This window comes from Muscardinus avellanarius (assembly GCF_963383645.1).
Source record: "Muscardinus avellanarius genome assembly, chromosome: 3".
Lineage (NCBI taxonomy): Eukaryota > Metazoa > Chordata > Mammalia > Rodentia > Gliridae > Muscardinus > Muscardinus avellanarius.
This window is the reverse complement of record NC_137788.1, coordinates 110,123,169-110,245,631: the sequence shown is the minus strand read 5'-3', so window position 1 is coordinate 110,245,631 and position 122,463 is coordinate 110,123,169. Positions and strand designations below refer to the sequence as shown.

Genomic DNA, 122,463 nt, shown 5'->3' with positions numbered 1-122,463 from the left:
TGCTAACCCGCTCAAGAGGCCGGGGAGCCGTGCCAGGGCGTGGGGCGAGCGGCTCGGGTGACCAGGGCCAAGGAGAAAGGGGCCGCGACCCCGCCACTCGCCCACCCGCCCGCGGGCCGCCGCAGCTGGGGCCTAGGCGAGAACCCGCGGCTCACCTGGAGGGGCGTGGCCGGCGCCGGCTCGCGGGAGCACGCCCACCGCGTCCCACCTCCGCCGGAGCCCCCCGGCCCCCGTGCGCCTGCATCGGGACCCGCGGCCGGCCCCGCCCGCCCCGCCCCGCCGCCCGGGCCCCCGGCAGCCCCGCCGCCCTCCGGGGCCTCTGTCCAGCGCCCGCTGCCCGCATACCTGGCCTCCCGCCTGCGGTCACCGCCGCCCCGACAGCCGGGCAGGCTGTGCAGCCGCCATGTTGGAAGCGGGCGCCGAGGGGGCGGGGCTTCGCGTCACCCGGAGTCTCTACGTCACGGGGCGTGGCGTCGTGCCTGGGGGCGGGGCCTCGGGCGGAGAAGCGAGGGTCTCGCACCACCTTGCAGTCCATCGGTCACGGATCAAGGGGGTCTACACTCGCGGAGCAGCAGGATTCCGATGACCCCTCCACGGAGATCAACACAGCTCAGCCCAGGCGGCTCCCGGCCCCCGACCTCCCGGGTCACCGCGGCCCCCGGCAGCCTGGGGATACTCAGTGCCCAGTGTTTTTCAGGCAACAACGTTGCGGACTAGCTGGTGCCTTAAAAATACAGATGGTTACTTAGTAAAACTGTGTTAAGTCATCCCGGTACTTGGGAGGCTGAGACGGGAGGATCGCAGGTTGGGGCAGCATCAGCCAGTAGTGAGACTCTCATCAACCTAATGAGACCCTGTTTCAAAAATAAAACAGGGCTGGGTGTGTGGAGCCCAGAGAAGAACACACCTGGGGTCAATCCCCAGTACCACAATAAATAAGCAAATAAACGAATTAATGAATGATAAATATAGGGCTGGAGATGGAGTTCGAAGTTGAATGGCCCTGAGTACAGTCCCACGAACACACACACACACACACACACACACGTTTCCCTAAACTTTATGGCTTCTACTAGCCCCTGGTAAACGTATACTGTGTTTCTTGAAGCAAATGTTCTGGCTAAAGAGACATAATTGACTTGCATTACCAGAGTATCTGTGAGTGTGTGGGGGAGAGGAGGAAGGATTGTGAACCATGCCTAGCCGGGTGTAGCTTCTCACTTGTAACCCCAGCATGGGGGGGGGGGGGCTGAGACAGGGGAACGAGGTTCTCGGACAGCATCAGCTACTTAGGCCCTCTGCAACTCAGTGAGACCCTGTCTCAAAATAAAGAATAAAAAATAGAGCTGGGGGTGTATCTTGGAGGTACCATGGCCCTGGGTTCCATCTCCAGAACTGCAAAAACAAAACAAAACAAAAAACAATGTGGTGTGATAAACATGATAACCCAGAAATAACACCTCATCTGCAGTGACCATTCCAGAGGGCTTTCCAGAAACAGTGAGGAGCTCTAGAGGAGTCTGTGTTCACCGGCCTCACTTTACAGTGCAGTGCGGCAGAGTCCACCCTCTCCTAACCTCCTGTGCTCCTCGCTTGTGGAAAAAGCAATTTTGCCCCCATGGTTTTTGATTGATTTTTGTAATCCTGTAATCCTGTAAATGTGCCTGTTCTCTTGTAACAATTTTCTCTGGTAACAATTATAGCCTGTGGCAGTCTTTGGGTGAGTTAAATAAAATAAACAAAAACACATGTTTGTTTATATGTGGGTATTGAAAAAGACTGTCATTAATCAACCTTTAGACAGGCTGTGTGTGTGTGTGTGTGTGTGCGTGTGTGTGTGTGTGTGTGTGTGTGTGTGTGTGTGTTACTAAGGATTGAACCCAGGGGCCTTCTACCTTCAAGCTACACATCTCAGCCCTTAAAAAATTTTTTTTTGTTAGCTGGGTGTGGTAGAGTACACTTGTAATCCCAGCATTTGGGAGGCTGAGACAGGAAAGGTTCTCAGATAACCTCAGCTACTTAGTGAGGCTCTTTGCAAATCAGTGAGGCTCTGTTTCAAAATAAAGAATAAAAATAGGGCAGGAGGTGTAACTCGGAGTGAGAATGCCCCTGGATTCCATACCCAGTACCGCCAAAAAAAAAGAAGAAGAAAAAACATTTTTGTTTCAAAACAAGGTCTAACTAGGTTTCTAAGAGTCTCATTACTTGCTGAAGCTATCCTTGAATCTGCAATCCTCTTGTCACAGGAAAACATGATAATTCCATGGAGAATCCTGAGGAATCACCTCAGGGTCCTTGGCTTCTCTGTCGAAAAGAATTTCAGCATGTGCCAGTCAGAGACGAAGACAGAGGTTTTATTTAGGAAAAGTGAGGATATACACACATTGAGAACGTGACAGGGGCCCTTGGGATCTTTGCAATCTGTTTCTTATAGGGAGCCGGAGGGGGGGTGCTAGGGACACATGGTGGGGATGGGACAGGGTGGGCTGGCCCGTCTCTCTCCTTGAATTCTCAGGTTCTTACCATTTCCTTGGTGGGTGCTGGGTAATGCCTAGGCTTTACAAACAGATTTCCCTTGGGACTTTTTTTTTTCTTTTCTTTTCTTCTTCTTTTTTTTTTTTTTTTTGGTATTGGGGATGGAACTTGGGTCATTCTACCTCTGAGCTACACACCAGCCCTAATTTTTTTTTTTTTTTTTTTTTTTTTTTTTTGGTGCTACTGGGGTTCCTGGAAGCCCTTCTACCTCTGGGCTACACTACCAGACCTATTTTATATTTTTATTTGGAAACAGGGTCTCCTAAGCCAGCGCGGCTGGCTTCGAATCTGCATGATCCTCCTGTCTCCACCTCCCAAGCACGGAGATTACAAGCGTGCGCCACCACGCCCGGCCAGCCCTAATTTTTATTCTTTATTTTGAAACAGGGTCTCACTGAGTTGCAGAGGGCCTCACTAAGTAGCTGAGGCTATCTGAGAACGATGATCCTCCGGTCTCAGCCTCCCAAATGCTGGGATTATTTATAAGTGTGCACCACCACGCCCGGCTGGGATTTTTTATTAGCCATCCTAGGAAATGGAGGCTTGAAGGTAGGGTGCTGGGCTTGACAAAGGTGAGGCTTCCCTTGGGATTTCTGAGTGCTTGCTTGTTTGTCAAACATTTCATGACTTCAGGCGTGAAGATTGGGTATTATGATATAAAATTGTATGCCTGGCCCATTGAGACCTAAGAAAAGAACAGGCCTGATGGGTTATTACAATGAAAAGTGTGAATTAGCCGGTGTGGTGGTGCATTTGGGAGGCTGAGACAGGAGGATCACGGTTCAAGGACACCTCAGTTACTTAGTGAGGCCCTCTGCAACTCAGTGAGACCCTGTTTCAAAGTAAAGAATAAAAAATAGGGCTGGGGGTATCGCTCGGAGGTAGAATGCCCCTGGGTTCCATCCTCAGTACCGCAAAAAAAAAAAAAAAAAAAAAAGTGTGATTATTGTTAAGGCCTTTGTCTAAGGAAAAGCAGACCCTATAAGGTGAAGTTAAGGATCATGAAGTTTCTAGATATCTAGATATTAAAACTATATTTTCCTCTTTCTTCCTAATTTATCTCTCTTCTACCAAATATTTTATTCCTTCTCTCCTACCTCAGTCCTGTCTTAGCCTCCCAACCACTAAGATTACAGATGTGAACCACCCTGTCCAGCTGAGTCCTCTTTTTACCAGGTTTTATGCCTGGGCCCCATCCTGAGCCTGCGTAGCCAGTTTTAGCAAGAATCCTACCATACCAGATAAGTGAGTTGTCCTCCCCCATACACACTCACGCCTATGTCTTTGTGTGGCGGGGGTGGGGGAGGATACTTCTTACATCTTGCTTTTTTTTTTGTATTTGTTTTTGTTTTGGTACTGGGGATTGAACCTAGAAACATTCTACCTTTGTAAGAATTAAAAAAAAAAAAAAAAAAAAAAGGCTAGGCGTGGTGGCGCACGCTTGTAATCCCAGTACTTGGGAGGCTGAGACAAGAGGATCTGGGTTCACAGCAAGCCTCAGCTACTTAGTGAAGCCCTTGGCAACTCAGTGAGACCCTGTTTCAAAATAAAGAATAAAAAAAAGTAGGCCAGGATGGTGGTGCACATTTATTTATTTATTTATTTATTTATTTATTTATTTATTTATTTATTTATTGGTACTGGGGATGGAACACAGGGGCCTTCTACCTCCGGGCTATACTCCCAGACCTATTTTATATTTTATTTGGAAACAGGGTCTCTTAAGCCAGCTGAGGCTGGCTTCGAACCTGCGCGATCCTCCGGTCTCAGCCTCCCAAGCGCGGGGATTACAAGCGTGTGCCACCACGCCCAGCTTTGGTGCACACTTTTAATCCCAGCATTTGGGTGGATGAGACAGGAGGATCTTGGTGTACGGACAGCCTCAGCTACTCAGTGAGACCCTGATTCAAAATAAAGAATAAAAAATAGGGCTAGGGATGTAACTCAGAGATAGAATGCCCCTGGTTTCAATCCCCAGTACCAAAAAAAGAAAAGAAAAAAAAAAAAAAAAACAAAGTATTCAAACTGCACTACGAATATCAATGTCAGTGTTTAGCAAATTGTCCGCTAAATTTCAGATAAAAAAGAAAGTAAAATAGATGTTTTATAGATTTTACATATATTTTTAATTTTCATTTTATTTTTGCGGGTCTGGAGATGGAACCCATGGACATTTGACCTCTGAGCTACACCCCCTGTCCTATTTTTTATTCTTTATTTGGAAACTGGGTCTTACTAAGTTACAAAGGGCCTCACTAAGTAGCTGAGGCTGTCTGAGAACCATGAACCTCCTATCTCAGCCTCCGGAATGCTGGGATGACAAGCGTGCGCCCCCACGCCCGGCTTATAGGTTTTATAGATTTGCGGTTTGGTCAGAAAGGCGTGTGTAAAGCTGGAGCTGTGTGGTGGCCTGCTTCTGACCCAGCCCGGTACCAGGTGGCCTGTTTCAAAGCGGACATTCTCCCTCTGGCCCCTCTTCCTCTCCCTTTGTTAACAAGTAACAGGCTCTTATCAGTTTACTGACCATGGGGAATGAGGAACAGTCACGCTGTGCCTGTGCGTCCAAAGAGAACCAACTCGAGGACCACTTAGACATAACTTGTGTCTCTTCTGACGAGCCCTCGTGCTCCTGAGGAGCGCACTTTTATTTATTTATTTATTTATTTATTTATTTATTTATTTATTTATTTATTTATTTATTTTTCCCCTGCAGTACTGGGGATGGAACCCAGGGGCATTCTACCTCCAAGCTACACCCCCTGCCCTATTTTTTCTCTTTTATTTTAAAACAGGGTTTCACTGAGGGCCTCACTATGTCGCTGAGGCTGGCCACGAACAGCGATCCTCCTGTCTCAGCCTCCCCAGTACTGGGGTTACAAGGGAGCTCCGCCACACCTGGCCAAGGGCTCACTCTTAAAAGGGATTTGATATAGCCGGGCGTGGTGGCGGAGGCTTGTAATCTCAGCATTTGGGAGCCTGAGGCTGGAGGATTGCAGTTCGTGGACAGCCTCAGCTACTTAGTGAAGACCTCTGTAACTTAGTGAGACCGTTTCAAAATAAAGAATAGGGCAGGGGGTGTAGCTCAGAGGTCGAATGCCTCTGGGCTCCATCCCCAGACCTGCAAAAAAAAAAAAAAAAAAAAAAAAAAAAAAAAAGAGGGATTTGATTCCTTTGTTTTGGGAAAATTCGGGACTTAATTCTCAACTCTGAAGTTCATGATTTCTCTGGTTTGCTAGCAAACTAAATACATTTCTTTTTCTTTCCTTTTTCCAAAGGTTTGTCCCAATGATTTGATTCGGCAGATGAGGACAGGTTCTGGAATTCGGTTACAATTCTGGCAAGCCAGGCAGGACTCCCCCTCCCACCCTCTAACTCTGCTGAGGGAGTGAGGGGAGAAACTTTGTAGAGACAGCTGCTCCGGATTTTGGGAGACAAGGAAGACCGCCTCGGGTAAGGACCGCTGGGGTGGAAGTGCTCTCCATGTTATGAAGGGCAGGGACACTGGAGGTGTCTCAGCAGCCGCCAGGGTTCGTCTCACCTTGGTGAAGTCTCTCTTTCCTCTCCCTATGCAGATACAGCTTGCTCTGCCATTCGGAATGATTTGGGAGGAAGGAGACCGGATGCAGCAAGTCGTGGCCGCAGTGGCCATCCGAGTTAAGTTCTCCTTGGCGTGCTCACAGCCCCCGGCATTCTCACACTTGGGCCCTTTTTGATGGGGCAGAGACATTCAATTGTGTGTGTGTGTGTGTGTGTGTGTGTGTGTGTGTGAGTGTGAACTTTTGTAACTTTTATGGTTAAGAGAAGACTGGGGAATTTCGTGTGGGGGAGATTATCGCCCTTGGTGAGCGGGGGTTCTTATCCAGCTGTCTTATCTGCTGTCTGGGGATTCTCACCAGATCTATTTACGGGCTATTTTGGTTATTCTGTCTATTGTGATAAAGTGAACCCAGGCCTTAGTTTCAGTAGCGCCATGATGTAACCCTAGGTGATCCCAAGGTACTAATGTTCATCAGCCTGAAAACTAGTGTCCTAGCCGGGCGTGGTGGCGCACACTTGTAATCCCAGCATTCGGGAGGCTGAGACAGGAGGATGGTGGTTTGCAGACAGCCTCAGCTACTTAGTGAGGCCCTTTGCAACTCAGTGAGACCCTGTTTCTAAATAAAGAATAAAAAATACGGCTGGGGGTGGAGCTCGGGGGTAGAATGCCCTTGGGTTCCATCCCCAGTACCACATACACACACACACACACAAAAAAAAAAACCTAAACCAATGTTCGTCACCAGGCACCTGTCTAGTCACGCGAAGCTGCCTGCTTGGCTTCTGTAACCCCTGCTTAGCTTGCACCTGCAGAGAAACAAAGGCCGTTAGGAACTTTCTATCCTTAAAACAACGGAAAGGTGGACAGTAGAAGGAACAGACGTGGGTCGCTGAGCTTCTGTACAACGCTGTTCCTGGCTTCTGTACTTTTTCCTTGATTTGCACACCCACTAAAAAATCTGTTGATTGTCTGTTCTGTGGGAGCCTAAAAGCTTTACTCCTGAGCTTGTGGGCTTTTTTTTTTTTTTTTTTTTTGGTGGTACTGATGATGGAACCCGGGGGCATTCTACCTCTGAGCTATACCCCTAGTGCTTTTATTTTGAAACAGGGTCTCACTGAGTTGCAGAGAGCCTCACTTAAGCAGCTGAGGCTGTCCTCGAACCTCAATCCTCCTGTCTCAGCCTCCCAAATGCTGGGATTGCAAGTGAGCGCCACCACACCTGGCTACTGAGCTTGTGGCTTTGAGGTATACTCAGGACTAAGCGCCCTGTAGTGTAGTTGCTGGCCGGCTATCAAGATTTTCTATTTGGCTTAAACTAAGTCTGAGTGGTCTCTGGCGGTTGCCCTATAACACTGTGTGTGTGTTTATATTTGTTTTTTCTTTGTGAATGCCAGTGCTGAGGAGGCTCCTATGGGATCTCATTGAGGATTCTAGCTAAATGAGTTGCTTATGATTATAGGGGTAAAAGTAAAAAGAAAGAAAGAAAGAAAGGATGAAAGAATGAATGAATTATGCCTGATATACAAAGTATTTTGAGTATGATGCAATCTTATGGTTAAAATTGTTAGGCTAGCCAGGTGTGGTGGTGCACACTTGTCATCCCAGTACTTGGGAGGCTGAGACAGTAGGATCGCACAGGTTCAAAACCAGCCTCAGCTACTTATTGAGGCCCTTTGCAACTTACTGAGACCCTGTTTCCAAATAAATAATAATAAATAGGGCTGGGGTGTAGCTTGGAGGTAGAATGCCCCTGGGTTCCAGCCCCCAGTACCGCAAAAGAAAGGAAAAAAAAAAAAAAAGGAAAAACGTTAAGCTAAATGGTAAGATATTCCAGAGTCTTTAATTTTATTTTTTACAAGTGTTTATACTGTCGCAGAATAAGGAGTCTGAACAGCCTGGACATAAGCTAAAGGAGGTGCAGCGAACAGCATCGCCTCTGGTGTCTCAGCCAGGAGAAAATGGAGATTTAATAAGCCTGAGATAATATTATCCTCTCAGCCGGGCATGGGGGCGCATGTTTGTAATCCCAGTACTTGGGAGGCTGAAGCAGGAGGATCTGGGTTCGTGGCCAGCCTCAGCGACTGAGTGAGGCCCTTCGCCATCCCATGATGCACCTGGAGAAGGCCACCCAGACGCTGGTGCCGCTCAGGGAGTGACGTCATCAAGGTGTATGACCATTGCTGCTGCCGCCACGCAGGGCAAGGTAACTTCCAGTTTTAGGACAGATACCACTGGCCCCAAGGCCCAGCAGTAGAGCAGAGAGGATAATCTTTTATTTTTATTTTTATTTGGTGTATGTGTGTGTGTGTGTGTGTGTGTGTGTGTGTTGCTGGGATTGAATCCAGGGGCATTCAACCTCCACGCTACATTCTCAGCCCTATTTTTTATTCTTTATTTTGTTTGTTTCTTTATTTTATTTTTGTGGCACTGGGGATGGAACCCAGGGGCTTTTCTACCTCTGGCCCACACTCCCAGACCTATTTTATACTTTATTTGGAAACAGGGTCTCACTAAGTTGCTGAGAGCCTCACTAAGTAGCTGAGGCTGGCTTTGAACCTGTGCGATCCTCCTGTCTCAGCCTCCCAAACTCTAGGATTACAAGGATGTGCCATCACGCCCAGCTATTTTTTATTTGGAAACAGGGTCCCACTGAGTTGAAAAGGGCCTCATTAAGTAGCTGAGACTGGCTGCGAACTGTGATCCTCCTGTATTAGCCTCCCAAGTGCTGGGATTACAAGTGTGCACCACCATCCCCAGCTTGTTGTTTTTAAACTGTAGAATAGATTAACTAAGCTGGGCGTGGTGGCGCACACTTGTAATCCCAGCATTCGGGAGGCTGAGACAGGAGGATCCTGGTTCGCAGACAGCCTCAGCTACTTAGCGAGGCCCTCCGCAACTTAGTGAGACCCTGTTTCTAAATAAAGAATAAAAAGTAGGGCAGGGGGTGTAGCTCAGAGGTCAAATGCCTCTGGGTTCCATCCCCAGACCCGCAAAAAAAGAGAATAGATCAGCTATATTATTATCAATAGAGATTTGTCAACTATACTAAAAATGCTACAAAGGAAATAGCCAAACAATTAGTTGTTACTGGCCAAATAACATGAGAAAATCTATTAGCTCTACAGGGATAAATAAGCCTAGCATATGAGCTCACTAAAAATTCAGGGAGGGATGATCCCTTCTAAACTCTTCTAAATAAAACAATGGTTGGTAAGTGGAAGGGGATAACACCTGTCCGGACTCACCTTATTGTTATTGGAGTAATGATTTGGATTTAGAATGTATGTGTTTGTGGTACTGGGGATTGAACCCAGGGGCATTCTACCTCTTAGCTACACTCAAGCCCAAGTTTTTTTTTTTATTTTGAAACAGGGTCTCACTAATTTGTGGAGGGCCTCACTAAGTAGCTGAAGCTGGCTGAGAACCGGATCCCCCTGTCTCAGCCTCCCAAGTACTGGGATTACAAGCCTGTGCCACCATGCCCGGCTTTTATTTTATTTTTTTGAAGTAAGAACTCACTTTTTCAAACTCGGCAATTTAGCTGAGGTCCTTGAACCCGCAGTCCTCCCATCTCCACCTCCTTAACTCTGGGATTGCAGGTTGCACCACCATGCCCAGCTTTCTTCTACTGTTGTTTGTAAGCCTCCTGTTTTCAAAAACCTTTACCCTAGCCACACCCTGAGTTTAGTCATCACCTATAATTACTACATTTCTGAAAACTTTAGTTCAAATATGCTGGTTTCCACCACAACATCCTGTCTCTTTTTTTATTTCTTTGGTTTTTTTACTGCGGATGAAACCCAGGGGCATTCTACTTCTGATCTACACCTCCCCTCCCCTCTGTCTTGATGTTACCCAGTGAGAACATAGAGGCAATTTAAAGCCTGTAGCCCTAAAAATATGTAGAAGCAATTAAAAGCCCTAAGGTCACTGTGCTTCTGCCTGGCACATTTTAAAGCCGTAATAATAGCAAGAGCCTCATGCCTTGATCTTAGAGTTTACACCCAAAGGCACTGGCCGAGTTAGTGCCTATGCATCCCTCCTCTTGGCGACGCGGTCTCAGTTTATGACATGTAAACTCCATGTGTTACTTCAAAGCACCCATAATTGACAGGCAACTGAGGCAGCCCGGTACAAGAGGTAGGAAGAGATAGATTATTAACACTGTCTGGAGACAAGAAGGCACCACCTGCCTAAGAAATAAGTCACTAGCCGGGCGTGGTGGCGCACGCTTGTAATCCCCGCGCTTGGGAGGCGGGGACAGGAGGATCGCGCAGGTTCGAAGCCAGCCGCGCGCGCTGGCTTAGGAGACCCTGTTTCCAAATAAAAATGTAAAAATAGGTCTGGGAGGCAGCCCTGAAGTAGAAGGGCTTCCAGGAACCCCAGTACCACAAAAAAAAAAAAAAAAAAAAAAAAAAAAAAGAAATAAGTCACTAGCCTGTTGTCTTGGGAACACCGATAAGAACGTACTTGTAAGAAAACTGTATTTAAGGGCCGGGGTCGAAGAGTCCCGTTTTTGGCTCTCCAGCATGTCTGCCAGGCACGCTGCTCTCCTTCTCTTTTTCCTATTTCCTACTGACTTTGTAATAAAGATTTGCTGAAGCTGCAACTGAGCTGTTTATTAGTTTTGATTTCTTGATTCAACATACCTATTTGAATCAAGGAAAAGAGCCCTAGGCGCTGTTACAAGTTTAACACCTGCTTCCAGATAATAAATAAAACAAAATAGGGCTAGGAGTGGAACTTGGAGATAGAATGCCCCTGGGTTCAACCCCCTAGTACCAATAAATAAATAAATATATAAATAAATAAACCAAAAAACCAAAAGAACCAACCAGTATGGCTAGGCGAGGTGGTGCACACTTGTAATCCTAGCATTTGGGAGGCTGAGACAGGAGAATCCCAGTTTGCAGCCAGCCCCAGCTACTTACTGAGGCCCTTTGCAACTCAGTGAGACCCTGTTTCAAAAAATAAAAAGGAAGAGCTGGGCATGTTGTAATCCCCACATTTGGGAGGCTGGGGCAGGAGGATCACACAGGTTCAAAGCCAGCCTCAGCTATATAGTGAGGCTCTCGGCAAGAAAGTGAAAAAGAAGGCAGTGCTGGTGGACTAATGGGGCAGAGAGGCGGGAACTGGCTCACATAAATATGTCCGGTGATTCCTGACAGGTGCAGAAGGAAGTCAATGGAGGAAAGGTAGCTTTTCAACAAATAGTACTAGGGCACCCAGACACGGCGGACTTCAGAGGAGGAGGGCCTCAACTCAAACACCAGGCCTTAAATAAAAACATTAGAAGTGGGTCACTCTGTCATTTGCAGGAAAGTGGATGGAATGAGAATACTGGGGTACGTGAGGTCTCCTGGCTCAGGAGTGGATAATTTTTTGTTGCAAGTTTATATCCATTAAAATATGACCATGAATATGAGCTGGGTCACTGAAGAACAAACCTGTAAATGGGCTATGTGTCAAGCCCAAAGTGACTGTGAATTAACCCACTATCGGTAAAAGGTACTTTTAAAATAAGACAAACAAAAAGAATAGCTCAAGTGACTCCAACAGGTGTAATTTTGTTCCTGAGATGAGCGGTACAGAATACTGTGAGAGAACTATCTGGATTCTAACAATCTTAGATTGCTAGAAGCAGCACGCGGAGGAGGAAACGAAGAAAAGACCTAAGAAAACTGCTCTTGGGGAAGGATGCTCCAGGCCTCCTCGCCCAGTGTGGAGTCCAGCTGGGCCCGGTCTGCGCCTGTCCTCTGTGTGGCCCTGGCCACCATTCTGGCGTGACTCCACTCTGGGGAACGTCCGCTGTGCTTTAGCAGTCTTTTCTGATGAGCAGACGCACACGCACACACACCTGAAGAGGCCGGAAGACGATCCTGGAAGGAGAGCTCCCAGGTCCAGGTCACCTGGGCAGCCCCAGCCCCAGCCCCACCGAGGCCGGGCGCCAGTGCCAGCTGGCCTCACTTCTGCGGGCCTGCCTTTTGAAGAGTGACCCGAACATGCTTTTCCAGTTCCAGTAAGTTTTGGTAAAACTTTTCTGCTGTATCTTCGTCTACGTCCATCTGGAAAAGAAGCGAAAACAGGGGTGAACAGAAAGAAGAATTAAAACGCATGTGTCCAAAAGGGAGGCCTTGTGCCTGTGCGAGGGAGACTGGGCCCGTTATCCCCGTACCTGGGGGCTGGGACGGGAGGATCACGGGTTCGAGGACAGGCTAGCTGGGTGAGACCCTGTCTCAAAATAAAAAAATAGAGCCAGGCGTGGTGGCACACGCTTCTAATCCCCCTCCCCGCGCTTGGGAGACGGAGACAGGAGGATCGGGCACGTTTGAAGCAAGCCGCGCTGGCTTAAGAGACCCTGTTTCCAAATAGAAAGTATAAAATAGGTCTGGGAGTGTAGGCCGGAGGTAGAAGGGTTTCCAGGAACCCCAGTACCACCAAAAAATAATAAAATAAATAAATAAATAAATAAATAAATAAAAAGTAGGGCCATGGTGTAGCTCAGAGGCAGAATGCCCTGGGTCCAATTCTCAGTAACACACACACACACACACACACACACACACACACACACACACACACACACACAGAGAGAACAGAGAAAAGGGCCAGTGGAAAAAGCCCCGGCGGCTGTGTAGGGGGTTATTAGGAAAGCTGAGAACAGTTAACTCTCATACAAATTCCAGCATTCACCAAACCTACTGAATCCTACCTTAAAAAGAAGGCTGAAATCTGAGTATTGATATCTGCCCTGACTTCTCTGTACTGAGCAACAGAAGACATGAAGAAGAACAGAGGGAAAGCCAGAGGTGTGCACATCCCACGTGGGCCCCTCGCCCCCAAGGCCATCCTCTTGTGGAAGAGCCCCGCCTGCCTGGGCCTCCGGGAGGCCATGACGCCGTGAGCACCGTCCTGGCCAACGAGATTCAGGGCTCCCTGCGGTCTCCCCAGGAGGAAGAGGGCATCCTTCTTTGTTCTTTTAGAACTGGGGGTTGGACCCAGGGGCATTCTACCTCCAAGCTACAACCCCAGCCCTATTTTTTATTCTTCATTTTGAAACAAGGTCTCCCTAAGTAGCTGAGGCTGGCCTTGAACCTGTGATCCTCCTGTCTCGGCCTCCCAAGCACTGGGATGACAAGCGTGTGCCACCCCGTCCGGCTGGGCAAACTTTCCTTCTCCACTCTTCTGTACTGCTCTGGAGCCAGGGCGAGGCCCCCGCCCGCAGGAGGCAGATCAATGGACATGGGACCTGGGTGCCTCACGTTCTGTGAAACCGCCACGCCAGCCAGAGCTGCCTCTTCCCAAAGTCCTCACACTTGAAGAAATCCAAGATCTTATCTTGCTTAATTCTCTTGAAAAACAAACATTCACGTTCATTCAGCCATGTTAGAGTTTCTTCATACTGGGACTGGAAGAAGCACCAGGGATCTCTTCTGGTTCAACCCCACCTCCAACAAGTGCTAACTTGCACAAACTAAATGCTCAGATGTTTTCTTCAACGCGCTTCCGCAGCATGTGAATAAATAATTTGGTTTGTAGAATTAAACGTTTTCTTCCCTTGCAAAATGAATCATTCCCTCTAGGCTACTAGATGAGAAATTCAAATAATCTGAGATTCCAAAAGTAATAAGCGTATTATACAAAGTTCCACAAAGTGTGCTCTTTAAGATGGTAAGGGTTATATAAAATTTGGCGAATAAGCCAGGCGTGGAGGTGCACGCTTGTAATCCCAGTGGGAGGCTGAGACAGGAGGATCGCACAGGTTCAAAGCCAGCCTCAGCTACTTAGCGAGGCTCTCAGCAACTTAGTGAGACCCTGTTTCCAAATAAAGTATAAAATAGGTCTGGGAGTAAATCCCAGAAGTAAAAAAGCCCCTGAGTTCCACCCCCAGTACCACCAAAAAAAAAAAAAAAAAAGTAGCAAGCTTATTATACAAAGTTCCCCAAAGTATGTTCTTTGAGATGGTAAGGGCTATATAACATTTGAGGGAGAAATGTGTCATGTAATATTTCTAAACTCTGACAACTTTTCAGACTTGACTGATGCACGCTGCAGATCTTGGTTGGGATGATCATATGAGGCATTTCTTGAGTTTACTTGCCTGAGAACTGCTTCTTGCAGATGTTCTCAAGAAATTAATACCCCACAGAATTTTTGGGTACTGGGGACTAAGTCCAGGACATTCTACCTACCAGCTACGGCCCCAGCTCTTTTTGAACTGAGGCCTCGCTGAGTTGCTGAGGCCGGCCTCGAACCTGTGATCCTCTAAGCACTGGTATCGGAGTGCACCTTGACAGAATATATTTTGGAAAGCAGTGGTCTCAATCCAGTCTTACGTTATGCCAATGCCTCCTCACAATAAGGCAGGCAGGGAAAACGGGGAGACCGAAATTAACTTTACTCGTAACAAAAGTGGGACTAAATAGTTCTTCTCTTTCAATGTTCTCGCTCCCAAGGCTGTACTCTATTCATTTGTAAAAAAAAAAAAAAAAAAAAAAAAAAAAAAAAAAAAAAAAAAAATTGATTTTTTTCTTTTGGTTCTGGAATTTGAGCCCAGGAGCATTCTACTGCTGAAGCACACACCAGCCCTTATTTTTTTAAATTGTGAAACAGGGTCTAAGTCTCGGAAGGACTTGCTAAAATTGCTGAGGATGATCTCAAATCTCCCATCCTTCTGTTTCAGCCACCTAAGCACCAGGATCAGAGGTGTGCGCTGCCGCCCAGCTCAGTGTTGGGTTTCTTTTTAGAAGATTACAGGGAGTCCAAAAGACAGTTTTTAAAAAAAAATTGTTTGCGGTACTGGGGATTGAACCGAGGGCCATTCTACCTCCCAGCTACACCCCAGCCTGATTTTTTTATTCTTGTGTGTGTGTGTGTGTGTGTGTGTGTGTGTGTTACTAGGGGTGGAACCCAGGGGCTTTCCACCTCTGGGCTATATTCCCAGACCTAATTTTTTTTTTTTTTTTTTTTTTTTTGCGGGTCTGGGGATGGAACCCAGGGTCATTTGACCTCCGAGTTACACCCCCTGTCCTATTTTTTATTCTTTATTTTGAAACCGGGTCTCACTGAGTTGCAAAGGGCCTCAGTAAGTAGCTGAGGCTGTCCGCGAACCACGATCCTCCGGTCTCAGCCTCCCAAATGCTGGGATTACAAGTGTGCACCACCACGCCCGGCTTCCCAGACCTATTTTATGCTTTATTTTGAAACAGGGTCTCACTAAGTTGCTGAGAGCCTCACTAAGTGGCTGAGGCTGGCTTCGAACTTGTGTGATCCTCCTGTCTCAGCCTCCCAAGCGCTGGGATTACAAGTGTGTGCCACCACACCCTGATTTTTTTTCCCCCCCTGTGGTACTGGGGGTAGAACCCAGGGACTTTCTACTTCTGGGTTATATCCTCAAGCCTATTTTTATATTTTATTTTGAAACAGGGTCTAAGTTGCAAAGGGCCTCACTAAGCTGCCGAGGCTGGCCTCAAACCTGTGCGATCCTCCTGTCTCAGCCTCACAAGTACTGGGATTTCAAGCGTGCACCACCACGCCCAGCTTGTTTTTTCCCCCCTGTACTCTCCTGGCTCTTCAAAATGTCAATGTAATAAAGCTGCTGGTCGTCACAGACAGCTGGATACTCCCAGGAAAGTTCCCTTTAACAGCAGGGAGGACTCACATCCCACCCAGCTGCGGCACAGGAGCACCCTGCAGCAAGGCGGGCGAGGAAGGGTGCAAGCCTCCTCACTAGCCGCTGAGAGCTGGGGCGAGGGCATGCTACCTGGAAGGTCAGGGAACCTAGAGCCCCAGCGTGAGCGGAAATCCATCCCACTGAGCAAGAGGAGCAGGGGCGGCTCAGGGGAGAGACCGAGGGGAAGTTAAGGCGGGTGTGTGTGTGTGTGTGTGTGTGTGTGTGTGTGAGCGGAAATCCATCCCACTGAGCAAGAGGAGCAGGGGCGGCTCAGGGGAGAGACCGAGGGGAAGTTAAGGCGGGGTGTGTGTGTGTGTGTGTGTGTGTGTGTGTGTGTGTGTGTGTAGACCCAGGGGGCGGGCAGGCTCCCCTGGGGAGCAGCTGCAGGCCACAGCGGGAAGGCTTACCTTTTGGACCGTGACATAATTGTTCCCAAAGCCTGTGGTGGCGCTCAGGTACTTGGTCAGGGGGTCGAGAGACTCCGGCTTTTGGCGGAAAAGCCAAACCTGGAAAGAAGCAGGCGTGGGTGACCTGTCTCTCCTGTGCAAGGGCACAGCTGGCATTTTACAGAGCTCCCCACATCCTCTAGAGTATTAAGAGCCAAGCGCCGATGGCTCATGAACAACTATTTTTTTTTCTTTTTTGCAGTGCTTCTGCTATTAAAGTTGAAGGAAGAAGGCGGGTGTGGTAGCATGGGCTTGTAATCCCAGTATTTGGGAGGCTGAGATGGAAGGATCACAGGTTCGAGGCCAGCCTTGGCTACTTAGTGAGGCCCTTTGCAACTCAGCGAGACCCTGTTTCAAAAGAAAGAATAAAAAATAGGGCTGGGGTGTAGCTTGGAGGCAGAATGCCCCTGGGTTCCATCCCCAGTACTGCAAATAAAATAAAATAAAATAAAATCTCAAATGTTGAAACATATGGGATCTTTTGCAGTATACTTTCTCTCATTCACATCTATGATTTCCATTTTACAGATAATAAAAAGCTTAGATGGGTGAAAAAATGTGACCAAGGGTTCAGAGCCAGAACTGGAGGCCTTGGATTTGAAGAGTTAATATCATTCTAGAGCCCCTGAGTGTGAGGGCTGATTCTGGGTGGAGCCCAAGGGCATTCTACCTCCGAGCTACACCATCAGCCCTCTTTAATGGTTAAGCTGCTGAGGGTCTAAGTTGCTGAGGCTGGCCTTGAACCTGCGATCCTCCTGTCTCGGCCTTCCAAGTACTGGGAAGACAGGCGTGCCCACGACGCCAGACTTTGTGTCCGCACTCCTAACCGCTGTGCCTCAGGTCTACAGAACTCAAGCTCAAGCTTTACGTTTAAGGACACAAAACTCACCCAGACATGGGCAGAGACCTGCGTCCCCCTCGTGCGGGTCCAGATCCTCACCATGCCTCCCAGCACCTACGCGCATCACTAGGTGGTACCGAGGGCCATGTTCTCCTGCCCATCCATATTTTAGGAAATTATACCAACGTCACAACAAATGTTTTTTATTTTTATTTTGTGGTACTGGGGATGGAACACAGGGGTATTCTACTTCTAAGCTACACCCCCTGCCCTATTTTTTTTTAATTTACTTTGAAACCAGGTCTCGCTGAGTTGCAGAGGGCCTCACAGAGTTGCTGAGGCTGGCTGCGAACTGCAATCCTCCCCGCTCTGCCTCCCAAATGCTGGGATGACAAGTGTGCGCCACCACGCTCAGCTCTGATGATTTTTAGCCATTGACAGTAGGGCGCCACCTGCCCTTCTGTCCATGCCGCGCTGCCCCTCAGAGCCCAGGTCAAGGCCCCTCAGTAAGCGAGCCTGCACCCCGCCCTCCTGCCCACAGTTCTGAGGACTGATTGCGGACTGTCTCCTCTGCTAGCTTCCTTGATGGACCGCTCTCTCTAGAGACCGAGTTTCAGGCTATGTGGGAACAGGCCTAGGTCTGGGAAGCACTGGTGCTCACTCCACACAGGCTCCAGGCCCTGAGGTCTTCATGGCTGCAGATGGCGCAATGAGCAATCCTGCAGGACTGCTCACGGAGACGTCACATGGGGAAGGGCGCGCACCAGGCAGAGCGCGCTGTGTGAACACAGCACTCTGAATCTCACCACATGTAATTACAGTGCACCAGCAAAACAGAAAGCCAAGAACTAATTAAATGCAGCGTAGAAGTACTTGCTTCTACAATCGATCTGTGCCCCGGAATAGAAGCACTGGATCCCACAGCGCTCACCAAGGCAACAGCGGCGGGCCAGTTCCCTTCATGTTCTCAGCAACCTAGCAAGACCCTGTCTCCAAGTGAAGAGTAAAATAGGGCTGGGGGTGTAGCTTAGAGGTGGAAAGTTCCTGGGTTCAATCCCTAGCACTACATAAAAAAAGAAAGAAAAATAGAAATATCAATTTCTACCTCTCTGAGCTAACAACTTTCAGCATGAGGGCATCTTTCCTTCTGATCTTTCTGGTATGCTTGACGTTATAACGAAGGAACATTTCTTCCTGTCTCCTAACAGGAGATATTTCCTAAAAGTAGCCTTTTCCAATGTGATGGAGAAACAGTGGTTCCACAAGATATTCAAAACACAAACAAGTGAAAACCGAGTTCTCGCGCGTTCGCTCCTGAGCACACAGTAGGGTGGACTGCAGCGCGAGGCCGCCGCGTGTCCAGGGAGGTGCCCGAGGGCCCCTCCAGCGCGACCCCGGCTCCAGCCCGCCTCAGGGGCGCTCCGGGCTGGCGATGCTGAGGTGGCGCTGTGTGTGGCAGCAGAGCACTGAGTCACCAGCACAGTCTGCCACGAGGGGAAACACACAGGCCCTGTGCTGGGCGCGGTCGCAGGGCATCCTCTTCTAGTAAGTGCAACTGCGTCCTCCAACACCAGCGGGAAGACAGTTTTCATATGAGGGACCGGGCAGGTTTTGCTGCCCCACAAGATACGCTTCTTCGGTGAAATCACCTGCCAGGGGCTGCCCCCCACCCCCGCCCTGCAAAGGTGCTCTCCTCTCCTGCAGGCACGGGCAGGGTGGGCCGCGCTGCCCCGGGACCGCCCTCGGCCAGGCCACAGCTCACTCTTGCATTACCTTTTCTTATTTATTTTTTGGTGGTACTGGGGGTGGAACCCAGGGGCTTTGCTACCTCCAGGCTACATTCCCAGACCTATTTTATACTTTATTTGGAAACAGGGTCTCACTAAGTTGCTGAGAGCCTCACTCAGTAGCTGAGGCTGGCCTTGAACCTGTGCGATCCTCCTGTCTCAGCCTCCCAAGCGCAGGGATGACAAACGTGCGCCACCATGCCCGGCTCACGTTACCTTTTCAGTTGAAGCTGAACTTACGATTCATAGCTGCTGGGCCATTACACAATCTATAAAAGCTCTAGTGACTTACCAGTGCTTCTGCCCCGTTATACGGTGTCAGCGTGAACGCATTTGCAAAAAAGCGAAGCTGAGGGAAAGAAAACAGGAGAGATGGTTTCATTGTCACAAAGTCATGACCCATTAAACTAGAAGGAAGAAAACCTGCACTTCTGATGGTGCTGAGTGTTGAACAATAAAGAAGTCAATAAAGAAATACCGGCCAGGTACGGCGGAGCACACCTTTAATAAAACCCAGTACTTGGGAGGCTCTCAGCAACCCAGCAAGACCCCGTTTCCAAATGAAAAATAAAACAGGGCTGGGGTACAGCTTGGAGGTAGAAAGTTTCTGGGTTCAATCCCTAGCACTACATAAAAAAGAAAGAAAGAAAAACAGAAATATCAATTAATTTCTACCACTCTGACCTAACTACTTTTAGCAAGAAGGTATCTTTGCTTCTGATCTTTCTTGTATGCTTGATGTAATGAAGGACATTTCTTCTTGACTCCTAACAGGAGAGATCTTTCCTAAAAGTAGCATTTTCCAATGTGCGATGGGAAACAGTGGTCCTACAAGGTATTCGAAACACAAAAAAGAGCCTGGCGTGGTGGCACACGCTTGTCATCCCAGCACTTGGGAGGCTGAGACAGGAGGACCGCAGGTTCGTGGCCAGCCTCAGCGATTTAGTGAGGCCCTTAACAACTCAGTGAGACCCTGTTTCAAAATAAAGAATAAAAAATCAGGCTGGGGGTGTAGCTCTGAGGCAGAATGTACCTGGGTTCCATCCCTAGTACTGCAAACAAAACAAAAACTTCCAGCTGAGTGGACGTAGGCCGCCTTAGGGTTCGGTTTCTTGGACCTTTTCCCAGACCTTAAACTGAGAAGAGCTCAGCACTCACCAGCCATATCACCGGCAGCAGCAGCGTCCACACGAAGGGCGGCAGGATGCCGTATGTCAGATTGGTCAGCACGGTGCCTGGGCACACCACACTGGAATACAGACCCTGTGTGCACGGAGGAGTCACAGTAAGATTTTAATTCAATATTTTATCCACCCAGTCCAGCTAGAACTTAGTTAATAACAGAAATACACATTCAAAGCCAGGAAGCGAGGGCATGGAGGATTTGTGCTGAGTGTCGCTGAGTAACTTTGAAGAGAGGGAGACCATTTGAGATTAAAATCATGTACTAAAACCCACACTGTGAGAGGCACTCAGGATGTAAAATTTAGTACAATAAAGTATGTTTTAAAGAAATTCACAGTAGCTGAGTGTGGTGGCGCACACTTGTCATCCCAGCATTCAGGAGGCTGAGACAGGAGGATCGCGGTTCGCGGACAGCCTCAGCTACTTAGTGAGGCCCTCTGCAACTCACTGAGACCCTGTTTCAGAATAAAGAATAAAAAATTGGGCTGGGGGTGGAGCTTGAAGGTAAAATGCCTCTGGGTTCCATCCCCAGTACCGTAAAATAAAACAAAAACCCCCCAAAAGATTGGCATTCCTGAACACTACAGGATAATAAAGGACCCACACATAGCCAAAGGTTAGGAGTTGTTAGCTGTCGTGCACACCAACTCTCAGTCTAACCACAGTCGCGGGAGCCTGCCAACCGACCAGGAAATCAACTAGAGTAATTAAGACACCGCTGTCCTGCCATTTCCTTGTCCATGCTGCCCCACCTGCTGATTGAAGTTCCTGTTCAGAGCCACGTTCAGAAGGTCAGTGGCGTATTTGGAGGAGCTGTAGGGCTCCTGGCCCTTCCGGTGTTGGATGTCCTCAGGGCTAAAATTAGATCTCCTTGCATTGCGAGATGAAGTCCAGATAAGCCGAGATGGACTGTCACCGTGACAGAGGAGAGGTTCCAGTTCCCGAATCTGAGTGGAAGAAAAAAAAGGGTACTGAAACTTACGGAGGGGTACAGGGCAATTCTGAAAGTACTACACGCGAGTACTGGACCTGAATGACTAAGTATGCGGCTGAGAGATGGTGAGGGCCTGGCCTGGCACTGCTGGAGTGAGACGGCACTGTAACCGAGGGGGGGGGGGTTGACCCGCGCTTTAACGCAGCAGAGTCAGAGGTGTCAGGATGCACTCACGCCTAGCAGCAGAGATATGAACTGGTCACACACAGACAGGTACGCGTGCACCGCGGAGTCTGTGCATGCCACCGCCTTGGCCTACGAGCTGAGGGTCTACAAGCGTCTCAACTGTGAGTGGTGGCTGAGGGGGCACCTCAGAGGGAGAATGGGAGATTGCACCGGCTCAACCCCAGTAACATACGCACGCGCGCGCACACACACACACACACACACACGCACACTCTCTCTCTCTCTCTCTCTCTCTCTCTGTCTCTCTGTCTCTCTGTCTCTCCTCTTCCCTTCCTCTTCCCCGAGTAATTTTTATAAGCAATCCACCCGCCCTCTAAGTGCAGGCTGCACATGGCAGCTTTCTCCTCAAGAGTTCGGGGTGGAAAGATTCCTGCAAGATGGAGCAGCCTGATACACAGGCCCTCAAGCCAGGGGACGCAGGTCACCGTCAGCACTGCAATGCCTGCTCTGAACACCTCTTGATATGGCGTGAGGGGAGCCGCCCTTTACTTCCAGCTCTTCTTCCCCCAAACACATTCTCCTTTCTTTCTTTTTTGAAGTACTGGGGATGGAATCCAGGGGCATGCTATCTCCGAGCGATACCCCAGCCTGATTTTTTAATTTTGAAACAGGGTCTCACTGAGTTGCAGATGGCCTACGTAGTAGCTGAGGCTGTCCGCGAACCGCGATCCTCCCGTGTCAGCCTCCAAAATGCTGGGATTACAAGCGTGTACTACCATACCTGGCCTTTAACCTTTATTTTGAAAAAACAGGGTCTCACTGAATTGCAAAGGGCCTAAGTAGCTGAGGCTGCCCAAGAACTGAGATCCTCTTGTCTCAGCCACCCAAGTGCTGGAATTACAAGTGTGTGCCACCATGTCCAGCTTTTCTTAACAATTTAACTACTTATTTATTTTTTTGGCGGGTCTGGAGAAAGTTGAGACAGGAGGATCGAGGCCACCGAAGACCGGCAGCAACTTAGTGAGAGCCTTTAATAAAATTAAAAAAAAAAAATATGACTTAGAATAAGAACTGCTGTGATTTTTTTCTTGATTCTACACTTTTTTTTTGGGGGGGAATAGGGAATAAAGCCAGGGGCATCTACCTCCCAGCTATACTGCCAACCCTTTTTATACTTTTATTCTGAGCAAGGTCTCATTAAGTTGCTGAGGCTGGCCTCACACTGGACAGCCTCCCGAGTACTGGGATGACAGATGTGTGTCAACAACACCAGCTCAATTCTGTTTCTGAAGGTTACTAGATGTTTCCCTACTTTCTCCATTCTCTAGAGTTGATGTCCAGAGAAAAAATAAAATCAATAGGCTGCTACTGGGAAACAGTGGCAAAGAGTGGGGCGACAACTCTATTAACATGGTTTAGTACTCCCAGATTCAATGTCGCCCATGAACTAATGATCCTAAGACAGCACTATCATGTATCCACTGAAACCCGCCCAAGCACAGCACTAAGGGTGCGCTGGGGCCCCAGAGTCTTTTTACCAGGATAAAGTGGCCGAAGACGTTGGTCTCAAACACCTCCTGGAGCCCATCCGCCGTGACCCTGTCGTGCTGGGTCAACAGTCCTTCAGCTGTGGAGAACATATGAATCACTTTTCTGAAACAGCAGAAGACAGCGCTATGACTTTTAAAGCTTTTTAACCGAAAATACTAAAGACACTCCCCAGCCCTCTGCACGCGCACACACTACACCCTCCTCTTGGGCGGTGCCGGGGAGGGACGTGGCCCTTTCTCGGATGGGGCTTTAGGGTCTGGAAGGGGATGCGCACCAAGCACAAAGGCACTCACAGCTCTCACCGCCGAAAGCAAGCAGTCTCTCAAATCCTGCCGCCATACTTAACTTACCTCTTCCCAAATCAGGCTACGAGTAAACTTAGGAAAACGTTTAGCTGCGGAGAAGAGTGAAATGGGCTGTCTTCTCACTAGCAATGTCCAGAGCACAAAGAGTGCTAAGATAGCATTTTGCTGTGAGTTTGATTTAACGGGGAAGAGGTTTGTGCGTGTTTTAGTGGAGAAAGATATTTACTAAATATATTTAGTGCAGCAATATATTTACGAATGAGTGTACTGGATCACAACGAAGTCTTATTTCTTCCTCCTCGTTGTGGCTTTTTAGAAGCCCCTATACTATGTATCTTGAAAAACTCCCATGTGTTTGTTTATTTATATTTTGCTGTACTGGGGGATGGAATCCAGGGACATTCTACCTCCAAGCTACACTCCCAGCCCCCCCCCCCCCCAGTATTGGGGATAGAACCCAGGGGCATTCTACCTCCAAGTTACACCCCCTGGCCTATTTTTTCTTTTTGAAAAGGGCCTCACTAAGTAGCTGAGGCTGGCCACAAACCCAGATCCTCTGGTCTCAGCCTCCCGAATGCTGGGATTACGAGCATGCGCCACCATGCCTGGCTCCAGCCCTATTTTTCATTCTTTATTTTGAAACAGGGTCTCACTGAGTTGCAAAGGGCCTAAGTAGCCGAGGCTGGCCGTGAACCGCGCTCCTCCTGTCTCAGCCTCCCGGATGCTGGGATGACAAGTGTGCGCCACCACACCTGGATCAGGTGTTTATTAGTTCCCTGAATTCCCCTAACTCACTGGCCAGAGCACTTGGCATTCAAGCTGGGAAATGCTTCTAAGGCAGCATTCCTGGGTACCGGACGCCCTGAGAACTCTAACTTAGAAATACTCTTGACAGTCGGCACCCTGAGGTGTCCACTGCCTTCGGTCCTGGAGACCTAAAAAAGCCAGCCTAGCAGTATCCCCGTGGAAGACGAGTGCACCTCTTCACAACCCGCTCGTCACTCTCTTCTGTGCGTCTGTCCTTCCCAATTTCCCCTTCCCTTTCATTCACCCAACTTAATTCACCAAAGACAAAACAGGCAGAAAAGAGCGAGTACCTTTATTCCAATCAGTTCATCTACAAAAGGGAAATTACCTTGAAAAGAGGCCAGAGAAAAGCGCTCTGATATTTAGCTGTGGATTAGGCATGATGCCAGCATTGAGATACACATAATCCAGTCTTTGAAATCTGCAAGTAAAACACCAAGACCAGGTCAGAATAATGAAGACAATACGGCACATCCTACCTTGGGGATAAAAAAGGCCCAAGGAAGAACGCTTTCAGAACAGGGACGTTGTCTATCCACTGCAAGTTAAATAGCTGTAGAGTTACAGTATTTTCCAAGTTTTTATTTAGCCACAGTAACTAACTGAGTACCTTATTTATTTACTTACTTAAGACAGTAGTTTCCTTGGGCTCTGAATTCAAATCTTCTCTGATCAATAAATCTTTCCAGCTCTGTCCTCTAATCAGGCACCGCTGCAGCCTGTACCCCCTCTATCCTGTTCTTACAAAATTTTTGGCCTAGCTGGGTGTGGTGGCGCACGCTTGTCATCCCCGTGCTTGGGAGACTGAGACAGGAGGATCGCACAGGTTCGAAGCCAACCTCAGCTACTTAGTGAGGCTCTCAGCAACTTAGACCCTGTTTCCAAATAAAATATAAAATAGGCCTGGGAGTGTAGCCCGGAGGTAGAAGGCCCCCTGGGTTCCATCCCCAGTACCACCACAAAAAAAAATTTTTGTTTTTGCCTTTATCTGTTTATTTTAGTTCATTTCTCCCCTAGCTGACAAGTATGATTCATTTTACTTTATTTTTATTTATTTATTTATTTTTGGTACTGGGAATGGAATCCAGGGGCATTCTACCTTTGAGCTACACCCCCAGAGCTATTTTTTATTCTTTATTTGGAAACAGGGTCTCACTGAGTTGCAAAGGGCTTCACTAAGTAGCTGAGGCTGTCCACGAACCTGGATCCTCCAGTCTCCTGAATGCTGGGATTACAAATGTGCACCACCACCCCTGGCGCAAGTATGATTTATATAGGGTATGAAAGACCTGTCTGATCAGTGCTGGAATCTGAGTGCCAAGATACTAACATGGAAGGCTCACGTGGAAGCTTTCCACTGGTCCTAGGCGATGAAAGTTCACTGTAATATGATGAAATCATAAGGGCTGAGTGGGCAGGATGTTTCTAGTAAGCTCTCTCAGAAGGGAAGGGAAATGTGAAATGCTGATCTAAGAAAAGCTTCTTCATTTTTATACCTAAATAAACCTTTGTCTCAGTGTAGGTCTCCTGAACTAGGTTCACGGTGGTTGGAACCTGACCTCATGAGACTGACAGGCGCCAGGCGTAGTCAGAGCCTCACCTGGGACCCAATGTACCACGCTGTGTGCTCCACGGGAGGGAGGACCAGGCTGCCGCTACCGAAGCCGGGCCTCGACACACTTCACAGAGCCGATGTACTTCACACATGAGCCTTCCTGACCAGCCTAAGAATAACGAACAGCTGGACAGCTCTGACTACTAAGCGAAATGCCCACAGCGTGGCCCGGTTCATCAAGTAAGTGCCACAAGGACAAGGGCTCCCTCTACTGCTGCCTGTCCTGTTACCTCATTTGCAAACTTCCATTTGAGAATATTAACCTATTTTTTCAAAGAATGAAGAACAAATCTTAGCAAAGTATGCAAACTGCACCAGAACACCAAATTAAGCTCCGGCTTCAGGAAAACTATTTTTTTTTTTTTTTTTTTTTTTGCGGTACTGGGGATGGAATCCAGGGGTATTCTCCCTCCAAGCCACACCCCCAGTCCTATTTCTTATTCTTTATTTAGAAACAGGGTCTCCCTGAGTTGCAGAGGGCCTCGCTAAGTAGCTGAGGCTGGCCACGAACCCGGATCCTCCTGTCTCAGCTTTCCGAATGCGCCACCACGCCTGGCTTAAAAGTAACTATTTTCAAAGATGAAGGGAAAGACGCAGTTACTCTCTTCTGGATAAAATGAAATCATGATTTCTAATGAGTTTTCAACTGCACGTGTATAACAGAACACAGCATTACAGATGGAGAGACCAGGTGTCGAGGACGGTGCCGGCCCCGCCAACTGGAAGGGATCCTTCCCAACTTCTCTTTGCTGAACCTGCCTCAGGTCCAGAGGCAACAGCTGCCCTGGGGCCATTCAGCACAGGAGGGCCTGGGCCGGCGAGGGTCCCTCTGGACACCTTCATATACTCCCACATTCATGGCCATGGCTACCGCCACTGTTTTCTTTTGCAATACTCGGTAAGGAACCCAGGGGGCATTCTACCTCCTAGCTACACCCCTAGCTCTAGTTTTTATTCTTTATTTTTAAATAGGGTCTCGCTGAGCTGCAAAGGGCTTCACTAAGAAGCTGAGGCTGGCCTTGAACTGTGACCCTCCTGTCTCAGTCTCCTGAATGCTGAGATTCCAAGCGTGCGCCACCACACCTGGCTTTTCCGCCACTGTTTTCTAAATTTAGGTAATGTGAACCTTGTAAAGAGAGCTGGACTGTGGACTAGAAAAACACAGCAAAGCTGCGCTACAATGTCGTCAACAGGCAGCTGGGACAACAGCAATTCTGCTAAATTACCCAACGTCTCACTTAATACCACATTAGTAAATGTGGGATAATTTACCAAGTATCTTGAGTCTGTGGAGCCAAATGACAATAAACAATAAACAAAATGTTAACATTTAGCCAGGCGTGGTGGTGCATGCCTGTAATCCCAGGACTTGGGAGCTGAGACGGGAGAATCACAGGTTCAAGGCCAGCGTCAGCAATTTGGCAAGAACCTCACCAACTCGGCAAGACACTGTTTCAAAATAAAAAATAAAAAGGCCTGGGGGTGTAGCTGGGAGGGAAAATGCCCCTGGGTTCCATCCTCAGCATCAAAAGAAGCTAAATACTTTAGGTCTCAAAAAAAAGTCAGCCACATTGACACAGGCTATTGCTCACTAAAGATAAAGGCTCTTCTCCTAAAAAGGGAAAATAATTCAATCTCTACGCAGTAAGATGGCCAGCTGGCGAGGAAGGTCTTGGGAAAGCAGGCCTGTGAACTTCTCTGCTGACTTTCTGTTTAAACCCAGTCATGAAACTTAATGCACCGCTTCAGAGACTTGGAGATGTATAGGTCAGGAAGGAGGCGGAGTCTCACAATTTACTTGAAAGCAGAGCTTATATCATCTCCTTGGTTTTTCAGAAAGACGATACAGCAGAAAACTCTCGGAGCTGAGCAGCACAGGAGAGAGAAACGACGTTCACACTCACAAAGGCCTCCGGCAACGTGAAAAAGGAACGGGGCAGAAAATCCAGCTTCCCTTTCCGCTCTGTAAGTCACACACTTGCAATGGCAGAGTGCAGGCGGTGGTCAAATCACATAAAGAAGGGCAAAGTATTCCTCTCCAGCAAATGTCTGCACCAAGAGACCTTCCTTGTCTCCTGCATTCAATTTTCACTCTCCAAGAAACAAACTGAGGAAATAACTCATGTCCAGTTTGTTTCTTGCATTGGTTTTTCTTTTTTGTGTACTGGGGATGGAACCCAGGGGCACCCTACTACGTCAGAGCTAGACCCACAACCCTATTTTTTTTAATCTTTATTTTGAAATAGGGTCTAAGTTGTGGAGGGCCTAAATTTCTGAGGCCGGCTGTGAACCTGTGATCCTCCTCTCTCAGCCTCCCAAGTCCTGGGTTGACAAGCGTGCGCCACCACGCCCGGCTATTCCTTGTTTCTTAGAGTCCTATTTTAAAGAGTTTGAAAATGAGTTACTTTGGGCAGCCCTAGGACTCACCATGGATTAGTGCAGTGTACAAATTTATTATTATAAATGCTTCTTAGAATTTAAAAAAAGAATGCCCTCCCTCCCTAGAAAAATGCGTTGTGTACTCAAAGGCAACGGTGTGTACACTTTCAAGGGAGTTATACATCCAAGAACTATTCTTTCATACTAAATATCTCTTCAGTGCCTATTCTATGCTAACTGCTGTGCAGATGTGAACACGTCTTTATTGGGCTGGGACAAAATTTCTGAGTAAGCAGGGAAGGGAGCAGAGTCTAGGACCAACCGTACCAGAATAAAGTCAGACGATCCTATTAGACACATTACTCCTATTTCTGTGTTTTTTATTTTTGTGTGTGTGTGTGTGTGTGGTACTAGAGATGGAACCCAGGCGCGCTGTACCTCTGAGTTCCACCCCCAGCCCAATGTTTTAGTCTTTTTATTTTTATTTTTTTGGTGGTACTGGGGTTCCTGGAAACCCTTCTACCTCCGGGCTATTTTTATACTTTTTTAAAATCTGAAAGCAGGGTCTCTTAAACCAGTGCAGCGGGCTTTGAACCTGCGCGATCCTCCTGTCTCCGCCTCCTGAATGCTGGGATGACAAGTGTGCGCCACCACGCTCGGCTCTGTGTTAGTTTCTTCACATGTTAAATGTCAACACTTGCCCTAAGTCCTTATTGAATTTGTTATGTAGAGGAAATAGTTAAAACTGGATCCAAAGATCAAAGAAGTTCATTAATGTAAGTGATTCCAGCTGACCACAAACGGGGGTATGTTCATGAATTAATCCTTGTGAGATAATTATGTCGCAATTGAAAATGCAAAGGTCCTACTGCAAGGTCGTGGGTCACTCTCGACAGAGCCCCTCAGCCTGACCTCTTGGACCGCACCCGCTGCTTTCTGAAGTTTCCTGTCCAGTCCTGTTAAGGCTCATGCTGCACAACCCCAACGGAGGGACTCTTTATCAAGAGACATACCTTTGCTTGAGTTCCTGGGCAGCCCGGATCACTGAGCGCATGCTGCTCACATCCGCCTGCACAATGGTGACCTCGGCGGTGGGGTGGGAGGCCAGCAGGGCGGCTCTGGCCCCTTCTGCCTTTCCCATGTTCCTGCATGCCAGGCACAGGTGCAGCTCGCTCTCTTCTGCCAAAAGCCGCTTGCAAAGGGCCAGACCGATGCCACTGAGGAGGCAATTCAGGGGCAGGGTACTTGTTAATTGAGGAGGTACCAAGTGAAGGCATTGCTGACTGTGTCAAGTTCAGCACAGAAAATAGATTTTTTTTTTTTTTTTTTTGCAGTACTGGGGGTGGAAGCCATGGGCATTCTACCTGTGAGCTACGTACCCCAGCCCTATTTGTTTTTTTTTTTTTTTTTTTTTTAAGTACTGGGGGTGGAACCCAGGGGCATTTTACTTCCAAGCTCCACTCCCAGCCTTATTTTTTATTCTTTATTTTTGAAACAGGGTCTCACTGAGTTGCAAAGGGCCTCACTAAGGAGCTGAGGATGTCCTTGAACCATGATCTTCCAGCCTCAGTCTCCTGAATGCATGGGCTTGCGTCACCAGCCCGGCTTAAAAATAGACCTTTTTCTTTAAAGAAAGGAGGAGCCCCCAACTCTATTAGCCACTTTCTCTGGAGGATGTCGTTTCTCCATTCCAAAAAAAAAAAAAAAAAAAATCCAATGATACAACAGCTGCCTTTCATTTTGTATGACTCTACGGTGCATGAAAAGGATCCAGCACATCACCAGCAAGTGATGAGAAGAACGCTGCATTCGCGCTCCTCGTGGGTCTGCCCCTCCAGGGCAAGGGCTCCTCCCTGTGGGTCTCATCACGACTACAGAACACCAGAACTCCCTCATAAAGGGTGGACGGGGTGGCACCAGGCCCTCTCAACTACTGTGTGCCAAACAGAAAGATCTCAGCGTGACCAAGAAGCAGGGAGGAGCACACCAAGGACTTTAAACTACTCCACAAAGAACACTGTAAAACTGCCCAGCAGATGGGGCCAGCGGCTGGCCAGTTTTGCTGGTAGTAGTGAAAACCTGAGTGATAAGTTCTAAGATGTCAGCTGATTGCAAACAAACAGAACACCCCCCCCCCCCCAGCCTACAACTATAAGTAATCTGTTGGTGCCAAGAGATATCTTCAAATACACTTGTTGTATGCAGGTTAAGCAATGAGAGACTCGAGAGTCCAAGGGAAAGGCCAATTGAAGCCTTTATTAGCTGTATAGCGGTGGTGCCCTCAGTCTAGAAATCTGACTGAAGGGGCACACCGTCTGCCGGGGAGAGGGGCTTATATAGGGTAGGAAGAAGAGAGGAAAAAGAGAAAAAACACACGCAGGTGGCAGCGCTTAAGATTACTCACTCTGTCTTAATTTCACAAAAATGCCAAAAGTAACAAGGAGAGCCGGGCGTGGTGGCACGTGCTTGTAACCCCAGCATTTGGGAGGCTGAGACAGGAGGATCGCAGTTTGCAGACAGCCTCAGCTACTTAGGCCCTCTGCAACTCAGTGAGACCCGGTTTCAAAACAAAGAATAAGAAATAGGGCTAGGATGTAGCTCGGAGGTAGATTTCCCCTGGGTTCCATCCGTACTGAAAAAAAAAAAAAAAAGAAAAAAGAAAAAGAAAAGCCGGGCGTGGTGGCGCACGCTTGTAAGCCCCGCGCTTGGGAGGCAGAGACAGGAGGATCGCGCAGGTTCGAAGCCAGCCGTCACCCCCCCCCCCCCCCGTTCTGCTTATGGAAGATGGCTTGTTTGGTCTGGTTCATTTAAAGGCCACCTGCTGTGGTTTTTTTCTCTCTTCTTCCTCCCCTATGTTAAACCCCTCTCCCCGGCGACAGCGCCCCTCCAGTCGGGTTTCTAGACTGAGGGTACTAATAAAGGCTCAACCGGCGCTCTCCCTTGGACTCTGAGTCTCTCATTTCTCGCTAAACCTGCATTCCACAAGAGTCAAGTGCGCAACACTGGAGTAATTATGACCGGGTCACTCTGCACCTGGGACTTTGCCTTCACAGGAGCGTATCAATTCTCTGTACGTTCCTGTAGACTTATGTTAGCACCGTGCTAGGGGGATGAAAGTTCATGGGCCAAATGCTTAAGCATGTTGAAATTTATTTATTTTTTTGCACTACTGGGGGGTGGAACCCAGAGGCTTTCTACCTCCGGGCTACGCCCCCAGCCCTATTTTTATAATTTACTTGGAAACAGGGTCTCACTCAGTTGCTGAGAGCCTCACTCAGCAGCCGAGGCTGGCTGGAACCCGTGCGGTCCTCCACCTTCGGGCCGACACGCCCCAGACCTCGCAAAGGGGCGACGCGGGGAACAGCGGGCAAGGCCGCCCAGGACCCCGCGGGCGCAGCCGAGCGGGACGCAGGCCCTGCTCCCTGGTCCCTGCACGCCGCCGCCAACCCCAGGCGGCCTCACCTGCTCGCTCCGGTGACCAGCACCACCTTGCGCATCGGCATCTTCGGGCGCTCAGCGAGACCGGTCCTCAAGTAGGCTTTTACTGCCAGCCGGCTGGCTAGGCTCCGCCCTCGATCGCGTCACCGACGAGGCCCACCAATAGGAGGCCGCTTTTCTCTTGGCACGCCCAGAAACAGGCGGGACTATATAGGGCGAGGGGGGTGGGACCGCGTGGCCTGACGCTGGAGCCAATCGCAGTCCTCCTCTGCTCCCCACGCCCAGCGAGCGAGGTGACGTACTGGGGGCGGCCCGTCCGACGTGATGCAAATGCTCAGGCCAATTGTAGTCCGCCCTCCACTCCCTATGCTGGGAGCGTTAGGTGGGACAGGACTTGAGGTGGAACCAAGTGGCGAGATGCACAGACCCAAGCCAATTGCAGCCCGCGCTCCGCTTCCGGGGCCTGGGCTCATAAAGTAACTTAGGCTTTTGGGCGGGGCCTCTGACGTAACGCAAAGCCCAAGCCAATCCAGGTAGTTAGCCCTCTGTTTCCTTGCTAGGGCTCGTGGGGTAGGATTGGACGAGGGGCGGGACCGCGTGGCGTGACGTACAGGTCTAAGCCAATCACAGCTCTCTTCCACACCCCCCCCCCCCGTGCCAAGGTGCTTGGGGTGGGTTTGGGAGAGGGGCGTGGCTATGTGACGTAACATACAAGCCAAGCCAATCCAGGCAGCCTTCCTCTGCATAGTGCCCGCCCCTAGCGAGGAGGTGGTTTCCGGGAAAGGAGGGGCGGTGGCTTTGGATCTACTGGGTCTCGACCCCGGAGCCTCTGGAACGCTTCGGTATGCTCATGGTCGCTGGCCTTAGAGGAGAGGCTTGGGTCTAGGAGGCAGAGTTGGGGGACGAGCAGCTATTTGGATGTGTAGATAGAGCTTTTGATCGCAGTCCTCTTTCTCTAAAGAGCCCCATGGGAAAATGAACATTGACTTTAATAAGAATTTTATGTAGATTCGCGCGTGAAACTTCAGGGTTCGGAGCTTGGGATGTGATGTGGATTCTGAGAATCTCAGCACTTAATTGCCTAAAGTATTGAAAATGAGCTGGGCACGTTGGCGCATGCCTGTCATTTCAGTACTTGGGAAGCTGAAATAGGATCGCAGGTACGAGGCCAGCCTTAGCCATTTAGCGAGACCGAGTTTCAAAACAAAAAATAAAAAGGCCCCGGGGTGTAGCTTTGTAGGTAAAATTCCCCCAGGATTAATCTTAAGTGTTTCCCCAAAAACAATGCACACAAATTACAAACCCTGATTTTTTTTATTTTTTTATTTTAGCTTCGTGACAGGTAATGTATCCTGCCAAAGTACTCTAAAGGTTTCCAAAGCTTACTCTTGGTTTTTATGTTTATAGTAGACTGAGGGCCCATTCTCAGTCTTTGTAAACACTGAGTAAATCTACATCATCATACATCGACATGTTCCCAACATACTTTAATCTACTTAATGGCTTTTTTTTTTTTTTCAAAGTTCACAGAGTTGTGAACAGCACTGATCCCTAAATAACAGATAATCTATCTTGGTTTTTGAGCCTGGAGGCGTTGATTAATGATACCAGCTAACTTAGTAATCATTTGTCACATAGCAATAAAGTTAAATGTAAAAAACATTGATTATTTTAAGAATATTTTATCCTATGGAGAACACAGTTCAGTAAGACACTGGCATATATTTTTGTTCATAGGTAAGTGGGTAGGTGTGGCTTGTGTCTTCCCAGGATTTTAATTTTGGGTCTGTGCTGTGCAGGGTTCATTCTGTTTTCCTGGATACCAGAAGAAAAATGTAACACACATTGCAGCTATCACTGACGAGGCTTCAGTCGGGTTTGGAACGGTAAATCTAGCAGCTCCACCTCTATTTTTGTAATAAATTTCCTTTATTCTAAGCCCTGAAACAGATGTTAGATAGACCAGCCTGAATAAAGGTGTTTTTTGCTCCCATAACAGAGCTGTGTTTTTGGTCCTTACAAACTTCCCAGTTCCAACTTACCTCTAGTTTGCCATCAGGAGCCACCTGTTTTCTTGTGTCTGTGTCTTTTACCCCTTTTCTCTTGAAGTCATTACACATTTTGTCTTGCCCAAAACTGCCCGAGGAGTCAGACTTTACCAGTTTTATTGATGGTAAAAGGTGATACGTTTGTCTATCTATGAAAAATTAGTCTTTATGTAGGACTCCAGGATGACTCAGAGCTGTATGCTCTTCTTTTCAAATATGAAATGAATATAAAGTTATAAACAGAAGTAACTCAGCTTGCCAGTCCTCAATACTTAGCAAAATACAGAGTCCTTCAATTTTTTAGCAAAAAAATAGTAAACATAATCTGTGCTCATTGATTTATATATTCAGATACACAATAGAGTATGCACATATATATATAATTACATGTATATTATATACATAGATACAATTCCTATCACTCACACCTACTTTTAGATTTCAGCAATAGTTGTTGACAGTAGAACTGCGTAGCTCTGAACATTTCAGTTGCTTTTGTTTTCTTTTCTCTCCTTTGCCCCTGCCCGACTCCCATCACACAGCCGCTTTTGGGTCCCTGCCTTTGGTCCAAGATCAAAGCAGACACTGCAGGGTCAGCGTGTGCAGTCATGGGTTCTCTGGTTATTCTCTGAAAATTTATATATATTCCCTTACTTTTCATGACTTCGGCTGAAAGAAATATGCTCACGCTGCTCAGAAAACCAAAAATAAAAACGAAAAGCGTAAAACTAAAATTATAAAATACCGCCTTATTCTAGTTCTTTAAGAATGTGTTGTTTGGGGTGAGTTTATCTTAATTTCTTTTGTGAAGACTGAGTTTGTATTCTGCTGTGCATTCATTTTTGAGGTTTGTGGGCAGTCTGAGATGAATCATATTTGGATTTAGCAGAGACTTCTGTGTTTCAAACAACTGTAACAATAATAAAGGATCCTAAATTAACTCTGAACTGTATTCCCCAGAACCGGAGAAATTCACGTTAGGACATAAAATCATTCTCTAGTATGTTTGGATATGTCAGAGACAAAGAGGTTTTTCTTCCAATAAACAGTCGACTAATAGAAGTCTATTTAATAACCCTCTGTTAGATAGTCTCAAAAAAAAAAAAAAAAGGAAGGAAAGGAAGAAAAACCAATGACAACAACAAAACGTCCACACTATGTAACTTCCCCAGGTCTGTCCTCGCCCCATCACATCTCCAAAGAGGGTGCAGAGTGAAGATAACAAAGCACAGAGTTGACACAGAAGGAAGGATCCATCAGCAGCATGACTCTTTAATCAATGTTATTTACACTTTCTCATCTGACAGACTTACAGAGAATAAATAAAATATACAATTGGTATCACATTTTTAATACAGAGATTTTTTACTCATTCTATTTAGAATAACTATGATAATTTTAAGCAAAAACTAATCCCTTTGCTATTTACCCTTGACAAGATGCATCATTCTCCAAATCCTGCAGAATAAAGCCAGATGTCTCCCTATCATGGAAGAGTGAGCCGTATGGCTCTTGAACTCCAGCTCCAGAGTTACCCAACACACCGGGAGAAGAATAGGATATTACGGAGAGTAAAGAAATATTAAAACGGATAGGCTAGATTACAAACTTGTGGTGCATTTGCAGGACTCCTCCCAACTTTCAATTATATCCAAGCCTCCTTTTAAGACAACCTTGCACTGAAAGTAGTTACCTTAACCCACTTATTTTCACTTAGTCTTTTTGGAAATTCTTTCTTGACATGCGATTGTGATTGAGGATGAGTACAGGTTGACTCAGGACTCGATCCCTTCTCCTGCTGTCGACAAGATGTCTATAGGAGAAACTAAATAGCTTGCTTCAAATGGGTTGGGTTGGGACCAGTCCAGTCTCTGCTTTTGTCTGGTGCAATGTTCAGAACTGCCTCGCCTTCCTGTCTACATATCCCCATAGACCAATCTCACAGTTACAAAGTACACGGATGTTATGTGTCTCCATAGATAATCTCATGGTTATAACTGGAGAATGTATTTTACCTGGTACAAATATGGGCACTTTTTCTTCTTTGAAAACAAACCCTCTATGTTATAGCAAAGTAGTTCTTCCCAAATTCTCCCTAGTTGTGCTAGATGACAAGTATCTGTTTCCATTTTTTATTCATTCAAAGAACAATATTTTGAAAATATTTACCAAGTGCTCACTATGGCTAGGAAGCTCATAAGACACAGAGTGTAATAATCTTGTGACTCTTAAATGGGGCCGCTTAAAAAAAGTGATCACAAAACTCAAAGCTGTAGTCCACAAAACCAGGGTTTCAGTGTCTCCCAGGCTGGTGCTGTTTACATTTAATTTGGTCCAGTGTGGCTCTTACTCTGATTAAAAATAGATATTTGAGCAAATGGAAATTTTCTGTTCTCTGGAAAGAGTGTTTAGGCACACATTCAGGATCTATTCTGTTGTTTTATGTTTCTTTCAAGAACTAATGGTGGCACTGAGTAAGTGCCGTCAGCTCTTGACCACAATACCGGTTTACTGTAAAATCCTCTCTTTTGTCAAGGACAAATCCTGCTCACCTGTCGGAACTACAGGAACCAGCTAGAATTTCCATCTAAAGATGGCCCATTACCCAGCAAGCTGTGTGCAGGCCTGAATGCCTTGGTGTTATATAATCCTTCTAAGTTATTCTTGGATAGTTTCAGTTGCCAAACAGAAAAAGTAATCATAAAAAATAGAAGCAACGTGGGTAGGAGGAAATTGTTCATGAATACATAAGCAGGTTATTTGCTATGTTCTCTTTAATTTTGTAAATTATATTTAGATAGTGTCTTTCCCACTGCATCCAAGTAAGGAGAGGTCACACATCAGCAAGGGTTAAAAGTGTCCAACAGCAAGCCAGGCGTGGTGGCGCACGCTTGTAATCCTAGCACTTGGGAGGCTGAGACTGGAGGATTGCGGTTCACGGACAGACAGCCTCAGCTACTTAGTGAGGCCCTCTGGAACTCAGTGAGACCCTGTTTCAAAATAAACAATAAAAAATAAGGAAGGAGGTATAGCTCAGAGGTCGAATGCACCTGGGTTCCATCACCAGACTCGCAAAAAAAAAAAAAAAAGTGTCCAACAGCTAAATAAGTATGTGTATAAAACCTATGAAATCCAAATAAAGTCTGAGGTTTAATTAGTAAGACACCAATATTGTGGTACATGTATGTACACACAAGTTTTTTTTACCCCACTATGATGTATGAATATAATGCACCAATAAAAAATTTAAAAAAGACACCAATATCAATTTTCTGGTATATGAGTTGCTTCAAATGGTTTCTGTGGTTGAAAATGGACTTTGTAAAATGGTATCAACGGAAGGAAATCAGGTTAAGGCCACCCTGTACTTTTTCTTTTTAAACTTCTTGAAAGTCTTAAATCATTTTAAAATAATAAGTTTTTAAAGAAGGCCATAGCAGCTAAACAGTTACTCATTATAATTGGAGCGGAGAATTCAAAATACCAGGAATCGAATCATCACCAACCACCTTGGTCTCTTCCTTCTTAATTTGTCACTTCAAAAACTTATCAAATGCCAAAGTCAATTTCTCTGCAAACGTGACATTTCGGTTCAGAAGGATGCCTCAGAGTAGATCAGCACGTGCCCCCTCCAGAATCACTGAGGACTTACGGCTTGCACTGCGGAGCTAGCACAGAGGTTAGAAGCCGACGGTGGCGAACTCCAGTTCTAGGAATTCAATATGGAATCACAGACTTACTAGCTGCAGATCGTAAATCTCCTCATTTTTGTAGTTTTGGGGCAGAACAGATGTTGTTCTGTTTTAGACTATTTCTTTGGAAAAGTTTTCTCCCCATTCAGATGCGCCCTTTTTCTCTCCTTTGTTGAAGACACGTGACCGAGCCCACATCATGGCTTCTCCTGGGAAGCCTGGTGCGACGAACTAGAGAAACCTTGGCTTCCAACGTACTGCGTACCTCTCCATGTTGGTATCAGACAAGAGTCTGACATCTGCAACCTATTCCTACTGTCTCCATGATTGCCTAGAGCTGTTCTGGATCCAGCAGTGACAGAAAACAGATTTCATTAACAAAGGCCAGAGAAGGGAGTGCAGAGATTCAGGAACTACCATCAAGCCCCCATCTCTAGATCTTCGTGTCCAGGCTCTTGGAAAGCCAAGCACGGCACAGTCAGCCAAGAGCTGATTTCTTCACCGTCACTCAAGTAGTCAGGGCTCGAACCTCCTCCCCGGCTCCCCAGCTCTGCCATGAAAGGCTCATTCACTGATGGTTGTATGGTTTTATACTCATGGAGGACGCTCCTTTTCTTAAAACTCTGGAACACCACTTCTACTTTCTCTGCTGCACTTTTTATTTTCGATACATATTTGTAACTTCTACCCAGTTTCTTCTTTCACCTCAGGATTTTCCCTTTATCTTCTTTGAGTCACTTCCCGTTCCCCTCCTCCCGCCCTCGGGTCTCTTGTCTTGTGTTAGCCTGTTGTGGAATGGCTTCTCCGCTCCAGCTAGCCCAGCTCCCACCTCCTGTGCCCCGGCACTCCCTGTGTCTTCCCATGGACCATCACTGCCTCTCTTTCCGGAGCCTCCTCCCCAGCCCTAGGCACGTTCGTGTGTCCACTTTTTTTTTTTTTTTTTTTTTACCCACTTTCATACAACCCTCTTTGTCATACAGTCTTGACCACTCACAAGTGATATTGCCCTGAGTGGCTTCCCACTCCAGAAAACGCATGTGACCTGATTATAGATGTATCTGGACAACACATCAAGATCTGGACCTAGCTATCAACACATTCACCAGCAAACATATAAATTTATACCTGGCAACCTGGAGACCTTGTCATAATATGGTTCTCGCATATTGGCTGCAAAGACGAGGAGACTGACACTCCCTCATTTCTCCCTATCTATCTTCTTTTCCAAATCCCAGCTTCATTACTCTAATTTAGATATGAGCTACTTTTTAACCCTACATACTAGGCCTTCATCGTGCGCACTATTGGGTCACTCTGATTTATGCTGCTAAACTCTACAGGTCTGAGTAGGCAGGAAGTTAAGCGTGTGTCTATTACTTATACAAAGGCATTGGTGCCAGAAGAAGGGACCCTTTTCACTGAGCAAAGGATACCTGTCCGGTACTGTTTCTGTAGTTCGAGGCCAGAGAAATGAGGCACCCTACTTTCATTTTAAACAGGATTTTTAAGTATGAAGATCATGGGATTCAGTGAATTGAGGAAGAATCCTAGCAAGAGTAATGGGTGGCGCAATATCAGCAATTGAACCATGAGTGAGATTATTTTTTCTTGTGCTGCATAAGAAGTCACATAGCATAGTCTGGATGGAGCCCTGTCGGAGGCATGCCAATAAAGGAGTATAGGCGTAAAGTTCTGACTGCAAGTCCTTTAAATTCTAAGGAAGTTAACACTTATCTTGAAATCAGGAGCTCATAAGAAAACATGCCTGGCCCTGGGGAATTCAAATGAGATAACTATATATCTCATTTGAATAGCTGTAACCACCTTGAAACCCTCTGCAGACGCAGGGACCACGATTACTGCTCTTATATTGACGTCTCCCATCAGCTCTCCTGCCCACCAACTTTCCTAGCCGGAGATGGCCAATGACTGAATCCACATCAGTTACAGTCAGTTATCCAGCGGACACTAAACATACTAGGACGTTAGGACCATCTAATTCGATCTCATTTTACAGACGTGGAAACAAAACAGAGAGAGAGAGAGAGTGACTCACCCAGGATGGAGCGCTTGGCTGGAGGCAGGAAGGAAATCGGTGCTCCCACCCGAATTACCCTCTGCCTCTCAACCAGTGACCTCTTCAAAGTGAGTCGTGGAAGAGACGGAAACCCAGAGCCGTGGAAAGGTCACTGGCTGAGTCAGAAGGCGACTGGCAGGCAGAACACATCCTGGGGGTTTATATTTATGCCCTTGGTATGGCTGGGGCAACCCCGAGGCTGAATAGGCAAACACTGGACTTCCTGAGAGACACAGAGAAGGTGGCTGGGGAGGCCACAGAAGCAGACCCCAAGGGTCAGGACTCTTCTTGGCTTGGGAGCTTATTCTAGAATCTTCTCTTGCTTTTACTCAATAGAAATTAAGGGGCTCCCTTTTCTACTTTCCCCTGAGCAGGGTATCAACAGGAATCCCGAGGCCCAAGCCTCCGCCTTCTCTGCTAGCCTCCGCAGCTCATCGGTGAGAGCAAGCGTGTTACGCAGGAGCAGTGGACAGTCACCCCTCCTCTCTGGAATCAAGGATGCTCGGGGCTGGGAGAACATTAGAGACTGTCTATAGAGCCATCCCTCCTGCCTGAAGACCTCCATCTTTCCTGCATATTTCTTCAGTGTGAACCTCTTCAGGGGCCAATGACGCCTCATCACTGAGGGCGGCCCCCGCCCGTCCCTGTATGCCCTGGCTCTCGCTACGTTTTTCTTACTAAGGAATCGCATCTGGCCCCCTTAGAACGTCCTCTTATGGATTCAGTCTTTCTGGGGTACACAGAACAGAACTACGGCCTACTCTATTTGATATGACGCTTGAGAAATTCAGCCCCCTGCCCACAGGATCTATGGGAGCGTTATCCATGAAAAGGTATTTGTGCAGGATGAACCAAAGGGCTTACCATGAAGATATCAAAACACTGGACTTCACTAAATAAAAAATCAGGTATTGACAAAAACATACATACACATGAAAATTTCTGGACAAGACAAAGAAGAAGGCCCTCACAAATGAACAATAAATAGCGCACTCGTTACCTCCATAAAACGCCTTTCCTAGATCCATTATCTGTTCAAAACTCCTTCCTTCAGTCTCGGGCTGACATTCTTTATCTACGTTCCCTCTTGCTTCACATATGGACTTCAACCCTGATCCTGCCCATGAACAAAGAGAATGTCCATTCCAAGGAACTAGGGCTTCTCAAGAACGTGGCATCCACTTTTACAGGAGAGAGACCAAAGAATAGGACCTGCGCAGAGGCCAGACCAGAAAACCATCTGCGGTTGGTTGCTAAATGTCAGGCTGCCTCAGATTCTCCTGGCTACCAAATCTCACGTTTCCCAAGATGTTAGGATTCTTCAAGTGTTTCTTTCCAAATATATTTTATAAAAGGTGATGTGGAAAAAATATTGTAGAATCTGTACATTTATAAACATAAGCATATTTAACCTTTATAAATTATCTAGATTTTCTAGCTTTTATTATCTAACACTTTGGTATATGAAATAAGATTTCTTTTACTGGATCATATCTGCCCTAGGTATTTTTTTTTTCTTTTTTAGTTCTTTAAAGTAAAAAAAAAAAAAAAAGAAAGAAAGCATATACGAGTCAGTTGTCGGGAGTGGGAGAGGCAAGGGACAGAGAGACAGATGCAAGTGGGCACGCCTGTCTCTCAGCCCATTACTGTCCCTGCAGAGCGGCCCGCAGGGGCGAGTGGTGGCTTCGTGACGTGACCTGGGCCAGAGAAACGCTGGCCGGTGTTGACGGTATCACTCGTCCCCTTGCTGAAGGAGCAGAAGGTGGATTTCCTGAAATGAGGGCCGGTGCTTGGTATCCCTTCTCCAGCAGCCGAGCATCAGCTTATACACAGAGTCAGGGCAAATGGCTGGTTGAGGGAGATAAATCTTTGGAGACAAAAAATTTTAAAAAGAAAAACACAGACAGTGAGAAATATTAAAATGAGGAAGGAAAATGAAGCCTGGTTGTATAATAGTTTGCTTTTCCCCCTCCTCGCTCTCTTGAACTCGACTGAAGTAATGGCCCTGCACTCTCCTTTTAAACTTTTAAAATTTGAATACTGAATTTATTTATTTTATGTTTTTTTTTTTTTTGGCAGTACTGGGGTTGGAACCCAGGGGCTTTCTATCTCCAGGCTATACTCCCAGACCTATTTTATATTTTATTTGGAAACAGGGTCTCACTAAGTTGCTGAGAGCCTCACTAAGCTGCTGAGGCTGGCTTTGAACCTGCGCGATCCTCCTGTCTCTGCCTCCCAAGCACTGGGATTACAAGTGTGTGCCACCACGCCCGGCTTGAATACTGAATTTAAATGACGAATTTAATAGTAACTAACTTCCATAAATATAATAAAATACAAATTTAATAAGTTATGTTCAAGATGTTAACTGTGTACAGTGTTAAATTTAGAAAATTTACACTTAGGCTTGTGAGATATTTACTCAGCAATTAAGTGAAGGAAAATTAATAATGTATTAAAGAGAAAATATAGAGCCGGGCGTGGTGGCGCACGCTTGTAATCCCCGCGCTTGGGAAGCAGAGACAGGAGGATCACACAGGTTTGAAGCCAGCAGCTGGCTTTAAGAGACCCTGTTTCCAAATTTAAAAAAGTATAAAATAGGTCTGGGAGTGTAGTCTGAAGGTAGAAGGGCTTCAGGAACCCCAGTACCACCCCCCCCAAAAAAAAAAGAAAGAAAGAAAAAAATAACTCAAAATGATAGCAAATAAAATCACCATTCCAAAATAACACTGAATTCTCAACCTGCCACTCCCATGAAAAGACATAACACTGAATAACCATTTCCCAGCTCTCCAATTAAAGGGCATAGACTGGCAAAAAGGATTAAAAATCAAAATCCAACTATACGCTGCTGCTTGCAAGAGACTCACCTTATAGGCTCTGAGCCTGCAATCCTCCCATCTCAGCCTCCCAAGTACTCGGGTTACAGGTGTGCACCACCACGCCAAACCACACTTACAGTTTTCAACCAGAAAGACAAATCAATCCAACCATTGATCCAAGAGGTCGGATGTTACTTCCAGCTACCTTTGCACTGGGAGGAGCCGGGAGAGTCAGTGGGCGGCCCGGGGAGAGAGCACATGGGAGCTTGCCTGGGAGGACCGTGGGCTTTCACATTTTCTGGGTTGTTAGTGACAAAAAGGTCATCATCCGGGTGGCCCCGCGCCAGCTCAGGCCTGCCCCACTAAGTCAGGACTTCCTCTCTCCCTCCTCCAAGGGCACCCATGTCCTCACGTGCCCATCCCAACCGCCTTACCTGCCTCCCTTGGTCTCGGAAGAACTCGCCGGTATTCTCGATAACCTGTTCGTCTGACAGCTGCGAATAGGGTTGCTCCTGGCAGAAGGTGAAAGTCTCCCACAGAGTCACCCCGAAGGCCCACACGTCACTGGCGGTAGTAAACTTGCCCTATTTAAGTAAGGCAAAGATGGGAAATCAGAATAGCCTATGCGGGACCGGAGCAGTTACGTTTTTGCAAGCTAGAGTTATCCCCTCCCTCCCTCCCTCTTCCTTCCTTCCTTCCTTTCTTTCTTTCTTTTTGGTGGTACTGGGGATGGAACTCTTCTCAGGCTACACTCCCAGACCTATTTTCTATTTTATTTGGAAACAGGGTCTCTTACGCCAGTGAGGCTGGCTTCGAACCTGCGCGATCCTCCTGTCTCAGCCTCCCAAGCGCGGGGATTACAAGCGTGCGCCACCACGCCCGGCTGAGTCTTTATTCTGAAACAGGGCCTCATTAAGTTGAAAAGGGCTTCACTAGGTAGCTGAGGCTGGCTGCAAACCTGGATCCTCCTGTCTCAGCCTCCCAGATGCTGGGATTACAAGCATGCGCCACCATGCCCAGCTAGAAAAAAGTTTTTTTTAACAATAAGGTTTTAATAACGTAAATTAATTAAAACCAATAAGTATGTGGAAAGGGTAGAGAAAAAGAATGATATCCCTTATCTTAATTCCCCCCCCCCCCCCCCCCCCGGTACTGGAGATGGAACCCAGGGGCATTCTACCTCCGACCTATACCTCCAGCCCTATTTTGTATTTTGAAACAGGGTCTCACTGAGTTGCAAAGGGCCTCACTAAGTAGCTGAGGCCGTCCACGAACTGTAATCCTTCCATCTCAGCCTCCTCAATGCTGGGATTACAAGCGTGCGCCACCACGCCCGGCTCCCTTAATCATATTTTTAACATTTTTTCTAAAGTTTTGATAATGCCGGGCGTGGTGGCGCACGCTTGTAATCCCCGCGCTTGGGAGGCAGAGACAGGAGGATCGCGCAGGTTCGAAGCCAGCCGTGCTGGCGTAAGAGACCCTGTCTCAAAAATATAAAATAGGTCTGGGAGTGTAGCCCAGAGGTAGAAGGGCTTCCAGGAACCCCAGAACCACCAAAAAATGAAAAATAAAAATAAATAAATAAATAAAGTTTTGATAATTAAGTGTTGCATTTTTCAGCAGAAACAGGCAAGTGTTGAATCATGATAATTTACACCAAAGAAGATCATCTCAAGTCAGAGATGATGTCACGAGCCGTGGCACCTGCCTCCCGCCCCCACCTGGGACAGGGCGCGTGAGCCACTGAACTCACCAGCAGGATACTCTCCCAGGACATCCAGCGGATGGGGAGCACTGCCCGGCCCTGAATGCGGTAGTAGTCACCGCTGTACAGGTTTCTGCTCATTCCGAAGTCCGCGATCTTGATGGTGTAGTTCTTACCCACTAAGCAGTTTCGAGTGGCCAGATCTCGGTGAACAAAATTAAGAGAGGAAAGATACTTCATGCCAGAGGCAATCTGGGTAGCCATGAACTTCAGGTTGGCATAACTGAGGAAATATACAAGAAAAGAGAGAGTAGCCTATGGAAACAGGAAAGTCAGAAAAGGTTCACATTCTAGAGTTAATGTCAGCAAACCAAGCATTTAAACCTCGATATCAGCCAGATATGGTGGTGATATTAGTACTTGGGAGGCTGAGACAGGAGGATCTCAGGTTCGTGGACAGCCTCAGCTACTTAGGCCCTCTACAACTAGCGAGACCCTGTTTCAAAATAAAGAATAAAAAAATAGGGCTTGGGTGGAGCTTGGAGGTAGAGTGCCCCTGGGTTCCATCCCCAGTACCGCCAAAAAAAAAAAATAATAATAATAATAAAAATAAGCCGGGCGTGGTGGCGCACGCTTGTAATCCCTGCGCTTGGGAGGCTGAGACAGGAGGATCGCACAGGTTCGAAGCCAGCCTCAGCTACTTAGTGAGGCTCTCAGCAACTTAGTGAGACCCTGTTTCCAAATAAAATATAAAATGGGTCTGGGAGTATAGCCCGGAGGTAGAAAGCCTCTGGGTTCCACCCCCAGTACCACCAAAAAAATAGAAAAAATAAAAAATAATAAAAATAAAAAATAATAAAAAATAAAATAAATAAACCTCAATATCCTTTCTCTGTTGTTTTTCTCCTTCTTCTCCTTCTCCTTCTCCTTCTTCTCCTCTTCCTTCCTCCTCCTCCTCCTTCTTCTTCTCCTTTTTAAATTATTTTTCCTATTCTTTTTATTCTTGCAGTACTGAGTATTGAACCCAGGGCATTCTACCTCGGAGCTACACCCTAGTCCTTTTTATTTTGAAACATTGAAACTAGTCTCACAACTGTTGCTGAGGGTCTTGCTTGAGACTGGCCTTGAACCTGTGATCCTTCTGTCTCAGCTTCCCAAGTTCTAGGATTACAGGCATGTGCCACCACATCCAGCTCTTTCTCTGTTCTTAATAAATCCCCTTTGCATTCCTATGAAAGATCAGCTGTTCACCCTAGCGCTTAAGAGGCTGACACAGGAGGATAACATGTTCACGGCCAGCCTCAGCAACTCAGTGAGGCCCTCCACAACTTAGTGAGACCCTGTTTCAAAACAAAAAATAAGCTGGGTGTGGTGGCACACGCTTGTAATCCCAGCACTTGGGAGGCTGAGATGGGAGGATCGCAGTTTCGAAGCCAGCCTCAGCTACTTAGTGAGACCTTGTTTCCAAATAAATTATAAAAAATAGGGCTTGGGGTATAGCCCAGAGGTAGAAAGACCCTGGGTTTCACTCACCAGTAACACACACACACACATACACACACACACACACACACACACACACACACACACACACACACAATGTCTACTTGCATCCTAAATGAATCTGTGACCTATAGCCTGGATGTAGAAAAGCCCCTGGGTTCCAAAAAGTGAAAATAAAAAAATAAAACAGGGCTGGGGGTGTAGCTCAGAGGCAGAATGCCCCTGGGTTCAATCTTCAGTTAGAGAGAGAGAGAGAGAGAGCACGCAGAAGAGAAAAAGGAAGAGAGGGCGGCCATGCAGCTATTCCATTATTCCCTGCACAGCAACCCACCACCATTTCAGAACAATGATGACTTGAGGGTTCACGGCTCCCCATTTTCAAGCCCCAGGTTACTTTTACTGCCACGGGGAAGAGAAGGAAGACCCGGCTCGTTTACCTGATGGTGGATGTGGTGCCGGAGCAAGGATCGGGGGGCTCGTGGCGGGACAGGAACTGGTTGAGGTCTCCGTTCTCCATGTACTCCGTGATCATGCAGAGAGGGTCGTCCGCGATGCACACGGCTAAGAGACGGATGATGTTTGCGTCCTTGAGCCGGGACATGATCTTTATCTCCTTAAGGAAATCGTTCCTTTGGAGGACACAGACAAAGATGCACCCAGAGGTCGGCAAGGTCAGGATCAAGGGGTGGTGGGGAGACAGCACACCAGTCTCTTCCTACCCTTAGACCAAGTCCCGTTGCCTCTGAGAGCACCGAGGACCGGCACCTCGCCCTGACTCACTCTCCCCCTCCTGGAATGGGACGGACCCCCCCATTCCACTGTGATGGATGATTTTGAGAGCAAGGCCCGTTTCTTATTCACGTCTTCATCCCCAGGATGTAGTGAAATGCCTGCCACATAGAAGGTGGTTAATATTTCCTGAATCAAATATACGCTGCTAAAATCTACTCTGTAGAATAAAATTTCCCTTGGGAATCAGTTGCCTTTTTTCAAAAGCCACAGGACTGCACTCACTACGAATGAAACAAAGAGATGTTTTGTCAAGTGGACAGCCGCCTTCTGGGTTGCCTGGTAATTCCTGCCTCTCCCTGGAGCCTGCCCCGGCAGATAGCCACGGCAAAAGCTCAATAGTCCCTTCAAACAGTGTTTAATGGCCGCGGTGGCAAAGTAGATGGGCCATTTCAAATGCAGTATCATAGACAAAAGACTAATAACCACGTGAGTGCACAGGGGCAGAAGTCACCTTGAGAAATGTTTGCAAAGGTTTGCAAATGTACCCCAAACTCCTGGCGGGGATGAGGGATGAGGCGCCTGTGTGGATTTCACAAGCACCTTGCTCTGAACTTCATAGCGGGTCAGTGTAATCCTTTGGGATCAATGCAGTGCTAATTCAACATCTGCGCACTTTCTCTTCTCCTGGGCCCCCACCCAGGGACTTCCCTGGCTTGGGAGGTGCAGAGGTTGGGCCGCCCCTCCCTCGCCACTGAGCAAGGCACGGACATTGATAGGAACAGTCTTTGACTCGTAGCCCCAAACAGCAGATACAGGCTTTGTCATACCCAAGGGTTTCGCCTCTTCTATCTTTGACGCACCCATCAGGAACTAAGACTGATATGAGGAATACTGCCTCTATCTACGGGACTCGGAGAGTGTCACCTTTCATCCTTAGGACTGAAATTCTCAGTCCAAACCCAATGGACTTTGCCGTCTCACTCCCCATTCACTCCACATCCTGTCGAGGGCAAGCATTTTTAATAAAATTGATCACCATTTTTAGAATTTTATGATTATCTGGGGAAGAGGAATAATAAAGTCTCTCACTGTGAGTATTGGTGAGACAGATGGGGACAACAGGAACCGGAAAACACATGTGTTTTCCAGATGTGCAGATTTCTCTGGCACACCCACAGCCGGCTCTCAGTGGGCATGCCTCCTTGGTGAGGATCGACTCACCCTTACTGTAATGGGAAGGCTGTCAGAGTGTGGCTGGAAACTGCGATTTATGAGGTAAAATTATTTAGCTGGTTTTGAAACCTCTAAAGGACTGTGGATCCTTTGGCTTTGAGGTCCGTGGGTATTTTTCCAAGCAGAAGCAGCTTCTCATTGGGGGGGTTTGCTGGACATAGAAGAAAAGGAGCATGAGAGAGAGAGAGAGAGAGAGAGAGAGAGAGAGAGAGAGAGAGAAAGGAGAGAAAGTATTAGTTTAAAAAGAGGCAGATGGCAGAGAGTAGGACAAAGGATGTGACTGAAAGGGCTGTCGAGTCCAGGTCATAGTCCAGGACTTCAGACGCCATTAGAAAAATAAAGCATAACTGGGTCATGTGGGGGACACATTCCCCCAGCTCTTTAAGGAATCTCCACACTGATTTTCATAGTGGGTATTTGTCCAAAGGGGTTGAAATCAGAGAACTACAGTCACATCTGCACACCCATGTTCATAGCAGCACAATTCGCAGTAGCTAAAATATGGAACCAACCTAGGTCTCCATCTACAGGTGAATGGATTGCAAAATCATGGGAAATACACAGGATGGAATTCTACTCAGCAATAAAGAACAAAATCATGGCATCCACAGAAGATGGAAAGACCTGGAGAACATTATGTTAAGTGAGATCAGCCAAGACAGAAAGAGAAGGGACATATGTTTTCTCTAATATGCTCAAGCTGGGGAGGGTTGGAGATACCAGAGGGACTCCAGATAATGAAGGGGAAACCTCAGCAAAGCTAGAATGGAAGGATAGGAGAGGAAGAAGGCTGAGGCTGATCAATAAAGGAGCTACATTTGAATATGTGTATAAGTGAGAATGTAGCATGGTCAACCTGGACACTCGTTGTTGGGAGAGGGGAAGGGGAAGTGGAGGGAGGGGAGGGCACCAAGCACAGTCTGAATGTGTGCCCTTTTCAATATGATCCACAGAAAAATAAAATAAAAATTTAAAAAGCACCAAAAAATAAAGAAAAAGAAAGCATAACAAAATAATACGTGAGGCAGCTCACACGCCTTCCCTCCTCAAGGGGAAAGAATGCGCAGACGTTTCCAGGAATACTCCTGGTCTGTCTGAAAAGCAAAGCAAATAAAGGACAATTCAAAACGCAGAGCTCAGACCTGGCATTCTTGTTGGCATCCGCTCGGAGCATTTTCACGGCCACCAGGACAGGCTGGTTGGCGCTGACGTCGAGGGCAAAATCTTTGTCTTTGAATTTTTCCATCCCCTCCACTTCACAGAGATGAACCTAGACAAAAGTCATGGAGTCTCACAGCATCGTTTCTCTGAGGGGCTCTCAGAACTCCCGCTGAGCACTTCCTGAGATAAACTAACTCTTACGACTCGGCCACAAAAATCAAAGACCACTCAGAAGAGCTATGGCACACAGCTTTGATTCAAACCACTGGTACAATTAAAGACACTGGCAAAGTGCTTAGCTAACAGGATATGGTACTGCCTTATAAAAGAAGTGTGCATTTATTGCTGGGCGTGGTGGCGCATGCTTGGAATCCCAGCATTTGGGAGGATGAGGCAGGAGGACTGCGATTGGAGGACAGCCTCGGCTACTACTAAGTGAGGCCCTTTGCAACTCAGTGAGACTCTGTTTCAAAATAAAGAACAAAAAATAGGGCTGGGGGTGTTGCTCGGAGGTAGAATGCCCCTGGGCTCCATCCCCAGCCCTCCTCCCCCACACAAAAAGAAGTATACATTTATCAGAGCACTAAATAGCGTGCTGAGCTGACCTGTGACATTGTATTTGATGTCAGCATAGCCCATTATTACGAGCACTCAGTACATAAGCTTGAATTTTTTTTTGTGTGTGTGGTACTTGGGGTCGATCCCAGGAGCCTTCTACCTCTGGGCTACACCTCCAGATCTGTTTTATCCTTTATTTGGAAACATGGTCTCACTAAGTTGCTGAGGGCCTCACTAAGCTGCTGAGGCTGGCTTCGATCCTACGCAATCCTCCAGTCTCAGCCTCCCAAGTACTGATATTACAAGCTTGAACTTTGACTTGAGAAGTCCAGATACTGGATCTTATGCTACACATGCATGGCAATTTCTTAGTGTGGGGTTTAGCACTGTACTTTATGCCTGTATTTTATTTTATTTATTTATTATTTATTTATTTTTGGTGGTACTGGGGTTCCTGGAAGCTCTTCTACCTCCGGGCTATACTCCCAGACCTATTTTTACATTTTTATTTAGAAACAGGGTCTCCTAAGCCAGAGCGTGCGGCTGGCTTTGAACCTGCGCGATCCTCCTGTCTCCACCTCCCAAGCGCAGGGATTACAAGCGTGCGCCACCATGCCCGGCTGTGCCTGTATTTTAGTGACAGTATAATTACCATGGGTTTTTAAACCAGGGGACAGAATGAACATATATAACACTGCAAACCGATGGCCTAGGCCCTGTACCTCATTCAACACTAGACCTTCCCAAAGGGAGATCACGGTACTGGAAACCAATAACAGCTTTATATGAAACCAAGACAGGTACAGGGTTCTGAAGATGCAGGAGAGCTCTTACCACAATGTGACACATGGCCCCAAAGGCTCATGTGACTGGTGCATTAGCACAACGTTTTGTGTTACAAGCATCACTTGGAGGGCAGCCGAGAAGACACTCCTCCCAATCTTAGTTGATGACTCATTCCCTAGTGGCTGATTCTGGGACCAAAGACAGGGCGAGTTTTTTTTTTTCTTTTTTACCATTTTACATATAATTCCCATTGACAGAGTAAAACAAACAAACAAAAATAACCCAAATCAAATCCCCACAGTGATTATGGAGCAACAGGGTGTTCCTGGACAGTTTATGAAAGATGATCAAGTCTTGAGAGCCCCACCCTCGGTGACCTGAAGTACATATTGTGTGTGTGTGTGTGTGTGTGTGTGTGTGTGTGTGTGTGTCTGGGGATGGAACCCAGGGCATTCTACCTCCAACCTATACCCCCAGCCCTATTTTTTATTTTAAAACAGGGTCTCACTGAGTTGCAAAGGGCCTCACTAAGTAGCTAATGCTGTTTTCGAACTGCGATCCTCCTGTCTCAGCCTCACGAATGCTGGGATTATATGCGTGCGCCACCAAGCCCGGTTTATTATTTTTTTGAAAAGCATTAAATGTTTATCAGGATATCTAAGTCTAGCAAACTCGCCTGCCTCAGAAACTCCTGGGAACTCTGCAGCTTGACACAGACATTGAAGGGAAAAAAAAAAAGAAAAAAAAAAGGTGAGTCATGCTCCACCAGCTGGGCACTCCCTGCTGGAAGGCACACTGCTCTGCCCACCACTTTTCTGTCTCTTTCCTTTGAGCTGCCAAGGACGACAGCTTACTTACCTCCCCAAACTGGCCCTCTCCCAGCTTCTCCTTGAAAGTCAAGAGTTTCCTGGGGAACTCTTCCACGGCCACATCTTTGCCCGAGAGAAGGTCCATGGTGACGGCGGGCACGGAGTAGGTGTTGCCCCCAGTCACGCCCTGGAGGTTCACTATGTCAGCCTCGGCGTAGTGGGGCACGCCCTCAGGCCCGCTGGCCTGGACGGGCTTTACCAGGCCGCTGCAGCCTGCAAAGACAAGGAGATGAGCAGAGCCCCACGGAGCAGCATCTCTGGAGCTCTCTTTAAGAAAGAGAATCTTGCTTGGGCGTCGCACGCTTGGAATCCCAGCATTTGGGAGGTGGAGACCAGAGGATGGTGGTTTGCGGACAGCCTCAGCTAATTAGCGAGGCCCTTCACAACTCAGTGGGACCCTGTTTCAAAAATAAAAAGACTAAAAACTAGGGCTGGGGTGTAGCTCATAGGTAGAAGCCCGTGGGTTCCATCCCCAGTACCGCAAAAAATAAATAAATAAATAAAAATAAAAATAAAAATGAGAGAGAGAGAGAGAGAGAGAGAGAGAGAGAGAGAGAGAGAGAGAGAATATGAATCTGAGCCAGGTGTTGGGAGGTTGAGACAGGAGGATAGCAAATTTGAGGTCAGCCTCAGTAACTTAGTGAGGCCCTTAGCAAGTCTGCAAGACCCACTTTGCAAAACCTCATTTCAAAATAGAAAATAAAATTGGGCTAGGGGTGTAGCTTGGAAGTAAAATGTCCCTGGGTTTATCCCCAGTACCAGAAAACAAACATCGTCATTGGTTTAAAAGCCTATTTTATCTATTTTATGGAGGACGAAAAAAACCTTTCAGATGAGATCAGGCAGTCTGGGGTGGCGATCTCAGCAGCATGCCCCAGGGAGGGGTGGATGGGGTGCAGAGGGGCCACACCACGGGCCGTCTGCACGCACGTTTGTATCTGGACCACTTGGAATCTCCCTGTGCTGTGTAATTACAATGTGCCAATAAAAATGTAAAGAAAACCCTTTCAGCTTAATGTTACATGATCTTGTTTAAGACGCATCTTAATTTTTAATATTTTTAGCATATAAAGCAGGGATGTTTTAGACATCAGAAAAGTAAGTAAATTACTTCAGCTCAGCACAGGAATAAATTGGTTTGGTTTGTGTCTATGCAACTGCAGGAACTGGGCCAGCTTTTCATTGTTCCCTCGCTGTGAAGTCAGGGCATGGCTTTCTCCCCTCTGAGGACCCCGGGGCTCGTCACCTCAGCTGACTGTGTGAAGATGAACACTTGAGCAGGAGTCCCCTGCTCACAGCGCCCGCTCCAAATGGAGCCGAGAAAGCCGCCTGACTCCAGAGCCTCACTCGGAAGCTCTTTTCTTTGTCCTGGGGATTGAACCCAGCGCTGGTGCCTGTGAGCCACATGTTCAGCCCTTTACACTGTTGTTTTTAATTATTATTATTTTTTTGCATACTGGGGATGGAATGCAGGGTGTTGAACTCTGAGCTACACCTCCAGCCCTATTTTTTTTTTTTTTTTTTGGTGGTACTGGGGTTCCTGGAAGCCCTTCTACCTCCGGGCTACACTCCCAGACCTATTTTATATTTTTGAAACAGGGTCTCTTACGCCAGCGTGGCTGGCTTCGAACCTGCGCTGATCCTCCTGTCTCCGCCTCCCAAGCGCGGGGATTACAAGCGTGTGCCACCACGCCCGGCCCTCCAGCCCTATTTTTATTCTTCATTTGAAAACAGGGTCTCACTTAGTTGAAAAGGGCCGCACTAAGTAGATGAGGCTGTCCTGGAACTACAATCTTCCTGTCTCAGCCTCCTGAATGCCACCACGCTGGCTTTTTTTTTTTTTAATTTGATACATGGTTTTGCTAAGTTCCTGAGGCTGGCCCTGAACCTGCCACCCTCCTATCTCAGCCTCCCAAATACTGAACAATTCAGTTCTCTGGATGGCTTTAAAACTGGGAGTTTCAGAATGTCCTTGGTTTCATTCGTCAGGTGAAACCCTGGCCGGGTCTTCAGTCCCCACTGAGCCTGTCTCTGTCTGAGAGTCCCTACCTCACCCGCTCGCTGCCCTCAGATGTAAAATGAGGAAGTTGGGCTGTCTACGCCCATGGGGCATCTATACATTTGTAATACCTCTGTTTTTAAAATTCCTTTCCTAGTGGCGCACACTTGTAATCCCCTAATCCCCGTGCTTGGGAGGCGGAGACAGGAGGATCGTGCTGGTTTGAAGCCAGCCTCGCTGGTTTAAGAGACTCTGTTTCCACATAAAAATGTTAAAAAAAAAAGGTCTGGGAGTGTAGCCCATGGGAGTGTATCCCGGAGGTAGAAGGGCTTCCAGGAATCCCAGTACCACAAAAAAAAAAAAAAAAAAAAAAAAATTCCTTTCCTGATCTGTGGATCCCTCCAAACATCCTATGTTCAGCGGCAAAAGAAAAAGGTGCTGAGACTAGACCATAGGGCCCGCCAAACCAAATGCAGCAAGGGAATGCGGATTTCTCAGCATCCTTGACCAAGACCCGCTTTGGGCAGGTGGGGGTTGGAGGGTCACACGTAGGTGACGCAAGTCACGTACGTCACAGGTGGCCCCCCGCAAGCCCAGGACCCCTCTCTCATCCTGTCCTCACCTGCCTCCTCCTCCCCGGGAGCGAATTCCGGGAGCTTTCGAATCAGCCTGGATGGCTCCTGGTAGTCGGGGCGAAGGGGAAAGATGCGGTCGTAAGTGGAGTTGGACTCCTGCTCGCTTGGGGACGAGGAGTGGTTGTTGTTGAACATGCTGGACTCGCTGGGCAGGGAAAGGCTGACGGTCATCTCGTCATCCAGCACCCTCCGGGAAGCCTGGAGGAGGAGAACGAGGCGGAGGACAGTGTTGGCGCACGGCGGGCTCCTCCCTGGTCCACATGGCTCCCTCCTGTGTAGCCTGGAAGCACCATGGGAACAGCAGGCTGGGGCCACAGATGCTTGTGCTGGGCAAACTTGGAAAAAATTCTTTCATTCGCGCAAGGCAGAATTTGATCTTTTTTATTTTTATTTTGGCGATACTAGGGATGAAACCTAGGGGCATTCTACCTCTGAGCTATACCCCCACCCCCCTTTTTAAAAATTCTTTATTTTGAAACAGGGTCTCACTGAGTTGCAGAAGGCCTCACTAAGTAGCCGAGGCTGTCTGCGAACCATGATCCTCCTGTCTCAGCCTCCCAAATGCTGGGATTACAAGCATGCCCACCACGCCTGGCTTAGAATTTGATCTCTTAATTCTGAGCTGCCAACATTTGCTAACCTTCACTGAAGCACTTTATAAGCATTATTTACCAAATGGTGCATGAACTTATACATAACCAAAGATCTTCTTGGTCTTAAAAATATTTCTGTTTTACTAAATAAGAGCCTTGTTTTTTGCCACCGTGCCCGGTACAGGCACACCTGTAATCCCAGTACTTGGGAGGCTAAGAGAGTAGCATTGCAGGTGCAAGGCCAGCCTCAGCAATTTAGCAAGGCCTTCAGCAATTTAGTGAGACCTTGTTTCAAAATAAAAACTAAAATACGGCTGGGGTAAAGCTCAGAGGTAGAATGGCCCTGAGTCCAATCCCTTGTGACAAACAAATAAATAATGTGGTTTCTTGACTTATCTTTTAATAACTGCTTTGATTTGGGGTAAACAGAGGTTCAAATGTTTATAAATTCACCGGGCGTGGTGGCGCACGCTTGTAATCCCCGTGCTTGGGTACTGAGACAGGAGGATTTCAGGTTCAAAGCTAGCCCCAGTTACTTAGTGAGGCTCTCAGCAACTTAGTGAGACCCTGTTTCCAAATAAAGTATAAAATAGGTCTGGGAGTGTAGCCCGGAGGTAGAAAAGCCCCTGGGTTCCACCCCCAGGACCACACACACACACAAAAAAAGTTTATAAACTCAACGGAAGGGCTGCATGAAGAATTAACAGTTCACCTGCCCACCCCAACACTGTGGGCAGGACACAGGCCTCTGGCCCTGCACTTTTACCGGCTAGATTTCAAAAGGCTGCAAAATGAGAGCCTTGGGTGCCTGAGGGTACCGAGGCAAACTGCATCTACTGGAAAGAAAGAACAAGTAACTAGTAGCTATGCCATATCATCTACTATCATCTTCCCAATAATCAACTGTTACATCATTTAAGCTAAGAGAGAGAGGAGGGATCCACTGGGCGTGGTGTGCACACCTGTAATCCCAGTACTTGGGAGGAAGGATCACGGGTTCAAGGCCAGCCTTGGTTATTTAGGGAGGCTCTCAGCAACTTTGTGAGACTCTGTTTTAAAATAAAAATAAAAAGGTAGCTGGGCGTGGTGGCGCACGCTTGTAATCCCTGTGCTTGGGAGATGGAGACAGGAGGATCGCGTAGGTTCGAAGTCAGCCGTGCGCGCTGGCTTAGGAGATCCTGTTTACAAAAAATAAAAAAAAAATAGGTCTGGGAGTGTAGCCCAGAGGTAGAAGGGCTTCCGGGAACCCCAGTACCACCAAACAAACAAACAAACTAACAAACAACCCCCCAAAAACAACAAAAAATAATTTAGAAAATAAAATAAAAATAGAAAGGTTCGAGGGTGTAGCTCTGAGGTAGAATGTTCCTGGGTTCGATTCTCAGTACCAAGAAAGAAGAGAGAAGGAAGGAAGGAAGGAAGGAAAGAAGGAAGGAAGGAAGGAAGGAAGGAAACCATAATCTCCACATACACAAATAAATGGTAACAGAACTGTGAATAAGTTGACTTGGATATTAATAAAAAGTCTGGTTGACTTGGATATTAACAAGTCTGTCTCTCTCTCTCTCTCTCTCAAAACAAACAAATAAACAAACAAAAGAAACTTTGACAGCATTGTCAGAAATTTTAGTTGGGCATAAAAGGGTGATTCTCTGCCTTGGATGCCCAGCAGAATCACTTGCTAAATGAAGAATTTATTATTTATTTATTTTTGCGGGTCTGGGGATGGAACCCAGGGGCATTTGACCTCCGAGCTACACCCCCTGCCCTATTTTTTATTCTGTATTTTGAAACCGGGTCTCACTGAGTTGCAGAGGGCCTCACTAAGTAGTTGAGGCTGTCCGCGAACCGGGATCCTCCTGTCTCCTCCTGAATGCTGGGATGACAGGCGTGCGCCACCACGCCCGGCTAAATGAAGAGTTTAGACAGAGAGATGAGAGATGAATAGACGCCTGGATTCTACTCCAAACCCAGAGTTTAAGAACCTTGATGGGACGCACCCAAATTGAGGTTCAGTATATTAGGAAGTGTTTTCTGAGATTTCTAGGGAGGCTCTGAAATCTTCATTCTCAAAATGAGAAAATGGATTCTTTGGATATTTCCAAAGAAACTGAAGTCACGCTATCATAGTGATACAGCATATATCCTTGTTGACCAAGCACCACTGGCTCTGCCGAGCCACGGAGCCAGCCTGGGTGTCCGTCAGCAGGTGAACGAGCTTCAAACTTAAGATACATAGGCACAATGAAATTTTACTCGGTTATAAAAAAAGAACAAAATTATGACTTTTTTGTGGTACTAGGGATGAAACCCAGGGGCTTTCTACCTCTGGGCTATACTCCTAGACCTATTTTTTTTTAAATTTTATTTGAAAACAGGGTCTCACTGAGTTCCTGAGAGCCTCACTAAGTAGCTGAGGTTGGCTTTGAACCTGTGTGATCCTTCTGTCTCAGCCTCCCAAGCGCTGGGATTACAAGTGTGCGTCACCACACCCAGCTCAAAATTATGGCATTTTGAACCCCACTTTAATGTATGATTATACTGTACAAATAAATAAAAACAAAATAAAGTAACCCCTACCTCCCCCCTCCCCCAAAAAGAGAAAAATGGACTTAGCTATTCCTCTCTGGCTCTTTTCGGGAGCCAGCTCCTCAATTCTATGTTTTTGGTAGCCTCAGACAACTCTGTAGCCATTTATCAGCTCTTGAGATCTGCCGTTTACTCTGGGGCAGCATCAGCACAGGAAGGGGAGGCCTGGCTTTCGGTCCCATGCCTGTGTGCACCTCCTCACCTTCTCCAGCATCTTCTGCCAGAACTGTCTCCACAGGATGATGACGATGATGGCCAGGAGGATGAAGATGATGGCCACCAAGCAACCAATCAGGAGCCGCGTATCGCTGTCATCAGCTTTAAGCATTGGATCTGGAACCAGGAGGAGAGACTGGAGCATGTACTTATATCGAGGAGTAAGTCAGAGCCTGGGGGACTGGACAGAGCTCACAGAGGCTGACCCTGTTCTTCCAGGATAATTCTAGAAGATGCCACCTTGACATTGTTGCTTATTTATTTATTGCAGTACTGGGGATGGAACCCAGGGGCATTCTACCTCCAAGTTATACCCCCAACCCTATTATTTATTTATTTATTTTATTTATTTATTTATAGCACTGGGGGTGGAACCCAGGGGCTTTTATACCTCTATACTCTCAGACGTTTTTAATACTTTATTTGGAAGCAGGGTCTCACTAAGTTGTTGAGAGTATCACTAAGTAGCTGAGGCTGGCTTTGAACCTGTGTGATCCTCCTGTCTCAGCCTCCTGAGCACTGGGATTACAAGTGTGCACCACTACACCTGGCTTATTTATTATTATTATTATTATTATTATTATTATTTTTGCAGGTTGGGTATGGAACCCAGGGGCATTTGACCTCTGAGCTACACCCCCTGCCCTATTTTTTAATTCTTTTTTTTGAAACAGGGTCTCATTGAGTTGCAAAGGGCCTCACTAAGTAGTAGCTGAGGCTGTCTGCTAACTGCGATCCTCTGGTCTCAGCCTCCCGAACGCTGGGATTATAAGTGTGCGCGACCATGCCTGGCTCATTCTTTTTATTTTTTGAAACAGGGTCTCACTGATGCAAAGTAGTAGCTGAGGCTGTCCGTGAATCGCGATCCTCCTGTCTCAGCCTCCCAAATGCTGGGATTACAAGCGTGCGCCACCATGCCCGGCTAGCTGCTCATCCTTGACCTTGCTGTTATTTTATTATCTTTCTCCTCCATCCTAAAATCCTCCTCAGCGGGACCACAGCCTCCCTCTTCCCATATCCTAAGTCTAGATAATAAAGAGATTTTTAATCTTTTCCCCAAACTTATTCCTATTGTATTACCATAATTACTATTAAATCCCATCCCTTCAAAACACATGAGTTCTCACACCCTCCTCTGAGACAGGGTGGGTAGCAGAGTCTCCTTTGGGTCATTCACTCAAACATGCTTCCCCGGCTGCTGCGGGCACACCAGGGGCTGCCTAAGCAACGCGCGCAGCTTTGCGCATTTACCTCCAATTCCGGAGACGGGTGTTTTGTTTGGTAGACTTCCTCCCATCCATTATGACCCCTACTAGTCCTCCCATCCCTATTTGTGCCCCAGGCCTCCCAAACTTTCCCGGGACAACGGAAACGCTCCAGATTCTGCCTCTCGGCACCAAAGCACAGAGGCGAGCGGTAAGTAGAGAGGTTTGGAGCCTCGGCCTTGGAGACGACTGCCCGGCCTGGCCAGGGCACTCCTCACCCAAAGCCACCTGGTGCCAAGCCTCCCACACACAGCCAGCCTGCGCAAATCCCCGTATTCTTGGTCTGAGAGCACCTCAAGGTGCAGGGAGCACCTTCCTCCAGGAAGTGATGCAAACTGATTTTTATAAACAGGAGTCACACGTACCGTAGGTCGTGGGGGCCGGAGCGGAGGTGGGCGGGGCTCCGGAGTTGTTGTACATCGCTGTGTCTGTAACAGAAGAAGATGGTCAGACTGGGCAGAGGACAGACAGGAAGTGCTTCATCCACCCGGGGCTGTGACCTACCTACTGTGGAATTAAGGTAGTGGTTTTCCACGGCCTTTTAATTTTTTATGTTATTTTCTTGCGGTACTAGGGATGGAACCCAGGGATATTCTACCTCCGAGCTAAACCCCCAGCCCTATTTTTTATTATTTTGAAACAGGGTCTCACTGAGTTGCAAAGGGCCTCACTAAGTAGCTGAGGCTGTCATGAACTGTGATCCTCCCGTCTCAGCCTCCTCAGTACTGGAATTACCAGCGTGCGCCCCCATGCCTGGCTCTTTCCTGTAGATTTTCTTCTTTTTTTTCTTTTTGGTGGTACTGGGGTTCCTGGAAGCCCTTCTACCTCTGGGCTACACTCCCAGACCTATTTTTATATTTTTATTTGGAAACAGGGTCTCTTAAGCCAGCATGGCTGGCTCCGAACCAGCGCTATCCTCCTGTCTCTGCCTCCCAAGCGCGGGGATGACAAGTGTGCGCCACCACGCCCGGCCTTTCCTGTAGATTTTCACTTGAGCACTCTGATAGTGCTTACTGAGGCTCCTACGTTCTGATTTCTTTAGCCTTGACACCCAGTGTCACCATCCTCATCCTTAACCGTCCATCTGTCTCTCCTAGACGGACGTTTGAGGAAGAAAAACCGGGTAAATATTCATTGGCTCCCATTCTCAGCCCTGCCCTTTGTAAAGAACAGCAGCCACAGGAAAGGCCCCTGTGTCCAGGCCTGGGCAGCTGCCTTCTGCAGGGGCCATACGCCTTCCTCCTCCATTGCCTGCTCCCGCTCCCTACGGGCCCCAGACGGCCTACCTGATTGGAAGGTGATCTCGCTGAACATCATCCAGGTGTCAGCGAAATGGTACTGGCACTTGATGGCACTAGCCATCCGGTGGTGGAGCGGCACCGTGACGAACCGAGCGCTGGGGCTGGCGTCGTCCATGGCCAGGGGGAGGGAGACGGCGCTGGCTTCCCACTCGTTGGCCTCGGAGCGGAAGTAGCACTGCACCTCCTTGAAGATCCTCACTCCTTTAGCAAACATGTTGTTGCAGTGGACCTGGTGGGGAGAGAGGCACTGAGCCGGCAGCGCCCGCGGCTCTGGTCCCTCAGACGCTGGCCTCGGTGATCTTGGCAGCTGTGTCAGGACTCAGAAACCCGGCTGCGACCTCAGTCACCTCTGCGAGGCTGTGGCTGTGGCCCGCTGGGACCTTGCTGCTGAGCAGTTGTCGGCATGTGTTAGCCAGAGGAGAGACATGGCCCTCTCCGGTTCCTCCTGAGACATGGCCCTCTCCGGTTCCTCTTTGCTCTTAACTCTACTGGATCTAAACTCCCCTCACCCAGGCTGCTGGTTACTCCTATCTGAAGTATTCTCAACGCCAGGGCTGCTGTCTACTCCTATCTGAAGTATTCTCAACTGGCATCTGAGAAAGACCACCATTCACTCCCCCCAGGTGCATTCCAGAGACAGACTACAGCTGCCAACAGGGCGACAAAGACCCTGAAAGAACGAAACACAGGGACCTGTGAAGAACAATGCTTTACATACAGTTGCATAAAGTTATGTTTCACGACCCCAAAGTCATCCTTGAACAAGGAGCCGGCAGATTTAGCGTATGCTGGTCCTTCCGTTCTCATCTTCAGCGTTTGTGCATTAAACTAGCAGCTGTGAACCCAATAATGAGATGTCATCACCTTAGCATCTGGGAATAATGTAGAAGGCGTATGTTTTCTTTCTGAAAACTTGTTTATGTAAGGAATAAAATTTTTGCATTATCAGGAATCCTTAATAACAATAGAGATTTCCTTCTCCCGGGCACCATATCTGGGTCTAGATACCTATTTTTGCAAATAAATACTGCCTTCCTTCGCTGAACTTCAGTGGGCCACAGGAAACGTGATTTCTTATTCGCCCGTTTACCCAGAGAACCTAACAGAGTAGTGACGTATGCTAGGAATGTAGTTGATAAGTTAACAAGCATAGATCAAAGAAAGTGGATTGGGGAAGCAGGCGTGAAGCCCAGGGTTGACAAAAATGGAGGAATCGTAGGGCAGCGTGTCGGTCACTAACAGGCCGTGCTGCCACCAACGGGAAGAGGGAACCGATGAACCGGGGTCTGTGTGTGAGGTCAAGCTCATTTGCCGACTGCTTCCCCCGAGGCTCATACGGAGGGCCCTGTGTCTCCTTCATAAACCAGGAAGAGCTGTGTGCAAGCTACCTCGGGCCCTCCAGTTTCTTTCTCCGTCCAGCCAAAGGGCTTTCCTTCACACCCCTGAGACCTAGTTTTCCTCAAGCTCAGAATTCAGGTTTAGCATCCAATCTGGAGACCTTGTCCAGGAACCTTTCTTGACTTCCTTTGTTTTTCCCTAAACAGACTTGGGATTGGTTAAGAAAAAATAACCATTTAAGTGGAGTGCCAAGAAGCATTTTAGTAACAGAGAGGTCCTCAGCACCGGCATCAGGTTGGGCTCTCCTGTGAGGTCCTGCCTCAGAATCGCAAGTGGCACCTCAATCTCCCCTCCGTTCACCTCTGCTGCATCCCCCAGACACCCACCTCCAGGCCTTCCCAAGCCTTGGGCATCCATTCAACCATTCAGCGGAATCCACCTGTTCTCTCTTAGCTGCTCTGCAATTAGCCGATAAAAGAACTATCCTGGGCCAGGTGCCGAGGTGGGGGTGCATGCCTAGAATCCCAATACGTGGGAGCCTAAGACAGGAGGACTATAGGTTTGAGACCAGTCTCAGCGACTCAGTGAGACTCTCGGCAACCTAGTGAGGCTCTGTTTAAAAATAAATAAATAAAACAGGTCTGCTGGTGTAGCCCAGAGGTAGAACGTCCCTGAGTTCCATCCCTAGCAAAGCACACGCACACACACACACACACCCCTTAGTACTGTGCCTCATGGGATGAATACACTGGTTCTGACACCTGGGAGCAGGGAAAAAGGAAAGATGAAAGGAGGAACGGGGAGGGAGGAAGGGAGAGAGAGGAAGGAAGGAAGGAAGGAAGGGAGAGAGGGAAGGAGGAAGGAAAGAAGGAGGAAGGGAGAAAGGAAGGAAGGAAGTAAATAAAGAAGAGAGGAAGGAAGGGAGGAAGGGGGAAGGAGAATGGAAGAAGGGAAGAAAAAAAAGAAGGAAGGGAGGAAGAAAAAGGAAGAAAGAAAGGAAGGAAAGAAGAAAGGGAGGGAAGGAGGATAAAAGGAAGAGAACAAGGAAGGAAAGAAAGAAGGAAAGAAGGAAGGAAAGGAGGAAGGAAAGGAGGAAGGAAGGGAGAAAGGAAAGGAGGGAGGAGGGAAGGAGGAAAGAAAAGGAGGGAGGGCGCAGACGAAGCAGGAACGTGTGCTCAGCGCGACCCTGGCAGTGTTTGCAAAGCCCTGGAGACGGACCTCAGAGGCCGTGGCCGGCTCATAGCGGGCATCCAGCCTGGGCCGGCGCAGGTTTCTGTGGCCCGGCCTTTCTCTTCCTGCTGGAGGAAGTCTCCACACGTCACACCACTGACCTTCATGGTAGTGAAATTCCTGATGCGGTCAAACTCAAAGGTGATTTCGATGTAGCCATGGGTGGTGCTCTCGTTCCTCCAGCCCACGTAGTCGTAGCCCGGCCACACATGGTACTCATGGGTCTGGGTGAAGTCGTCCAGGCCGGACACCCCGTCCGTCAGCTGGCCCAGCCCTTCAGTCATGCTGCGGCCAGGAGGGGAAGAGAGAGTGTGGGTCAGGTGCACGTTCACCCACCAGCCGTCACCAGCAGCCTCACCCTGGGTTTTGCAAGAGCTGGCTCTCTTGGGTGCTAAAGTATTAGAAAACCTCGAGTTTACCTTATAGTGATGGTCCATTTACCCTTGCTTCAATGGAGAATTAACAATTCCATATAAATAAGCATTACAAAAAATTCAGCGCCTACCGCTTTAAGGGCAAAACTTTGAAATATTTTTTTATGTGAAAAGCTTTCAATAACCTATCATATCCTTGCCTATTCTATTCTATTCTATTCTGTTTATTTATTTAGTTTTATTTATTTCTCTGGTACTGGGGATTGAACTCAGGAGCACTCTACCAGTGAGCTATACCCATACGCCCAATCCCTTTTTATTTATTACTTATTTATTTATTTATTCATTTATTTATATTTGTAAAACTGAGGATGGAACCTAGGGGCATTTTACTTCCAAGCTACACCCCCAGACCTATTATTTATTTATTTAGCAGTACTGGGGATGGAACCCAGGGGCATTCTACCTCTGAACGACACCCCCAACCATATTTTTTATTCTTTATTTTGAAACAGGGTCTCACTGAGTTGCAAAGGGCCTCACTAAGTAGCTGAGGCTGTCCTCAAACCATAATCCTCCTCTCTCAGCCTCTCAAATGCTGGGATGACAAATGTGTGACACCACACCCGGCTTAATAGAAGGTTTTTAAAGTTTAGAAGAGACATGTTTGAAGCTGTGCTTTAGACAGCCGTATGCAAAGATGACAGTGGAACGGACTGAACCCCTGAAATCTCCTGAACTGTGAGCAAATGAATCTCCTTCCTCTAAGTTGTGGTCATCAAGTATTCTGGGTCACAGCAATAAGAACGCTGGCTGAAACAGAGATAAAAGAGAATCGTGAGCTGGGTGTGGTGGCACATGCTTGTAATCCCAGCATTTGGGAGGCTGAGACAGGAGGATCACGGTTGATAGCAGCCTCAGCTACTTAGTGAGGCCCTCTGCAACTCAGTGAGACCCTGTTTCAAAATAAAAAATAAAAAATAGGGCAGGGGCTGTAGCTCGGAGGTCAAATGCCCCTGGGTTCCATCCCCAAACCCACAACAAAACAAACAAACAACAACAACAACAACAACAACAACAACAACAACAACAAAGAGAATCGTGTTGGGATGGGCTCAGAGAATGGGAGAGGTGGGAACATCTCTTGCCAGCTCTGAATTCCTACTGTTTAACGATGCTCCGCCGGGGCTCTCCACTGACCTGGTTCAGGTTTGTCTATTGGTCTTAGCTCCTGTTTCTACCATATCAGACCTTTGTCCTCAGCCCTGTTACTTCTTCTTCCTTCCCTCCAATTTTCTCTGCCTTAATCTCATTTCATCCCAGAAACTCCCCTTGTTTATTACGAGTCTTAATACATTTCTTGTTTTCACAATTTCTCAAGTGTTTATGTTTATGGATTCCATGCTTCCTGAGCTTATTGACCTACCCCGTTTATTATGCATTTTACATAAATTATTATGGCCCTTTGTTTCCACAATGAAGCCAACATTTGTGTCAGAACACATGCTATATAGCCGGGCATGGTGGTGCATATTGTAATCCCAGTACTTGGGAGGTTGAGACATGAGGATCTCAGGTTCACGGACAGCCTCAGCAACCTAGTGAGGTCCTCTGCAATTTAGTGAGACCCTGTCTCAAAAGAAAGAAACAAACAAACAAAAAGAATCAACCAAGGCTCGGGGGTGTAGCTCAGAGGTATTACCACTATCACACACAAAAAGAACATATGTCTTGTTTAAGGGTCAGAAATATGGCTGCCACACTTAAAGTCACACCACCAAGTTCAGCCCTTGCTTCGTGTAATTTACCACTGATTTTCCTGTGTGATTTGCTTTTCTTCCCAAAGTAGTTCAAGTTCTTTGGGAAGAAAGACTACACAGAGTGCTTTTGGACTAAACAAATTCCAGCCGGTTAATTGATTGACTATTACAACACAATATTCTATTCTGAGTACCATTTTCTCATTCTGATCATTAAGGTTTCCCAGAATTATTACCTGTACCCAACAGCTCCATCATAGACAGAATCGTTCAGATAAATGATGGTGCCTCCAGGGAGTACAAGCTGCTGTCCAGCCGGTGCATTGTAAGACACCAAGCCATCTGTCAAAGGAAAAGAGCCGTCAGGTGCGCCTGCCACCCAGACTTCAGGGAGCTGTGGGAGCCCTGGGATGTCACTGAGTGTCTGCTGGGGCTCAGTCTGGGTGCGTGGGGAGCCCCACGGAGGGCAGCAGAGTAATGGCTTTGAGTGAATGCATGATCCAGGTGTGGGCACTAAGCCCTGGGTGGGTGGACTTCTGCTGTGACCCAGAGGGAACCACTTCACTCCAGGGGCCATCGATCCCATTCCTCTCTGATTGGATTCCCTCTAGTTCCCAGGTGTGGCGGGGAGGGTTAGGGTTTTTTTCATAAGGTCTCTGAGGTCCGGGTGCTGGAGACCTACCTAGCCAGACGCAGCCATAAAGCTCCACCCTCATGCACACATTCATGGAGTGGTCGGTGACCGGGATGAAGCGTACGAATCTGGCCACAATGGGCGGCTCCAGGTCCTTCAGGATGATGTCATAGGGGTTACTGTTCCCATCCAGCACCTGAGGAGAGAGAAGAGGAAGAGTAGAGAGGGCATCAAAACCATGCTTGCTCTCCTCTTAATTCAAGGAACAGGATATATACACCTGGCTTTCCCAGCAGTCTGAGAGGCCTGGGTGCCATCTCCTTCACCCTGGGCGCCATTTGCAAAAGCATGCCAGGTCTGCAGAGGCACATACTTCCACAGACAAGCCGGGATTTTCCTCTAGCCCGAGTCAAAATGGCGCGGACACCGCTTTCTCCTACCTGTTTCCCATGCCGGTTCCGCCAAGAGATCCAGCGAGTGCCATCCCGACTGTAAGTGATCTTGTACATGGGCGCAAACTCGATGCCGTGACCCCCTGCGTGGCGCCCCTGGGTGCCCACGAGCGTGAGAAAGTGCAGGGTGCGCAAGTCTATCTGCAGAAACTCCTTCAGGTCATCTGGTTCCACTGGGACCTCCGGACACCAGGCTCCATCCCCTTCTTCTGAGTCCAGCCTGAGAGGCGAGAGGTGGGGAAGAGGGAGCCACGGTGACACCACAGAGCTTTACTAACCCACAGCAGTGCGAATTGCCCATCCCGTCATCGCTGCGAATTAGGAATTGGCAGGAAGCCGCAGCCCTGCGCGGGGAACCCCACAGGCTGGGGCTCCAGTGCAAACCTTTGGCTGCCCCCACCACTATTTTGCCTCCACTATCCCTAGCTGGGGTCAGCTTCCCCTCTGCAGCACCACCCGCAGCTGGAGGCCTTTGGATCACACGTAGCCCCTTTTTTTCCATCTTAATTTAGAGACTTTAGGGAGAGTGGGGCCCCCTCCATCCTTGTGGTTCCCTATGGAACCGTTCCCCCCACTCCACCATCCTCCCTCCAATTTTTTCAGACTTGGCCTAATGAAGCCGCTGCTCCTGGCTCAGATATCAAGTTGTGGGAGCGAGAGGGCGGGAGATGGGGATCACCAGTGTGGGCTTCCCAGGGCAGTGGAATTTTAATGAGCAGGATGGGTTAGGACGACCACCCACCAAAAGCCATGGAAACCTCTGGTGAGGCGGGGGTGGGGGAAAGGAGAGGAGCCCGTCCTTGGTTGGGAGAGTGGTAAACAATCTCCTTCATTTTATTACCTCCAGGACGAGCTACCACTGAGCAGAATTGTGAAACCTACCAAGGGAAGGCTGAGTTCGGGACCTCTACTTGGAATGGCCGTCCTCACCAACGGCGCCCCCTCATTCGTGGCTCCCTCCAGCCCCACCAACCATCACGCTAAGATTCCTATCATGGGCAAGGTTTGCCAGGGCTGCTTGCCTGATGGGCTATTCCATTTTCAACAAAATCAACACCTTCCACCAAAGGAATTAGATTCCAAGAGGAAGAGGCCCCCAACCAGCAGAGGAGTTTTAGAGTGGGGAGTTGATTGCTCCACACCACCCCTGAAATCATGCCATGGAGACCCTGTTTCTGGGTGGGGAAGGAGAGGGGGAGCTTGTCAGAGGTCTCTCTGCACAGTGAGTGATGTTTTTCTGACATGCTCCCAGAGTCCTGTGTGATCTGCACACTCCCATCCTGGCGCCTTTGCCGCCTCCTGCACGGCTCGTAGGGAAAGGTCAGGTAAAGTGATTCTGTCCATACCAAGACCCTTGGTGTGGGTGGTGTGGCTTGGGGCCTCTGGTTGGGATGAGGTGGCTGGCTAGCACCTGCCCTGGTCTTTCTCCCTAAAAGCACATAGGGCAGGACAGACCGACTGGACGCCTTCTTCACGCTCGCCAGCCTGCCCCGCTGCTGGCGCCGGGGATCTGTGGTACCCAGGACATCTCAACTACCTGGCTGGTCTTCAGGCCCTCTCACCTCCCGTATCTGGCAGCCGTGGACTCTGACCATTGGCTGGAAGCCATGATGTCCTCATCTGGGATGTGACCTCCGGACATGCCCAGAGGGTAGCGGCAGGTAGCTGCAGGAGAGACAGGGAGTAGAGAGGACTGACAGGTCTGTTTTTTCACCTCCAGAGCTCCCAGGGAGACTGCTGGCCACTGAACAGGGAACGAGAGGACGCACGCCTTTCTGAATCTCCGGATGATGTCAGCTTGGACCCCATGATTCTACTACATTGCTCTTCTTGGCTCTGACTCCAGCACCATCTAGGCACCCAAGCCTGACCTTGGCACGCTCTGTGAAGTGATGTCATGTGGCGTAACGTGGTGATTCATTGCCTTACTTAATAACAACCCCAGGGGCCTGTCCACACCCCCTTACTAGCAGATGTAACCATTTGCCTGATAGGTTGGGTCCCTTCCCCCTCCCCTACGGGACTCTGCAGCCAGAACAGGAGGTAGAGCCCCAGAAGCCAGAAGCAGAGATGGGGCAGACTCCAGATGTCACGAGAAGACCGGCTTCCTCCAGCCTTGCTAGCCTCACCCCAAGACCCTGGCTACATAAATACCCCTACTTCCTCTCTTTGGCACAGCTCTGCTGACCAATAGCCCCCTCTCCTCCAATATTGGTCAGCAGGCCTCCACCAGGAGCGACAGACGGTTAATTAAAGGGCCCGGTCTCACACTCCTTTGCTGGATTTTGCCTCCTTTGTGACCCCTGACTCGATTTCAGTGCTACACTGCCCAGCAGCAGAGATCCGTGCTCAGGGTGGATAGGTCCCTGTGACCCCCAGGGTTTGTTTTTCCTGGGTAGTCAACTGTGTGATACTGCGAAGCACACCAATACACCCCCTGCCTCAGGGACTGGACGCACGTTGTTGGCCCTATTAGCACCAGGTCTGGCCCCTGGCCAACAGCAATAACCACTGGGACGGGGGGGTGGTCCCCCGCTTTCCACCAAGCCAGAGTGACAGAGACCGTAACCCTTCTGGATGATACAGCCCCAGAGACAAAGCATGTGAGAAGCTGGCTTTTGAGTAATACTATCAGGCAGCAGAGGAAAGCGTTCTCTGGGAGACAGGAAGCCGAGCTACACCTCCAGCCCTATTTTTTTTTTTTTATTATTCTTTATTTTGAAACCAGTCTTACTGAGTTGTGGAGGGCCTCACTAAGTAGCTGAGGCTGTCTGCGAACTGCAATCCTCTGGTCTCAGCCTCCCAAATGCTGGGATTACAAGCATGCGCCACCATGCCCGGCTATTTTTTATTTTTTAATTTTTAATTTTTTTGGTGGTACTGGGGATGGAACCTAGGGGCATTCTACCTCTGAGCTACACCCCCAGCCCTATTTTATTTATTTATATTTATTTATTTATTTGGTGGTACTGAGGGTGGAACCCAGAGGCTTTCTACCTCCAGGCTATACTCCCAGACCTATCTTATTTTATTTGGAAACAGGGTCTCGCTAAGTTGCTGAGAGCTTCATTAAGTAGCTGAGGCTGGCTTCGAACCTGTGCAGTCCTCCTGTCTCAGCCTCCGAAGCGTGGGGATTACAAACGTGCACACCACGCCTGGCTATTTTATTTTTTATTTGGGAACAGGGTCTCTCCAAGTTGCAGAGGGCCTCACTAAATTGCTGAGGGTAGCCTCGAAGCTGCGGTCCTACTGTCTCAGTCTCCCAAGTACTGGATCACAGGCATGTGCCACCACGGCCAGCTGATTAAAAAACATTTTAAAACTGTATGTCCCACGAGCCGGGCGTGGTGGCGCAAGCTTATAATCCCCCGCGCTTGGGAGGCGGAGACAGGAGGATCACGCTGGCTTAAGAGACCCTGTTTCCAAATTAAAAAAATATATATAGCCGGGCGTAGTGGCGCACATTTGTAATCCCCGCGCTTGGGAGGCAGAGACAGGAGGATCGCGCTGGTTCGAAGCCAGCCGCGCTGGCTTAAGAGACCCTGTTTCCAAATAAAAAAGTATAAAAATAGGTCTGGGAGTGTAACCCAGAGGTAGAAGGGCTTCCAGGACCCCCAGTACCACCAAAATAATAATAATAATAATAATAATAATAATAATAATAATAATGATAATAATAATAATTTAAAAAAATATATTAGGTCTGGGAGTGTAGCCTGGAGGTAGAAGGGCTTCCAGGAACTCCAGTACCACCAAAAAAAAAAAAATTGTATGTCCCATGAGATAATAATAAGAAATGATCAGTCATGTAGGGCTGGAAAGAGAACTCATGATGAGAAGGGAAAAAATTAAAACTGATTCAGAAAGCAGTGAAATGTGAAAAGACAAGCTTTGAGTTGGAGGAAATTGCTGTAAAGCATATCTTTGATAAGCGTTAACATTCACAGCATATCACTCAGCCATAAAGAAGGACAGAGTTACATCATTTACAGGGAACTGGAGGGAACTGGAGAACGCTACGCTCCTGAGGTGAGCCAGTCACACAACAAAAGAAACTGGATGCTCTCCCTAACATGCGGAAGCGAGGGAGAAAATGGGTCACAGGAGGAACTCTAGACAAGGAAGGAGAAACCACAGATGAGCCAATAAGGCGACCTGAGGGGACGGGAGGGGGAGAGGAGATTGTCTAATGTACACGACGTACATTCACAAACACATCAGAGTCAGTCACTAAGCCAAACAGGAGAAGGAGGGAGGGAGAGGGGATGGGAGTAACTGGGGAAGGGCCGAACGAGTGAGGTGTGCATGGACGCCTCCACATCTTGTTCCCCATTAAGATGTATAGATACAATTCGCCAATAAAAAATTAAAAATATTCAGTGCACAAAAGAAACGGATACAACCCAATGGAAAAAAAATTATATTAAAAATGGGTAAAAGGCTCCAATAGATGGATAATAAGCCTAAGAAGGAATAAAAGTGACCCATAGTTATGTGGAAAGATGCCGGACATCACTAATCACCAGGGAAGTGCGAATGGAGATCACCGTCGCCTCGCGCCTGCCTGGAGGACCACTTCAGCACGAGACGGAGAGCAGGCGTCGGTGAGGTGTGGGCTGCGGGGGCCCCCACCACATTGGTGGGAAAGGAAGGCAGCGGGCACAGCCACCCTGGAAAACAGAACCGGGGCCCCCAGAGGCCAAGAAACAGAACCCTCGTACGCTGCAGGAACTCCGCTTCACGGCTCCAGATGCACGTACACACACGGGTACTATATGTGACATACATGTATAGTGCACACACACGCCTAGATACATGTGTTATTATTAGATTGGCTGACATAATCAGAAGAGACACAGACCCACCGTGGCATCCGCAGGCTGGAGGGGCAGGGAGCAAGCCTGTCTATTTATTTATTTATTTTTGTGGTCCTGGGGAATGGAACCCAGGGGCATTCTACCTCTGAGCTACACCCCCAGCCCTATTTTTTATTTTTCATTTTGAAATAGAGTCTCACCAAACTGTAAAGGGCCTAAGTAGCTGAGACTGTCCACAAACTACGATCCTCCTATCTGAGCCTCCCAAAGGCTGGGATTACAAGCGTGCGCCACCATGCCCGGCTCTCCCCAGCCTGATTTTTTATTCTTTAATTTGAAACTGGGTCTCACTGAGTTGCAGAGGGCCTCACTAAATAGCTGAGGCTGTCCATGAACCACCATCCTCCTGCCTCGGCCTCCCAAGTACTGGGATTACAAGTGTGCGCCACCAACCCTGGCCAGGAAATAGATTTTCAATAATCAAGTAGGTGCAACTCAGTTGTCTACATGATGACATACATTACCTTACCAGATACCACTCCTTTGGGCAAAGCTTCAAGGCATGGTGTCAGGATAAAGGAGATCTGCTTTTTTTTTTTTTTTTTTTTTTGGCGGTACTAGTGATTGAACCCAGGGGCATTCTACCTCCGAGCTACATCCCCGGCCCTATTTTTTATTCTTTATTTTGAAACAGGGTCTCACTGGGTTGCAGAGGGCCTCACTGAGTAGCAAAGGCTGGCCACGAACCTGCGGTCCTCCTGTCTCAGCCTCCCGAGTGCTGGGATTACAAGCGTGAGCCATACCTGCCTGGCTTCTCTTTCTCTCCCTCCAAATACCCTATGGACTGCACCCTTCTTGGGATGGCACGCATGCGCACCATGCTGTGAAGCAAGGGGGCAGCATCCACAGGAGGGACGGCGAGGGGCTGCGAGCTCCACCCTGCCAACCATACAACTGAAAGCTTATGGACTGCTATTTCCAAATTCCCCACCTAGTGCTTTTGGACTGTGGTGGAGCCTGGGTGAGTGAGACCGCTGAGGACAAGATCATGGATAGAAGGTTGCTGTGTAGACCATGCGTGCAGTGACCGTAGATAGGGGGCTGCTGTGTAGACCATCTGTAGACAGACCATCTGTAGAGTCAGGTGGAGGCTGAGAAGCGGGGACCAGGAATGCAGGAGGGGGCCAGGGGACTCAGAGTGAGCTAAGTAATAAAGCGGGTGAGTGAATCTCCCAGGGCCTCACAGACGGCCCAGGGAAGTGGACACCTGTCTTGGATGGCTTTCCGCGTCTACTGAGTGCATGGAAGCAGAGGACCCACTGGCCCGGGGCCGCCCGTGTGGCACTTCTCAGGGTACCAGTGAGGGTTCCCACTCAGGATGCCTATTCCGGGTGACTGTGGAGAGATTGCACCACTGGCAGAGCCTCAGGACTGCCAAGTTGGCCCAGCTGCTAAATGTCAGGTCCCTTTCTTGGCCCAAGCCCCCTTCCTTATTCATCAGATCCTACCAACCCATCTTCCTTGTCTCCTGAAATGTAAAGGAATCTTGAGAGATGTGGGTACTGGGGAGGGAGGGAACCCACAGGAAGCAGCAGCTCCCGAGGCCCCCGCTGTGCCGCCTTGAAGGTTTCTTGCGGCTTCTGCTACCCACCACTCTCCTGGACAGAGACACCAATGGGCTGTCCCAGTTCCCAGAGTGGAAAGCTACCAGCGCCAGCCACAGTGGGCCCAGTGGGTGGCGTGAAGGGGAGCGGCTGCCACCGGTCCCCAGCTGCTCCAGAAGTGGTTTTGAGGCTCTCCTGCCAAGGCTGAGCCGCTGAAAGGGCTGCCTGTTCCAGGATGTTTACCATCGTGCTCCGAGCACAGGCTCCAGGCTCCCCGTCAGTGAGGATCCTCTCTGTACAGCTTCCAGGAAAGCACGCACAGAGCGCCAGCCCTGGGCAGGGAGCTGGCCCGGCCCTCTCTGGGCACACGCAACTGATAAGGGGTTGTCAGATTCAACTGGGGCCGGGCAGTTTATGCTCTAAAGGAACATCTGCAATCGCAAAGCTTTACAGCCAGGAGGAGGATGCAACACCCCAACCCTCCGCGGCTCCAAGCTAAATACAGAACCCCTGAGGCCGGGAAATGTCAGCTGATTTGATCCAGGACACACAGGTGACCAGGGCAACCAGGACCAGAACTCAGGTCTCCTGAGCCCTAGTCCTTCCTTCTTCAACCATTTCCTTCCTTCCTGCCCCCCCCCCCCGTCTCTCTCTCTCTCTCTCTTTCTTTTTCTCTGTGCTGGGGATTGAACACAGGGCCATTCTACCTCCAAGCTACACCTCCAGCCCTATTTTTTATTCTTTTTTTGTTTATTTTATTTTATTTATTTATTTATATATTTTTTGCTGTACTGGCGATGGAACCCAGGGGCATTCTGCCTCAGAGCTACACCCCAGCCCTATTTTTTTTATTCTTTATTTTGAAACAGGGTCTCATTGAGCTGCAAAGGTCCTCACTAAGTAGCTGAAGCTGGCCATGAACCCAGATCCTCCTGTCTCAGCCTCCCAAGTGCTGGCATTACAAGCGTGCGCCCCCACGCCCGGCCACCACCATGCTTTAGTTCTTCCAGTTTCATTAAGGACTAGGCAGAAGCTGGGTGTGAGCGCACATGCCTGCAATTACAGTACTTGGGAGGCCGAGACAGAAAGATGGAAGGATTGAGGACGGTCTTAGCAGTGCAGCAAGATTCTCAGCAACCTGGCAAGACCCTATTTCCAAATAAAAAGTGAAAAAGGGCTGGGAGTGGAGCTCAAAGTAGAATGTCCTGGGTTCAATCCCTAGTACTTCCCCAGTCCCAGTGAGTGAAAAAAAGAAAAAGGCAGGCAGGCAGGCAGGGCAGTTGAATCAAAGAAGCTGGCCCTTGGACTCGGCTTCCTGCAGGTTCTAGTTAGTTGGCTACTTCAAACAGATTCTCTGTGTAGGCAAATATCTATACCAAGAAATTTACCTGGCAGGGGGCAAGCAGGGTTCCTTTCTTTCATCTATGGGGTGCAGTAGGTCTATTTCATTAAGACTTTTTTTTCCAAATTGAAATTCCCCTTACAAACAGCCCTTGAGGACAGCCATAATCTTGGAAACCCAAAATACTTTCCAGAAACAATTACTGCAGGGTCCCAGAAGGGAAGTCCTCAAACCTCAGTGGACCTGGGGGACCATATCAGACAAGATGCTTTTCCTGGTTAAGTGGTTCAGTGAAGACTTCATGGTAAAATAGCATGTCATTTCTGATGGGGATTGAGCCTGTATTGATTGTTAATAAAAGCTGTATTAATTGCTAATAACATGTTTTCAGCTGGGTGTGATGGCCACGCTTGTAATCCCAGAATTCGGGAGGCTGAGACCGGAGGATGGTGGTTCGCAACCAGCCTCAGCTACCTAGTGAGGTCCTCCACAGTTCAGTGAAACCCTGTTTCAAAATAAAGAATAAAAAATCAGGCGGGGGGTGTAGCTCAGAGGTAGAATGACCCTGGGTTCTATCTCCAGTACCGCAAAAAAAAAAAAAAAAAAAAAGCACAAGTTTTTTTAATATAATTTTTTTATGATACTGGGGGTGGAACCCAGAGGCTTTCTACCTCCAGGCTATACTCCTAGACCTATTTTATACTTTATTTGGAAACAGGGTCTCACTAAGTTGCTGAGAGCCTCACTAAGTAGCTGAGGCTGGCTTCGAACCTGTGTGATCCTCCTGTCTCAGCCTCCCAAGCACGGGGATTATAAACGTGCACTGCCATGCCCGGCTAAGAAAAGTTTTTATACTTAGGCAAAACAATAAAATAATTTTTTCCGTCTCTAAGCTGTCAGCCAAGGGCTGTAGCCAGGGTTGACCTCGGTCAGCTAAAGTTGGCTTGTTAGCTCAGCTGGACACTGAATGTTAAAACACAGACCCCCCACACTTAGAAAAATAATTATATAGATTCTCACAACAGTTTAGACTAAAGTTAAAGGAACAAAGCAAGCGATATTAATTACTAATTACAATATAAATGACTAATTACACAAAATAGTTATAGCCCCAAACCTTCATATTTTCAAAGACTATGTTCCTGTGTTTTTCTTTTCTTTAGTATAAAACAAATTTTCAAGCAACTTCTAGCAGACAGAGGTAGGGAAAGGCTGAGAGCTCATCAAGGACACAGGCGGACATTACATGTCTTAAAACTTCAAAGCGGGCATCTACCGTGTAGCCCCTGACCTTGCCAACCAAGTAACACATTTCGACCAGCGATCTAACAGAAAAGGCTCACACAGCAGAGATTGCTGGCAGGCCTGCACCTGCTTTTGGTGGGAAGAGAGGACTGTTGGCTAAGCAGGATGGGAGGAAGGAGATAATGAATTCTTATAAAAACGTTACGTGTTCAGAGACCTGAGTCTTACTTTCAAGGCAGCCCACTGCGTCCCTCTGGCGTGGTGCTTTGGTTTGTTCTGTCCCTTCTTTCTACCTTTGTAATAATAAAACTTCGAATATGCTTGCAGCAGTGTAGTTCTTGCTATTTATTTCTAAACCAGCTAAGAACAAGAACCCATGGTAATATCTCAAACCGCTACACTTTAGCCCAAAATGGAGGTTAAAACAAAACAAAACAAACTGGAGCCGGGCGTGGTGGCGCACGCTTGTAATCCCAGCATTTGGGAGGCTGAGACAAGAGGATGGTGGTTTGTAGTCAGCCTCAGCTGCTTAGACCCTCCTCAACTCAGTGAGACACTGTTTCAAAATATAGAATAAAAAATAGGGCTGGGGGTATAGCTCAGAGGTAGAATGCCTCTGGGTTCCATCCCCAGTACTGCAAAAAACAAACAAACAAACAAACAAAACAAAAAACAAAAAAAAGAAAGAAAAAGGAAAGAAAACCGGTAGCAGGAAAGTCTAGAGGTGAGAAAAAAAAGTGGGGCATGATTTGAAATCAAGATAACAGCCCTATGCATAGAACTGGACTCTGCTACATCCAAGTTAGGAGAAGTGGTCTCCAAGCCTCTGCCAACAGCACTGCCCCCTCCTTCATAATTTTGCCAAGCAGGGGTGTTGCAGAGATTTTTGTATACTGTATACAAAGAGCTCAACACACTTTATGAGATGTAGTAGGACTCAGTAAATGATGGAGGGGGAGGAAGAAGAGGAGGAGGAGAGGGAATTATTTGTTTTAAATATTCCATTCAGCCGGGCGTGGTGGTGCACGCTTGTAATCCCCAAGCTTGGGAGGCGGAGACAGGAGGATCGCGCAGGTTCAAAGCCAGCCACGCTGGCGTAAAAGACCCTGTTTCAAAAATATAAAATAGGTCTGGGAGTGTAGCCCAGAGGTAGAAGGGCTTCCAGGAACCCCAGTACCACCAAAATAAATAAATAAATAAATAAATAAATAAATAAATAAATAAATATTCCATTCACTGCTTCTTAAGCAATTCGGAGGTTTTATGACTCTAGAAAGGTTACTTAAGCTCATACTCTCAGTTTAATCACCACAATGGTTCTTGTTTATAAGAATACTCTAAGAAATATATGAGTCTGTATATGTCAAGAACTTAGAGCAGTCATTATGCAACTTATTCCAAAGTTGGGTAAAGATTAAAAAAACAAGCAGTTGAAGAAATATGGTTTAGGGGAAAGAGAACAGGCCTAATAAGATAAGCTAGAACTAAGGTTAATATGTAAAATATATTATATTTTGTTCTAAGCCCTTGGCTGGTGATGGATTTTTTTTTTTTTTTTTTTTTTTTTGCAGTACTGGGGATGGAATCCAGGGGCACTCTACCTCCAGGCTACACCCCGAGTCCAATTTTTTATTCTTTATTTTGAAACAGGTCTCACTGAGTTGCAAAGGGCCTCACTAAGTAGCTGAGGCTGTCAGGGAACCGTGATCCTCCCGTCTCAGCCTCCCGAATGCTGGGATGACAAGTGTGCCCGCCACGCCCGGTGGTGATGGATTTTAAATGTGGCTCCTAGCCACAGTTGAGATTCCTAGCAGTGAAATTAAAAAGTGAAACATAATCAGGTAACAAGGATCACCGTGGCCACAAAGCCAAAGGGTAGAGTGGCTAGCCTGCAGGGACCCACCCTGCCTCCCCGAGAGCAAGTGCGGCAGCCGGATGAGATTCATTGATCAAGAACTCAGAGGTGTCTGAGTGCTAATGAGGTGCTGAGGCTGGAGTCCTTAGGGAAGGGAGGCTCTCTGCAAACACTCTGAGCCACTGGCTGCATGCCGGGCGCGGTGGCACACGCTTGCGATCCCAGCATTTGGTAGGCTGAGACAGGAGGATCAGGTTTGCGGCCAGCCGCAGCTCCTTAGTGAGGCCCTCTGCAACTCAGCGAAGTGGGGCCGAGCCGGTTCCTACCTCAGGCTGATATGGAATAACACATACATATTTGGGCCACCGAACGCATGACGCCACCCATCTCCTGTTTTACTCATCTGCCTTGGCCCCCCGCTATTTAACGGGGTGTCATTCCATAGCTTCCCAATATCCTTGTGAGATCCAGTTTCACGTGGCGTCGCCACACTCCTTTTTGCAGAAAAATACGGAGGAGGCTGAGAGTTCTGAGACTTCCTTTCTTGCCTTCCCTCTCCTTGTTTCTCAAACATTTATGGGTTGCCAAGCCCCGGGATCGGTGCCAGTCATGAATACACAGAGATCGTCACCGCGGCAAATAAGATAAAGGCCCAGCTCAGACACAGCTCCAAATCAGGGGCGGAGCTGCATATTTCTAAACAGCTCACCACCTCCCGTTTACGTCCATTAAAAACCCTCAAGGAGCTGACTGCACTTTGGTTTTACATCAGTGTGTTTGTGTCCAAACCACCAAAGGTCAAAATCTGGGAGGCCTATCGGGCTGTACACGTGCTCTTCTGAGACCTGCTAGCTACCTCCAAGGGCAGAGTTGACAATCACACTCTTCTGCTAGAAAAAACACGCTGTAATTGGCATGCTTGGCCTGGGCGCGGGGCCCTGGCCCCTCCTGGAGTTAGGAAGGCCAGAGTCCAGAGCCAAGAGAAGCCCTCACTCCCCACAGGCGGCTGGAATCTCTCTCAGAGACCACAAGAAACCATAATGGTCACCGGCAGCTCTTTTTCTCTTTCTTTCCCTGGGCGGGGAGAAACTGTTGTCTTGTGGTGTTTGGGTTATTTTAACATCCTTCTTTTCTCAAAGTAACAGGAGATTGCAACTGGATATTTGCACGTAACTCTCCAAGTTCCGTTCAGACTCATTTATCACACTCACCGCTGGCTGTGTTGCTTGGCACCCCCGTGGCCACCCTGGGGAGGTGGAGGAAGGAGAGTTTTTTTGCCCCATGCTCTAAGTGGGTGGCCTGGTTTGGATTTGTGTTGTTCCCAAGGGGTCATTGGGCTGGAAATATGATAGCTGCTGGACCCTTTTGGTGGTAGAGCCTACTGGGAGGTCCCTAGGTCCAGAAAGGATGAAGATAATCCTCACAGTGTGCATAGTAGTTCTCCAAAGAGGGTTACTATACAAACCCGCACCTGATCTTCTCTCCCTCACCATGAGAATCCAACCAGTGCCGGTGCCGTGCCCCGGTGCCTCCAAAACCATGAGCGGGACAGGCCTCTTTTCTTTATTACAGTTAAGCTGTCTCAGGATTTCATTACAGCAGCACACAGCTGACTAATACAGTGAGGTAGAGAGGTTTACCTAACGTCACCAAGTTGGACAGGGACAGGGCCAGAAGTGGAATCTCCATCTCTTGACTTCCAGTGTCATGGTCTATTCGCTACACCCTGCTGAAATCACACCGGGCGGAGAGTCTCCACACGGTTTCCACGCTGCCCGTGGCGTGACCCCAAGGGTCAAGAAGAACCACCACGGGGTGGGGGAGAACACGGAAGCTTATTACCTGTCTGAACCTACTCCCCATCCTAGGAGACAATGAACGACAACAGCAAGAGACCCGCGTCTTGGGACAGAAGACTCAGCATCGCATCTCTCTGACGCTGAGCACAGACACAGCCTCTCCCAGGCAAGCGAGGGTCTCAGAATTACATGGCTCCTGCTTCTGGTGCCGCCCAGTACACCTTCGTTCTCGTGATTCGCATGGACGACCGCCCATCCTCTGCTTTTCCGCTGCTGCCTGCGTGCCTTTCTTAGGCTCCTGTGTTACCCCTGCCTCTGTTCGCCTGGCCTGGCAAACCCCTTCAGCTCCGGCTCTAACACGCCGTACTGTTCCGACCAGCAAGGCACTGGAGATTTGACCTAGGTGAGCGGCTCCTAGACAGAAGTGTAAATATACAGCCTGTCTTGATTCTATGGTCTTGGAGCCTCTCCAACTCTTGCCAAGGATTAGGGAAGGTATTGATAAGGAGGAGGGAGAGGCAGTGATGCACGGTCCTCCTTGCTCCAGTGGTAACCAGCAACACTGGTTACGTCTCCATGGTAACCAGCAACACTGGCCCGTTGTCTGTCTGGTCAACATTGCTGGTCCTGCAGACTTTGGGCTTTCTGCTGGGGCAGACCTGAGCTGTGCAGGAGGTATCAAAGTAACAATAGGGTTGGGGATGAAGCTCAGAGGTAGAACACCCCTAAATTCAATCCCCACTTTCACACACAGAGAAGAATTATAATTAGGCTTGTTACTCAAAATAATAAGCTCAATACTTGTTCTACCTGAACTGCAAATCATTCACCAGAGTCTTCTAATTATATCCAAACTATTTTGCAGATTGAAAGATTTTTTCTTTTTGCAGTACTGGGGATGGAACCCAGGGGCATTCTACCTCCGAGCTACACCTCCAGCCCTATTTTTAATTCTTTATTTTGAAACAGGGTCTCATTGAGTTGCAAAAGGGCCTCACTATATAGTTAAGGCTGTCTGCGAACCATGGTCCTCCTGTCTCAGCCTCCCAAATGCTGGGATTACAAGCATGCACTACCACACCTGGCTAAGAAACGGTTTTTTAAAAACTATTAGGATAATTGTTGGGTGTCATTAGTTAAAAGATATTCCTGAATTATGATTATAGCCAGAAACTGCCTCAAATCCTTCACATCTTCCCTCACTGGGTCGCCAGTCACTAGGTTTACCTTCCGGGCTCCCCGTGGAAGTGGGCAGATACCTACCTAGCACTCTGCACAAACTCCAGTCTGTACCAGCACTTCCCAGGTAGAACTTGACAGCCACCACCTCAAGCTGAGACACCACCTGCCTCGCCAGCTGCCTTCCAAAGCACAGACCGTCAAAGGTGGGAGCCGAGAACCTGCGCCTCTTCCTACCGCCACGACTTGGATGCCCTCACAGGATGCCCTGAGCAGACTCAGGGCCCCAAGGAAACAGACAAGCTCTCTGACGGACACAGGACCACTGACCCTCTTGGTATCTGATGATTTTTATAGGTTTATATTTGGATATAGTCAATGTCTTCAATGCCAGCTCAGTCATGCTGACCCAGTGTTGACTACCAGGAAAAATATGCAAAAGTAGCAGAAGCCCCTTGTGCCGCACTTGGACAGAGAAATTACACGCAGCCCCGTCTGCTACACCCCGGTGCTGTCTCCTCCCATTTTCTCTGTGAGCTTGGCCATGTGTATGGGGTATCAACCCACTTTGCTGTTACAAAGTGGGCTCTGTCTGCAACAGTATTTGGTGGATGGCTGGTATAACCAAGATAAGAAAAATAATCAGGCTGTTACCATAGCAACGAAGATAAGCTGAGTCAGGCAGAGAGCTGCTGGGTTGGTGTGGAAACGAAATAAGATAAATAGACACTGAGACCTAGAAAGTTACAGACCAGGGGTCTTGAAGGGGGCCTGAAAGATACCATGTATCCCCTCATGTAGTCTCTGGCTAAGCTCGATAATGTCAGACGAGACCGGTCGTCCTTGAAAGATTTGGAAGCATGAACTGAACACAAGACCTGGAGTCTGGTGGGGGTAGTGTCTCGTTTCGGGGTACCTCATCACCTTAGTGTGGTGCTTTCTCTCTAGCTTTGCAATAAATCTTACTTTAACTTGGCAATGACTTGTCCCAGATCATTATTTCTATGTGGGTGGAGGAAAAGAACCCATGGGCACTGACACCCAATCTGTCACAACGCTAATACTAAATGCTCATCAACCAAGGCTCACTGCGAAACCTTCAACAACAAGATCAAACCAATGAGTTGATGTAATTGTGTACTATTCATTAAAATTAATGCTTAGTGTGGTTGCTATTGGTCAACAATTTTTTTTTTTTTTTTTTTTTTTTTTTTTGCGGGTCTGGGGATGGAACCCAGGGGCATTTGACTTCCAAGCTACACCCCCTGCCCTATTTTTTATTATTTATTTTGAAACATGGTCTCACTAAGTTGCAGAGGGCCTCACTAAGTAGCTGAGGCTGTCCGCAAACCACAACCCTCAGGTCTCAGCCTCTGGAATGCTGAGATTACAAGCATGCAACACCATGCCTGGCTGGTCAACGATATTTGACATTTGATAATCAATTAAAATATGTTTCAGCAGCCAGACACAGTGGTGTACATCTCCAGTACTTGGGAGGCTAAGAAAGGAGGAGAACAGGTTCAAGGCCAGCTTCAGCAACTTAGTAGGACCCTGTTTCAAAATTTAAAAAAATAATAAGCTGAGCGTGGTGGCGCACACTTGTAATCTCAGCATTTGAGAGTCTGAGATCGGAGGATCACAGTTCGCGGACAGCCTCAGCTACTTAGTGAGGCCCTTTGCAATTCAGTGAGACCCTGTTTCAAAATAAAGAATAAAAAAAAAAATAGGGCTGGGGTGTAGCTCGGAGGTCAAATGCCTCTGGGTTCCATCCCCAGACCTGAAAAAAAAAAAAAATAAATAAATAAATAAAAGGTAGGGGATGTAGCACAGACATAGAATACCCTAGGGTTCAATCCATAGTACCCAAATAGAAAATCTCTCTCTATATCTATCTATCTAATCAATGCTTTAACAATTGGTTGGTTGTATATTAACTTTGCTTAAAACCCAGGCTTCTAGCCTCAAGTTCTACCTGCATCCCATGTGGCCAGCTTATAGGGAGGATCCAGCTGGCAGGGTTTGTTCAGTCTCTCAGTCCCTTTAGTCATCTTCTAGGCTCTTGGTGGACCAGCATGGCCTCCCAAGGAGTCATCCTTAGCCAAGATGAATCTATTCCAGACCTGCTCTATGCTGAGTGGTATGCAAGCCCTAAGGGTCCATCAGCCCCGGGCTTCATGGCTAGACCCTAGCCCTAGTCACAAACTGGAGCTTCTCATCAGCCTCAAATTTTTATCTCTGGCTTACATTGGTAAAACTGGAAGAAATGGCAGAGAGAAAGATTAGTCCTTCGACGTGCTCTATGTTCTCATAGAGATTATTGTAAACCAAGACCTCTAGTCCTTTCTCCCTGCAGAGGCCATGTGAGACCTCACTGCAGAGGCAACTCAGTGAAATGCCTGGCATTGGCTGTCCTGAAAGGACCCATGTGGCTCCAGGATGTGCGCAGCGTGGTTCCCAGCACAGAAGGCTGGCTCCTCTCAAGCGGCTTCCCAGTCTTTGTGACCATCCTGCTCCAAACATCCCACCATTCTGTAAGCTCACAACACTTGTGTTTGGGGCACAGAGCAAGGAGAGTGTAGCACGAGGCAACCCATTCTCAACCACTGGGTGAGAAGAACACAGGGCAGAGAAACGAAAGAATGGTGTTCACGCCCAGACCCGAGGCGTGCCAACTAAGCTCACTGTAAGAAAGCCACAGGGCACTGGGTTCATTCCACCAGCACTTCTTCAGTCTTAAGGAGTTTGGATCACATTATTGAGAGTATAAAGAATAGCTGAGGCATGCGTGGGGCAGAGCCTGTCTGTCATCCCAGTACTGGGAGGATTGCAGGTTCAAGGCCAGCCTCAGAACTTAGTGAGAACTTAGCAATTTAGTGAGACCCTGTTTCAAATGAAAAAAATAAAAATAGGGCTGGGGATATAGCTTGGAAGTAGAGCGCCCCTGTGTTCAATCCCCAGTAAGCCCCCCCATCCCCCCACACATGCACACAGAGAGAACAGCCTACAGGTAGGGAATCTTTGTGCAGAGTAGAGAGCAATGCATCCTTGTGCTATAAAAAGGGCAAAATAAAAGTGCCCTCAAGAATTCAAACACAACTCAGTGGAACAAATGAACTCTGCCCACTATCGTGGGTGGGGAAGTCAGCAAAATCACTGTGGAAAGCTCCTTGGAATTATGTGGAACAGGATCATATGCTGCCTGTGACCCAGACATTCCACTTCTAGATACAAACCCAAGAACACCGAGTGTTCATTTCTACCATAAACTCTATGCAAGAACAATTACAGGATCATAATTCATAATGCGCCCAAACCAAATCCTCATCCACCATAGACTGCCCAAAGTATTCAACCAAAGGAATATTATCAACAGTGAGGGTGACCAGGTGGCAACTCATGTTGAACGTGGCAAAGGCCCGTAATCCCAGCCACTCAGGAGGCAGAGTCTGGAGGACCACAATTTCCAGACCAGCTGGGGCAACTCAGTAAGACCCTGTTCTCAAAAATATAAATAAATAGACAGGTGTGGTGGCGCAGCAGCGCTCGGGAGGCTGAGACAGGAGGATTGCACAGGTTCGAAGCCAGCCTCAACTACTGAGTGAGGCTCTCAGCAACTTAGTGAGACCCTGTTTCCAAATAAAGTATAAAATGTGTCTGGGAGTATAACCCGGAAGTAGAAAAGCCCCTGGGTTCCACCCCCAGTACCACCAAAAATAAATAAATAAAAAGGGCTGGGGATGTAGCTCAGTGGTAGAACAGCCCTTAATTCAATCCTCAGTATCCCCCCCACCCCCAAATAGGATGAGTACCATAAACAAATGTTGGGCAAAAGAGACCAGACACATTTATACATCATGTGCGAGTCAGCAATATTAATCTTCGTTGCTAGGCAGCAGGCTTGGGGTTATCTCGGGGTAGGGTGGGACGGAATGATGAGAAGGACCATGAAGAGGGCTCTGAAGTGTTGCTAGAGTTCTGTGTCCTAATCTGGGTTTTATTAAATTGGACAGGCTCAGTTTGTAAAATTCACACAGTTGAGCCGGGCGTGGTGGCGCACACTTGTAATCCCAGCACTGGGGAAGCTGAGACCGGAAGATCATGGTTTGCAGACAGCCTCAGCTACTTAGTGAGGCCTTCTGCAACTCAGTGAGACCCTGTTTCAAAATTAAAAAGACTATAAAAATAGGGCTTGGTAGTGTAGCTTGGAGGCACAATGACCCTGGGTTCCATCCCCAGTACTGAAAAAAAAAATTCACCCAGTTGCACACATGAACTATATCTGTTTTTCCGCTGTTTTGCATTTGTAGAAAAAATGTGGAAGGTGAGCAGTTCTCCGCCCGTCCCTGTACCCAGCCCCTCATCACGTAGGTGGGCTCTCACACTCTGGCTCTGACCTGACCGTGGGGCTGGCTCTGGACAGCGAGGTCTCAACAGACATGATTTGAGCAGTGATTTCTGCCTCCTGCTCTGTCCCTGTGCTATTTCCTTGGAAATATTCCCAGGCTAGTCTGTGGAAGGAGAAAGCAGAGCATGCCAAGTTGCCCTGGGCATCGGAGCCAAGGCCACCGTAGGTAAGCCAAGAGCCTCTCAGATATGCATGTGAACTAAGACAGATCAGAGAAGCATCCAACGAAGCCCAGCAGGAACCATCAAATTACAAGCTCATGAGTGAAATACATGCTTGTTTTAAGGCACTGAGCTGTAGATAGGTTGCTAAGCAGTGTTACTGTGTAACAGAAAAAAGATGCAAGGTATATTTCAGGTAAAAGTTAAAAATATGTGTGATATGAAAAATATGATAATCGACAAATTTTGCTTAAAAGATTCCTCTCACAATTCTGTTTTGAGCATTGTCACACCCAGTAAGAAAGAGAGGGCACCGGAGATCCCCAAAGCCTCACAGGACCTCCACATCAGAGTCAAGCCCGAGACAGCAGAAATAACAGATAAGCCAACCTGCAGAAGGCCCCCAAGGGATCTAAAATGTCTTTTCAGCCTGTAATCCTAATACTTGAGAGGCGGAGTCAGGAGGATCGCAGGTTCAAGGCCAGCCTCAGCAACTAAGCAATGCCTTCTGCAACTTAGCAAGACCCTGTTTCAAAATTTAAGAATAAAATAAAATAGGGCTGAGAATGTAGTGCAAAGGTAGAATGCCCCTGAGCTCAATCCTCAGTACCGCAAACAAACAAAAACAAACGAACTCTACTGTTTTTCCCAGAAGATCCAGATGCAAATGGTTGCTTCTTTCACTTCCAATTTTAAATGAATGTGTATACTCCCATGGCCAAGTTGGTTTCATCCCAGGAAAGCAAGGCTGGCTCAACATATGCAAATCAATACATGTCATTCACCACATCAATAGAACAAAGAACAAAAACCACATGATCATATCAATAGATGCTGGAAAAGGATTTGACAAAATCCAACACCCTTCCGTGTTAAAAAAAAACACTGCAGAAAACAGGAATTGAAGAAATGTATCTCAAGATCATTAAGGCAACATATCATAAACCCAAAGCCAACATTGTATTGAATGGGGAGAAACTATGGAAATTCCCTTTAAAAACCAGGAACTTTAAAAATCAGGAACAAGATAAAAATGTCCACTATCACCACTCCTTTTCAATACAGTCCTCAAGCCTCTTGCCAGAGCAATAAGACCAGAGAACGCTATCACAGGAATTCAAATAGAAAAAGAAGAATTAAAATCATCCTTGTTTGCAGATGATATGATTCTATGTCTAGAAGACCCAAAAAACGAAACCAAAAAACTACCAGAGCTGATTAACACATTCAACAAAGTAGTGGGATACAAAATCAACCCAAAAAAATCAGTAGCTTTTCTATATTGCCAATCATGAATCCATGGAGAAAAAAAATACAGAAAAAAATTCCATTCACAATAACCTCAAAACCAATAAAATACCTAGGAATAAATCTAACCAAAGTGGTAAAAGACCTCTACAATGAAAATTATAAAACATTAAAGAAAGAAACTGAAGAAGGGCTTGGAAGATGGAAAGATCTCCCTTGCTCTCGGATGGGCAGAATAAATATTATCAAAACAGGCATTCTACCAAAAGTGAGCTATAGAGTCAATGCAATCCTAACAAAACACTAATGTCATTCTTCATAGACCTAGAGAAATTGGTCATAAATTTCATATAGAGAAATAAAATACCCAGAATAGCCAAAGCAATTCTCAGCAATAAGAATCATGCAGGAGACATTACAATTCCTGACTTAAATTATACTACAGATCTATAATAATAAAAATAACAGTATGATATTGGCACAAAAATAGGCACATAGACCAATGGAATGGAATAGAAAATACAGAAATCCACACACTTATAGTCAATTGAGGTTCGACAAAGGGGACAAACACATACACTGGAGAAAATATAGCTATTTCAGCAAAGGGTATTGGGAAAATGGGCTATCCGGTTGTAGAAAAATGGACCTAAATCCTTACCTCTCACCCCGTACAGGAGTCAACTCGAGATGGATCAAAGACCTGGAACTTAGATCAGAGACTGTGAAGCCTTCAGAGGAGGGCATAGGCTCAACACCCCAACATACAGGCGCAGGTAGTAACTTCCTCAACAAGACCCCCAAAGGGCAGGAAACTAAACCAAGAACCAGTAAGTAGGATGGTGTTAAACTAAAAAGTTTCTGCACATTAAAGGAACCATCAAGAGTCTAAAGAGACAGCCAGTAGAATGGGACATCTTTACCAGCTGTCCCTTTGATTGAGGACTTATATCTAGAATACATGAAGAACTTAGAAGACTATACCAGAAAAACAAACAACCCAATCAAGAAATGGGCAACTGAAATGAATAGAAACTTTACAAGTGGCCATTAGCTACGTGAACAAATGTTCAACACCATGAGCCATCAGGGAGAGGCAGATCAAAACTACAATTGAGATTCCATCTAACTCCAATCAGAGTGCCAAGCATAAAAAAGTCAAAAACAACAATTGTTGGTGAGAATGTGGGAAAATGGGAACTCCTCTACGCTGTTGGCGGGAGTGCAAACTAGTTCAGCTGATATAGAGATCAGCGGGGAGGTTCCTTAGAAAACTGGGAATGGAGTCACCATACAATCCTCTATGCCACTCCTGGGTATCTTTGAAACCAGACAACTACAGTCACATCTGCATACCCATGTTCACAGCAGCACAATTCATAACAGTCAAATTATGGAACCAACCCAGGTGTTCATCACCAGGTGAATGGATTACAAAGTCATGGGAAATACACACAATGGAATTCTACTCAGCAATAAAGAAGAACAAAATTGTTTCATTCTCAAGGAAATGGAAGGACCTGGAAAACATTATGTTAAGTGAGATCAGCTAATCACAGAGTGTGAAGGGTCATATGTTTTTTCTAATATGTGCAAGCTAGGGAGTAATGGGGATACCAGAGGGACACCGATAATGGAGGGGAAACCTCAGTGGAGACAGGGAGGTGGCCTAAGAGAAGGAGGAGAAAGGCTGGTTGATTAATGAAAACACTACCATTGGCTATGTTTCTAAAGGTGAATACACCAACATCAAGTCAATCTCAGTACTCTGTTGGGAAGGGGAGAAATGGGGAGGTGGGATGGGGGCTCCAACTGCTGTGTGCATGTAAATCATTGTCAAGGTAATTTACATTATAATGTGAAATTTAATGCATCAATAAAAGCACATAAACAAAACAAAACAACAACCTACCCTATATCAGAAACGCTTTCACAGTATTCAATGTGTCACGTGAACGGAGAGAAAGTATATTATTTTCTGTTCCTTATTTGGTGATGGTTTGCCACGGAAGTGAAAAAGCAATCTTTTGGGCCCCATTGGTGGCTTTCCCCAAATGACGCGGGCAGCGTGGACGCCCGGTTGCACTGCAGCACGCAGTGGGGGCGGCCGCCTTACCTGGATTGACCTGAGCTTTCGCAGAACTCAAGATGGGCAGCAGCAGGAGCAGCACCCAGGGCATCCTGGGAATCAGCATCATCTCAGGAGATGGACTGGAACCGGAACCTACGGAGCGCGGACGAGGCCGGGGAAGAGAGAGAGAGAAATGGAGGAGAGGTGAGCCAGGCGGACACCAACGCGAGTGGGCATTTTCACACTCTTTTTGGGAACCCTGCAGTGTTTATTTCTGCATTGAGAATTTTCAATAACAGTCTTTGGGAGCTGAGTGGTTCGTCTAGTAATCACCTAATGTAAGAATTTCCAGACCCTGCTAGGTCACACCATACACTCATGGAATTAAAATGAGCAAAACAAGAGTTCTAACATGGTGATAATGGGTGATAACATTTGGCTAAGATACATAGCCAAACGCCAAATGATGGTAAAGCAAAACTTGTATTTATGGTGTTCACTGATGTTCTCACAATTTCTTTCTTTTTTTTTTTTTTTTTTGCATTCTACCTCCGAGCTATACCCCCAACTCCATTTTTTATTCTTTAATTTGAAACAGGGTCTCACTGAGTTGCAGAGAGCCTCACTAAGTAGCTGAGGCTGTCCCTGAACCGCGATCCTCCTGTCTCAGCCTCCCGAATGCTGGGGTCACGAGCGTGCGCCCCACGCCCACTTTACACCATAGGGAAGTGAGATGGAGCGGGACCAAGCTGTACTTGGTCTGTCTGCCGTTTCCCATTCGGTGAACTTCACCTGACTGCCTCCTAAGCCGGACCTCAAGGGACCTTGCTCTTCTCTGTCAACATGAAATGCCTTTTGACTGGAGCTAGAAAGAGACATAGTTAGCACTGATTCCAGGCCAGCATGTCCGTGCCCTTAGCTCAGGGGAATGCCAAAGGGCACTGGCTCAGAGGGAACGCATCCTGCGTGATAAAGAGCCCGCCCCCATGTTCTTTGGTTGAAACCTCCAGCTGGAGGAGCACTCCACACTAGGTCCAGAGGGAGCCACAGCTCATGGGAGGCAGCTGAGCCTGCCTCCAGGACTGCCCTCGCCAGGATATGAACAGGTCACAGTACGCCAGAGAGTTAAATGAAGGCCAGACTGGAGAAAGGCAGCCACACGCAGGGACTCGTGGCTGCCCAGGAGCGAACCAAGGAGTCTGACCCCCAGACGGATCCCCCGGAATAAGCTCCAGTACGCAAGCAGGACAGTATGAGGGGACAGAGCCGGACCCAGGAAGACAGGTGCTCAGACTAAGCGAGGGAGGATGGGCAGGACGCCGAGGGCTCCCTGGAACCTGGTTCTCACGCAAGTGCGTCCTGTGTGCAGGTAGAAAGAGCTGCCCTGGGCTGATCCAAAACGCAAGGCTCGCTGCTGCATCTGTCTTTACTATGGACCTGAAGACAGACCGTGGATACGAGCCGTGATAGACAAGCGAGAAGATGCACAGGGATTTAGATGATACTTTTATGGATGCGAAGAGGAACACCCTTATAAGTGTGAAGCTCATGGCTAACATTCACCTGGAAAAATCACCCCAGCATTTCCGCCCTGTGATCATATGGAAAATAAGCAGGGCAGGAACTCCTTTGGGATCTTTCACTTGAAAAAAACAGAAAGTTGGGTTGCTCGGTTCTCCCCAAGCCCCAGTGGAATAGCCACAACTCATACATAGCGGAGCTCTTTCCCCCAAGTCTGACTGTTACCAAAAGCCATCTTTTGCTCTGAAACAGAACTAGATTTATCTCTCCCTTTAAGGAAATGTCTAGCAAGCAAGCTGGGCATGGTGGTACAGGTCTGTAATCCTGGTACTTGAGAGGCTGATACAGGAGGATCCCAGGTTCAAGGCCAGTCTCAACCACTTAGTAAGACCCTCAGCAACTTAGTGAGACTCTGCTTCAAAACTAAAAATAAAATAAGATTTGAGGTGTAGCTCAGAAGTAGAATGCCCCTGGGTTCAATCTCTAGTACAAAAAAAAAAAAATAGGCGTAATCTGACTTTTCAGCAAGCATCTTGGATATAAATATACACACATAAGTACATAGATACACACATACTAGGTAGTATATATCTCATAAATAATCTCTGAATAAGTTAGGTTTTAAATTTTTTATGCTTTTTCAGACAAGATCAGGCGCATTAAGGGTGGTATGGCTGTAGACTTTTTATACTTTTAAAATATTTGTCAAATTTTTAACCAATAAAAATTTGCTATATTTATCTGCCAGGTGTGGTGGCACACGCTTGTAATCCCCACGCTTAGGAGGCTGAGACAGGAGGATTGCACGGGTTCAAAGCCAGCCTCAGCTACTCAGTGAGGCTTTCAGCAACTTAGTGAGACCCTGTTTCCAAATAAAATATAAAAAAGGTCTGGGAGTATAGCCCGGAGGTAGAAAGCATCTGGGTTCCACCCCCAGTACCACCAAAAAAAAATTGCTATATTTATATCTAACCATATTAATAACTCCAAACTGTTCATATTTATAATTTTCTTCAAAGTTATGTTGATTTAACATGTGTTATGTTGATTTCATATTGTATCTTGGATTTAATGATATTAAAATATTTTCTGTGTAGCTTAAAAAAAAGGAATGTCTAAATTTATCAAACTCACAAATCATTAAATGTGTATCCATATTACAGAATAGATCTTTGCAAAAGTATTCCATGCTGGGTGACTTTGAATAACAAACCTCACATAGAACATTTAAAATACCATTTGGTATCCTAAAATGTTCCATCTACTTACCAAACTCATAAATCATTGAGTGAGTAGTCACATTACAAAATATTTCTTTGCTTTATAAAAGGATCCAGTGCTGGGGGCACTTCTAATAAAAACTCCTTGTAGCACGTTCAGAATATGATTCATATGCCAAAGTCCTGTTGAATCCAGCTTTTCAGGAATACAGTTTGAGAACAAAGTAGAGAAATCATATTGGGCAGGAGGCCCCTCTTCCCAGACCCTGATCTAAAGATAGAGGCCATAGGCAGTGACTCAACTTCCCTAAAGCATAAAAACCCATAGATTTCCTTTAGGGATCTTGACTCTGAGCCCACGATAGAGACCAGAAAGAAAGAATTGGCCCTCCTGAAAGAACAGCTACAGGCATGAACCCAATGCTTCCACCTGAACAGAGGTGGGAGAGGGTGGGGCTGGAATGTGGATGCTCACACTGGAACAGACACATTGTGTGTGTGTGTGTGTGTGTGTGTGTGTGTGTGTGTGTGTGTGCATACACAGTCCATGTGTGTGTGATAGGTGTTTGGTGAGAAGAAACCCTACATTGTTAAGAGCCAGTTCAAGGTCCCCTCAGGGCTGCTCATACTTCTGTGTGTGGAATAGGAGTTTAGAGCCAATCCAAGGTCCATTCGGGGCATCTAGAACTTGTTTTCTTTCTGTTGAGTCATTTTCAATTCAGATTCAGAAAATGAAGAACAATCTCTGGAGTGTTTGAGATTCAGCAAACAAATATGCAGAAATGACCTTGGTTTTGGCAAGAGCTGTGCTCACGCCTGCACAGCCCAGACACGTGAAAGCCATCCCACACGCTGTCTTGTTTTATCTCTATTCCTGAGGATTTGCTGGAGCCTTCCCCCTCCCAGATTTCCTCTGGGAGTCCCAGCCTTATGCTTCTCAAAAGGCCACCCCTCTGTGCTAGCCACAGCCCACACTGGCCTGAGGACACAGTGTGTGTCCTCGTGACCCCGGGTGACCCATACTTCTCAGAGCAAGATGGATCAGCCAGCTCTGCTTCTGCCTAGGTTAGAAGAATGCTTTGTTTCTCAGTCTTTCCATCTGCAAAATGAAAACAACTAGAGTGTGTAGAAGAGAAAGGGCTGGAGGGAAGGAGCCAGGTAGCTTCCTCCTCTGTCACTCCCCTGCTCGGCAGAGGAGAGGATGCTGAGTGAGCCACTGTCATGGAAGACAAACCTTCTTTAGGTCCTATCTGTCTCAAATCACATGTTCTCTAAACCAGAGTGAGGATACCTGGGAAATATCTAGGGTAGTTTTGGAGTGTGTCCACAAATTTTTCAGTACTCCCCCAGTGAGACCAAATCTCCAATTTCCCTCCCCTTGAATATAGGCTTGACTGGCAATCTCAATTAACATTCTCACCACTATAATCCAAAAAGACCGAGCACACAACTTTGAGGAAGGAAGATTTATTTGCTAACAGTGTCCTTGGAGATTTTGGGTTCAGTCCATGTGGGGCTAGGATCCATGGATCTCAGGGTATGGCATCAGGAATAGAGAAAGAGAGTGCACGGGCTCTGCTCTCACATCACAGATGCCAGAGCAAGACAGCAAGTGGAAGAGGAGGAAACATAAATAATCCCTAAGGCCACACCCCAGAGACCCCTCCTGAGCACCAAGCCTGGCTTCCAACATTGCTTCCTTGTTTCCAGGCAGGCTAGGGGGACATTAAAATCCAAATTGTTGTGCCGGGCGTGGTGGCGCACACTTGTAATCCCCACACTTGGGAGGCGGAGACAGGAGGATCTGGCAGGTTCAAAGCCAGCCGTGCTGGCTTAAGAGACCCTATAAAAAATGGGTCTGGGAGTGAAGCCAGGAGGTAGAAGGGCTTCCAGGAACCCCAGTACCACACACACAAAAAAATACAAATTGTTACACTCTGTCCCTGGCCATCTAGACCTCACAGTGCAAAATATATTTAGTGCCTCTCCAAGAGTTTCATAATCTTAACAGTTCCAGCATCACTCAAAAGCTCAAAGTCCAAAGTCTCCTCTGAGACTCAAGATGAACTATTGGCTGTGAGCCCCTGTAAAAACAAAAAAAGCAAGTTACATGTGTCCAATGGACAATGGCACAGAGTAAACATTTGTATTCCAAAAGGAAGGAACGGGGCCATAGACAGAAGGAATGGGACCAAAACAGAATGGAAATCCAGCAGGGTGAGCCTTTGATTCTGAAGCTCCATTTCTGGCATCTGGAGCTCATGATGGTGAGATGTGGTCTCCAAGGGTCTTGGCAGCCCCACCCCCGTGGCTGGTTAGTAGCAATGGGAGGCTACTGGTCCTTCCAGCCTGTCTTATGGCTCACAGCTTGCAGTCTTTCTTGCAGTGGTTCCCCATTTGCAGCATCTCCAAATATCAGGGGTTTTCCTGAAACCTTGGCTTCACCCCTATAGCTTCTTGAATGACCTCATTTGAACCTTTTTGCAATGATATCAACCCTGCCAGGTGCTTCCTGGCTTCCCAGGCCTTTCTTTGAAATTTGGGGGAAGACTTCATGACCCCTTTTTTCTAGCAAAGCCAGTATTACATGAGCACAGAGGCTGACTGTCTGCAGAAAAGGTTGTCAAGCCCTTTTCAATCACAGCCAGTGGGCCCACCTCCAGCCAGGCCACTACTGGCCCCACCTCCATCATGACCACTACTTCCTCCTTCCTTTTATCCATCTTATTTTCTTTCACAACATCATCACTCTTGGCACAAATTTTACACTTTTTTTTTTCTGGCCAAACTTGAAATCTATGATGTCTCTCTGCTTTGCTTTCTTCTTCTTCTTCTTTCTTCTTCTTCTTCTTCTTCTTCTTCTTCTTCTTCTTCTTCTTCTTCTTCTCCTCCTCCTCCTCCTCCTCCTCCTCCTCCTCCTCCTCCTCCTCCTCCTCCTCCTCCTCCTCCTCCTCCTCTTCTTCTTCTTCTTCTTCTTCTTCTTCTTCTTCTTCTTCTTCTTCTTCTTCTTCTTCTTGGTGGTACTGGGGTTCCTGGAAGTCCTCTACCTCCGGGCTACACTCCCAGACCTATTTTTTACATTTTTATTTGGAAACAGAGTCTCCTAAGCCAGTGCGCGCGGCTGCCTTCGAACCTGCACGATCCTCTTGTCTCTGCCTCCCAAGCGCGGGGATTACAAGCGTGCGCCACCATGCCCGGCTCTCTGCTTTACTTTCTGCTCCTGAAATTCAGTATAAAATTCACTGAACATGGACATCGGTATTCATAGCACCGTGTGGATGCTTTGCTGTTTTGATTTCCTCCATCAGCTTAATCAGTCCATCATCTTTTAATTCAGCCTAGAGCAAAGTTTCAGGACATGGGCAAAATACCCATAAATCTTTGCCAGAATGTAATGCATATAGCCTTCACTTGATTTTTCTACAGAGTCCTCTTTGCCCTCTGAAATCTCCCAAGCACAGTCTTTACCATCCACCTTTCTAGACACATTCTGTCCCTTCCAACTTCCTCTCACAAACTAGTTCCAAAGACTTACAATCCACATGGTCAGACTTAGAGCAACATCCCCACTCCTGGTTCCAATTTCTGTCTTGATGAACATTCTCAGTGATACAATCCCAAAAGACTGACCATACAACCTAGAGGAAGGGAGATTTATTTGCTCACAGTTTCCTTGGAGATTTTGGGTTCAGTCCATGTGAGGCCATAGTCCATGGATCTCAGGGCATGGTGTCAGGAAAGATGATAGATAGAGAGAGAGAGTAATCTCCACAGCCACACACCCCAGGGACCACTTCTTAGCAACCAATCTCCACTTCTAACACTGCTACTTTCTTCCCATGAGGGATAGGGGGATAGTCTAAATCCAAACTATTATAATGACTCATCTCTAACAAATATGATGAAAGTAATGACTAGAACCTCAGAAGCCAGGTCCTGAAAGAAGATGCTCAGAATCCACGTGTGGGTGTTCTGGCTAATAGTCCGAGCTGATGTACTAGGCAGCAGTGTCTACTTTTACACACGTGAGGACAACTGAGGTGAGAGTTATAGCTACTCTGTCTGCAATCACATGGCTGAACCCAACCATCTCAGAAACATGCGAGATGATAATAATAACTTAATGTTGCTTTTTTTTTTGCGGTACTGTGGTGGAACCCAGGGGCATTGTACCTCTGAGCTACATCCCCAGCCATATTTTTTATTCTCTGTTTTGAAATAGGGTCTCACTGAGTTGCAAAGGGCCTTGCTAAGTAGCTGAGGCTGTCCTTGAACCGTGATCCTTCTGTCTCAGCCTCCCAAGTACTGGGATTACAAGTGTGCGCCATGATGCTTGGCTTAATGTTGCTGTTTTAAGCCACTAACTTAAAACAGGAGATTTATTATGCAGCAAGAAACAATTTAAACACATTTCTCAAATAAGGCGCAAACCTAGGAATTTTTGTATGTTGACTGTTTTTTTAAAATTATTTGTTTGTTTTGTGGTACTGGGGATTGACCCCAGGGGTGTTCTACCTCCAAGGTACACTCCCAGTCCAATTATAGTTTTTTCTTTTGAAACAGGGTGTAGCTAACTTACTGAGGGTCTTGCTAAGTTGCTGAGGGTGGCCTCAAACTTGTGACCCTCCTGCCTCAGCCTCCCCTGTACTGGGATTATAGGTGCACACCCCATGCCCTGCTATTGCCTCGTTTTTTATTCACTGCCAGTCTGTCCATGACCTTGGAGCCTAGCGTGATGCTTAGGTCAGATGGTAAAGGTCAAGTGGTCAGTCGTGGCAATCGAGGGATGCATTTCTCTTTGGTCCTGGAAGTGAGTTGGAACACAGAGGATAGCTAGAGAGGTCAGTGCTGATCCGGAAGCAGGGTCTGACCCGGTTTTCACTTCCTTTGGCCCTGGATCTATTCTTCCTCTTTCTCCTTCTGAAACCAGGCGTGCTGGGTGTGAATTCTGTCCTCACCTCTCTCCACCTGGAAGGCCTGGAAACACAATGAACCTTGGCACCTGCTTCTTCACCTGTAAAAGTGAAGATAATAATGGCACCTGCCCCACAGGGATGCCACGACGAGACATGTGCTTAGAACAGCGCCTGGCCCATAGATGTTAGCGGTTACCTGTGTTTCTGTATCATTTTTTTATGCTTGGCATTGTCTTCCAAATACATGTCCAAGTTAGGGGTAAAAAGCATGACTCCTCCAGCTCTACCACTTGACCCCTCTAATAGTAGATGCTCAGAGAATACCTGTTGGTTTATTGACAGGTTATTTATTTATTTAGGTGTTGGGGATTGAATCAGAGGCTTTCAACCTTGGAGCTACACCCCCAGCCCTATTTTGTATTCTTTATTTTGAAACAGGGTCTCAATAAGTGGCAGAGGGCCTCACTAAGTAGCTGAGGCTTGCTGGGAACTGCGATCCTCCTGTCTCAGCCTCCCATGTACTGGGATTACCCAGTGATGGGTCATTTAAATGGTACCAAAATAGGCAAGAACAATAATACAAAGACCCCAGCCGGGCGTGGTGGTGCACGCTTGTCATCCCTGCACTTGGGAGGCAGAGACAAGAGGATCACGCAGGTTCGAAGCCAGCCGTGCTGGCTTAAGAGACCCTGTTTCCAAATAAAAAAATATAAAAATAGGTCTGGGAGTGTAGCCTGGAGGTAGAAGGGTTTCTAGGAACCCCAGTACCAACAAACAAACAAACAAACAAACAAACAAACAAAAAAGTGCAAGGTTACAACAACCTGGCCAATAAAAGAGGCCAAGCCTGGTTTGAGAGGAGACTCTGAAGGTGAGGGAGGAGGGGGACAGACCTGGATTCCAATTCACGGAGGGCATGGCGCCCCATCCCCACTGATCCAGGATCGTCAGCAAAAACAGTCCTAGACCCAACCTGGTAGACGGGTGCAAATCCGCCAGCTCAGGAACATTCAGACACTAAAAGTAACAGCTGGGCCCCAGTGCTGCCGGCTGCATTCACAGCCGGGTTGGAGCTTGCCCCATCCGGCCCCTTCCTCCAGCAAGCTGCGCCTGCAGCTCATCCAGCACATCCAGCGTGAGCCCTTCCTTCCAGGTGGCCTTTGCACTCTCTTCTGTGTATACCTGGCAGCATCGCACAGGCAGTGCAAAAAGCAAAAGTTCATTTAAAGTAATTAGCCGGGCGTGGTGGTGCGCGTTTGTCATCCCAGCATTCGGGAGGCTGAGATGGGAGGATCATGATTTGAGGACAGCCTCAGCTATTATTTAGTGAGGCCCTTTGCAACTCAGTGAGACCTTGTTTCAAAATAAAGAATAAAAAACGGGGCTGGGGGGTGTAGGTAGGAGGTAGAATGCCTCTGGGTTCCATCCCCAGTACAGCAATAAGAAAGAAAGAGAGAGAGAGAGAGAGAGAGAGAGAGAGAGAGAGAGAGAGAGAGAGAGAGAGAGAGAAGAGAGAGAGAGAGAGAGAGAAAAGGAAAGAAAAATAGGGCTGGCAGTATAGCTCGGAAGTAGATTACCCCTGAGTTTCATCCCCAACACTACACACACAAACAAACAAACAAAGTAATTAAACATCTGAAGCCCCCATCTCCATTCACCAGGATGACACACATGCCCTTGCCCCTCCGCCCCAGCCCAGCTCAGAGATGCCTCCTTCGGGGCCTGGTGAGCCACGGGGCACCTGGGGAGCTCTGGATTGTGCTCCCCGCCACCTCCACTCCCCTCCGAACACTGACCTCCCCAGCTATCTTGGAAAGAGCTCATTGCTCTGCACCAGCCCCTTCCCCAGGTAAGACCGCACGTTCCTTCGAACCCTGGTTCTGACCTCCCGTCTGGCTGGCCCATCCACCTTTGGGCCCAGTGACTGCCTTGGGTTTGCATGCGGGTGTAGCGTTTGTTAGTGATGATATCTGAATCCAGGCCCAGCTCCCCGCGTGGGCTGGGAGCACCTAAGGGCTCCACCACACCTTGACCTTGGGCTCCTGGGGCGAAGCACAGGGCTCGGCGAGTCGGCATGGGGAAGGACGCCAGAGGTTCTTCACTGTCCAGGATAAGGATGGGGAAGTGGAGCGCCCTGGCTTTCCCGGTCAGGCACGTGGACTCTGTGGCCATGATACTGTCTCTTCCCCTGCTGGACTCATTCAACCTACACCCTGTGATCAGCGACACCCACACAGTAATTTATGTTGCCTGCTTCCTACCTGTGCTTGAACATGTGTGTGGAAATCTCATCTCCATCAGACCTTAAGTGCCAAAAAGGGCAATGATATTCTGCCGTCTCAGGGCTTCTGAGAATAAGGATGGACACTTGTGGAGCGGGATGCCTAACTTTGCACGGCTTTCCCCTTTGGGATCAAGCCTCTGCAGGGCCCCTTCTTTGATGTCAAACCACCTCCTGATCCGAGTTCCAGCCCATCTCTCCATGAGCCCCGCTACCTGCCTAGCCGGCCTCCTCCTGGGGAGGCAGCTCCCTCTTCATCCCAAGTAGGAGTCTGGGGAGTGAGGATGGAGGGTGTAAAGGTCCCTCTCAGCCCAGGACTCTAAACCGCGCCAGCCTTGGTCGCAATTGCTGTCCGAGGCGCGCCACCACATAGCTGGCTGCCCCAGAGCCGGGCAGGCTTGCTGTATCACAGTAACCAGAGATCCATCACAACAGAGCAGGGTCAGCCGGGTCCGCCATCACCCCTTCCAGACCTCGAGAGCCCTTCCAGAAGCCAGCCAGAGTGGGGACGGTGGGAGGCCACAGTCCTTTCAGGAGCCCACTGGCTCGTCTCTGGAGGGAAGATCTCAGTGGCGAGGCCTGAGAGCCAGCCAGGGGCAGAGCCCGCGGGGTCACCCTGGGACAGAGGGGCCTGGCTGGTGTGGAATGGATCCGCAGCAGAGAGCTGTGCCAAGCCGCAGCCAGGAGAACTGCGGCCTCTCTCCTCGGGAAGCCAGGAGGGTCCAGCCAAAGGGCAGCAGATATTTAGGAGAGGAGCTGGAGATCTTACTCCGTGGCTTTTGTCCCCAGACCAAAGAGCAAATTTGCAGGGGAACTGGAGCAGATCCTAAAAGGAGAACTCCCCAAAGGAAGGTCTCTGCTGCCCAGTTCACCCCAGGAGTCCTCAGTCACCTTGCTCTGTGATATCTGTGACGTTCAGAGGCCTTTGCCAGAGGGCACTGGGACTGAGCGTTTCTGTCTTCCTTGGATGCACATGTTGGAAGAATCCTAACCCCTAAGCCAGGTGTGGTGGCGCACGCTTGTAAACCCCGCACTTGGGAGGCTGAGACAGGAGGATCATGCAGGTTCTAAGCCAGCCTCTGCTACTTAGTGAGGGTCTCAGCAACTTAGTGAGACCCTGTTTCTGAATAAAATATAAAAAAAAAATAGATCTGGGAGTGTAGTCCAGAGGTAGAAAAGCCCCCATTACCTAAAAAAAAAAAAAAAAAAAAAAAGAATCCTAACCCCTAGTATGACAGCATCAGAATAGGGCCTTTGGAAGGGATTAGGCAGTGAAGAAGGAGCCCTCTTCTGGTACCTGCATGAAAGAGGGCTTTGGGCGCTGTGAGGTCTGCCATGAGGCCATGCTGGAGGAAGGCTGAGAACAATGCCCTGGCCTAGGTGACCAGGCCATGGCGTACCATCCAGGGCTTGCATCACTACTTCTGAACCCCTCCATGCCCCATAAGAAGCTCAGCCCGTGAGGGTGTGGGCTCCTGACTCTCGTGGGCTCTCTCTCCGTCAGATGCCTCCTTCCAGGTTCTCTTCCCGGCTGTTGGGCCGTGTCTTCTTTGCCCCACACCCTCCAACAAGGGCACCTTTCAATCCCTTAGAAAAAGATGCTAGCGACACCTCTAGCTGCTCCACCACGTGAAGAACGGTGAGAAGCTTCCATCTGTGCACCAGGAGGCCAGCCCTCACCGGCCACTAGCCGGCACCCTGGTCCAGGCCTCCCAGTCCCCAGCCCTGCTATTGCAAATGGTCCAGCTCAAGCCGGGCGTGGTGGTGCACACTTGTCATTCCAGCATCCAGGAGGATGAGACCGGAGGATTGCAGTTGGCGGACAGCCTCAGCTACTTAGTGAGGCCCTCTGCAACTCAGTGAGACCCTGTTTCAAAAATTAAAAATAAAAAATAAAAAATAGGGTTGGGGGTGTAGCTTGGAGGTAGGATGCTCCTGGGTTCTATCCCCAGTACCACAAAAAAAAAAAAAAAAAAGAAAGAAAAGAAAAAAAAAAAAGAAGAAAAAGCAAAGACAAGGAAGGTGGCTCAGAACATTGTGTCCCACAGCGCTGCGGGATGAGAATACTGGGAAGAAACGTCAGGGGCAGAGGAGACGGAGAAGAACCCAAAGCTATTCAACTGGCGCTGACGACAAGCTGAGGCTTGGGCGCAGTGGTGTGCACCTGTCATCCCAGAACATGGGAGGCCGAGACAGGAAGGGTGCAGGTTTGAGCAATGTAGGCAGTCCCCCAGAAACCTAGCAAGACTCTATTTCAAAATTAAAAAAAAATTAAAGGGCTGGGGGTGTGGCTCAGTAGTAGAATGCCCCTGGGTAAAGTCAAGGAAGGAAGGAAGGAAGGAAGAAGGAAAAATGGAAGGAAGGAAGGACAGAGAAAAAAGAAGGAAGGAAGGAAGGAAGGAAGGGAAGAAGGAATGAAGGAGAGAGGGAAAGGGAGAGAGAGAAAAGAGAGACAGAGAGGAGAAAGCAAGCAAGCAAGCGTGGTAGAAAGGAAGCTGAATCCCAGCATCTGCGGCTCATGGAGCCCCATACAAGCCCAGTGGGAAGAGAAAGTAGTGTCAAGTGATTCTCACGCAGGAGAACAAGAGGATTCACTGTCAGCCCTCGGAATGCTACAGGCGGAGACAAAAGGCCTCACTGGGCTTGATCTACGCTACAGATCAAGGGCATCACTGTACATGTGCGGCTCTGTCCCCAAGCAGAGAGGCGCAGATGGTATAGTCGGAGCAACACCGCATGTGTCACGCGCCGTCCTGAGGGAGAGGGACCGGGTCACGGGGGTGCGTCGCTGTGTATGTGCCGTGTACTGTGCTAAGCAGAGGGGTGCAGCGCATGTATTAGGAGCATCGCTCTCTATGTCCCGAGGCAGAGAGACACAGGTCGTATTCTAGAGATCCAAAGTCATAAATAAGGGGGGCGCGGAGAGGCAGGTTTCTACCCAAAACAAAAGAGACCTTTCTGAACATTAGAGCCACCCTAAAATGGGGTGTGTTTCTTCTGATGGGATAAGCACACGGCTACTAAAAGTACCCAACTACAGGCTGTATGCACGTCTTATCTGGGAGGCTGTGGGGAGAGGCTACTCCGCGGGACACTGGGCTGCAGCCTGACACACAGGACGGAGGTGCCTACAAGGCCAAGGGAACCCCATTTGGCTGGCGCAGATCTGAAGCCTCACGCAGTGACAGTACGGCCGAGGTCAGCGCCCGTGTGGGCACGGGGCTCTCGCCGGTTCATCATAGAGATGATAGGGCCGGTTGTATAATAGACGATTGTTACTTTATGTTTTTTGTCGGTCGGTCGGTTGGTAGTGAGAATTGATCCTGGAGGCAATTGACCTCTGAACTACACCTCCAGCATGTTTTTTAATTAATTAATTTATTATTTATTTTTTGTGGTACTGGGGGTGGAACCCAGGGGCTTTTCTACCTCCAGGCTATACCCCCAGACCTATTTTATACTTTATTTGGAAACAGGGTCTCATAATGAATGGGGCGAACCGGAATGGTGGTTGGGGGAGGTCCAAGCGGCAGGCGGAGGTCCTGGCCCGCTCAGGCGCCAGCGGCCACGGGGCGTGCACCCCCAACAAGCCTGGCTCAGGGCGGGTGCAACTGGCGGCCAGCAGAGCCTGCAGTGGCCGCACGGAGCCTGTGAGCAGTGGTGGTGGGATTGGAGCCTGCACGCTGCTGCGGCGGCGGGCGGAGCAGCGCCTGCAAGCCAAGCACCAGCACAAGACCGTCGAGTTACTGGCGGGTCAGAGAGCTCGGGGCTCAAAGAAAGAAAAGAAAGAAAAAAGGGGGGGGGAACCAAAAGTCCTCCTGGGTCTTGGCACCAGATGAACGGTTTAAAATAGAGTTAGGGGGTTTAGGAGGGAGGTAAAAACACCAACCGGGTTATCAGAGATCGCTGCTTTATTTGGACCCAGAAGGGACTGACAGGTCACGTGTCTGGAGAGTTGCGCACAGTCCTGCCACTGAGTCACGTGGCGGGTCGGAGGCACCGCTGTTTTATAGTCATGCCGATTCTCTCGCGACATCTGTAGCATCACGCTGTTTGGAGTCTGGAGGCACCTGGAGTCTCATGATATCTCTGCTTCTGACTTCTGGGGTTCCGCCTCCTGTTCCCGCTGACCTCACGTGGGGGAGGGACCCAACTTATCAATAAGTTACTGAGAACCTCGCTAAGTAACTGAGGCTGGCTTCGAACCTATATGATCCTGTCCCAGTCTCCCAAGTGCTGGGATTATAGGCGTGTGCCACCACGCCCGGCAACTTATTATTATTATTTTGAAACAAGGTCTCACTAAGTTGCTGAGGCTGGCCTCTACCCTGGGGTCCTCTTGTCTCCGCCTCCCAAGCACTAGGATGACAGTTGTGTACCCCACACCCAGGTCACCTTCTGTTTTCTGCACATGCTCTTTGGCCCAGGTTTATGGCAGAACTGGGATATTAGGCCAGGCTCCATCAGAACTAAAATGTGTAAAGCAACCTTAAGTGTCAGTGAGCAGAGTGATCTGGAGAGCCAAAATGACCACTTCTCTAAGAGGATACAGTCAACCATTTAATACCACTTAGTACTTGCAAAAAAAAATCTACCCTCATCTATGAAATTCTAGTCACTCAATGTGTCAATCTACGGACACACACTGGGGAGTGCCTCTGTCTTTTGTTTCCTTTTCTCTCACTCTCATCTCCCAGGCCCTAAATTATTTATCAGGGTCTTGAGTACCACTGAAATATAAGCCACCGTTCTCTGCGAGTCTCCTGTTTCGTCTCACTAGAGCATATGCAGAAGACAGAATATAGAAGAGAACACGCTGGCCTCATCACAGGCTCACGGCTTTCTTTTCTGTCTCCAACAGCAGCTGCGAGCACTTTGAGGGCGGGACCACGTCCTCTCGCCCAGTGTCCTGGGAGTGCTGCGGCTTAATACGGCCTTGAGTCCCAACAGCACAGTCCTCGGGTCCCACTGCCTCCGCCGCATTGGCAAGAATGATGAGGTAGAAGAGAAGAAATAAAGTTTTAGGTAGAAAGGAAACTAAAAGGAAAGGAGAATATAGTTCTAAAATCTGGAAAGGTCATAATGTCTAACTCCTATAGGGTGTCTTAGGCAGAAGCCTCATGGAACCACACTCTCTCTCTCTTCATCTTATCTCTGAGCTACACCCCAAGTCCTATTTTTTAGTCTTTATTTTGCAACAGGGTCTCATTGAGTTGCGGAGGGCCTCTTTAAGTAATAACTGAGGCTGTCCTCAAAACAGGATCCTCCTGTCTCAGCCTCCCCAACCTCCCCAATGCTGGGACTACAAGCTTGACACTCTCTCACAATGACCCCTTTCCCCACCTGGGACTCCTGGGATTCCTAGTAAAGGAAGGGTCCAAGAAGAGGAGGACAAAGGTCAGGACACCAGCCACCCACCACCCCTCCAGTTGCCAGAGGAACCTGCAGGTTAAGAGGAAGTCCAGCCGGCTGGGCGTGGTGGCATAATCCCAGCATTTGGGAGGCAGAGACAGGAGGATTTTGGTTCCAGGACAGCCTCAGCTACTTAGCAAGGCCCTCTGCAACTCAGTGAGACGTTGTTTTAAAATAAAGAATATAAGCCAGGTGTGGTGGCACATGCCGGTAATCCCAGTACTTGGGAGGCTGAGAGAGGAGGTTTGTAAGTTCAAGGTCAACCTCAGCAACTTAGCAAGACCCTCTGCAACTTAGTGAGACCCTATTTCAAAATAAAAAAAATTTAAAATAAAGAATAAAAAATAGGGCTGGGGGTGTAGCTTGGAGGTAGAATGCCCCTGGTTCCATCCCTGGTATTGAGAAAAAAAAAAAAAGGCTTAGAGAATGGCATCACAGTCACTGAAAGCCACTGGACAGCTGTGGCACCAACCACATAACCACACTCAGCCTCGGCCCCTCCACACCAACAGACTCAGGGTGCCCAATGTCCACCGCCGCCTGTAGTCCCAGGCGGCGCAGCTACTGAAGTCAACCTGGAGCAAAGCCGGTCCCAGCACAGGAGGGGGACCATGTTTTGTAAACAAGTGGTGCGGGGAACAGAAGCACCCAGGGCAGGCAGCCTTGAGCGGGCCTGGATGAAGCGTTTTGATGGTCCCTAGCACATGCTTAGGCTGACATGCATTAGATAGTTGTGGAATTAGAACACCTTGGCGGCAGAAACAAGCAGGAAGCCCACCTCCCTTGCACTTCTAAGAAGCGGTCCTGCCGGGCACTGGAGTCAAGGCCCAGAACAGATTCCTGCAACTTGTCTGGTACTTCAGTTTCCAATAGGTCTTCACAACCTGGACTGACTGACTTTCTTTCTTTCCTTTCTTTCTTTCTTTCCTTCCTTCCTTCCTTCCTTCCTCCCTCCCTCCCTCCTTCCTTCCTTCCTTCCTTCCTTCCTTCCTTCCTTCCTTCCTTCCTTCTTTCGTACTGGGGATGGAATCCAGAAGCATACTACCTCTGAGCTACACCTCCAGCCCTATTTTTTATTCTTTTTTTTTTTTTTTTTTTTTGGTGGTACTGGGGGTGGAACCCAGGGGCTTTCTACCTCCAGGCTATACTCCCAGAACCATTTTATATTTTATTTGGAAACAGGGTCTCACTAAGTAGCTGAGAGCCTCACTAAATAGCTGAGGCTGGCTTTGAACCTGTGCGATCCTCCTGTCTCAGCCTCCCAAGCACAGGGATTACAAGCGTGCGCCACCACACCCGGCTTATTCTTTATTTTGAAACAGGGTCTCACTGAGTTGCAAAGGGCCTCACTAAGCAGTAGCTGAGGCTGTCTGCCATGATTATATGCGTGAGCCACCACACCCGCACAACCTGGATTTTCTGACCTCCCCAGGAGACCACGTTGGCTGATGGCTCAGATAGATCAGCTGCTCTATACATTTTTCTGGGCAGTCCTTGGCTCTTTAAAACAACAACAACACAAAAAACAAGCCAGGCATGGTGGCGCACACTTGTAATCCCTGCACTTGGGAAGCGAAGACAGGAGGATCGTGCAGGTTCGGTTCGAAGCCAGCCTCGCTGGCTTAAGAGACCCTGTTTCCAAATAAAAATATCAAATAGGTCTGGGAGTGTAGCCCGGAGGTAGAAGGGTTCCGTCCCCACTACTACCAAAAATACCCCAAAAACAAACAAACAAAAACAACAAAAACCAAAAATCATCTCTTCTAAGAAACACAGATCCTAGCCAGTCATCCTTACCCATGAATTCCATGAAGTTCAAAAAACAAATAAATGTTTGTGAATGTGTTATGGCTTCTCCACTAAACCTCTCCTCTGTCAGGTCCTGCTTGGGGATGCAGGGGCCCCCAGACCCCACACACAGAAGGACCATGGGGGTGGAGCGAGAAGGGGGCACCAAGACAAAGGGTGGGGCTCTGGCTGGGATCTCAGCACAGAAGTGGAGACTCTGGGCAGCTTAATACAGACACCGCCTCTGCCCAGGAATGGGGAGGTATACTGGAGCCTCCAGGGAAGGCCCTGGAGTCACACAAGCAGGGGCCTCCTCCCAGTGCACAGAACCTCGAGAGGGGAGAAGGTCAGGGAAGGAGGCTGGCTTCAGCAGGAAGAGCTGGGTAGGCTGCGAGGGTAGGGTGGGGAGGAGAGGAGGAGGAGGTAGAGGAGGAAAAGGGCAGGAGGAGAGGAGGAGGAGGGGAGGGGGAGAAGGAGAAGGAGGAGGAGAAGGAGGAAAGAAGGAGGAGGAGGAGGAGGAGGAGGAAAGAAGGAGGAGGAGGAGGAGGAGGAGGAGGAGGAGGAGGAGGAGGAGGAGGGGAGGAGGAGGAGGTAGGTGGTTTGGGCCCCAACCAGGAGGGTGCAGCTGTGACTTTCATTTGGGGCTGGGGGTTGGTAAGCGCTTGTCCAGGGATCTCCCCGCTACATGTGCATTAAATGAGGTCTGATGGGTAGGGGACTGAGCCTGTATTGATTGTTAATAAGAGCTGTATTAATGGCTAATAAGAATGAACTTTCATACTCAGGCAAAACAATAAAATCCTTTTCTCTGCCTCTAAGCTGTCAGTCAAGAGCTAAAGCCAATATTGACCTCGGTCAGCTAAAAGTTAGCTCTTAGCCCAGCTAAACACAGAATGTTAAAACAAACACTAAATTCTCAGAGTGGTTTAAAGTTAAGAGAACCCTATATTAATTACCAAGTATACAAAAGAGTTATAACCCAAAGCTTCCATACTTTAAAGACAAGTTTTCAACATAATAACTTCTAGCAGATAGAAATAGAAAAAGTCTAAAAACTCCCCAAGGACTGGGTAGATGGTACAGGCCTTCTCCAAAGTGGGCATATACCATGTGACCCCTGACCTTGTTAACCAGGTAACACTTCTTGGTCATAAATCTAACAAGAAAGGCTTGCACCATGGAGATTATTGGTGGGCCTGCACCTGCACTGGGTCAGGGAGGGTAAAAAGGCTATTGGCCAAGCAAAATGGGAGGAAGGAGATAATGAATCCTTATGAAAACTGATCTATGTTCAAAACTCCAGTGTCTTACTTTCAAGACACTCCACTGCGCCCCTCTGACATAGTGCTTTATCATTCTGTCTCTTCTTTCTTTGTAATAATAAAAATTGCGTAAGCTGGCAGCAGTAAAGGTCTGGCTATTTTTTTTAAAACTAGCTAAGAACAAGAACCCACGTTGACCTCTCACACTGTTACAAGGGTCCACGCTTTCAAATCCTCACCCAGCTCTGGCCGCTGAGGCTGTGAATTAAGCCAGAGGCTCAGGGTGAAGAGCTGGGGCTTTGTGGGAGGTGGATTCAGCTAAATGTTGTACATTCCTAGCCCTTAATTTTACTTTTTAATTTTGATATTGGGGATCGAACCCACAGGGATTCTACCTCTATCTTTGAACTATACTCCCAGACAACTTTTTCTTTTAAATTTGTTTTGTTTTGAGACCATCTCACTAGGTTGCTGATGCTGACCTTGAACCTGTGGTCCTCCCATCTCAGCCTCCCAAGTACTGGATTACAAGTGTGTGCCACCACACCTGGTTCCTTATTTCCATTTTTCAACCCCTGCTCACCCCTCTTCCGTAGTCATTCCTATAGGTAGGATGGTAGCATTGCATCTCACCTGGTACCCAGAATGTGCCTCAAGCCCTCTTCCCTTCCTCTCTGGTCTGCCTTACCTCTCACCCACAGGTGTGTGAAAAGCTTAATTTCCATACAAAGGAAGGGGCTGTGACAAACTGAAATGCCCATCACAGAATGTAAAAAACTTGATAAAACTCATCAAGTTTCAGGAACTTTTCTAGAATTTAAGTCTCAATTCTAAAAAAATAAGTCACAATAACAATATCATTCTGAAGCCGGGGGGACAAGAGGGATCTTTTGGAACTCTCCATTTGAATTTTTTTCACAGATACATTCAAAGCTCTGAACTGAGGTCCTACATATGATTGAGTGAAATAAGGCAAGCCAAAATTTGACTGATAATGTTTCTGTGCTTGAGAGATTATGAAATACAAAGTTACCAGGGATAAAAATAAATAAAAAAAAATAAACCACGCAAAGCTGGTCTGGCTTTTATGAGTTGATAAATAGTGTTTTGACTGTGAGGCATTACTATGAGTTATTAATAAGAATATTTCTAGACTCCTGTCCTCATAAAGCTCTAGCTCAAAATAATTCATTCATTTCCTGTGTACTGAGCAATGTCTATGTGTTTGGGGACTGAGCTAAGTACTGAGTTCTCACACAAATCCAGATACTCCCTCTAAGAAAGAAAAGCCATTTTGCTACAGAAGTTACAAAATCACACTGAAATGGGCAGGCTTCTATTTTGTAACTGTAGCCTGGGAAGCCAGTTTGTAACTTTTGTACAGGGGTTTGTATGTTCCACTTCCAGATGTACTGGTTTCCTGTTTCTTTTCTTTTCTTTTCTTTTTTTTTTTTTGTCAAATTCCCCCAGTTAAAAAAAAAAAGTCATCTAGTGCTTGTAATCCCAGCATTCAGAAGGTTAAGACAGGAGGATCTGGGTTTGAGGCCAGCCTCAGCTACTTAGGCCCTTTGCAACTCAGTGGGACTGTTTCAAAATAAAGAATAAAAAATAGGGCTGGAGGTGTAGCTCAGAGGTAGAATGCCCCTGGGTTCCATCCTCAGTATTGAAAAAAACAAAAAACAAAAAACAAACAAAAAACCACTAGTCAACTGAAGCCAGGTGTGGCAGTGCACACTTGTAATCCAGGCACTTGGGAGGCTGAGACAGGAGGATCGCAGTTCACCAACAGCCTCAGCTACTTAGTGAGGCCCTTTGCAACTCAGTGAGACCATATTTCAAATTAAAGAGTAAAAAATAGGGCTGGGGAGGAGATTCAAAATGGCAACTGTGAGATGCAACACATTTCAGTAGCTGAAACAAGTAAAGTTCAACTACTGAGAAGGCAGCGTTTTAATAAACAAAATAAATATAGCTCATGACCCAAAACAGATCCAAGAACCACGGCGGAAGGAATCCAGTAACTCTGAACTGTGAGATCCACTGAAAAAAATGCCTGAGCATGTGACAGACCTGCTGTGGACGCAGCTGGCCACCGGCGCCATCACGGGCTGTGGGCCCAGACTGAATCCCGGAGCAACATCCCCAAGAAATTCAGAAAAAAAAAAAAAGAAAAAAAAAACAAACAAAACAAAAAACAACCAAGAGTTTGAAAGTGGCCATAGAACTCCAACATCTTAAGCAGCGAGCTACACCTGAGCACCTGAGCAGCACCGTTTGCTCACCAGAGGCAGCACCTGCAGCGGCACAGGGAGCCCTCCAGAGACCCAGAAGGGGACCAGGTAACCATGTGCGCCCAGAGAAGCCGCAGGATCCAGAGGCACAGCGAGCTCGCCAGAGCCCCAGTCCAGGGCAGCTAGTTAACAGTGTGTGCCTAGATGAGCCACAGGACCCAGTGTGTACTCAGTGTGTGCCACGGGACACAGTGGTAACCGCGTCTGCCCAGTGTGCACCATGGGACTTGGTGGGCTAGTCCAGTTAGAACCTCCAGAGACACAGGAAAGGTGTTCAAGGCACAATACCTGTACAGGGCCACAGGGAGTCGCTCCAGGACTACATTGGATGCCCTCCACCCCTGTGAGTAGGGAAGCACAGGCCTGAGCTCTAAGTGGAGAGGAGTGCAGAGGTGCAGACTACAGGCTGGAAATGCACAGAACCGGGGACTTGTACAGAACTCAATAACAGTGACTCCTGACGCCCTGACACCTAAACGCAAAACTATCAGAGGTGAGAGAGGGGTCCAAACACTCAGAGAGTGGGTTCAGAAGCTGACAATAGGGCACAGAGCGAATAAGAGTCACTGGAAAATACTCCAGAAGCTACCATGTGATCAGACATTCAGATATTATATGGGCCTACTCCATATTCATAAATTAGTAGGACTGTTTGTTTTTTGGTTTTTTTCCCTTTTATTTGGGTTTTTGTTTGTTTTGGTTGTCTGTTTTACTTGTTGTCTTACATGGCCGCTAGTTTTTTTTTTATTTTATTTTACATTTGTCCTTTTTTCTCTTTCTTACTCTTTTTTTCTCTTTTGGTTTTGTCTTCGATGTATAATAGTTAGCTTTTGTATATTATTTTGTTACTTTATTTGTGTTTGTTTACTCCCTCTCCCACTCCTTTTATAAATGTCTTCACTCTAGCCTATCTACTTCTTCTCTCAAAACTTTTTTTTCTTTACTGTCTCTCCTTGTTTAATACTCAAGGTATTTTATATCCCCATACTTAAATATTCTACTAACTACAAGAGTCCTACTATCTAACCTTCTCCCATCCTCAACCAGATACTACCTTATTATACTTAAACTCTTCCTCAACCTAATCATATCCTCTACCTTACCTGACTCCTCCACCATCACCCAACCCTCACCATTGGAAGAAGTACTGCGTACCTGTTGACACTTCTAAATTCCTACTACTAAGACTGGATTAGACATAATAACCACAAAAGATGGCAAAATATCAAAAAACAAGCATGAGAACCTTGAAAATATGAGAATTAGGAATAGTGAAGGAACAACAGAAATTATAAATACTGACCTACAAGAAATGCAAGAATTCCAAAATAAAATAAAACTAGGACCAAAAAAAAAAGGGGGGGGGGCTGGGTGTGTCGCTTGGAGGTAGAATGCCCCTGGGTTTCATCCCCAGTACCACAAAGAGGGAGAGGGAGGGAGGGAGGGAGGGAGAGAGAGAGAGAGAGAGAGAGAGAAAGAGGGGGGGAGGGAGGGAGAGAGAGGAGAGAGAGAAGAGACCGGTCCTTCCCATGCCTGGCATCGGGAGATATTTATAAGCTGACTGTTGTTCCTAAGAGGGCTGGGAAGCATCCTTTCCCATGAAAATCTCAGAGGAAAAACAGCCCACGCATTTCCTAGAGCCCAAAGCACATCTACCTCTGGAGGCCTGAACCACTGGCTGCTGTGTGAGACACGGGCAAGTCCCTGGTGTTCCCTCCAAAACAGAGTGAGCGTGCGAGAGAATGACTCACGCCAGCAGTGCCCCAGGGGAAAGGGCTTTTCAGCGAAACCAATGAGCTGAGTTGTATTTGCCGCACAACCCCAAGGGCCAAAGCTTGGTGAAAGAAGGGATGTAAACTAGACAGACGCAACCCCAGCATTTCAAAGGCACTTAGCAAGTTTAACTGTGGGTCCCTTTGTTTTCAGAAGAAGGATGCCATCCCCACATTCCACAGAAAGAACGCCAAGGTCAGGGTGGGAGGGGAGGGAGGCAGGAGAGTCAGGAACACAGACAAGGGCCCACGGGATTCAGACAGAAATCACTTGACATCATAATTGCTTTTATATATTTTTAGTTATGCTAAGCCACTTCCTTGGAAATTTCAAAGAACATTAAGGAAGGCATGGTTGTGTTTATAAAATGAAGTGTGGGTTTTCAAGAAGAAGAAATTTGTCTCTTTTAATGATCATTTCTTGCAGATGAGGACATTGAAAATTCAGTCATAAACTCCAGAAGAGCAGAGCACAGACCAAGCCTTTTTTTTTTTTTTTTTTTTTTTTTTTTTTTTGGTGGTACTGGAGGTGGAATCCAGAGGCTTTCTACCTCCGGGTGATACTTCCCAGACCTATTTTATCTGGAAACAGGGTCTAAGTTGGTGAGCGCCTCACTAAGTAGCTGAGGCTGGCTTCGAACCTGCGCGATCCTCCTGTCTCAGCCTCCCAAGCGCGGGGATTACAAGAGTGTGCCACCACACCTGGCGACCAAGCCTTTCTTATGCACTAGCCTAACACATAGCAGGTCTGCTAGAAAAGATGTTGAATGAGTAAATTAATGAGAACCAGAGAGGAGGTGTGATGGTGTGGACATCCTAATTTCAAGCCCAGCGATCTTCACACCCAAAGCGTGGAGAAAAGCAAGCCTAGAGTTGAGATCTCTGAGGTCACTCCGGAGCTGTGTGGCTGAGTGGGTTTCATGACATATGTGAGCCTCAGTTTCCTCTTCTACGCAATGGGCACAGCCAGAGTCCAGCTCCTACGGAGTGGTCATGGTCACAGAGGAGGGAACGCATGTAACGTGTTCAGAAAGTGCACGCTCTTGAGCTCAACGCACAGTGACCTCAGTTACGCTGCACTGAATGAACTCGGTTCCCAGTGCCCAGCACTGTCTCTGAGTACCCAGGAAGCCCATTGCAAAATTAACCCGAGAAAAAATTTAAAACAGCCGGGTGTGGTGGCACACGCTTGTCATCCCAGCATTTGCGAGGCTAAGACAGGAGGATTGTGGTTCACCGACAGCCTCAGCTACTTAGTGAGGCCCTCTGCAACTTAGTGAGACCCTGTTTCCAAATAAAGAATAAAACTAAATAAATAAATAACTTAAAGTATTACTTTTAAATGACACTTCGTACTTTTCCCCAGCTGTCCATCAACTTAAAGTAAACCCCAAAACCACCCCCGAAATTAACTCACTGAGAGCCCCAAGACAGCGTTTTCAGGAAGAGCCCATGGCACTCACCACCCTCTCCCTGAGGAGGGCCAGCCGGGGAGGGATGCGCTTGTCTGACGGGCCAGAGCAGCAACGTGAAGTTTGACTGCCTGGGTTTCCATTAAACTGCCTGGAATTGGGTTCTGGTTCCTCTGTGTGTTTAGTATGTAACCTAGAGAAGGTTGCTTTTTTCTTTGTGCTTGTGTTTTTTCCATTGTAAAATGGGTTTAATACCTGCCCTCTCCACCTGGGGTTGTGGTGAGGACCAGGAGCAGCCATCGCCACCCAGAACACCGCACTCCTTGTGCATTCCCTTAAGGTTAGCCACATGAAACAGTGAGCTGCTGCCTATCCCTGGAGGACACCTGCAGCCAATCCAAGAGCCAGGACCGGAGCCACATCCAGGGCCACGAGCAGCCCTGCCCAGGCTGGAGACGCTCCAGCAGCAGACAGAGCCAGCTTGGATCCCGTGACGACCGGTCTGAATGATGGAGTTCAGACCAACGTGTGAGCAACTGAAGCATCTGTCCTGTCATGCTGGGCAGAAGCGTGAGCAATTTTCTGGCAAGACATCAGGAGAGATACCTGGGGCCTGGGTCTTCATCATACACAGAGACAAGTCTCAGCGTGTCAGCTGAAGCCTGGGGTGGGTGAGCATCGCAGCAGGAGCACCAGGCACGGCTGGCAGGTGCCCAGCACTCTCGGGCCACCTCTCTGGCCCTCCACTCTTTCCTGGACCTCCCCCTGCTGGGCTTCTGGCAGAGGCATGGTTTGGTTTAACCCAGACCAGCGTTGGGACTCTCCTGTCCCCTGCTGCACCCTGGATGCCCCTCCCCTGTGAGTCACGGCAGAATTTTCCTTCAGAAAAGATTCAAAACCCGCAGTTAGCGTGTTTTTTTTTTTTTTTTTTTTTTTGTGGTATTGGGGGTGGAACCCGTGGCCATTCTACCTCCGAGCTCCACCCCCATCTGTTTTTTATTCTTTTTTTTTTTTTTTTTTTGGTACTGGTGGTGGAACCCAGGGGCTTTTCTACCTCCAGGCTATACTCTCAGCCATGTTTTATACTTTATTTGGAAACAGGGTCTCACTAAGTTGCTGAGAGCCTCACAAAGTAGCTGAGGCTGGCTTTGAACCTGTGCGATCCTCCTGTCTCAGCCTCCCAAGCGCTGGCATTAGAAGTGTACGCCGCCACGCCCGGCTATCATGGGTTTTTAATAGAGATAGTGTGTAAATGTTCTTCAACTAACAGAGTTTAAAGTCAGTAAACGTGTAGATTTTACAGCGCCAGGGCAGTGCCGTGGATGGGAGCTCAGACGCTTGTGCCAGCAGCTGCCCGAGCTCAGGTCTTGGCTGAGCCACCCGTTTGCCTTGGGTGAGATCCGTGGCCTTGCCGAGCCTCAGTCGCTGTATCAACACTGCTCACCTGTTATGTTTAGCACGTGTGGCGTCCGTGGATTAAATGGAGCAGCACGTGGAGAACCTTAGTCTGCACCGTGCATGACCAACTGAGCTTGCGTCTGCTTAGACTGGGGGAAAGGGTATCGGTGCGAGTGGACAGGAAGGAGACGGAAAACACACGGACCAGAAGGCACAGTTGCCCTTCCTGGTGCTGGTGCCTGGGATAGAGACACGTCAGCCCTGCCGGTTTAACCCATGATGTGTGTTCAAGTATTCCTTCCAACAAAAGTCACTTAGAACCATCCAAAGCAGAGGCTTTTTCAACTGCCCCCATTCTACCTCTGAGCTACGCCCCCCTGCCCTAGTTTTTATTCTTTATTTTGAAACAGGGTCTCATTAAGTTGCAGAGGGCCTCACTAAGTAGCTGAGGCTGACCGCCAACCATGATTCTCTGGTCTCAGCCTCCTGAATGCTGGGATGACAAGCGTGCGCCACCACGTCCCGCTGCCTATTTTCTATTTTAAAACAGGGTCTCTTAACTAAGTTGCTGAGGCTGGTCTCAAGCCTGTAATCCTCCTGTCACAGCCTCCCAAGTACTGGGATCACAAGCCTGCCTACATCGTGTCTTGCTTCCCTGATTTTACCAATGGGACAATCACACCAGAATGTCCACTCCTTGACCCCACTAATGCTTTATGTTTGCACTCTAAATCCTCATTATCCATTGTGCAATCAGGCATGTAGCAGATTTGAGCCCACAGCTGATGAGGTCAAGATCGTAGAACCCAGCCCCTCTCTTATCCCCAACCGGGCTTAGGGATAATTCCTCTGGCTCAGTTCTTCAGGGGTCTCCTCCGCCTCCATCAGAAATCTCAGCCACAGAAAAATACAAGCCATAACACCATTACTGTATCAGTTACGACAAAAGCCGGGGCCACTGGCTTCAGGATCAGGGCCCTTTTCCTTAAAACAGCTGGGAGAATACCTCTAAAGATGATGTCCTTTCAATAATAACTAAGAAACAAAAAATAAAACTGCAAAGCACACCAAGGTCTCTAGTCTGAAAGAATGAGCATGCTCTCAGCGTTGCTGGCGGATTCTAAATGACTGGCCCGGGACTCACAGGGGCTGGTGCCCAGACGCGTGACTCAGGACGAAGCCGTTGGGTAGAGGAGGAAGGGCGCGGCACTGGCCGGTACTCTGGGCTCACTTCCTCTTCCTCCTTCTACATCCAGGGAAGCACCGCATTGACCGAGAACCAATGCGACGCTGGAGAGACTCTTGGGGTGAACGAGACAAACAGGACCCTGTCTTTTTCTTTACTCTTTGTCTAGAACAGTCTGGTTGCTGAGGCTGTCCTCGAACCCGCCATCCTCCTATCTCAGCCTCCCAGGTACAGGCGTGCGTCACCACGCTCAGCTGATAAAGCTAATTCTTCATGATGGGCATCTCTTCTCTCAGAGTTTTAAAATCGCAAAGGATTGCAGAACACTGGCTGTGTTCCTCCGCACACACATAAGAATAAGGTCCAGGGCTGCAGTTATACACCTCAGTCACAGGAGATCAGAGGCTAGACCCACACCCCAATTTAGATCCTCTGTCTACCTCCCAGTCTAATAAACCGGACTGTTAATCACTCTCTGTGTCTCCTCAAAGCATGTTTGTACTTCAGGGGTTCAGTAGAGAAAGTAGTAATGGCAGGGGCTTGTGGTATTCGAGATGGTATTTTTTTTTTTTTTCAGTAACGAGGATGAAACCCAGGGGCATTCTACCTCTGAGCTCCACCCTCAGCCCTATTTTTTATTCTTTATTTTGAAACAGAGTTTCTCACTGAGTTGTAAATGGCCTCACTAAGTAGCTGAGGCTGTCCTCAAACCATGACCTTCTGTCTCAGCCTCCCAAATGCTGGGATTACAAGCTATCTTTGTTATTTTTATAGTTTTAAAACAGCTAAATATAACAACTGCATGTGTTTCATAATAACACACATTCATTTACTCTTTAAAAACCCTCAAAATCTTCAAAATATGCCTACTCCACGAAGGAGAAAATTAAGACAGAGAGAGGTAAAATGTATTTTCTGAAATGAACACATCCAGGAAGTAGGGGATTGGGATTCGACCCTGTCTGGCTCTGGCATTCTTGTTTGACCAATTGTGCTTCATCAGCCGGGACTGGCCCGCCAGCAGGACTATGTCATTCTCAGCCCCGGAGTTGAGTTTGGCAAAGACTGCACATGTTCTAACAAGTCCACGTGCTTGGGGAGCTCCAGCCCTACCTGCGGGGGTAGTGAACTCAGTTCACCGCCTCAGCCCTGACTAGCTGCTGAGAGTGCTAGGCCCCACAGGCCAGAGGTGGGAGCACTTCCGTGGGAACTCAGAGGGCCTAGGACCAAAATCACCGGCATACCCTGTGGGGAGGAGAGTCCCTGGCCGACTAAAAAGGGAGGGGGGAAGCCGGGCATGGTGGCACACGCTTGTAATCCCAGCATTTGGGAGGCTGAGACAGGAGGACTGAGGTCGGTGGACAGCCTCAGCTACTTAGTGAGGCCCCTGCAACTCAGGGAGACCCTGTTTCAAGAAATAAACAATAAAAAATAGGGCTGAGGGTGTAGCTCGGAAGTAGAATGCCCCTGGGTTCCATCCCTAGTACCAATAAATAAATAAATAAATAAATAAATAAATAAATAAATGTAAGCTAGTAGACCTCCCAGGTACCCCCACCTGGCCAAATAACAGCCTCCTCTGGACCTCCTGTTCCTCCTAGGGTTACTCTAATGGTGATAAAAGACGCCTGGGGCTTGGGGAGACTGACAGCTGCTTATCCACAAAGAGAACCTTGCAAAGAGTAACCGATCAGGGTGAATAAGACTTCTCTGAACGCCACTGTGTGCATGGTGCAACTGACATGGAGTTGGAACCGGCAAACCCTCCATAAATAAATGCAGGGTTTCAAAGATGAAACCCTCCCTCCCCTTCCAGCCACAGGGCAGCATTTGGAAGGGGCTCCCCGGGGGGTCGAGAGCATCCTGCCTGGATCCTTGGGGGAGAAAAGAAAAGGTGATTGTTTGAGGGAAGGGGAATCTCCATCCTCAAGTGAACCATTACCATTCCGCCTGCATTCCCCGGATCTGGCTCTGGCTCGGAGCATACGGAGCTGGAGTGCGCCCAAGCCGGCCGCAACTCCAGGGTCATACTGGTTTAGAACACAGTGTGTGACTGGCCCTGGTTCCCAGAGGAAACACTACTTCCTTTTAAACAGATGATATCCCTTTCTTTTCCAGAGAAAGACCATGCGCTGTCCTATGTGTGCGGGAAACGGAACGCCGGGTAGGGGTGCCGCCCCAAGCCTGAAGGTTAAGAGCACAGCTTTGAGTTCAGTGTTAGCCGGTGGGTAATATGGACCACCCTTCATTTATTTATTTATCTATTTATTTATATTTTTTGCTCTACTGGGGACGGAACCCAGGGGCATTCTACATCCGAGTTACACCCCCAGCCCTATTTTTTTATTCTTTATTTTGAAACCGGGTCTCACTGAGTTGCAGAGGGCCTCACTAAGTAGCTGAAGCTGGCCGCAAACCTTGATCCTCCTGTCTCCGCCTCCCGAATGCTGGGATTACAAGCGCGGGCCACCGCGCCCAGCTTAAAGTTTGGTTTTCTAGAAGTACAGCCCAGAACAGTGGCCACTGATGTGGAGGAAGCCCAGGAAGGAGCAGAATAGAAAGAGGGTATGTAGGGGCCCCACATACGCATAGACACGGGGAATAGTTCCAGTGCTCTCCAGCACAGAATGGCGGCCACAGCTTGCAACCTTTTACTATCTAGTTTATAAAGAACCAGAAGAGAGGAATTTGAAATTTCCCAATACAAAGAAATGATCAATGCTTTAGGAGACGGAAGTGCTAATTACCGTAATTGGATGATTACACACTGTATATATGCATCAAGTTATTACACTGCACCCTATAAATATATGCAATGCATTGATTAAAGAGAAAATTTTAAAAGTGAAAAAAAACTGGTAAAAACAGTTGGGTATGGTGGTGCACATCTGTAATTTCAGTACCTGGGAGGCTGAGGCAGGAGGATCACAGGTTTGAGGACAGCTCGGCAATTTAGCAAGACCCTCAGCAGCCTGATGAGTCTCTTTAAAAACAACAATAAACCGGGCGTGAAACACCCCCCCCCTCGTGCTTGGGAGGCGGAGACTAGAGGATCGCGCAGGTTCGAGGCCAGCCGCGCTGGCTTAAGAGACCCTGTTTCCAAATAAAAATATAAAATAGAACCTGGAGTGTAGCCTGGAGGTAGAAGGGCTTCCAGGAACCCCAGTACCACCAAAATAAATAAACAAACAAATAAACAACAATAATAAAAATAATAATAACAAAAATAGGGCTGGAAGTGTAGCTCAGCGCTAGAATGTCTATGATTCAATCCCTAGTGCAAAACAAAAGAAGCAGCAGCAGCCAGGTGTGGTGGGCACACTTGTAATCCCAGCACTCAGGAGGCCGAGACAGGAGGATCGCGGTTCACAGCCAGCCCTAGCTACTTAGTGAGGCCCTCTGCAACTCAGTGAGACCCTGTTTCATAATAAAGAATAAAATATATGGCTGGGGGTGTAGCTTGGTACAATGCCCCTGAGTTCTATCCCCAGTACCGCAAAGAGAGAAAGAGAGAGAGAGAGAGAGAGAGAGGCAGGCAGACTACTAAAAGCAAAATAGGCGGCCTTGCTCCACTCTGCGCTCACTGCTACCCAGGAGGCGCTGGCCTGCTCTGCCTCTGCGTCCACTCCCTCGCTCCTCCACATCCATCCTGAGCTCTGGGTATATTCCAGGTTCTGTGTTAAGTGTAGGTCATCCACTGTGCACTACGATCACATGAATTGCTCAGAGGAACTTACATCATGTCGGGGGGAAATAAGTAAACAAATTAATTACAAGGTATGCTGCGTTTTTTTTTTTTTTCATTTTTATTTTGCAGTACTGGGGATGAAACGCAGGGACATTCTACCTCCAAGCTATACACCCAGCCCTATTTTTTTTTATTTTTCTCTTTTTGCAACAGGGTCTTACTGAGTTATGAAGGGCCTCGCTAAGTAGCTGAGGCTGTTCGTGAACCATGATCCTCCAGTCTCAGCCTCCCGAACGCTGGGATGACAAGCGTGCGCCACCACGCCCAGATAACTGAGTTTTTATCAGAGAAGCGAGCAGGACAGAGATTGAGAAGGAGCACTCAGATGGGGAGCCTTCACCCAGCTCAGACCCAAAGAGTGAGGAGGTAGGGCAGCTTGTTCCGACAAACAGAAAGGCTTTCAAGAATGTCCTGAAGCTGAGAAGAAGCCGACACTGTCACAGGATCAGAGAGAGGACAGGCGATGACAGGGGAGTAGACCCGGCCACACTAAGAGAGCACCTGAATTCCTATGTTGAACCTTTAACTCCCGATGCCACTGGGATGAGGGCATGAAGGTGGGGCCTGGCCTGATGGGATCAGCATCCTTCTGACGAGAGACCCTGAGGACAGGAGGACATGTGTCTGCAGAGCCAGGCGCCACGTTTGACACCCTGGACATCCATCCTGCTTTTGACGCCACCGTCGCCGGTGTCTTGCTGTGGAAGTCCTCGTTAGTTAAAGGAAGTCGATGGTAATATTTAGGGAACAGGAGTGACACGAACTGGTCTGGTTTACAACTATTTTTATCTTGCTGGCATCAGAGGGAAAGACGGAGAGCAAGCCCTGAGAGGAGGACTGGGAAGCAGTTGCTGGGACGATAGCCACCTGGACCGGGCCAGCGGCACTGGAGGAAGAAGGACACCCTGGTAAGGCCAGCTTGGACGATGCCTCCTGTGTGGGAAGAGGAGTGAGCAGTGATGACTTCGCTTGAACACACAGATGGCTTGGATCTGGGATGCACCCCTGGAGGCTCCTGGGTTGACGCATGGTCCCTAGCACAGCGCGGTCCAGAGGCAGAACTTTCAGGAAATGGCTGGACCCTTGGACCTCTGGCCTCATTGGCAGATTCATCGAATGGATTAATCTGTTGAAAACTGAACTGACTCCTGGCGGGGAAACCTAGTTGGAGGGTGTAGGTATTTGGGAAAGATTACTTTCCAGGTACTTGTGGGTACCAGGAAAGGTTAATCTCCTCCCCACCCCTTCCTCTCTCTCCCTCACTCTGCCTCCTAGCCGACATGGGTGGAGAGCTCTCCTCTGCCGTCTGCCCACCCTCACAACGATGCCCCGCCTCACCACAGGCCCAGAGCACGGAGCCGCTGGTGGCTCCGAAACTGTGAGCCCACGTGAACTTCTTCTCTGAGTTGTCCTTCTTCAGTATTCCAGTCACAGTAATGGAGACATGCACTGACACTTACTGAGTTTGAGAAGAAAATGCCTAAATCTGAAGGAAAACTAAGTCCAGTCCTGGATACATCAAGCTCAAAGCCTGAGTTACCCAAGTAGAAATATCGAGTGTTCTGACTGCTGCCTGAATCTGGAGCTCAGAGAAGCCTGGGCTAGACACATAAACCTGAGAGACAGAGACATTTCAATAGCAAGACATTAGTGAAATCAGAGAGAGGGGGGAGAGAGAAGAGAGAAAAGAGGAGAGAGGGAGGGAGGGAGGGAGGGAGGGAGGGAGGGAGAGAGAGAGAGAGAGAGAGAGAGGAGAGAAGAGAGGAGAAAAAGAGAGAAAGAGGGAGAGAGAAAAGAGAGAGGAGAGGGAGAGGGAGGAAGAGACAGAGAGAAAGAGAGAGAGAGAAAGAGACAGAGAGAGAAGAGAGAGAGGAGAGAAGAGAGGAGAAAAAGAGAGAAAGAGGGAGAGAGAAAAGAGAGAGGAGAGAGAGAGGGAGAGGGAGGAAGAGACAGAGAGAAAGAGAGAGAAAGAGACAGAGAAGAGAGAGGAGAGAGAGGAGAGAGAGAGGAGAGAGAGGAGAGAGGGAGGAGAGAGAGAGGAGAAAGAGACAGAAAGAGAGAGAGAAAAGAGAGAGGAGAGAGAGGGAGGAAGAGACAGAGAAAAAGAGAGAGAGGAGAGAGAAAGAGACAGAGAAAAGAGAAAGAGGAAAGAGAAAGAGAGAGAGAGGAGAGAGGGAGGAGAGAGAGAGGAGAGAGAAAGAGACAGAGAAAAGAGAAAGAGAAGAGAGGAGAAAGAGACAGAGAAAGAGAGAGGAGAGAGAGGAGAAAGAGAGAAAGAGAGAGAAAAGAGAGAGAAGAGAGAGAAAGAGAGGAGAGAGAGGAGAGAGGAGAGAGAAAGGAGAGAGGAGAGAGAAAGAGACAGAGAAAAGAGAGAGAAAAGAGAAAGAGAAGAGAGAGGAGAAAGAGACAGAGAAAGAGAGAGAGGAGAGAGAGGAGAAAGAGAGAAAGAGAAAAGAGAGAGAAGAGAGAGAAAGAGAGGAAAGAGAGGAGAGAGGAGAGAGAGGAGAGAGGAGAGAGAGAAAGAGAGAGAGAAAGAGGAAGAGAAAAGAGAAAAGAGAGAAAAAGAGAGAGGAGAGAGAGAAAGAGAGAGAGGGAGAGAGAAGAGAGAGAGAAAAGAGAGAGGAGAGAGAGAAAGAGAGGAGAGAGAGAAAGAGAGAGAGAGGAGAGAGAAAGAGACAGACAGAAAGAGGGAGAGAAAAGAGAGAGAGAGAGAGAGAGAGAGAGAGAGAGAGAGAGAGAGAGAGAGAGAGAGAGAGGAGAGGAGAGGAGGGAGAAAAGAGAGAGAATGGGTAGAAGGAAGTATAAACGGGTCAGGACCCTGTCCAAGGCTCCTGGCGTGCCACCACACCCTTATTTGTGTTTACATTGATAAAAGGAGCAAAAAGGTCCATATGTATAATATGTAAAATGAAATGGAAATAGCATCATTCATGGGGGCCGGCTCTGCAGTTAGCTTGGCTTTTGTTTGGGTTTAAGTAAAGTGATACAGGTTGAGGAAGAATGCAGACCGATCCGACTTATAAACGGTTTTATGAAATAGATTCTAGTCTAATCAAGGTCTTGTACTATCTCTCTCTCTCCTTTTCTCTTCCTCTCTGTCTCGTAAAATAGATAGATCATAGATGGATAGTCGTCTATCACAAATTAAAAAATCACCCATACAGAAATAGAAAAAAATATATAAACCCCATGAATCCCAAATATCTCATCTTTTTTTTTTTTTTTTGGCGGTACTGGGGTTCCTGGAAACCCTTCTACCTCCAGGCTACACTCCCAGACACCTATTTTATACTTTTTTATTTGGAAACAGGGTCTTTTAAGCCAGTGCGGCTGGCTTCGAACCAGTGCAATCCTCCTGTCTCCGCCTCCCAAGCATGGGGATTACAAGCGTGCACCACCAGGCCCGGCTCCTCATCTTTTAATAAGTCACAAAAGAGGGAAAAGGCCAGGGTGGCTTCAGCCTTAGTTCTTCCCCACCCCATGAGGCACTGAACATATATGTCACCTCTACATTTCTCCAGTGAAGGGACATAGGTCCTCTATGAATTAGGGGCTCCCCTTGCCCTCTGTAGACCCAAGGGGCCTGTTTGGCACAGCACAGTCTCTGGGGAGCACAGGCAGGGAGACATTCTCTGTGAAAACACCTAGCAGGCCCCACGGCTTCTCCCTGAGAAGCTCTTCTGGTGCACATCTTTGTAATGACGTGCTAATTTTCCTTGGAAGGTGGGGTATGGGAAAGAAGGAAAACATATACTTGTGTGCACTGTTCTGTCTCCAGAATCAATGCCCTTACAGCTAGTTACAGAACTAAACTGGGATATTAGAGGCCATAGTCAAGGAATGCACGTAATGATGAAATTATAGCGGCCACTGATTGGGGGAAGAATCCTAATTATACTCTGTGAACCCAAGGCCCCAGGCACTGCTTCATACTGCTATTTTCAGCAGAGACATCGCCTGCCTGTGCTCATCTCGGAAGGCTCCCATGTCTCTGAGGGAGTTCATTTTGTGAGATGGAGAGGCTCCGAGGACACGCCCACTAGTATCTCATTCAGCACAGCCCAGTCTTATGGGGATAACTAATGCGGGAGAACAAACCAAAACATGTATCTCATGATCTGGGGGATGGAATGCTGTTCTCTGGACAGTTCTCAGAAATTAATCTTTCATCATGACACAGCAGAGAGGGATTTGCCTAGATCCTTTCATTTAGCAGTATCATTAAAGTATGGAGTCCAAACCCGGGCGTGGTGGCACGAGCTTGTAATCCTAGTACTTGGGAAGCTGAGACAGGAGGATCGCAAGTTTGAAGCCAGGCTCATCAGCTTGGTGAGGCCCTCTGCAACTTAGTGACTGTTTCCAAATAAAATATAAAATAGGTCTGGAGGTGTAGCTTGGAGGTAGAATGCCCCTGGGTCCCATCATTAGTACCACACAATAAACAAACAAACAAACAAACAAACAAACAAACAAAAGAAGTATGGAGTCCAGACTGTGAGTGTGGTCCAGTGATGAAATGCATGCCTAAAATGCACAAGGCCTGCCTGGATTCAACCCTTAGCACCCCAAACAAAAACAAAAATGATGTTGGGCATGGGGGAGGCTAAGACAGGAGGATCGTGGTTTGCAGCCAGCCTCAGCTACTTGGTGAGGCCCTTTGCAACTTAGTGAGACCCTGTTTCCAAATAAAATATGAAATAGGTCTGGGAGTATAGCCCGGAATTTGAAAGCCCCTGAGTTCCATTCCCAGTACAGAAAGAAAGAAAGAAAGAATAAAAATAGGGTTGGGGGTGGAGCTCGGAGGTAGAATGCCCCTGGATTCCATCCCTAGTACCGAAATAAAGAAAAAGAAAGAAGGAAGGAAAGAAAGAAAGAAAGAAGCACATATCAGGGTAATGGCGTGCACATAGGAAAGGCCACATCAGGGTCACGGCATGGGTGTAGGGAGCGCGCACATCAGGGTCATGGTGTGCACATATCAGGGTAATGGCGTGCATGTAGGGAAGGCCACATCAGGGTCACAACGTGCATGTAGGGAAGGCGCACTTCATCGCCCATTGCCCTGAAGAGCTCCCTGAGTCTAGCTCGCTCTGCTTCTGGCTATGATCCCTGTGTTTGGGGAAGAGTAACCCTTGGAGCGCCAAGTGTGCCATTCATTAGAACAGTTTACCAGTGAGCTCCCGCAGGACAGGGCTCACCTCTGTCTTGTTTGCTACTGAATCCTAAAAGCCTTGTGCCTGGCCTGGCACTAAGTAAATGTGTCCTGCGTGGAGAGGATTATAGAAACTGAAGCCAGGAAAGGTTGGGGTAGAGCTCATACCACATGTCCACTGTCTCCCCTGGCCGGCCTGGGGCTGGAGACCCAGCCCCAGCCCATGTGTTGCAGTCCGCAGGGGGCCAGGCCATGACCCCTTTCCCCCCAACAGACCACACCTCTCATCTGTGAACCTCCTGGCACACAGATAAAAGATCAACCCAGACTTTCAACCACGATAACAAGCTTCAAGTGTTTGTTGGGGCCAAGTTGCATTCCACCCTCTGGCTCCATGGAAGTGGCCCTCAGCCAGCCTGCTGCGGCCAGCGCCTGGCTTCTCCAGCAACAGCCGCCTGCGTCTGGCCAGTCAGAAGCCCCACTTACCCCCAGCCCACAGGAGCCACTCACTGGGATAAAGCAGCTGAAGTCAAAGCCATCAGCAGGGCTGGACTTGGCCACTCTCCTCCCAGGTTCACATCAG

The 122,463-nt window shown here is 47.9% G+C and overlaps 2 protein-coding genes across 2 annotated transcripts; both read right to left on the bottom strand.

The window, feature by feature from the left end:
* Nucleotides 1-11,888: 11,888 nt before the first annotated feature.
* On the bottom strand, nt 11,889-31,279 carry HSD17B7 (hydroxysteroid 17-beta dehydrogenase 7; the record flags this gene model as incomplete). Its single annotated transcript, XM_080691529.1, has 10 exons — nt 11,889-11,952; nt 12,041-12,138; nt 16,154-16,252; nt 19,113-19,169; nt 19,979-20,083; nt 20,758-20,952; nt 22,664-22,778; nt 24,117-24,209; nt 28,796-28,999; nt 31,245-31,279. The coding sequence occupies 10 exons, from the start codon at nt 31,277-31,279 to the stop codon at nt 11,889-11,891; spliced, it is 1,065 nt and encodes a 354-aa protein (XP_080547655.1).
* A 9,490-nt stretch (nt 31,280-40,769) lies between these two features.
* DDR2 (discoidin domain receptor tyrosine kinase 2) lies at nt 40,770-86,657 on the bottom strand (the record flags this gene model as incomplete). The annotated part of the gene is made up of 16 exons (XM_080690417.1): nt 86,567-86,657; nt 66,355-66,457; nt 64,781-65,012; nt 64,389-64,536; nt 63,943-64,048; nt 61,674-61,857; nt 58,990-59,233; nt 58,069-58,131; nt 56,425-56,555; nt 53,028-53,238; nt 50,396-50,619; nt 48,175-48,302; nt 45,505-45,696; nt 43,613-43,847; nt 42,294-42,443; nt 40,770-40,904 (listed from the first exon to the last, which is right to left on the bottom strand). The coding sequence occupies exons 1-16, from the start codon at nt 86,646-86,648 to the stop codon at nt 40,770-40,772; spliced, it is 2,568 nt and encodes an 855-aa protein (XP_080546543.1). The 5' UTR covers nt 86,649-86,657.
* Nucleotides 86,658-122,463: the final 35,806 nt, after the last annotated feature.